We start from the raw sequence: 144,179 nt of genomic DNA on the forward strand, positions 1-144,179 counted from the left end.
TCCATGTGCATTTCCTAAGAATAAGGATATTCCCTATGTAGCCATCTTAAGTGCAGTTAACAATTTGAAGAAATTTAACATTGATATTAAGCTTATGGTCTATGCTGCAGTTTTTCCCTATGTCTCAGTAATGTCTTTTTTTCCTTCATTTTTAGATCCAGTCCAGGATCATGCATTGAATTTGGGCATGTGTCTTTAGTTGCTCTCTTTTTAAAAAATTTTTATTGTGGAAACATACATACAATATAAACTCCTGTCTCAGCTGCCCCCAAGCACACCATTCACTGGATTAATCACATTCACGATGCTGTGTGACCCTCACCACCATCCACTACTTTCCCATACCATCCAGAACTTTCCCATACCCCAAACAGAAACCCTGCACCCATTATGCATTGATACCCCATTCTCCCTCCTCCCCCTGCCCCAGGAACCTTACTTTACTTTCTGTCTCTATGAATGCACATATTCTAGTTTTTCATATAAGTGGACTCATACATGATCTGTCCCCTTGTGTCTGACTTATGTCACACCACATGGTGTCTGCAAGGTTCGTCAATGTAGTAGCATGTAGCAGAGCTTCAGTCCTTTCTCAGGTTAATAGTCTATTGTGTGTACACAATGTATTTTGTTGATTTATATGTCTGCTGTCGGTCATTTGGATAGCTTCCATCTTTGGCTATTGTGGATAAGGAAGCTGTGAACATGAGTGTACAAATATCTCCCAAGCCCTTGCTTTCAATTATTAGGGGGATTTACTGAGAAGTGAGAATAACAGGTCATTTTAAGTTTAACTTTTTGAGGAACTGCCAAACTGTTTTCCACAGAAGCTTAACTATTTTCCTTTCCCATCAACTCTGTACTAAGGTTCCTATTTCTTTGTATTCTCACCAGAAGAGAATAATAGCTCTTCTAGTGGATGTGAGCTGGTTTTAATTGCATTTTTCTAATGGCTAATGACGTGGAGCATCTTTTCACGTGCTTCTTGGCCATTTGTATATCGTCTTTGCAGAAATGTCTGTTCAAGTCTTTTGCCCATGTTTAAATTGGTTTGCTGTCTTTTTGTTGCTGGGTTGTAGGAGTTCTTTATATATTATAGATATTAAATTCTTATTAGATATCTGGTTTCCAACGATTTTCTCCCATTCTATTGGCTGTCTTCTTCATAATGTCCTTTGATGTGCAAAAGTTTTGAATTTTGATGAAGTCCTATTTTTCTATTTTTTCAATTTGTTGCCAAAGCTTTCCGAATAGAGTCTAATGGACTGTAAAATGCTACACTATACCTGATGTTTCCCAGTGATGAAATCAGCCAAGTCCTGAGATCTGTGAAAGTGAAATAGATTTTCCACTAGGCTGCATCTTGGACCTTGGCTGTTTGACCTCATCATTGTGTCACAAATTTATGTTCTGGTCTGAGAACTAAGACCTAAAAGGGACAAGAAAAAATCAGGCACACGTCCTGTATTAAATGATTTTCTCAGGATCAAATAAAACTTTTGTGGTAGAGGCCAAATTAGAATACTAATTATCTAATTCCCAGCTTAGGATTTTTTTTGTACACCATTCTTTCTCAAACATACCTATACCAATGCCCCATATTAAGTAGATTCAGGAAAATAATTAGATGACATGAACATAGTCATAATGAATATGAATTCCCAATGAATATGAGCCAATGTAGCACCCTTAACCACTGTAAGGAAAAGTATGACATCTCATTAGTAATAGGAATATTTTTGTATGTATTTATTGGAATTTAATACTAATAATAAATGAGAGTCATTACATTTTATTTTTAAGTGTTATGGATTTAAAATTGCATGGAAAAGTACTTCAATTTAATAAACTCCACATCTTCAAAGTAATGATATAGAGGACTCTTTATGTTGATCTTTCTCTAGTTCTTTCCGTCAGAGGTCTACTCACGAGACAGAATTTAGAAAAAAAATTTTCGTTTTCTTTGTCCTTTCATAATAAAGAAATATGGCTTAAGGGAGTGGGTGTAGCTCAGTAAGATGACTACCTGCTTCTCCTGTACAAGGTCCTGGGTTCAACCTCTGGTACCTCCTACAAAAGAATATGAAGCCTGGTCTACACTAGTTTTTTTTTTTTTCATTAAATTTTTTCTCTATTTTTTAAAAAATGTTACATTAAAAAAATATAAGAGGTCCCCATATACTCCCCACCCTCCCTCACCCACTTCTCCCACATCAACTACCTCTTTCATCATTGTGGAACATTCATTGCATTTGGTGAATACATTTTAGAGCCCTGCTGTACCACATGGATAGTGGTTTACATTGTAGTTTACACTCTCCCCCAGTCCACCCAATGGGCCATGGCAGGACATACAATGCCCAGCATCTGTTCCTGTGGTACCACCGAGGACAACTCCAAGTCCTGAAAATATCCCACATCATATCTCTTCTTCCCTCTCCCTACCCTCAGCAGCTACCGTGGCCACTTTCTCCACATCAGTGCTACAATTTCTTCCATTACTAATCACAGTAGTTACATAGTAGAATATCAGTAAGTCCGCTCTAATTCATACTCTAATTCCTTCACCCTGTGACCCTGGGATGGTGATGTCCCCTCCACCTCTGCATCGAGAGGGAGCTTAGATTCTACATGGTTGATGGATGCGATTCTCCTGCTTGCAGTTGTAGGCACTCTTGGCTCCGTGGTGTGGTGGCTGATCTTCTTCACCTCCATGTTAGCTGGCTGGGGTAAGTCCAATCAACCAGAGGGTAGGAGTTGCAAGTCTGCTGAGGCTCCAAATTATAAATGCACATAACTTAAAGGACCATAAAGTTCTGCAAGATTCATCATAGAAACCAGCAGTCCCCTATATGCAATCCCATCTTTCTGCTCCCCAGACGGAACCATTTTCACTTCTGTATAATGTTAGTTGTGTAAGTATTTATGAAGCTAGTGCTAACACTTTTTTCCCTCCAACCTTTTCTTTTGAAATACAGCAAACCCACAGAAAAGATGAAGAATATGTAACAATCATGTTGGTGCCCTTCACCTAGATTTAATCATTGATCACATCGTGTCACATATTCTGCTATTTCCATTCTTGTTCTTTCTCTCAGAAGGTGTATACATATATGTGTATATATGGCAGATGTGTATATGGTTTGTTAAATCATTTGAGATCTAATTCCAGGCATTGTGACACTTGACCCCTAAATGCTTCAACACAAGTCTCCCAGAAACATGGACATTCTTTCACTTAACCCTAACTTAAGTATTACACTCAGAAAATTTTAAATGCTACAAGAAATTATTTAATATATAGTCTATATTCACTTTTCCTGCCTTGTTGTTCCAATAATATCTTTTATAGCTGGTTTTCCATCTTTCTCCTCCTTCTCCCCTCCTTGTTCCTCCAAATCCTACTCCTCCATCTCCTCCTCTGTCTTGTCATGTCCCCTTAGGGTCTTTTAATTTTTTTAGAATAGTTCACCAGCATCCTACCCCACCCCATTTTCTCCTTCCGGGTCTTTTCCTTATTGACATGTTTTAAGAGTTCGGGCCAGTTGTTTCCCAGAAAGTCCCTCCATATAGATTTCTCTTATTGTTTTCTTATGATAAAAAAAAAAAATTTGTATGCAATTTTCTATCAAATTGGAAAATCCAAAGGCACACCCCTCACTTAAATGACTACTCCCTTCATAGATGGTTGAGCCATTCTCTTTCTTTGAGTAGCACTTTTATTTAATGTTAAACTTTATGACAAGAAAATACTTTTACTATCAAATAGTTTCAATGTCAAACATTTAATAATTTTTTTTGTACTTTTAATGAAGTGCTGTCATATTCAAATAGAGTCTTCCTACACCAAGAACTATGGAAGAGAATTCACCTAAATTTGAGTAAATCATTACGCCTTTTCTTAAATAGATTGATGGTAACATTTACATATATCTTCAATGTTAGGTTTAGGGTTAGGTAAGTCAGTCAAGGGGTTCTATTGGTCTTTATGTAATGAATGCCCCCGGATATTTCCAGGCCATCTTTATTTATTTTATTTTTTTAAAGATTTATTTTATTTATTTCTCTCCTCTTCCCCCCCATTGTCTTCTTTCTGTGTCCATTCACTGTGTGTTCTTCTGCATCCACCTGCATTAACGGGAGGCACTGGGAAACTGTCTCTTTTTTGTTGCATCATCTTGCTGCGTCAGCTCTCCATGTGTGCGGTGCCACTCCTGGGCGGGCTGCGCTTTTCATGCGGGGCTGCTCTCCTTGCTGGGGCACACTCCTTGTGCATGCGACACCCCTATGCGGGGGCCCCCTGTGTGGCATGGCACTCCTTGCCTGCGGCAGCACTGCACTTGGGCCATCTCACCACATGGGTCAGGAGGCCCTGGGGATCGAACCCTGGACCCTCCAATATGGTAGGCGGGTATTCTATCCACGTCCCTCCAGGTCATCTTTAGCCTGTAGATAATCACAATCAGACCTCTGAAGCCACCACAGGATATTTAATAATAGTGCTCTTATTTCTCTGGTGCATCCCCAACACTGCTGCCCTCACCCCTTTTCTTCCTTGATTGACATTTCTGCCACAGACTGGACATCCTGAACCTGTCATTGCTCCAGCTGGGCTGTGGCATCTTGGAGATGAGATATCTTCCTGGTGACTCTTCTCTTTGCAAGCAGCTTAAGTGACCAAGCTGTTTGCTAAAATGCAAGTGCTTAAAACAACAACAAACTACAGTATACTGAAATATGTGGCAGTAACTACAGTTTAGAAATGATAGCAGTTCACAAAGAGATATATTTAGAGCAAGAGTTAAAAGAAACCGAACACCTAGGCATTTTCCTGACATGACGATACCAATCCTCACTTTTCACACTCTTATTGTGAAACTTTCCATTTCTCCTAATTCAAGTACTTTCAGATTTAAAAGAAAAATCCTTCTTAAGGTTCTATCTCCTCTGTGGTCTCTTTAACACTGATATTGAAAGTCATGGGTTGGTTTTATCTACCTGATTGTCTTTTCTTTAAAAAAAAAGCACAAACTGCTATCTTGGCCTTCCCTCCTTTGAGTTCAGTGTTAGCTTTTGACTCACTACATAATTACCACTGCAAAAAATAAATAGGCACAATAGGATAAATTATTGTGATGGCAAACATTAAACATTTTCCTTCTTTGGGTGGGTGGGTTGGGGGGCATATAATGAAAGTGGTCAATATAGTAGATCTAATAGAGTTAATGTTTCCTCACGTCTTTGTTTAAAAGGAAATTTTCTTTCCTTATTAGGAATCTTTACAAAGTATTGTGGACAGAATGTGTTTATAGGATCTGTCAATCACAATTACCAGACTCTGTTCATAAAATCCAAAAAAATCCATGGAATTTGAATGTATTAAAATGTACCAAATTAGTCTAATGTCACCTTTCCAAAATGAATAAACAACTGGAAAACCAAGGTAAAAATAAATATTCATCTTTCTGTTTTATCATTCACTGCACATTAAAGCTACTAGTAATTGTTGGCCTCCGCTGCGGCACTGCAGGCGGGTCACTGCAGGCGAGTCGCTGCCGGGGATCGGGCCTACGCCACGGCCTGACCGGGGCGGCAGCGGGCGGCTCAAGGCTTGGTGGGGACGCGCGGTTCGATGGAGGAAAAACCACGGAGACGAGGTCTATGCGCAGGTCTGATTTTATTCGGGAAGTACATGGGGTTTTATAGTGTCATGGAGGCGGGGAGGTTGTGGGAGGGGCATGTCCGCGGGGCAGCTGAGGATTGGCTGCAGAGGCAAGGGCGGACCTGCGGTTTATGACGTAAGCCATTGATGGCAGAGGGGGTTGTTTCCGAGGTTGTGCCGGGGCGGATACGGGATGAGGGCGGTTGAAATGAGGCGGGGAGAACAGCGATCGGCTGGGAGGGGGAAGATAACAGTGGCTGGGAGGAGGGGCGGAGGGAGGCAGCAGCACAAACTGCTGCTGAGAAGGGCCATAATACAGGGAGGTTACGAGGAACAGGCGGGCAAAGTGTAAGGAAGCGAAAGGCAGGGTGGGAGCAGGGGACAAGTAATAATATTGGAGATATTTTAAAATCCATATTTCATTTCTTAGGGTTCATATTTCCTATTCCCTCCACAAATTATGAGCTTTACTATAATAATTCTAAGGTAGTTTTAGAATCTCAGAACAGCTTTGTGTATTCCATTGACATCTACTAAGTATCTACATTAGCTGAGGTGTAAGAGTTGCAGATAATAAAACATGGTATATAAGCTATGTCGTTCATTATGTGACATGCACTACAATTTACTTCATTTCCAGACATTTCGTCATCCATTAATTTACTTCATTACCTCAGGTTAGATGTACAAATAAACCTACATACAGGGGATTCCTATTTTGATTTTATTTCAGTAATTCACAAATCACATTACCCATTAGTTATGATGATATTTACAAACAGAGTTGTTTCTTTTGTCAAGGTAGACACCACTTTAAAAGCATTCCTTTAAAATGGGAATTTTAAAAATTAAGCACCCTAAAAAATATTTCTGCCGCTATTTTAAGCAGCAGCCTTTGGAATGACTTCAAAAGATGAGTAAAACATGCATTATAGTTTCATCTACAGAATATTCGAACCATAAGAGCCCCTTGAAAATCATTCCTGAAATGCAGTGAAGGCATGGCAAGGCTTGAACAGTAAAGGAGGAGCCTTGATGAAGGGAACGGAAGTGACTCTGGAGTCTAAATGCCCAAGAGAGTTAGCCTTGACCAACGGCTTCAAGTGTGTTTGCTGCGGGTCAAGAATCCAGGGAACTTGCAGCAGAGAAAATGCCCTGGCCAGACCTGGAGGGGCAGCACCTACAGGGAGACCCATGGTAAAGAGAAGGAAATACTCGAGTCCCTCCCTCACCTGGAAGATATCTCTGGTTGCAACGCAGGAAAGCATCAGCAAAGCCTGCAAGAAACTGATAATGAAAACGCCCGAGGTGAGCCTGCTTTGGTACCAAGGTGGAACAGGTCTGAGCTTTCACAGGCTCAAGGATATAAAAGGAAAACGTATGGAGATAAAAACAGTGAGACCAAGTCCTTATTCCCCAACTTGTGTGGACAATGGAGAAAGACCCACAGAGACACAAGTACAGGAGACCATCAAGTTGGGTCCAACTTCTCAGAGTAAAGCTCATCTCCTGGACTCACCAGGAGGTGGCCCAGGTCTCCAGAAGGCAGAAGATGACCATGAGAATCCTGTGGATAGAAGCAGCCTTCACCACCCAGCAGGATGAGGTGGTCAGTACAGTTCTCACCTCCCAGAAAAAAATCACACAGTATCTCAGCCTACTTCAGGGAATCCAACAGGAGGCAGTTTCAAATACAAGAAAGTCAATGACAAAAGAGTGAGGATACCCCATTCTTTGACACAGAATGGGCACACTGAGAAAAGGAGCAAGCTCCCTGGCTGCCAAAAAGAACAACAGAAGAGAAACAAGGGGAGCTGGTGGCAGGAGCAATTACCTCTACTGGATGGAGACACATGGTTTTTGGTTCCTGGATCTTGGGACCTTTCTGGCCCCGGAAAGTATGCTTCTTCAGAAGTGGGCCAAGCTGACCAGAACGTGGACCTGGCTGACCCCGATTATGCAAGGGATGAGTCCAGCAGTGCTGAATGAGGACCTGTGGGCTCTCACAGTGAGCTGGACTGCTGGCTAGACAGTGCGGTCATGCGTCTAACACCAGCACCTGCAGCAGCTGTAGGGCAGGGCTCCCCTTCTCCTTCCGAAACCTCGCTCCCCACAAATGAAGCTGAGGAGGCTCAAGAAGGGACCCAAGCCCCCACCCGAAAAGGCCTGTGGTATCCTCCAGAAGTCAACTTGGGACCACACACCTGGGTTACTTCCTGATTTGAAGGTGAAAGAAAACCCATCTGGGCAAGAAAAAGAAACCTCTGGAAGTTTCCAGGAAGTTATGATAGGTGATGTTTGATTTTAGAGACGCTAGTTGGTGCTTTTTTGGTTGGAGGTGGAGTGGGGTAGAGCAGAAGAACTTGGCGACTTACAATGAAACCGTTTTTATAAAAGTTCCTACAAAAAAAGTGTTGGGGAGCAGATGTGGCTCAAGTGGTTGAGCACCTGCTTCCCACATGGGAGGTCTAAGATTCCCAGTGCCTCCTAAAAACTAAAACAAACAACAAGCACACAAACGAGAAAACCAGCTCAGGGGAGCCCATGTGGCTCAGTGGGTGAGTGTCACCTTCTAGTATATGAGGTCCTGGGTTCAATCTTGGGTTCTTGTATTTCAAAAAAAAAAAAAAGTGTCGTCCCTTCTTTTTTAAAAATTCATATTCTTAAATGGTTTCCATAAGAATGTACTTGTTAAATTTTTTGGGCTTTTGGGGCTCTTTCAGATAAAAATGCTTATAAAAATTTACAACAGATCTCTGCAATTTGACTAGGTAAGAAGCAAAACTGTTCTGTTCTTAAATTTTATTACAGAAACTCAAACAAGCTCAAAAGTAGAGAGAATGGTAAAATGAACCACTATTTACCCATTACCCAGCCTTAACAAATGCCAACATTTGCAAATCTTAAAACCGGGACTATCGTATGAAACCTCTCTCTCGCTAGTAAAGGCGATGAATATTTATAACAATAGATTCCAAGAACTGCAAAATCATAAAGTGGGATAGAAATCATAAAATTGGATTAAGCTATGTTTGGCAATGTTTTAGGGGTGTTTTCCATTGCATTCCATTTTTTGAAACTGATGATGAATCATATATATGTATAGCAACAGATTTACATAATCTTATATATGACTATGTGCATATGAAAACTCTATTAAATGGAAGGCTGAGTTCATATAATGTACCACTTCCCAACCATGTTAAATAGTTAATGAGGTTTCAAGTTAATTATATTCAAAAGAGCTATTTTTATTTCCAGGGCAAGTTCCCAGACCTACAAACCCAGTTTCCTCTCTGAATCCCATCCTAAATTTTTTTTTAAAAGATTTATTTATTTCTCTCCCCTTCCCCCCCCACCCTGGTTGTCTGTTCTCTGTGTCTATTTGCTGCATCTTCTTTGTCCGCTTCTGTTGTCAGTGGCACGGGAATCTGTGTTTCTTTTTGTTGCATCATCTTGCTGTATCAGCTCTCCGTGTGTGCGGCACCATTCCTGGGCAGGCTGCACTTTCTTTCTTGCTGGGCGTCTCTCCTTACGGGGCACACTCCTTGCACGTGGGGCTCCCCTACGTCGGGGACACCCCTGCGTGGCAGCGCACTCCTTGCGCGCATCAGCACTGCGTGTGGGCCAGCTGCACACGGGTCAAGGAGGCCCGGGGTTTGAACCGCGGACCTCCCATGTGGTAGACGGATGCCCTAACCACTGGGCCAAGTCTGTTGCCTCCATCCTAAATTTTATGTCTTTCTTCCTTGTCTCCACCATCCTTAAAAATATTTTTGTCCATCTGTCCTATGGGTGCATAGTCCCAACTTTAGAACAGGTGGGCATCTTCCTTCTTTGTCCCTCTGTGCTTTCCCTGGCAATGCTGCTTTTAACGAAAGGACAGAGAAGACTTCTTTTAGTTAAAAGGAATTCTGAGATGGGAAAGAGCCCTACTGAAAGCTTGTAAACTCCTAAGTCAGTTGGGTTCACCACCTGCCGAATACAGCCCTTGTTTTCTCACTGAGAGATGAAAAACACTCCTTGTGAAAGTTACTTCAAAATAAAAACCTCAAAATAAAAGGTGAGCGCTTTGTCCTGGAAGGTATATTTGTACAGGATATGCAGATGTTTATGTTTATCCAAAGTCTGGGTGTTTCTAAGTCAGTCCGCCACGTTTCAGGGACCCCTCCTTTCTCTGCGGTTGGTAGGGATGGTCAGGAAAGGGTAGTTTGCATATTATAAAACACTGCCTTCCCCTTAGGTGTGTCTGCCCATCTTTTTGAGCCCCAGCAGTGTGGAGACTGGAGCTCAGATGTCACCACGACCTGTTGGTAGCACAGACTATGAATGTGGCCATTACACATTCATTGAAGGAAGGTCAACCAGCATCTCAGCCCATACAGGCAGGTGGTTGCATTTTGGTTCTATTTTGGACAATTCAGCAGCCTCCTCTAAAGAGAAGACACTTGTACTTTGGCATGGCACTCTGTAAATCCAAGCTTCCTTTTGCATGTGACATCAGTGACAGAACCTCAAATAAGCTGGCACAAATTGCTTCCTTAGTTTATTATATTTTTTATTTAGATATTTGCTTAACAACACAGTAAGAAATGAGAAAGTTACTATAGATTTAGGGCTGGAATTGTTGGGATGGGTATGAATGTGTTGGATTTCTTATTTCATCTGATTATGGCATGAGCTTCCTTAACCCTTGGTGATTAGGAAAAAACTCTTTGCATTTAGGTTAGATTCTTGTAGTGGGAGATTTAAGGGTAAACTATATATTTACCCTTTTATTGAGATGTTTTACTGTTTTTAACCATAAACCCTAATATTGTTTTCTAATAATGTGAATTTTTTAAATAGAAGAAACTAAAAAGAAATTTTCTGAGAAATCGCAGGACCTTGAAGGTGAAAATGATGTGTTCCATGATGACTTTCAACTCTCCTGGATGGAAATGAGGGAGATGAGAATACAGATATGCTGAGGTACATCATATTATCCCTGAAAAGCTAAAAGGTTGCATAACTTTGTTATTAGAAATCTGTGTTCTTTCCATTTAACCTACCCCTATGTCTAACAGACCATTCTATCCCACTGCGCCTCTAGCGTGCCTTAATCCCCCAATGCATACCTTGACTTAGTGTTAATGGGTACAGAACTAGATTATAGTCATGCTTTTAGTTTACTGTTTTATTGAAGGACATGAACATACAGGATTTACCACGAACATTTTAAAGAATTAAATATACTCATCATTCTATTTCTAAGTATCAACGATTCTTGTTTCAAACCCACCTATCTTTAAGCTATGACCAAAAAGTAAAGAAATCTACTAGGCAATCCATCTTTGAATTCAAGAAGATGTTTTCGGGATAGCATAACTAGAGAAAAATATCTTGTGGTTGTGTTTACAGCGGGAAATAACTTTACACTGTCTCGTATTTGGATGAGTCAGAACCACTCCAAAATATTTCATTCATTCATTCAGGATATAGATTTTTACTGCTTATTGCATGCCAGTCAATATTCAACTGGCCAATGTCATGCGTAGGTTCAGATTGAAATTGAAGCAGAGGCTTGGGGAGCGAGAAGCAGGTTTACTTATCTATATTGTGGAGGAATGTCAGTGTAGAGAGTTCTGCAGAATTCTTCAAGCATGGCGCAAGCTTCCTGGCCTCGCGGGCAAGTGTAGAGCAGCAGTGAAAAAGTACAAACGGGACAGGTTCCCATCAGGCTTCCTAAATCTCTTCTGCTTCTCTCCAGGTCCAACTTTATATGGCTAGAGGAATTGTCTAGGCAAGCTTGCCTGCATGTATGATGGGGATCATTTATCCAAGCCAGGTGCATCTCCTTGATGTCAGGATTCTACTAGTAGACAATAAGACTATCAAACTGTCTAGTCCAGAGCACCTGGGCTCTTGGCTTGCCCTAGCCAACAAAGGTCCTGATCCAAGTAGAACTTGAACTTGGAACCATGGAACTAGAATGAGGGTCAGTCACCCAGACATTTCTGGGAGTACCACTGTCAGATCCTAAGCCAGCTATAAACCCTATCTGGCAGCACTGTTGTTGACGAATTTCAGGATTTTTTCTTACACTTTGTAAGGATGTGTGTATGTGCAAAAAGCTTCTTTCCATTCATTTTTAAAACATATGATTATTACATGTATAGTACCATGTACAGGACCATTGATAAGAAATGATGGTTGATTTTTAATACCAAACATTGGCTTTTCTACTCATTCCCCATCCTCTTCATTATCACGAAAATCATATGAACAATTTCCGTGGAGAGATACTTTGTGAAATGATGAAATTTGAATCGTTTCTCTGACTTACAACTTGCCTATTTTGTTTTCTCCTCATGACTTTCTCTTCTAGAAAATAATTTGTTTGGACGTCAAAAGAAAGCGTATTCTTTCAAAAACATAAGCTATGAGAAATGAGTTCTTACTATAGATTATATATCGAAAACTTGATGGATAGTAAATACCTTGTTTATTTGGTTAATTGGGAGGGGGAATTCTGCTCTCTCTAGTTTCCTATATGGATAGATATTTTGCACTGACTATGAGCTGGCTGTATTAAAATTGTCAATATTTATTGGTAATTTAAGTTTAAAAGATCATAAAGTTTGATAATATATTAGACTGTGTAAAAAAAGGGCATGCTCCTTTAAGCCAGGGAGTCGGTTTAGAATCCACTCTTCTCTGGTTTTCTGGAGATGGGGTGGGAGGGGGTCAGGAGCACCTTTGGAGGAGACATGACCGAGAGGAACTGGACCAAGGTAGACCTGTTGTCCACAGACTAGGTGAGGTGGTTCACGTGGATTGGGATGGTTGAAGCAAGGGGCCTTATCTAGACTGAGGGGACCTTAAAGATTGGGACAGAGAACCCTGGGGTGTTCTTTTAGAGAAAAAGGGATAGAAGAGCCCTTTTCAGGGTTGTAGAAATGATAAACTCAAGCCTCACTCTGAAAGAAGCTTGTTCAATCCTGAGGAAGGAACGATCAAGTTAGCAGTCTCCACCATTAGGAAGATACCTCTGCCTCTCATCAGGAAGCAAAGCTCTGTTTTAACCAGCTTATTTTTCTATCCCTGTGGTTAAATTATTTATTCTGCTGTTGTAGTTTAAAGCCTACGAGTAAATACTGTTCTGCTTATTACCGGGTGACATTTTGTTATCATTGGAATCCTCTTTGTGCATCTACTTCCCCTAAGTTCTCAGGATTCCCAGAAGCCTCTCTTGTGTGAGAAAGCTGGGGCTCTCATTCTTAAGCTTTCCATGGTTTTTGGTTCCTGCTACCCCACTTCCTTAAAATAGAGAGTGTAGAGGAAGTCAGCTGAAGATGGGGGCTCTTCAGAGAGGATTCCTCACACTTTCATGGAACCTTTGTTTTTGTTTTTTACTTGCTGTGAGATTTATGTAACTGGTCCAAATGTGGTTCCCTTGAAAAGGGTTTTTCTTTTTCAGTGTCTTCACACACAGAGACTGTGAATTAATAAATAAGTCTTTTTTCCCCAAAGCCAATTGCTTGAAAGCAGGACATTCCCCTTTGAGAGTTGTTTCAGCTTCAAGAACATGCCTTAAGGTTTATGGAAACATTTTGCCTCTCCCTTCTGCCTAGCCTGGCTGCAGATGCCCTGTCCTGTGGCTCCCAAGTTGCTTCAAAATGTTGTCCTTTCTGGAGAAAGGAGCCATGGTAGTTGCTGAGGGCGGGGAGAGGGAAGAAGAGATGAGATGTGGGGGCATTTTTGGGACTTGGAATTCCTAAATGATATTGCAGGGACAGATGCTGGACATTATATATCTCACTGACTGGACTGGGGGAGAATGTAAACTACAATGTAAACTATAATCCATGCGGTGCAGCAGTGCTCCAAAATGTATTCACCAGATGCAATGAATGTGCCATGATGATGAAAGAGGTTGTAGATGTGGGAGGATGGGGGTGGGGTATATGAGCAACTCTTATATTTTTTAGTGTAATATTTTTTGTGATCTATGTACCTTTAAAAAAAGACAGTTTAATAATAATAATAAAAGTATTAGAAAAGTTCTTCATGCAGTTAGATGGGTCTGCTTCAGTTTTGGAGGGGTGGTGGTGCCAATTCAGTTTGTGGTGATGAAAGGACCGAAAATTTCTTCAATTTCCTGTTGAGAAAACCCAAATTACTTCAGAGATACCGCTGACAGCCAGTGTTAATTATAAGTGACTCTGACTTTCTATGAATCAAAGCATTTTTTATGGTTTGTCAAGTGGACGTCACGTCTGGACTTGTTCAATTCCTTTTCATTCTCGCTTTCATTTGTTAAGCTTCAGGCTTGAAAACTTAAGCATTCAGTAAGGTGCAATAGCATGTAAAGGAGACCTATAGCCCTTGAGAAATATTCCTCGGGCTCACCTTTTCGTTGGGGAATTGGTAATGGCAGCAGAAGTCACTTTGTTAGTGGCTAATGTCAACATGGCAGAGGGCTGGTGACTTCCACCAATGCCTTGCTACCTTGCCCATCTCCCCCTGATGGGACTGGTGCATCCACACGCCCCATCTCCCTTCCTGACAGAATGTTGAGGGGTCACCTTGAGGCAGAGGAGCCAGAGAAGGCGAACCACCCGGATGGCTGCAGGAGAGAACATTCCAGAGCACCAAGGACAATTACAGCAGCCAGAACCTCCAAGGAGAAGAGCAGAGCCCAGGGGATGCTGGTGAGTTGAGCTCTGTGGCACTGAGGATGTGGATTTCGGTCTCTTCAGGTGTTAGCGTCACTCCTGTGAGTGAAAGCCACCACCCGATTCTCTCTTTTCTTTGATTATCTTGCAAGACAATTTTAGCAATGCTGTAACACTGGACATAGAATTAGTTTCCTGGAGCTGCAGTAAACTACAACATAAACTATAATCCATGCTGTGTAGCAGTGCTCCAAAACGTACTCATCAAATGCAATGAATGTACCACACTATGAAAGAGGTTGTTAATGTGGGAAAAGTGGGAGGCATGAGGAATGGGCTATATGGGAACCTCTTATATATATATATTTATATATATATTTTTAAAGATTTATTTAAAAATTTCTCTCCCCTTCCTCCCTACCCTGTTGTCTGCTCTCTGTGTCCATTTGCTGTGTGTTCTTCTTTGTCCATGGGACTGGGAATCTGTGTCTCTTTTTGTTGTGTCATCTTGCTGCATCAGCTCTCCATGTGTACGGCGCCACTCCTGGGAGGGCTGAGCTTTTTTCGTGTGGGGCAGCTCTCCTTGAGGGGTGCACTCCTTGTCTGTGGGGCTCCCCTACTCAGGGGACACCCCTGCATGGCATGGCACTCCTTGTGCGTATCAACACTGTACGTAGGCAGCTCACCACAAGGGTTCAAACCCTGGACCTCCTATGTGGTAGGCGGACCCTCTATCCATTGAGCCAAATCTGCTTCCCTGCTCTTATATTTTTTAATGTAACATTTTGTGTGATCTATGTATATTTTTAAAAAAGATAATTAAAAAATTAAAAAAAATAGAATACTTCTAGAAAAAAAAATTAGCACAAATGGAGTGACTTAAAACAAGAGAAAATTGTGGTGTGAGACAATATCTAACCACCACTTCTGGAGGGTTCCAAGTCCACAGTCAAGCTGTTGGCAGAGTTGGTTCCTTCTGGAGGCTCCAGGGAAGATCTGTACCATGTCTACCTCTTGGCTGCTAGTGGCTGATGACCATTTTTGGCATTCCTTGGCTTGTGGACACGTCCCAACAATTTTGGCCTCCATCCTTATATGGCCTCCTCCCTTCTCATACGGACATGTCATTGGATTTAGGGTCCACCTGGATAAAGCAGGAGGAACTCAGCTCAAGATCCTTAATTACATCTGCAGAGACCCTTTTTCCAAAATAAGGTTACGTCCCCAGGTTCCAAGTGTGCATATCTTTTGGGGCCCCTATTTGCCCTCCTACAGATGTAAATATTTTTCTTCCTTTTGGGGGGAATAGGGTTCTTTCCTCTCTATGTCTGTTGATGGATAAAAGGCAGGGTGGGGAGTTAAAGACAACTTTAGTATTTCAGCTTTTCTACCCTATTCCAGAAGAAGGCTCAAGAATTTAAATAATTGGTTCCAAAAATAATTTGGTAAAGTTTACATGATTTAAATCTTTCCACTTGGTGGCAGACTTGGCCCAGTGGGTAGGGCATCCGTCTACCACATGGGAGGTCCGCGGTTCAAACCCTGGGCCTCCTTGACCCGTGTGCAGCTGGCCCATGCGTAGTGCTGATGCGCGCAAGGAGTGCCCTGCCACGCAGGGGTGTCCCCCGCGTAGGGGAGCCCCATGCACAAGGAGTGCGCCCCGTAAGGAGAGCTGCCCAGCGCGAAAGAAAGTGCAGCCTGCCCAGGAATGGTGCTGCACACACAGAGAGCTGACACAACAAGATGACGCAACAAAAAGAAACACAGATTCCCGTGCCGCTGACAACAACAGAAACGGACAAAGAAGATGCAGCAAATAGGCACAGAGAGCAGACAACCGGGGTGGCGGGGTGGCGGGGGGGGCGGGGGAAAGGTAGAGAAATAAATAAATCTTAAAAACCTGGTCCTTATCAGCTTCCTCACATGGCTCCTTCAAAAAAGTATCTATTGCTCTGTACATTTGACTTTTCATTCAAGCCCCTTAATTTCCTCCTTGCACATGCACACCATCCTTCTCCTTGACTTTTATGACATGATATAATATTGTACCTTCCATAACAATCTCCTGTATTTTCAAAACACAAGGCTGGAGTTTCTGTAGGATCAAACTGAAAGATCCCATAGAAAAGTTAACCTGCCAAGTTTAAAATGATGTAGCAATTTGGGGTAATTTTTAAAGAATTGGCAATATCCCCTTGTCAATACAACAATGTTCACATAGTATTTTCAAGTTCTAGGAATACAGAAGTATTAGTGAAAACATTGATAACTGCATTTGTTGAGCGTTATCGGTGATTTATACAATAAATTTGTGAGAAAGTAGCTTAGTTTCTTATGGCCACCATAGTAAATTACCACATCTGGGTGGCTTAAAATAACAAAAATTTATTCTTACAGTTCTGAAGGCTGGAAGTCCAAAATTAATGTATTGGCAGGGCCAATTCTCCCTCTGCTCTAGCAGAGGATTCTTCCTGGACCCTTCTAGCTTTTGGAGCTTTCTGGCAATCCCTGGCATTCCTCCAGTTGTGGCAGCATTGCTCTAGCTCTGTCTCCACCATGGCCTTCTCTCCATGTGTTCACATGGTATTCTCTTTACTGTGTCTGTGTCTTTTCCTCCTCTTTTTAGGATGTGGTTATATTGGAGTAGGACCCTCCCAAATCCAGTATGACCTCATCTTAGCTTCCTTTCATCTGCAAAGATCCTATTTCCAAAGAAGGTCATGTTCATAGGAACCAGGGATTAGGGCTTCAACATATGTCTTTGGGGGACCCAACTCAACCTCTAACAGGGCATTGTTATTATCCCCACTTTACAGATAAAGGAATTGAATTTTAGAGAGGTTAAGTCACATAGGTAGTAAATGGTGGATACATCAATAAAACTCTGGCTTTTTGACTACAAAGACTTCATGATGAACTTCAACTACCATAAAGAGCTCAAAGTCTAGTAGGGGAGACATACAAATAAACAAATTCAAGAGGAATTATCCTGTCCCCCTAACAGAGGTGCAGTTGAAATTCTCCAGAAGAACAATCTTGTTTGCCCAAACTGTGATGGAATTTGGTTTCTGGGTGGGAGACATTTGGTAGGTGGGTATATACTTCTCTTATTTCATGGAGTCAGGGGAAGGACTTAAGGCACTCTTTGGGGGAAAAGGCATCTTAGAGACATGTTCCTGCTTAGCAACAGGACCAAGGCTGCCATTGTTTCCTTGAAGATACCTAGGCAAAGGAAGAAGCCAGAGAACCTCCACCTTGGGTGGGGCAGGAAAAGCAGGTGGGCCTTCCATGCCTGATTCAGGCTTTGCTTGATTGCTTGTCTCAGATCAATGGTTTGGAGGCTCTGGTAATGGGGACAGTGGCAGTGGTCCCCAGAATGTGCCACAATGGATGCAGCTGGGAAGGAATAATAGTCAAGAGAGATGAGATGTCCACACACGACCATCTCAGAGGCCATGTCAGTGACACTAGGTTTTTCAGGAAGAGTTTCTGAGCAGCCCTCTTAGTGCTAGATCAAGGACCAGGGTGAGTGGGAGAACAGTGGAAGGCTGTGCATTGGAATTCCAGCAACATGCTGGTAGGGGTAACCATCAAGTACTTTGTTTCCATGTGGGAAACCATCATACCTCCTTATTGGTGTGGCCAGCACATCTACCCACTCTGAAGTGAGCAGGGAATGTAGAGGAATGGGGAGGATAACCATATATTAGACAGGAGAGGAGAGGATAGGTGGAAGAGTCTGGCACAATAAGGCTGAACAGAGCTTTGGAGTCAGAACAACCCAGGTTCATTTTTTGGCTCTGCCACTTCAAGGCTATGTGACTTTAAATCTCTCAGCCTCAACCTTCCCATCTATAACATGGGGATAATAATAGTACTTAACCCATAGGTTGTTTGACAAACGCTTTTAAAGTGCTAAGCACTGGGCCCATGGAGCTCTCAATAAGCATTAGAAAGATGAAAAAGAACTAATACAGAAGTTAAGTAGGTCATAACGTTTTCCTGGGGAATAGATGTCACTGAATATTCACGAGGTGGAAAGAAATTCAATTTTGGACACGTTGAATTGTGAGATGTCTATGATAAACTGATTTGAATTGTGCATATAAGATAAACTCGATTTTGAAACCAATGCTTTTTGGGGTACAAAGCTTTTTACTATGTACAAAGCGAATTTCTAATATTTCTATTTGACCCTTAATGGTATCATGTGATAAGGAAGAGGAGACAATATTCTCTATTCAGATGAAAAACCTGAGGCTTAGAATGTCAGGTAATATTTCCAAGGCTATTTTCAACTAGGATTCAGATGAGTGCCCAGTCTAGCACTCTTTCCACTCACTGCCCACGACTATTAGTAAAGGATGGGGATGAAGATAAATTTGGTGACAATAGTGAGGAATGCTCCTTGCAACCAGAGCTGGAAAAGTAGTTCCTAGTGAACATTTTTCTTTTTTTTTTCTTTCTTTATTTTTCAATATTACATTAAAAAAATATGAGGTCCCCATATACCCCCCACCCCCCTCACCCCACTCCTCCCCCCATAGTAACAATCTCATCCATCATCATGAGACGTTCATTGCATTTGTTGAATACATCTCTGAGCACCGCTGCACCTCATGGTCAATGGTCCACATCATACCCCACACTCTCCCATATTCCACCCAGTGGACCATGGGAGGACATACAATGTCCGGTAACTGTCCCTGCAGCATCACCCAGGACAACTCCAAGTCCCGAAAACGCCTCCATATCTCATCTCTTTCTCCCATTCCCCACCCCCAGCAGCCACCGTGGTCACTTTCTCCACACCAATGCCACATTTTCTTCGATTACTAATCATTATAGCCTAGTGAACATTCTTAAGGCAATTAAAAATCTGTGCATCAAATGGTCCGAGTGTTTTATTCAGCAGAGAGGCATTTTTTCATTCCTTTCACCAGTTTTCCCCATCCTAGCAACCTCCTCTCTATTTTGGTGCCTCACTTTCTGGTTTATGTCTACTACCTTCTGCAACGTTTTGACCTGAGATTTCTCTCGCCATCTTCAGCTGTACTGTTTGGTTTTCTCCCACCCCAACTCCAGTTTCAGCTTCTGTCTTCTGAAGTTTACTACTCTTAATTCAAACATTTGGCAAATATTTATTGAGTGCCTTTTAGGTGCCAGACACGATTTTAGGTTCTTGAGATAGCTTAATGAGGAATAAATAAATCCCTGCTCTTGGGAACTTAACATTCTAGTATAGAAGGAAGATAGAAAGTAAATGATAAATATAATTAATAATTAATTCATAGTCTATATTATAAGGTGATAAATGCTTTGGAAAAAAATGAGAAGTAGTACCAGCTCTGTAGATTCCCTTTCTGTGTTCAGGGTCCCCAAATTATGAACTCTGTGACTTTGGGTTGGTGACTTAGCATCTGAATGCCTCAATTTTATACTTTCTAAATTGAAATCATAGTAGCACTTGCATCAGAATTATTATGGAATATTAAGAGACTATTTGTAAATACTGTTAGCACAATTTAAAGCCTATAGCATATGCTGAGTAAACATAATTTTTATAATGGGAATGGTGATGTGGACATCCTCATGAATTTTCAAGCTAACCTGTATAAAATCAGAATTAAATTCCTAGTTGCTGAAGCATTATTTGTTCCCAGCACTAATCATAGGATAATGTGATACATTGCTTTAGTAATTAGGAGTCACCAGGATTTGTAAGAATTGACCATGCGTTGGGCTTTGTACATACACATCATCTGGTTTGGGTACCTCAGTTCTCCTTTTTCACTGTGCCTTTGGGTGCTCTGATTTTCTCTCCCTGCCAATACTCTGAATACCAAGGATACAGATTTGTTGTAGGGAAAGGATCAGGCTTTTATTTGACCGAGAGTCATTCCAAGTTCCCTGGTTCTTTGTCAGCCATGCGCCCATCCACCACAACCTGAAGCTCTCTCTGCTTTGCTAGGCTTTGCAAGTTTGGTATTATTAGGACAGTTTCTGGGGAAAATTAAGACTATAATTTTAATTTAAAATTAAAATGCAATTATTTTTTCCCACTGTTTCTAGAATAAGCACAGAGAATAATACAATCATGAATCTCTTCTCAAATTTTATTTTGCCTTTTAATGGTTAATTTGCAGTGAGATGCTAGCTGCTTTTCAGAGATGATCTCTATAAAATATAATACCTTTCTTGAGATCCGGAGTTTTGTAATTTATTTACTTTACCCTATTCTGAGCTTTCTACTCAATGGTTTCTAACTTAGGCAGATTACTCTCTTCTTTCCTGAAAACACATAAAATATTTCCTTTATTATGCTGAATAGCTAATATTTCTTTTATTTTAAAGTTTGCTTTGTATATTAATTTGAAAATCTGTGTGACATTAAGATGAGCATAATTTAATGAAGCACAAACGTAATGACGAATGTTTCTTAAGCATTTTCCAAGTATTATTCTCCATGCTAGATGCTTCACATGTAGCATCTGTTCTAATTCTCTAAATTCTCATTTTAGAGAAGATGTAACTGAAGGCCTGAGAAATTAGGTGACTTACTCAAAGTCACACAGCAAGGAAGTGGTAAAGCCAGGAGTCCAGGCTCATTCTGTATCATTTCAAACGCCTATTCTTAATTCTTTGCTATGCTGCCCTCCCTAAGGATAAATTAAAAAAAAAAAAATTCTCAGCTTCTTTTTGCCTCAGTAATATTTTATCAAAAACATTTATCCATTAACCATCTTTATCTGCTTATATTATGTAGAATAATTATAATTATCATTCACTAATAAAATGTATAAAGCTCTTAGAGTCCTATTTATCTCATTGTGAAAAGTTATCTGATGTCGTCTTCCCAAATAACAGCTCTTACAGCAGCAGATTTCGGCACTTCAAGAAGAGTTCAGGAAGCATGAATCCCGGTGGTCTGCGGCTCACCTCAATCTCCAGAATCAGATAGATACTTTGATGAAACAGAACCTGGAGCTCCGAGATGAGCTGAGAGCTTCAGAACTTCAGCGACTGGAAGCCAAAAAGAAATCTGCAGCCTCCCTTTGTACAAGAAGAGAGTCAGGCACTCTGGTACTAAACTTTTGATGGCATTCCTTAAAAGTAGCACAGTGTCACTACCCCCCCCCCCCCGCCAAGGGAGTGGGAGGGCTTTAAAGATATATTTAAAGATATATTTTTTATTTATTTCCCTCCCCTTGCCCCGCCCCCGTTGTCTGCTCTCTGTGTCCATTCACTGTGTGTTCTTCTGTGTCCGCTTGCATTCTTGTCAGCGGCACCAAGAATCTTTGTCTCTTTTTGTTGTGTCATCTTGCTGCATCAGCTTTCCATGTGTGTGGCGCCACTCCTGGGCAGGCTGTGCGTTTTTCATGTGGGGTGGCTCTCCTTGTGGAGTGCACTCCTTATGCGAGGGGCTCACCTATGCGGGGGACACCCATGTGGTATGGCACTCCTTATGTGCATCAGCACTGCACATGGGCCAACTCCACATGGGTCAAGGAGGCCCTGGGTTTGAACCCTGGACCTCCTATGTGGTAGGTGGATGCTCTATCAGTTGAGCCAAGTCCACTTCCCTTGCTGTCCTTTAATCAACTTCATGTCCCATTCCACGCTGATGTATCTCACGTTGGGTCTTCTAAGGCACCTAATAATGAGAGCAGCCTACATTTATTCGGGAATTCACATGGACTAAGCAGGATGCTTGGTGCTTTATACATTTTTCACTCATTGTAATGACCCCTGAACTAGGTTCTGGTACTAACTCCATTTTAGCATCAGAGCTGGGATTTGAACTCAAGCTGTCTAATCCCACCACCAGTTCACAGAAACCCCAATGCTGCTCTTTGCATGTGGAGACCAGCATTATATAAATGAAATGCCAACCACTCTGCTTCATTTCAAATTAAAAATCAGTGTTCTTGCATCTAATGGTTGGTTTCTTTAAATACCAACCTATTTTTTTTTTTTTTTACATAAAGTTTAGCTTCCATGTCTAGATTACATGACTAAGAGAATGTACTAAAGAGATTGTGGCTGATATTTTTCTTGCTAAGTCTTTATTCTCCATCCTGCATATGCATCTAAACAACTGGAATCATTAAAATTATATGTACAGGTAAAGACATACACATGAAACCACATAAATACACTCAAAATATGAGTGGGGATATTTACTGGTGGATTAAGAAAGTCCTAACGGTTTCTCCCAACATGTGTTATAAGCACTTGGGTATTTTTTTTCCTATCTCGTTGCATCATCATCTTTTTGGTACATCACTTTGCCGCACAGGGGCCTGCACCTCACTGCACAGGTCTGGGATACCTATTTTTCCTTTGTTTTTTTTTTTACCAGGAGGTCCTGGGGATTGAATCTGGGTCCTCCACATGGTAAATGGGAACTCAATTGCTTGAGCCACAGCTGCTTCCCAATTAGGGTATTCCTGACTTGGCTCAGTGACAAAGACCCACCCAGCCGCCCACCCACACAAGCACACATAATGACCACATTCCTGCTGTGACCTCCAAGGAGACTGCTTAAGAGTGTTCTGTTAACATCTGTTCTCACTTCCAGCACTGCAGGGACAGGGAAGCAGGCAAGAAAATCTTGGTCACTATCTCCAAGCTTCCAGAGGCTTTTGGGAGACCCTATTTCCATGGAAGATGACCTTGGTTTGCTCAGTGGGAAAGAGTGGTGCTACCTTCTCGAAGCAATGTCTGTGGTTTCAATGGAAGAAGAAAAGGAAGGCCAGAGCACGCATTTGTTCTGTTTGTGGTAGAGAGGGGGGAATTGCCAAAATACTTATCATGACTGCCCACTGTCATTATGAGAGACTCCCTATAAAACCCATGAATTTTTGACATAGAGTTCATCCTGCTTGCTAATTGTAGCAGTTTGATATAATTGATGAATTCCAAAAAGAAATACTGGATTATGCTTGTAATCTGATCTGTACCTGGGCATGACTGAGTTATGATTAGGGCATTGGTGGGTGGGGTCTCACAGATAAAAGTCATGGCAAAGAACAGAGTTGAGGGTTTCTGATGTTGTAGTTTTGATGTTGGAGTTTAATGCTGAAGACTTAAGCTGGAGCCCTGGGAAGTAAGCTCACAGAGGAAAGAGAAGCCAGCACCAGGAAGGAAGGAATCTTGAACCCAGAGAAAAGAAAGCCCCAGGAATGTGAGAACCCAGGAAGCCTGAACCCTCACAGCCATCAGCAGCCATCTTGCTCCAAAGAGACTTTGGTGAGGGAAGTAACTTACGCTTTATGGCCTGGTGTCTGTAAGCTCCTACCCCAAATAAATACCCTTTATAAAAACAATCCATTTCTGGTATTTTGCATCAGCACCCCTTTGGCTGACTAATACACTAATAAATTGTATCTACTGTCCCATTCAGGTCCTTGAGTGTTGGGGGTGGGGGAGAAATTAATATAAAAAGTACCCTGAGAGTACACGAAGTCTTATTTGATCTATATACATCCCACATTAGATTTCATTATTCTCTTATTTTGAGGTTATGTGCTTGGTGGATTTCCAAATATTGTTTGATTCTGCCTTAAAGGACAGAGCACCATGAAACTATTTATAAGAACTGCATCTGCTCTCAAAAAGACACACCTAATTTAAAGAAAACAGAATCGGTACGCAAGCTCTACACTTTTAGAAGGAGAGGCGTATCCGGATGGAGACACAAACATACACAGACACAATGATAGGGACCATGTATCAAAAAGACAGTGACATGTGGGAATACACATGGATCATGCCCATGGTTGTGGGTTAGCTACTTCGGAACAGCATTATCAGTTCAAAACTAACCTTTCCGTTTTCCACTCCCATTCCCTACACAAATTAATGGTGAATAACTTAAGGCACTGTTGCATCAAACCTAAAATACCTCAACTATTACCCAGGTCAACTAATAGGGAAGTGAGGATGGTCAACCTCCACACCAGGCATCCAAGAGAGTCTACAACTGCAAGCAGAAGAATCCCTTCCATCAGCCATGTGGGATCTAAGCCCCATCTTGATTTAGAGGTGGAGTGGGCATCGCCATCCCAGGGTCCTCAGGACAGAGGAATAAAATATGGATTGGAGTGGACTCACTGGTATTCTAGTGCAGAATTATTGTGACTCTAGCAATGGAAGAAACTGTATAGTTGATGTGGAGACAGTGGCCATGGGAATTGCCGAGGGCAGGGAGAGGGAAGAAGAGGTGTGATATGGGGCATTTTCGGGACTTGGAGTTGTCCTGAATGATATTGCAGGGACAGATGCAGGACATTATATATCCTGCCATAACTCACTGAATGGACAGGGAGAGAGTGTAAACTACAATGTAAATTATAATCCAAGCTGTGTAGCAGTGTTCCAAAATGTATTAATCAAATGCAATGAATGTGCCATGCTGATGAAAGAGGTTGTTGATATGGAGGAGTGGTGGGTGGGTGGGGAGTGGGGGTATACAGGAACCTCTTATATTTTTTAATGTAGCATTTTGTGTGATCTATGTATCTTAAAAAAATAAAAAAATATATGTATCCACCTGTCAGATAAGGCTCTTTACAGAAGAGTTTACCTTGTAACAGGGAAACTTGAGAAGGTGTATTTCAAATCTTTGATAAGTTGTGAGAAACAGTACAAGATGTACTGGTTACGTTTTCTCTCTTCTTTAATACATTTGTATTTAATGCATTTAATGTAAGCATATATTTAATATGGTTGAAGACAGGTATGCAAGGAAATAAGTTTTGGGTATTGTTTATTTTGTTACCTTTGGGAACTTGTGATCTTTGTGATAGAGCGAACAAGAAGCACAAAACAGACATTGGCTCCGGGGGATGTTCAGTGAAGGTCGTTGATGTATTCTTATCATGTTGAGTGGGAAACACTAGTCCAGTTGTCCCCACCTCGCATCTCTGTGCATTTCTCTTCTGAGAGATTCCAGTGATTAGTGAACACATTAAAATTTTAAATGGATCGTACAGTTATCTTACCTCTGAATATGTGAAAATTTTCCTTGAATTTTGTTTGCGATAAATTGTCTTTTAGGTATCTGAATCTACTTTTGGAAGAATTTCATTGCAGACAACTGATGAAGAAATAATGACACAATACACTGGCAGTGAGAGTCATTGCGCGATGCTCACAGGACAAAGATCGTCATCTAGAAACTTAACTTCTCCGAAGGTAACCCTTAGTGTTTATAAGCTGGGCAAGGAAGCAGAGGTTCCGTCCCCATCTAAGCCAATGCCAAGCTGATTCTCCAGCATTAGATGAGTATGGCGGTTGCTGGCGTCATGACCCTATGCACTTCCAAGATTGTAAATCCTTGTTAATTCTTGTAATACAGAGGGATTAAAACCTACTGGTTGTTTTCTCCCAAAGGCTGTCACAACAAAAATAGTCTGGTTGTGAGCTGACTCGAAACAGAGGACTATCCCCTTCAGGGATGTGATGCCTTATTTCTATTTGTATTATGCAACTCGAGGTTGTGTTTTTACATGCCTTCATCTTTTATTGGCTCAACCATATGGATTTAAGCTCTTTAACTGCTTCCCATTGTAATTGTTGTGGCTTTGTGCAAGCTGCTTTTCAACACATGCCTCCTCTGTGTCAGGTTAATATTGTTTGTTTTATGACCCCAGTGATACTCTTTTATCTTTATTTAATTTTTCCTTGGGAAAATGAACTTTTCTTTGGATCATTCTGCTAGCCAGCATATTTGTTACCATTCCAGCATCAGTTCATCATCAGATTTGATAAGCAAAGTCATGTGTCTTCATCGAATTGTTGATAAGGGGGTTGATTGGGATTGGGAAGATCTCAAAACTCTATTTAATATCCTGTCATTCTTTTCCAATGCAACTATTGAACAAAAGTGCTTTATGCCTTGAAGGAGGATGTGGAATGTCCTGATTTGAGAATTTATTAAAATTAGGATAAGTATCATTTTGGGTCATTTCAGTACATAAAGTTACCAGGATGAACTTTCTAGCTTCCTTGGATAAGCAAACTTCCCTTAACTCCTCAAATGGAACTGAGTTACTTAAGGGCATGAAATGTCATTGCTCAATAACTGTCTATATGCATGAGCAAATAAATGAATGAGTGGCTTATCTATACCTATACTACTTTCAAAACATCAATTATCCAATAGCAAAGGGTGGAAAAATTTATATTACACATGTTAAAATTAGTTTCAAGCACTTCTTTTTACTACAAATCGTTCTACATTGTTAATAACAACTTTCTGAATTTAATGAGACTATGGAAATGGGATATACCAAGAGTTCTACTTTTGTAGGGTATAAAACTAGAGTTATAATGTCTAGATTCTGTGACAGCTCGCATGATGTATTTATTGATATTTTGGAATAAGATTATTGTTGTTAAGGCAAAAAATACCCCCAATTTTTTTTCAGCCAATAAGTATAAATATAGAAACAATATCACAGGATGATAGAGATAAAGCTCTTTTCATGAATCTTCAAGACAGAAGTGCAACACCTACTGGAAGGAGGACTCCCTTTGAAGAAAGAATGGCAGAATTTGAAGATCAAAAGGTAACATTAGAAGAAAATAGTATTAATTTATTTTAAAATTTAGATTTAGATACAATTCCACTTAGGTCCAACTAGAATATTCAATTTATTATTCAAAGTAGTCTTAATAATATATTTTAAAATAATTATGTTTCTATTGATAAAAATTGAATTCTTCAGACTTGTGTTTAATGCTAAAAAAAAGTAAAATAATTGAATAGAACTTTTTTTTTTTTTGCCAGTTGCTCCACCATGTAGCTGGTGTATTTCTGCATTTTTAAAAAAATGATATATTTCTTATTGTGGAGCACAGTGCTTTTGGTTGAGCCTTGACATGTTACTGAAAAATATTTGTAGTTGAAAATGGCTTTCTGCTACACCCCAGTTTTGACCTTGAGGCAATCCCAGATGAAATGATAGTGTCACACTCGTGACTGTCATTGAACGTAGGTTATACACCGATCTTCCCAAAGTCTGCAGAAGTCAAGAGGTAGAAAATCATCAACTGCTGCTTGTTATGTTGCCATGCTCAAGGAAAACGACCTAGCAACCAACGAAAATGGTGAGCATTGTCATTAGGGCTTTTCCTTCCTAATTTGCTGCTTACTTTAAAATGTGTACTTTTATTACATGTAAGTATGTACATAAAATAGTGGGGTGAGGGGAGTGGGGGTTATATGGGGACCTCTTATATATTTTTAATGTAACATTTAAAAAATAAAGAGAGAGAAAAAAGGAAATATGAATAAATTGTAGATTTTAGTTGATAATAATATAACAGCATTTTTTAATTGGGTGTGACAAATGAATTGTATTGATGTAAGGTGATAATAGAGAAAATTGAGTGTGGGAAATATGAGAACACTAATATATTTGTAACATTTTTGTATATGTACTATTATTCTAAAATAAAATGTTTATTTTAAAAAGATGAACAAAAAATAATTTACTATGGCAAGTGCATATAGTTCATGGAATGCCCTAATTTCTGACTAGTTTTCCTCTGATTCCCTTGTTAGCTCCTCTTTTGTCTATCTTGTCAATACCCCTCCATCCCCCAACTCCCACCACGTACCCAACACATAACCCAAATTTGTTCCTCTAGGGGGCTGTTATTGGCCTTTTCCTTTTCTCAGATTGTATGAATCTTTTGGGTAGTCTCATGCCTGCCACCTTGATAAAATACTCCCTCATCTAGCCCCTCATCCCTACCTCCCCCTGAGCTCCAGGACTGTCAATCCAGCTGCCCACTAGTCTTTGTCGTTTAGGAGTCCCACTGGTGGAGCCATTGAGTGTCTTTGGATGAATCACAAAATGGTGCCCCTTCTCAAGTAATTTTCAGAAAATTACCATTATACTCTGATTTTGCTAGAATAAGACATTTGCTGACACCTGCTGGACACTGTCCTAATAAAGGTATGATGTCTGTAAGGTAGCAGAACCTGCAAAACCCATGGGTGCCACACTCTCAAGGGTCAAAACATGAGCTCTTACCTTCTGCAGACCTAGACTTGTTAACTTCCTCCTTATTCCAAAAATACCACTTTTCTCAATGGCATCACAAGTCCATCAGCCTCCTCAACCTGTGACTTGAGAATCATTCTAGATTCCTCCGTCTCTTTTAAGCAACCCCACCCATGTCTATGTGGGTCCCACTTTATCTGTTTGGACTCTCAATTCCTTCCCCTTTTCTCTAGATCTCCTGCACAGCCAAGTACTTCATTATCTTTCTCCAGAATCTGTTTACCTGTCTTCCTGCCTTCCTCAGCCGCTGGGAAGTAATCTCTAAAAAAATGCAAAGTAGATACTGGCTTAAAACCCTTGAGTTTAACACCTGATCCCCTCAGGGGACACTTTGTATTCCTCGATGTGGCAAGTCGAGCACTCACCACCTAGTCTGAACCATTTTGGTCAACTTTTTCCCCTGTTGCCCTGCAGCACAGGCTCCCAAACTAGATTCCAGTTTACCAGTATGTGCTTTGGTTCATTCTTCCCCCACAAACCTACTAACTACTTTGCCACCTCCAAGTATTATTGCAATTGATAATTGGTATCGTCTTGATGAAACTTAACCTGGAAGACTATGGGACTTCCTCCCTGTGATGGTTAGTCTCATGTGCCAACTTGGCCAGGTAAGAGTGCCCAGTTGTATGGTCAAGAAAGCACTGGCCTACTTGTACTGTGAGGACATTTTGTGGACCTAAAGCATCACTGAGTTGACTCCATCTATTGTTAATTATATCTACAATCAAATGAGGAGCCTGCCTTCAGCAATGAGAGACATCTCATCCAACCAGTTGAATGATTGATCAGTTGACTGATCTCATCCAATCAGTTGAAGGCCTTAAAAAGAGAAATGATTTCAGCATTCAGAGAGAGACTTCCCATCTCTACTTCAGACAGTCAGCTTCTCCTGGGGAGCTCATTGAAGACCTTATCGGAGTTCCTGACTTGCAGCCTGCCCTACGGAATTTGGCCTTGGGCATCCCCAAGTCGTGTGAAACAATTTTATAAAATCTCATGCTTTTTACAGATATTTTCTGTTGGTTCTGTTTCCCTAGAAAACCCTGGCTAATACATTCCCTAAGCACCCTTGACCTCTTTTTGTTTGTCTAATAGACCAATTATCGTACATGTCATGTTTTTTCTCATCTTGTGTCTATCTCCTCGCTGGACCATAAGCCATTTATGGGGAGGGAAGTGCTTTCTCATCTGTGTATCTCTAGAACCATTGTATTATTTGAAAAAGTGAAAATCAATAAATATCTGTCGAATCTATTAGTAATCCATAATTCTTACATAATCAATGTCACCTGTTGTCAAACTGGCCCTATGGTTGTATAATAATCTCATTAAAAAAAAGAGAATGCCTTTATGGTGATCAGATTTCGGCATTGCATGAAGATAATGATGATTTTTTTTTTTTTTAACTCACTCTCCTTTTAAATTTAGCTTCTTTGTTGTTGTTTTTTTTAGACACATGCTTATCAGCCACAGAGAGTTCTGAAGGCAGATATTTCATCCAGGGTCAAACTGATGAGTTGACTCGTTCTTCCCCAAGCATTGCAGATCCAAAGGTAGGCAGAATTGAATTACCTCCGTGGAAGCTGCCCACCCAATTGCCACCACAACAGGCCCTGGGGACAGGGCAGTAAAAGTTTTGAGGTGGTGACAAGGCATTGTTACACCCTCCCATTGCCAAGAACAAAAAATTAAGAGCATTCCAAAAGTTTCCTTACTTCTGAGGCAGTTCTGCCTTTCAAATGAGTAGACACATTTTTCTTTTTTTTTACTTTTATTTACATTTAGTGCCTGGTCAAAAACCAGATTACAGTTTTATTTAAGAGTTATGTGATAAAAAGATGTATGATATTAATATTTTATGTAGAATTTTCAATGAAAATTAATAAGATCAAAGGACAGCATAGCAAAAATATTCTTAAACCCTAGGTAGTGGTCTACTTATTACCTGCAATATTTCATAACAACTGTCAATAGAACAAGATTTTTTCCCATGGCTGAGAATTGTACCTATAAAATTTTAATATCTATTTATGATGTAAAAGTAGACAGCTGGTGAGGTAACTATCAAACCACAAGTTTCTACTCATTTTTCATTCTCTCTAGAAAAGCTCACTTGCTATTTTGACCATTTGACATTTGTAAATTAAGGGGTAAATGGTCGTATTTTTCTCTGGGTTTTATTTTGGTCTGGACTCCACCTAATGGGCGAACCTCAAAAGCAAAAGCTCGAAGCAACTCAACAAGCTCTTGATTGGGTAGTTTTCCTACTAGTGAAGCAGGTTAGTAAGATAGGGAATCAATAGATGGATCTGGAACCTGGCAAAAAGTCCACTTGCCATTTGCTACCCCCACGATGGCTGCTGGAAGACTCTCATGAGATCTGCCACTCGGAATGAGATTTCCTCTGAAAGCCAGAAGTCCCAGGTGTTCTCCAGGGGCCTTATCATTGGGCTCTCATGGGGAATTGATGGATGGGGTAACCAATCAAAACAGCAAACAGCTAGAACTCCTCCCTGCCCTTAGAAAAGGAGCAGAATAATTAGTGGTTTAAAAAGCAAGCTCAGAGACCTTGGCCCTCTCTTGCCTTCGCCCTAGCCAGTGCCTGTCCCGGCGCTGGCACATGTGCCTGTTCCTGCCCTCTGCGCCCTGCTCTTGCCCTTTTCCTTCTGCCATGATGGCCACACAAGTAAAACCCGGGCATTTATAACCTATAATGGGCAATTGCAATCTGTAAGTCAGCCCACTTTATCACTCTCCAGCCCCTTCCTCCCTACCTGGGACCTGGGACCTGTTATTTCCCCTCATTTCTCTTCCCTCCCTACCTGTAGCAGGTTGATATGGTTATGAATTTCAAAAATAGCTACTGGATTATGCTTGTAATCTGATCTGTACTTGGGTGTGATTGAGTTATTATTAGGACATTGAGTCTCTGCCCCTTGGTGAATGGGGACTCACAGATAAAAGGCATGGTGAAGAAGAGTTGAGGATTCCTAATGTTGGGGTTTTGATGTTGGAGTTTGATGCTGAAGTCTTAAACTGGAGCCCAGGGGAAGGAGACAGAGCCGTTCACCTGATAGTCTACAGCTGACCTTGTGGAGAGAGGCAAAGCCTAGAGAGCCTCATAGTCTGCAGCTGATCTTGTGGAGGAAACAGAGGAGCTGAGCCCAGAGGAACCCAGGAAACCTGAAGCCTCACAGATGTCAGCAGCCATCTTGCTCCAACACGTGAAAATAGCCTTTGGTGAGGGAAGTAACTTTATGCTTTATGGCCTGGTATCTGTAAGCTCCTACCCCACATAAATACCCTTTATAAAAACCAATCCATTTCTGGTATTTTGCATCAGCACCCCTCTGGCTGTCTAACATACTACCTTAGTAAATTACCTGATCAAAGTGGTGTTCTCTTGAAATTCATTTCCTGCAGTTTAGCCAAGGACCTAGACAAAATCTGGCTCCACTAGTATAACACTTAAGTTGTTCCCAAAGTCACCCAGATCCAGATTAAATAGAAAAAAAGAAGTTGGGGAATAAACACCTTCATTAAACACCAAGTGGGGTGGAAACCCTGGTACCCCAGTACGCGGTGCAGAGGTGCTTCCTTACCTGGAGATACATGCTGCAAAAGGTTAGAGGTAATGTGTGTTTTCTCCTGCCTCGTAACTGGAGACCAAATGAGACAAAGATTATACTCATTCTGCAGAGTCTTTCTTTCTTTCTTTTTTTTTTTTTTTAAAGATTTATTTTTATTTATTTAATTCCCCTCCCCTCCCCTGGTTGTCTGTTTCCTGTGCCTTTTTGCTGCGTCTTGTTTCTTTGTCCGCTTCTGTTGTCGTCAGCGGCACGGGAAGTGTGGGCGGCGCCATTCCTGGGCAGGCTGCACTTTCTTTCGCGCTGGGCGGCTCTCCTTATGGGCGCACTCCTTGCGCGTGGGGCTCCCCTACGCGGGGGACACCCCTGAGTGTCAGGGCACTCCTTGCGCGCATCAGCACTGCGCATGGGCCAGCTCCACGCAGGTCAAGGAGGCCCGGGGTTTGAACCGCGGGCCTCCCATGTGATAGACGGACGCCCTAACCACTGGGCCAAAGTCTGTTTCCCCAGAGTCTTTCTTTAAAACCAGTATCTTCCCCCAAAACACTATACCACCTGGACCCCAAGATAGAAAAGGGGGAACTAGAGGAGAAAATACAGCCCCCAGATAGCAAGGCAGGCTACTGCAGGCACTCATGTTCTCCATGCTAAGGCTCGTTAGAGCCCGCGTCATCGGTCAGAGGAGCTATTTCTTGTGCCAATTATTTCCAGTAAATAAAACAACAGTTTTCAAAAGGAACTTTATTTTAAAAACATAATTTGCCACTGACGGGCTCAAATATTTCTCTGCCTCTTGAGGAGAGCTTCAGTTCCTGAAGGACACGTCAGTTTGCTGGAACAATCTTGTTTTCTTCTCCAGGAAGGGGGTAAAACGGGATATGCTGCAGCTGCAGCAAAACAATGTTCTGTAAGCGCTGAGGAGAATGCACTCATGCTTGACACAATGAGAGGCCTAACCCCTTTTTCAATCTCGGCTATTTATTTCTTGGAAGCTTTGAGGTGCCTTTGTCACCCCCTGCCCACAGGAGCCCTTCCTTAAATTTGACTCCTAACCACCCAAGAGTCTTCCAACTTCTTGCTTTGTCGAGTTAACTCTGGCCTAAAGAAAAGTGAACTATAATCCTCGCAGTGCAGCAGTGCTCCAAAATGTACTCACTAAATGCAATGAATGTGCCACAAACGTGAAAGAGTTTGTTGATGTGGGAGGAGTGTGGGGTGTGAGGAGTGGGGTATATTAGAACCTCTTCCAGTTTTTACTGTAACATTTTGTGTGATCTATGTATCTTTAAAAAAAAGATAATAAAAAAATTAAATAAAATAAAAAAAGTAAATTTATGCTCTTTCAGGCAGATAAAAAGGAGGGACTCATTTAAATGTTTCTTTTTCCCTTTAGTGCAGTTGTTTTAAAGATTTTTCAGGGTAAAAGAGAAACTCATCATTTAAATCCATTATCTTACCGACTCAACAGGTGAGGTCTCTGAGAAATAAGCAATAGATATTTGTTGGTAAATACATGGTGGGCTCTGTCCCTCAATCTCAGGAAACCTCAGAGGCTGTGAGTATAAGAAATAGAACCCACTCTTCCTTGCTCTAAGCATAATCCTTCTCTTGTCCAGGTGAGCGCTCACTCACCTGTATGCTCCATATATTCTCGGCATCCCTGCCTGGGTTCCAGCTTTCCTCTATCACTGAACTACCTCCTCTCACTCTTCACCCTGCATCTCTTGTGTCTTTCATTCCATACACTGCAATTCTTCGCCCTTCTTTTTTCTCCCTGTTTTTATAGTTAATAAAGCAACTCAGCTGAACAAACCTTGCTTCATTTATCAAGTTTATTGGGAGAGGAGGCAAATTCAAACTTCAATCAAGTAGAATGACTGAGGCCTTGGCCAGCAGGTGGCGCTCGCCAATACGTTTTCTTTAAGGGACTGCGTGGAAGATAATTGACAAAGTCAAGCATTAGCTTTTAGTTGCCTGTAGATTTTCTCAGTTGAATTAACTCTGAGCTAGAAGAAAGAGTCACAGTGGGATGTAATTAATAATAATGTATTTTACCATTTGGAATTTTCACTTGCTCATGTATTCTTCACTCCTGAAAACTCGAGATGATTTCTGTGTGTTTTTTTCCTTCCTTCTGCGAATTGTGGTATTACTTCTCTCCATGTGTAATATTTCCCATTTGTAATCAAAGATCTTCTTTTCTAAATTTCGAGTCATAATATGCACACGAAGTTACATAATGTTTGCTGATTCATTGTTCGTTGACATCCATAAATCTTTTGGGACAGGGTGGGAGATCCAAAGGATGGAATGAGAAGGGAAAGAAAATGCAAAGGCTAATTTTTACACAGTAATCACTGCAATTCACATGACCCAGGATTCCAGATTCACCAAATCCAATAACCACAGGTGACCCAAACTGGTGGAAAATATACAACCGTCCATGACCTTAAGAAAAACAGACGTTTGTAGGACAAATCATAACATTTGTTCACTATGCACAACCTAATTCAGGGATAGGGATTTGGAATTGATCTAGTTAGGCAGCATTTTTGTGTGGAAATATAACAAGTGATGCCAACCACGTCAGGTGTGCAACAGGAATATAATGATTTTGAGGGGCGGAAAAATCTATGACACCACAATAATCGTGCTTTAAAGACCTTTTCATTTTGGAACTTTTGTATTTCCTTAAAGGTAGAAGAGTCACTCAGTGACAACTGTAAAATCACCACCTTCCCCAATGGCACTAAGAAGGAGATAAGTGCTGATAAAAGGACAACTGTCCTTAGGTTTTTAAATGGAGATGTGAAGAAGATCATGCCAGATCAAAGAGTGGTAGGTATAAATTTGTCTCATTGTTATTTTGGTTTCAATCAAATCCAGCCCACTTGTTAGGAACACTTTGTACCTCTTCATATTTTTTGTTTCCTCTGGGGGTTCAAATATGAGGTGCAGGCAGATGGACAGAAGGAAGGCTTTGAATCGGGCAAGACTTTTTCAAATGTAAATCTTGGCTCTTCTGTTTACTAGGTGTTGTGGTTGGTAAGTCACTTAATGGTCTTGAAACTCAGAGTTCCACAACAAAGCGAGAATAACCATCATCACCTCCTAGTTGTGAATTCTCTATCATTTCATAATAGTTAATCCTCTGTAAAATGTGATTAATAATTAGGACCTGACTCAAAGGTTGTGAAGATTCAGCGACATAACCCATTAAATAGCGCCCCTAAACTGTGCTCTCTAGTAACATAACCACAACGCTTGGTAAATGAGCATTAACGATAGAAGTAGTATTCATATTTCTACAAAGCTGCACAAGTAAGACCCAGTCCCTGGTACAAGCTGGAGTTCAGGCATAAGGTAATGGTTTCTAGTCCTCTTCAGACTGAAAGGCTTTTGCACATCCCTGGGGGAGTTAAAATCAGGCTCCATGCAGCTACACAGCTGAAAACCGGGAAAGCAGAAGATGTTGACTTTGGAACCAGACAGTTCTGAGGCTGAGTTAGCACCATCGGGCACCAGCTGTATGGACTGGAGCAAGTTAATCTCATCAGGCCTCAGTTTCTGAATCTATACAAATCAGAACGTACCTTATGGTTAGTGGATCTCAACTTAGAGCGATTGTGCACTTCAAGAAAAATGGCTGGGGACATTTCGATTGTCATAATATTGCCTCCAAGTGGGCTCATTTGCACAAGTGCCCAGAAGCCAACACTGAGGCACAGGATTTTGAGAAAAGAAAAAGTTAATCGCATAATCGACCAGCAAGGATACCTGGTGGAGAGGCTCAGATCAGTTTCCCTGAGCCAAATGGGAGCTAGGATTTCAGGTGCAGGGGAGGGTGGGCTTAAAGGCGTGGCTAAGGGTGGGGTGAGATGACATCGGCCAATCCAGTTTGGAGAAAGTGGGCTAAGGGGTGTGGCTAAGGATGGGTTGAGATGACCTGCCCAATCCAGTTAGGGGAAAGGCGGGGTTAAAAGCAGATCATGCTTGGACTTAAAATGGAGGTCTAGCATGCTGGATGTCAAGAACTGGTCAGAACCGGCTTTAGCAGACACTGCCAAGGAAAAGGAAGCAGCTTTTCTCCTAGTGCAGCAAGCCTCCTATGAATAAACACAAGGAGGCAGGCATTTGAACGAAAGGGAGGCAGAAACTTCCAGAAACTTCTACAAACCAGACAGGGAGGGACTACTCTGAAAAGTGGGTTGGTAAATGACAGTTTCAAGAACTAGGGGTGGTGGGGAGTGGGCTCCCAGCTTCTAGTGGGCACGCGCCAGGGAGGCTACTGAATATTCTAGAATGTACAGGACAGCCCCCTGCAGGGAAGAATTACCTGGCCCAAATTATCAGTAGAGCTGAGGTAGAGAAGCCCTGTGTGGCAGTTTGATATCATTGATGAATTCCAAAGAGAAATACTGATTATGGTTAAACTGGTCTGTTCCTCTGGGCTGGTGAACCCCTTAGATTGTATTGGATTCAGAGGTTTTCCTTTCACTTGATTAAATTATGACTAGGGCTTTGAATGGGCCACAACATTATGACATTGAGTCCCTGCCCCCTTGGTGGTTGGGAATTCACAGAGAAAAGGGCAAGGTAGACGAGAAAATTGGGAGTTTTTAATGCTGGAGCCCCGGGAAGTAAACACACAGAGAAGCAGATACATGAGGAAAGAGAGAAGGCTCCATTAGACACGGAAGAGACCATGGGAAGAGAGAGGAGCTGTTCACCTGATAGTTTACAGTTGGCCTTTTGGAGAGAGCAGAGCAGCTGGGTCAGGAGAGAAACGAGCCTGGGGACAGAGACGAGACTTATCCCAGCCTCGAGCTGATATGGAAGAAGCTGGGACACCAGAGCCTTAAGAGAAGGAGGAAGTCTGAACCCTGGCAGACGTCGGCAGCCATCTTGTTCCAATATGTGGCCAGTGACACTAGTGAGGGAAGTAACTTATGCTTCATGGCCTGGTAACTAAGCTTCTACCCCGAATAAATACCCCTTTTAAAGCCAACAGATTTCTGGTACTTTGCATCGGTACCCCTTTGACTAATACACCCTTTTATGGGTTATCATGAAAGCTAAGTGGATGCGGCATACTGCTTTGTCCATATTAAATCTCAATATTTGATAGATGGTAACACTGATTATAATGGATACCGGTGGAGGAACGCAGAGGATCTTGGTAGATAGAGGTGTAATTGATGTTGGGGAGTATGGAGCCAAGACTATGCTCGTGACCTCAAGAGACAAAGTGCATCGTGCAGGGTATTTTATGTGGAAAAAATTAGATTTAGCAAAAGTTGTAGGCTTTACAGTCAAGATCGCCATGGTGACAATTTTCCAGATAATTCAGGGCTTAATTTGGCTCTAAATTAGGAAAACCAGGTTAATTTACCAACAATCATTTTAAATAAGGCCTGGACATAAAGTGAGGGCTTGTAATAAATTTAATCTTTAACAAGTACTAAAACATTATCGACTTTTAGTCTTTAAATTTTCTTTAAAACTTCTTTGGGATGATCAACTTCATTGTTTTTAACAAAACTGTGGGATTAAAAAAAAAGTCAAAGAGGTGCAGGGCCCTATGAGCTTGGGGTGATGTGTGAACCTCACCTCTGACTTGGTTTTTATTCTTTGTTTTTAATTAGAGAAATCTGCTCATTGCTCTGTGATTTGAGCCTGGCCACTTGTGCTCTTTATGGAGGGCTGATTTAAATCCTGAAGGGTGGTATGGTGACAATGATGTCCCTGAATTCTTATATTCCTCCATTTAGCTGAGCTAACTCATCTGCCCCCTTTTCTGAAAGGGGACGCAAACAAGGAGAACCTGGGAGACCCCATTTAAATGAGGAACTTTTATTGTGTCACAACCTAATCGAGTAATAGTGATATTGGTCTCATAACTGACTTCAGCCCTTTAAAACTGAACACCGAGTTTCCCTAAGTGTGGGGTAACAATTAGTTGGTTCTTAGACAGACTCAGGAGCGTATAGAAATTCAGAGAGTATGACAAATCTAATTTTTTTTCTTTTTTCAAAATTTAAAAAATTTTACTTAAGTGTAACATACATGTAGAAACCACAAATCATGGGTTATAACTGATTAACTTTTGAAAAATTTTTTAAATTTTTATTTTTCCACTTTTTTTATTATTTAAAAGATACTTCGATTACATCGATGTTACAGAGAATATATAGGGAGATTCCCATATGCCCCACTCCCCACACCTCCCACATTTTCCCACAGTAGCAACATCTTTCATCAGTGTGGTACCTTCATTGCAATTCATAAACACATTTTAGAGCATTGCTACTATTGATGACCATGAAATGAGGTAGCGGGAGAAAACAGGAGCCTTTGTTAAAAAAATTCTCATTTTGATCTTTGGCGTGGTCGAAGTGAAATGTTATTCAAGGCAAATTAATGCACGACTTGCTAGGGAACCTTCTGAGTGAAGGCTGCTGCTCTCCATCATTGTCTTTCTAGTTTCCATATAGAAAACTGGCTCCAGACAGGAACCTTGAATGAACTTGATAATCATGGTAATCATGGAGAAATAAGCATACTCTTGATTTCATCTGACTTTTTAGAAAAATTATCCATGTACAAAGAATGCCCTCAAAATAATGGAGAATCCCTTACATCTCAGTATCCAAGTTTACCCAAATAGTTAAACGTTATTTAAATGTATTATCTTCATATACTCTCTCAGTCTCTTTTCTTGATGGGCAGAGAGATTGTTGCTTTTATATTAGACCAACGTGCAGTGACTAGCATAGTTGCTCAATGCTGGGAGTAGTTCTCACTTTGAAAATAAGTAAACATAATGTGGAGAAGCATGGAAAAAATACAATAATGTAACGTATGAACTACAGTTATCAGCAATATGCAATATTCTTGCATTGGTTCCACAGATGTACTGTGTTAATAACAGGGTGGTCTGGAAAAAATATGCCAAATGTCCACTATGGACCATAGTTAGTGGTAATAGTCTGTTGAGTTTATCCCATAATCTGTAACAAATGTTCCACAGTGGTGTGGTGTGTTGGTGAAGAAGTGTTGTATGGGAATTCTACTCATGTGCACGATTGTTTTGAACGTTCATAACTTCTGTAGTAAAAGTATATTCAAAAAACAAAAATACAAACAAATATTCCATTGATTTTTATTTCTAGATCCTTAATTAAAAAAAAATTTCTCCTTCCCTACTTTAGAGCTTAGGCTCACTCAAACTTAGCTCTAAAGAAACATTCCTCTATTCCTATCATAAAACCTTCTTTTAAAAATAATTACTCTTTCCCCTCATTCTTTCTCTGCTTTATTGGACAGTAAAGGGTGGGGGAAGAGTGACAATCCTTTGAACCTTCCCAATCAAGTGAGGAAATTGAGAAACAGAGCCTGTGTCTGATCCACTGCCATCTTGAGTTATGGGCGGACGCCAGGTCTACCAGGTCTGAGAGGCACATTACTTCCAGCCATGTGCTCAGGGTTGCCTGGGCTCAAGTCCATGTTCATGAATGGTTCATGAAACAATCAGAGCTAGTGTGGCCTTAGGAACCCCTAAGCTGAAGAGGTCAAGCAGGTTTAAAGTGGAAGGGCCTACCCCGATTAAGACTGAGAGCTACTCCTCAGTCCAACCATCTCTCAGAATAACTCAAAGTCTCAGCCGGGATCTTCATGGTAAGATTCGCAGGGTCTGGGCTGGCCACCCACATCCACATCCTCCTAGATGAGATCAGCCCTTTCCCACCGGCCAGGGCATTCCTTTAGGTCAGGAAGTTCTCCACTAGATTAAATCCAGTTTCAAAATAGTAACAAAACTGCATCCTAACAGGGATATTTCTGGTGCTTACAGGTTTATTATTATGCAAATGCCCAGACAACGCACACAACCTATCCCAGCGGTTTGGAAGTTGTGCGATTTCCTAATAAGCAGACCGGTAAGCGACATTATCATCAACCCGCTCTGTGATTTAATGGCTTCTTTGGCAAACCGAATTGTCTTTGACTTTCATAGGGAGACTGTTCTGAAAAAGATCCCAAACCTTAATTTTCTGAAGGAAGGATTGATGATAACTTGTTTTCTTGCCTAAAGAAAATCCATTTAATTTGTTTTCTTGCCTAAAGAAAATCCATTTAATGAAAGAGAAATAACTGAAGGAGAAAAAATGGGGCCCCTTACATGCGTGCGTTGTGTCAGGTGACATGTGTTGAAATACCTGAGTTGACAGATATTGGAGGCCTTTACTCCTTAGTGGCAATTATCCAGATAATTCAGGGCTAACCTACTTAGTGAAAAACCTATGCATTTTTTTCCTGATTCTAACTGACTTTTAAATTTGTCAAATAACTCCTAGGCCCCTAGGTATGTACATGAGCCAGGTCAGGTATGCCTAAAGAAATGTCATCAAACTCAGTCAGCAGGTCAGTGTTCTTAGTTATTTCTGCATGGCTATGGTTCAATCTTAGGAGCATAAAAAACCAGCAGATAACAGCAGACATACTACTTATTTTTACAATGTCCTTAACTTTATCGTCTTAAAAGCTGCCAAGTTCTTTTTTGAGGTACTACCTGGACTCTGAAATGCAATGTGCTAGCTTGGTGAACTTGCTTTAATTTTGCTTCTCATAACGTCTCACAGTTTAATTTTGCCTCTCATAATGTGAAATCCTCCCCCTCCCCATTTTTTTCTCATGTTAATGATAATAATATCTTCCAAGAACCCAGCTCTCTAAATAGTGCAAACCAATTGATAATTCTCCCACTTAGAGGCTGCCCAGTTTCATCATCACCATCATTATCATCATCTGCCAGGAGTTTTGAATGTGAATTTTGTCCCTGGACTAAAGTTTTAAGAGAGGATATTAATAAAATTATACTACTACCTTCATAGTCCCAATAGAGTTATCACCACTGGTGTGAAATTAAAAAGATATTCCATCTCCCTATTGGCTGCCCTCTTGGTTGAAAGTAGCAAAGCCCTCATCCTGGCCTGAGCTCTGTGTTCTCCAAACATATGCATACCTGGGGTCAGAGGGGCAGCGAGCAGAACACCTTAAGGTTATCAAGCCAAGTATCTCCCAGGACTGCTCTGCAGAGGAGCGTGGGTGCTGGTGGGTCCAGCCAAAGCCAGCAGGGCCTCTCATAAGCTGTAAGCAGCACCCAGAAGGTCAAGGCAATTCTGAGCCCAGCAATATAGATAAGAAAATCAGTTTTTCATGGCAGACGTTGCGTGGAGACAGAAGCTGCTGGACACTTTCTCACCTGGAAAAGCCACAGCGCTAGTTTCCTGTTTTATTTTCTGGCCGTTTCCCACTGCCCGCATCTTCTCCTGATGTCATTAGCCCAGAAGGTGCGGGCCATTTGAGGCCACATATTTCTATATATTTTAAAACATAGTGTGATCAGAAAACCGAGTAGTTTAGGTTAAGCCCTTGTTTTAGTTTCCTAGGCTGCTTAAAGCAAATACCATGAAATGGGTTGGCTTAAACAATCGGGATTTATTTGCTCACAGTTTAGAGGCTGAGAAAATGCCCAAGTTAAGGCACTGTCAGGGCCACCCTTTCTTCCTGAAGACCAGCTGCTGGTGATCCTGGGCTCCTCTGCCACATGGCAATGCACACGGCGGCTTCCTGTGACTTCCAGATGTTGTTTTTAGCTTCTTGCTTCTGCGGCATTCTCTCTCTCCCTTTTCTTCCTTTCTCTCCCTCTCTCTCTTTGTATTCATTCTGTTTATAAAGGAATCCAGAAAGAGGATTAAGACCCATCCTGAATGACGTGGATCACACTTTAACTGAAAGAACCTCATAAAAGATTCTATTTACTATGGTTTCACATCCATAGGAACAGATTACATTTAAGAATATGTTTTTCTGGGGTACGTACAGTTCCAAACCATCATTCCCCTCATCAGTTAAAATTTCTGGATGTCTTATTTATAAACTAGCCTGGAAGAGGGTTCTAGAAAATCAATAATTTGGACTGGATTTCTGTCCTGAGTTTTTTTCTTCAATTTTTTTTTTAAAAAGATTTATTTATTTAATGCCCCCCCCCTCCCCCGGTTGTCTGTTCTCTGTGTCTGTTTGCTGCGTCTTGTTTCTTTGTCCGCTTCTGTTGTTGTCAGTGGCACGGGAAGTGTGGGAGGCGCCATTCCTGGGCAGGCTGTACTTTCTTTCGCGCTGAGCAGCTCTCCTTACGGGGCGTACTCCTTGCGCGTGGGGCTCCCCTATGTGGGGCGGCACTCCTTGCGCGCATCAGCACTGCGTGTGGGCCAGCTCTGTGTGTGGGCCAGCTCCACACGGGTCAAGGAGGCCTGGGGTTTGAACCGCGGACCTCCCATGTGATAGACGGACGCCCTAACCACTGGGCAAAGTCCGTTTCCCTCTTCTTCAATTTTAAGAGGTCTAAACATAATTACAAAGCAAAATTTTTAAAAAAGTATATATTTCTATTATGCCAGAATTTATGTAAAATGTACTGCTCTTTTCACCATAGTCATGTAGTTGGGGTGTAGAGTTACCCCAGTGATGGTGTAATTGTGCACAAGAAAAGTTCAGAAAAAAGCTGAAACAGTGGACTTGGAAGTCAGACTACCTGTGGCTGACCTTAGGCAGGTAACCTCTTGGCCTGAGTTTCATTGTCAAGATCGTGTGAATAAGGAACCACCCTTAGAGGACTGTTAGGGATTCCACGGGTGTTGACAACAGAGTGGCCAACACATACTGGCTTGATTTAACAAGTGAGTGGTCATTGGTAGTATTGCCCAGGGAAAATAAGCTTAGTTAAAGCAGGCCTCTGCAAGGGGAGCTGTTGTCTGTTTTTCCTTTTCTGCTTCCCCAATTCTTGACGGAAGAGTTGTGTGGAATCCTGACTCTTGGACGTTTTAAACTGAGACATCAATTGACTCTATGTGGCGTGATGTGATTTATAGATACACCACAATATATGTGGATAAAAACCAGGCACAGATTTCGCATCCGATGTGTGAAAGACAAATCAGAGCTGAGATTGCAGACTATGGTATTTTATTCAGGACACCAAAGCTTTGCTGCAGCAAAGGAAGCCAGAACGGGATTCTAGAGATGACAGTTTTCATAGATGTTAAAAAGGAAGTTAACTTGACTCCTATTGATTGGATGAGGGTAGGCCCATATTATAGGGCCGGGTTTAGGGCTTTATTCTGTTTTTGGTCAAAGGTAATGAACTAGAGGCTTGGTTAGTTATCTGGGTCAGCTGCTGTATTAGTCAGCCAAAGGGGTACTGATGCAAAATATCAGAAATTGGTTGGTTTTTATAAAGGGTATTTATTTGGGGTAGGAGCTTACAGATACCAGGCCATAAAGCATAAGCTACTTCCCTCACCAAAGTCTATTTCCATGTGTTGTAGCAAGATGGCTGCCGACATCTGTGAGGGTTTAGGCTTCTCTGGGCTCAGCTCCTGTTTTCTCCACAAGGTCAGCTATAGATTATGAGGCTCTCTAGGCTTTGGCTCTCTCCACAAGGTCAGCTGTAGACTATGAGGTGAACGGCTCTGTCTCTTTCCCTGGGGCTCCAGCTTAAGGCTTCAGCACCCAACTCCAACATCAAAACTCCAACATTAAGAATCCTCAACTCTGTCCTTTGTCATGCCTTTTATCTATGAGTCCCCACCCAGCAAGGGGTGGGGACGCAACACCCTAATCATAACTCAATCATGCCCAGGTACAGATTAGATTACAAACATAATCCAATATTTCTTTTTGGAATTCATCAATTATATCAAGCTGCTACAGCTGCCCTGGTGGGCATTTCAAATTTCAAAAGATAAATAGAATACTTGAGGGCATGGGTTCTTTAGCTCCAAGATGTGCCAGGGCCTTCTCTATACAGTTTTATCACATGTTAATTTCTGGGTCCTCCTCACTGAGGAATAAGTGACAGTGCTTGGTGCTGGTTATGCCTTCTGAATCTCATTTGATCTTTATTCTCCTTGTCCAAATTTCTCAGCCGTTTCTGGGAATTTCCATGCTATTCTGTTTTATCTGGCTGCTCCCAGCGCCTGCTTCTTTGTTGCAAGGTCTCCTGTTGTTAAGCACTGAACTCTTTTCCAGCCTCTTCAGGGGCCAATGACTTGCATTTTAAATGAGATTTTATTACCTATAATGCCAAGGAGCTCTGCCAGCTCCTCTATGCTTTGCAAAAATTCCTTGCAGCTAATTTCTCATGAACTTTGGAATGTCCTCTTTGTCTCGGGCCAAGCAACTCTCAATCTCTAATCTTAGACCTTTGTGTCCCCTGCCCAGCTGTCTGCATTCTTTGTGAAAAGAGACTGCCTCTTTGCGCTTTTTTGTTTGCATATAACTTCCTGCTTAACTTATAGCAACAGGAATGGTTGAATATGGCCCCTTTGGACAGGAAAAGTATAACTTCCTGATTGCGGGCCAGTCTGAAAATGGATCCTGCACTGGGCTGGTCCACAGATGCTGTGACACTTCCTGTGTAACATCGTTAAACGTCCTCCCTGACTCCTGCGAATAGTTTTGAAATTGCCTTCGTAGCAATTTTCAAATCATAGGAGAGGATACAATTCATAAAAGGTTCTTGGTGGTAGCAGCACCAGTGAATAAGTTTGTGAGTAGTCACCTAGATGACAATTCACATTTGCAAGGACAATACTCATTTAATATGTAAATTATGATTTATTTATTCATTTTTAAATGGTTCATTACTTTTCCTTCATATTTTTAAATCACAAAAGTATTTTATACTTGTCAAGGGCTTCTCAATTTTGTTGTTCTTTTTAATTTGAAGTCAGTTAGTATTGTCTTCAGGTTTTTAAAACAAAGAAATTGAAATTAAACAAAGCTAAGACTTACCCACTTGAAGATAAGAAGTGTGTCTCTATGAGTTTCTGATCCACAGATTCAAAATAACCTTGAATATTAAGCAGACAGTTTTAAAGAAATAACATGTAAATGAATTTTCTAGTTCATTCCCTATTCTCACATTTAGATGATAGCTCTTATTCTCTCTAGGAACTGTGACTAAACAACCCAGAATGGGTGTGTAAATTAGTTGGTGTTTCTGTGAATACTGAATAGAGGAGGCAGAGAAATCTCTGGGACCAATCACCCATCACATTTCTAAGGGGCTAAGGTCTTAATACAACCAGGTGCTATGTAAACAGATAAAAATATTATGTAATGATTTTTTTGTGATACTGGAAGTAAACCTCAATGTCATATTTTTTCTTCTATTTTAACTTAATTTTTCATATTGATAACAAGTGTGTGCATCTTTTCAGAAAATATGGGCTACATAATCTTATTTTTAAAAAATGTCATTCTTGTGAATATTCTGGTTGTGTGCTTGAGAAGAATGCATGCCTTCTGACTGTTGGGTGCTGCGTTCTATATTTACCCATTAAATCAAGTTCTTGAACTGTGGTGTTCAACTCCTTTACTTTTTTTGTTTGCTTTCAATCTTTATGTTGATTTTAATATAATTTCCAGAAAGTACAGGGAACTTCTACATACCCTTTATCCAGATTCGCTGATTTTTAACCTTTTGTCACATTTGCTTTATTTTTCTTATTGTCTTTCTTCCCTTTATTCATGTGTGTATGTGGGTGAGTGTGTGGGAAACCCTTGGGGGTAAATTACGTATGTCAATGCTCCTTTATCCCTTCTGTGCCCATCACCTAAGAACAAGGATATTCTTTTATATAACCCTAATATAGTTATCACATTCAGGTTCCTTAACATTTTCATCTAATCTACAGCCCATTTGCTAATTTTGTTCATTGTCCCAATAATGTCCTTTAGGGCGTTTCCCCTTCCTTCCATTATAGGATATAGTCCATGATCACATATTGCATTTAGTGGTTGTTATTTCTTTAGTCTCCTTTAGTATATAACAAGGTCTCCCCTTTGTACCATTCATGACATGAAGAATACAAATCAGTTATTTTATAGGCTATTTCTCCTTCTGGGTTTGTCTGATGTCCCTATAAGCTTAGATTTGGGTTATGCATCCCAAGGTAAAACACCATGTGTCCTTCTCAGGGTATCACATCTGGAGTCACTCAATGCCCATCTGACCCTCACTGGTGATGTTAATTGTAATCATTTGGTCAAACTGTTGTATGGTTTCTTAACTTTGTACACAACTAACAAGCAAATTATGGCAACTTTTAGACATTGCAGATAATACTGCTCCTCATCAAAAATTTCTCACCTAGATTTAACATTCATGGGGTTCTTGCTTGAGCCTGTCTTTTCTTGGCTGTGCAAAATAGTGATTTTCTAACTCTACTGCTCCCTCTACATTTTCCAGTCAGCATTTTACCTAAAGGGAGAGCCCATTCATCTCCCTTATTTATTTGTTTATTATTCATTCATTCATGATCACCTATATTTTTGCTGATAGTTTTGTATGTTTGACCTATCAATAATTGGAAAACTATGTTGAAAGCCACTCTAATGGTGGATTTTTCTAATTATTTCTGTAGTTCTGCCCATTTTCCTTTATATTTTTGAGGCTGTTTTGTTATGTACATGTATGCTTTTCTGTTATATTTTCCTGGTGACTCAGAACTTTCAGCATCATGTAGTGGCTGACTAGTTCTGATATGCTTTATCTTAAATTCTGTTTTGACTGATGTTATTATATCTACACCAGATTTTTTTCCAGGGGTTATTATGCCATCCTTTACTTTCACTCTTTTTTATGCCTTAATGTTGGTGGGAGCCCAGGGACCCACAGCCCAAAGCACATAATCGCTGGCATACCCTGGGCACTCATTAGTTTAAAAAGTAACAGGGAAATGTCTGTGGCTCAATCAGTTGGGCTCTGTCTACCATATGGGAGGCCCTGGGTTCATATCCCAGGGCCTCCTTGTGAAGGCAGGCTGGTCTGTGCGCCACGGAGAGCTGGAGCAGCAAGATGACGCAACAAAGGGAGACAAGCAGATACAGAAAAAATATGCAGGGAATGGGCACAGAGAAGAGACAGCAAAGAATGGAACAAGCTGCAAGGGGGGGGGGGGCGGATGGATAAATAAATAAATAAATAAATAAATAAACCTTAAAAAAAAAGAGAAGAAAATTACAGTGGAAAAAGAAGTAACAGGCCTCCCTGGAGGAAAGAATGTACAGATGGTACTGCAAACTCTAATCTTCTCAAGGCTGTATACTACCTTCCCAGCCACAACATCATCAACCACCCTGTTTGTGAACTCTTGAAGGACCTTTGTTCTCATATCCTATGGAATGTCTTTGTTCTGAGACCCTTTATATTGCACCAGCTTTTCCCAACTCTTTGCAGAGCCGTGTATTCATTCTTTGACCAGTGCCATTGAAGAGCCTCTCCTGTTCTTAAGTCTCAATAATGTCGTCCTTAATCCTTTGCCAGATGGATGGAACTGTCTGGCTTGCAGTTATATTAATAGATGCTAATAAACACTGTTTTTGTTTTTTGTTTTTGGAATGGGCATTGTCCATCATCATCATTTTATTACTTGGCCTTGGTGATTCCAATGCACTGGAGAGTAGGTGTTGCAACTCTGCTGAGATTCAGGGCTCAACCGGTGTATAAAAACACACAGAAGAGTTAAGTCTGAAACATATATTTAACATAAGTGTTAATTTTAGGTTCAAATAAAAGGGGTAGAAAAGCCATGTGTAAGGAAGTTATATTTTTGAATGACATTTTTTGGGTACAAAACAATTGTAGAACAACTGTCCTTTTTTTTCTCAAGTTTTCAAATATTAGTCTACTTTCTTCTGACTTCCATTGTTCTTGAGTGGGTCTGGTGTCATTTTATTCTTACTTCTTTTTTGGTGATGTCTTTTTATCTGATTTCAAGATCTCCCCCTTGTCTTTAATGTTTTGCACTTTTGCATGGTGGCCTAGGATTTCTTTTTATTTTTGCTGCTTGGAGTATGCGTGTTTCTTAGTTCCACTAATTCAAGTTCCTTTATCAGTTCTAGAAAGTTCATAGCCATTATCTTTGATAACATATCCACTGTACTTCATATCTGAGGTCAAGTTGCTATGCAGGGAATCTTTTATAGTTTGTACCTAATGACAATCATGTCACTAGTAATATAATAATAATGATGATGGATAAGAGTCTTTATGCGCCAGATATTCTAAGTGCTTTATGTAAGAGCACTTAATCTCCACAAGGATCCAGGGAACTAGGTACGTTTATTAGCCCCATTTTACTGATAAGGATGCCAAAGCACAGACAAAGTGATGGACTTGTCCAACAGCCTAGCCAACTTGGCTCCAGAGACTGGATTGTAGAAGGCTCTTGTGCCTCCTGACCTCAAAAGTTAAACACAATCACATTCTTTCATCCACAGCATCATTCAATACATGTTTGTTATTTCTGTGACCTGTTTTATTTGTAACCAGTGTGCTTACCTAAGTACATGGTTTGAAAAATGATGAAACATGGCCACAGAGAGAAATTCAGTGAGTTTCCAAGAACATTCTCCAGAGGATGGTCAATCTAAAGATTGCTTTATTGGCTGGAGGCTCTGGGCTTAGACCTGCTTCCTACCAGAGTCTCTATCTTAATTATGTTTAAATTTCTGCTTTCTCTGGAGTTATCATATACCCCCTTTTTCCTTCCTCATATATTTTCCTGACCAATATTTATAAAAATCATTGTATTTTATTAATTTTTTCAAAGAACCTTTTTTTTTTGGCTTTAATGCTTTCTACTGCAGTTTTGATTCTTTTTAAATTATGCAGTGACCCTTACATTTTCAGTAATGCTCCTGCCTTTTCTTCCATTAGTATTTGGCTGGTGTATTTCTTGCATTCTTTATCTTTTGATATTTCTAAATCTTTATGGTTTTGTATATTCTTATAAGCAACATAAAACTTTTTTAAAAATCTGAAAATCATTTTCTTTTAACTGAAGAACTTTTTAATTCTTGGTCATTCCCTTTCCATCTTTCACATTATTGTGTTTGTTCCTGCCAGTGTTTCAATTCTAACTGGTTTAATGTCATAATTATTTCTGCATTTGTTTTACATAGTCAATGTTTATTTTTTCACATTCATATAAATTTTTTTCAAATTTATATAAATTTCTTGACTCATTCTTCCTTCTTTCACCTCTGGCCACTCTCTTGATACATCTTCCATCTACTTGAAGTACATCCTTTAGATGGCGCAATCAGCTCTTTGAGCTTTGATTCATCTGAAAAATACCCTTTACTTGACCATTGCTCATTCAGACATTATCATGAATAATATATCTTAAATACAATCTATACCATGTATTCAATAGATATTTATTATATGCCTTCCATGTTCTAGACATTGTTTGAGGAGCTGGGGATATGGCAGTGAGCAAAATTTTTTAAGTCCCTGTTTCATGAAGCTTTACAGGAGGGAGATGGACAATAAGCAGGTAAAATAGGTTGGTGCAAGAGGAATTGCGGTTTCAGACCATGTATTTTAAATCATTATAACTAGGCTCAAACACATCTTTCATTAATCAAAATAGGAACCATTGCAATCAACACATTTTTGCCAAGGAGAAATAAGTTTGTTTATTCCTATAGCATAAAAATCAGTGCTTTAGGATTCAACAAACACTTGAATAGCATTTTCTGCATCCTGCTGACTGTTGAAGCACTTTCCCTGCAAAAAGTTGTCGAGATGCTTGAAGAAGTGGTAGTCGATTGGCGAGAGGTCAGGTGAATATGGTGGATGAGGCAAAACTTTGTAGCCCAATTTGTTCAACTTTTGGTTCTGCGACGTGCAGTTGGATGATGCTACGAAGAATTGTTGACCAGTGCCGGCTGCAGGCATTGCAGTTTTTGTTGCATCTCATCAATTTGCTGAGCATACTTCTCAGATGTAATGGTTTCACTGCGATTCAGAAATCTGTAGTGGATCAGACTGGCAGCAGACCGCCAAACTGTGACCATGACCTTTTTTGGTGCAAGTTTGTCTTGGGGAAGTGCTTTGGAGCTTCTTCTTGGTCCAACCACTGAGATGTTCATCATATAAAATCCACTTTTCATCGCATGTCATAGTTCATTGATGAATGTTTCCTTGTAGCGTAGAATAAGAGAAGACGCCACTTCAAAATGACAATTTTTTTTTGTCAGCTCATGAGGCACCCACTTATCGAGATTTTTCACCTTCGCAATTTGCTTCAAATGCTGAACGACCCATAGAATGGTCAACGCTGGGTTCTTCATCAACTTCTTGTGTAGTTTAAGAGGAGCAGCTGCGATATTGCTCTCAATTTGTTGTTGTTAACTTCCGATGGCCGGCCACTATGCTCCTCATCTTCAAGGCTCTCGTTTCCTTTGCAAAACTTCGTGAACCACCACTGCACTGTATGTTCATTAGCAATCCCTGGGCCAAATGTGTTGTTGACGTTGAAAGTTGTCTCTACTGCTTTATGATCCCATTTTGATCTCAACTAAGAAAATCACTTGAATTTGCTTTTTGTCTAACATCATATCCGTAGTCCAAAATAAATATAAAATAAACGGCAAGTAATGTCATTAGCAAAAAAACATACAAGTGAGGAATGCACATTAAAATGATGTATAACATAACCACATTTATTTAAGAATGTATGCCAATATCAAACAGCCAATTTCAACAAGGCAAAACTGTAATTCCTTTTGCACGAACCTAATGTAAAACTAAATATACAAATAATGGGATATAGTAAAAGATGTAGAGAAAACTAAAGCCATAGAAAGTGGAAAGGGGGCAGGGAAGTATTGTTATTTTATATAAGGTGAGAGTGAATGAGAAGCAGGAGTGAAGTGAGAATGAGCTATGTGGATATTAGGGGAAGAACATTCTGCAGAGAGAACTGGGCAAGTGAAATGTGCTTGGTGTGTTTGAAGAAAAACATGGAGGCCAATATGGCTGGAGTAGAGTGAGTAAAGGGTAGGCTAGCAGGAGGTGAAGTCAGAGAAGAAAAAAGGAGCCAGAACATGGCTAAGAATTGTGACAGTTATTCTGATTGAAATCCTTTGGAGAATTCTGAGCAAAAGGATGGCAATTTTTCTTAGCATGTTGAAGATTTTATTCTGATGCCTTATAGCATCTGTTGAAAAGTCTGATATTAGTTTCCTTTCTTCCTTTGCAGATGATTTTTCCCCTTTTCTCTTGCTGCTTTTAAGAAGTATTCTGTCCTGCATTATATTATGATGTGTCTGGTTCTGAATTTACTTTTATTCAATGTGTTAGGTATTTGTTGTACGTCTTAAACCCAATGATTTGTTTCTTTCATAAATTAGAATTGCCATATTTAGCAAAAAAAAGTACAGGACGCTCAGTTAAATTTGAAATTCAGATAAACAACAAATTATTTTTAGAGTAAATATGTTCCCTGTAATACATGGAATGCACCAGGAAACTGCGTTACTTTTTTGTTGCATCATCTTGCTGCATCAGCGCTCCATGTGTGTGGGGCCACTCCTGGGTGGACTTCGTTTTTTTCACGTGGGGTGGCTCTCCTTGCAGGGCACACTCCTTGTGCATGGGGCACCCCTGCATGGCACAGCACTCCTTGCATGCGGCAGCTCTACATCTGGGCCAGCTCACCACACAGGCCAGGAGGCCCTTGGTCTCAAACCCTGTACCCTCCCATATGATAGGCAGATGCTCTACTAGTTGAGCCATGTCCACTTCCCATGGGGTATAGCCTTTTGAGATCATCATCTTTAAGCAGGGACTCAGTTCCAATTCACAGGACAATGACCTACATCCTATCCCAGTAGAGCTACTAAAAGTCAGTGCTCTTGGATACGGGAAACAAGCAATTTGACACAAGGGTAGCTATAGCATCAGAGTTGCAGGCTGCTTTTCAGCAATTTCTGTTATTTTTTACCCTTCCTTATGAACTCAGATATTCTTTGAAAAGATTGTCTTGTCATTTTATTTAGCATTTCTAGATATCTTTAATGGGAGTCTTTTATTATTATTATTATTATTATTATTAACAACTTTGTTTCAAATTCACAAAAATGAAAGAACAGAAAAAGGCAGCTCAACAAGTTATGGAAATATTATTCCTAAAAAGTTCTCTGAGTATCTGTTTTGCCTTGTTACCGAAACAGAGTCAGGTCATCCTTAGACATATCACCATTTATGATATGATGGACTGCCTAGCCTAGCAGGTCGATGCTACTGTTGAATATAAGGACTTTCTCCAACTATTTCCTGGCTCCCTTTCGTTTTCCCTCTTGTCCTCATTTTTCAGCTAATACTATTGTGTACCTTGTCAGAATTTTGACCTTCACAATCTGGCATTAGATTCTGACTAGGAGAATAAGCAGAGAGGTGGACACAAAAGCACTTCCTTCAATGACCTTGAGCAAATTTTTGACAATGAAAAATTATACTTGTCAGTTCAAAAATGCCACATTGGGTGATTGATTAATGTTAATTTAGGCCTTTTGAAAAAGAAAAGTATTTTATAAGCCTGTATTTTATATCTGCTGCTGAACTTTTTAAACTTTTTAATGTCAGCTGGGCCATCTAGAATATGTCTAATATATCACCTAATTTTTTAAAATCAGGAATTCCAAGTCCTGTTATTATTCTTGGATAAATCTACCCTATCTTCAATACTTGTACTTGTGATTGCTATGTAAAGAATATAATAGAATGAAACAAAAGCTCCATTGTTTTCTCACATCTGCCATTTTATAGATGCTGTTCTATGTGTTATGAGTATGTTTTATAAAGTGTCATGCAAATTACTAAGGACTTGTTGCAAATTTATTATGCACCACGTACTCAGTGAAAGTGATTCTTAAACTATTGTCCCAAAGAAAATACCCTCAGTTAGTCTATGGGGTTCCATCAACATACCACATAAAAACAACCTTTCTAGTCTTTTGCAAAAATATATATATATATTTTAGTGGGTAGAATTTTCTTCTTAGTTGTAATATTCTTTTTTTTTAATTTTTAAAATTAATTTTTCTCCCCTTCCCCCCTGTTGTCTGCTGTCTGTATCCATTCGCTGTGTGTTCTGCTGTGTCCACTTGCATTCTTGTCAGCGGCACCGGGAATCTGTGTCTCTTTTTGATGCGTCATCTTGCTGCATCAGCTGCCTGTGTGTGCGGCATCACTCCTGGGCAGGCTGTGCTTTTTTCGTGCAGGGCAACTCTCCTTACGGGGCACACTCCTTGTATGTGTGTGGCTCCCTATGCAGGCGACACCTCTGCGTGGCACGGTGCTCCTTGTGCACATCAGCACTGCACATGGGCCAGCTCACCACATGGGTCAGGAGGCCCTGGTTTTGAACCCTGGACCTTCCATGTGGTAGGCAGATGCTCTATCTGTTGAGCCAAATCCACTTTGCTGTTGTAATATTCTTCACCTCATTCATTTCTCAAATATATTTTGTGCTACCACTTTGCTGCCAACAACTGCTAACAGTTGACAAAATAAAGGAAAATATAAGCAAATGGATAGTAGGAGAATGAATAGAGACTAGTCCATTAAGTTTAATTAGACAGCTTCCCTTTTTTTCGCAAAAGCATGTGAATGGTTGTGAATTTATACCACACACATCCAATATAATCATGTTTTTTTTCCTATAATAAAATTAGATGCAGCAGTATTTCAATATGTTTCACATTGAGTCTTGCCACTTCTTAGGGTTCTGACTTTTCTACATGGTTGAAAGTCACTGTTATTGGTCCCTGAGAGGACACCATGGAGAGTGAGGTGTGGTTCTCTGCCACAATCTATTATCTAGCCTCACATCCTAAGTCAACAGGAAAAAGTAAAAGTGAATTTTTATGATAGAAAGGCCCCAAAGCATTCAGAAGCCAGAGATCACCTGCTGTGGCATAAATGATGGGCCTAGAGGATAAGGGTAGGCATTTGGAGAGTCAGAGAGCATATGGAAAGGAAAGGAAAATTGTACAGGGAGATAATTAGAGCAAGTTTAGGAGAATATAAATTATGTGTTCTAATGAGATCAAGGAGATTGGTCTGCCTGGAGCAAGACGTTCAAATTCAAATAAAAAATGACAGCGGGATATGAAAATCAGTCTGGAATATTCATCCTTTATGGAGTACATCACCATAAAATGTGTTTGAAGTGAAAATGATGAAATGAATGCCCCAGTTTACTGAGATGTATTTGCCTAATGTGCAAAGATAGGTACGTGTGTTGTTTCCATCCTGGCTGAGATAGTGGGACCTGGCAAGTGGACCCTTGATTAACATAGGTTTTCTCCTTGATTAATTTCAAAGGCTGTTCAAATCGTTGAACTTTTGTTATAAGTAAGGGTGCCAAAATTTAGCAAATAAAAATAAAGGCTCTTAGTTAACTTCGAATATCGAAGAACAAATTTGTTTTTCTGTTTGCCCCATGCTAAATTATTATTTAGGCTAAAAATTATTTGTCCTTTATCTGAAATTCAGATTTAACTGGGCATTTTGTATTGTATCTGATAACCCTAGTTAGAAGTTCATATGATTACAAAAGCCTCTGCTTTATCAATCACTCAAATTTCATATGTCACTGAGACACAACTTGTTTCTAAAAAGAGTCAAGGTAACATACATTTAAGAAAAAGTGTATTCCACAGAAAAATTCCACCCTGATGGCTCCAAAGAAATTGTGTTTCCAGATGGGACAGTGAAGCATCTTAAGGATGGAAACGAGAAAACTGTGTTCCCCGACGGGACAACTGTGAAAGTGGAAAGGTCAGTTTTATGACACACATTGTGAATCTGAAACCTTGGTTTGTGTATTAGAAAATTTATTTATGTTCACTTAGGGTTTTGAAAACAGAAATTTAAGAATTTCTATAATCATAACAATAGAAAGTAATGCTATTGACTCTAGAAACTTTGTCTATGACCTCGTTTAAATTCCTTCATGGAAAATGTGGGTTTAAATCCTGACTTTTAAGTATTTATTAATACTTCGCTGATACTGGTTTATGCTAGAACAGCAACCATAAAAATAATTCCAGTCATCATTATATGCCTACCTCAGATCATATTGTCTAGAAGCCCAAGTCTATAGGAGAACACGTGTTAACAAATATTTACAATACACCAAACAAGTGTGAATTGGGTGTACTATTTCATAATGATAATATTTGCACATAGTAATGACTATAAGATCTTCTCCAAGGGTTTGTAATGTTGTTTTGGCTCTTCCTTCTCCTTTATCCCTACCATCCAAAGGTCCACTAAGTTCTGTCAATAGCATCTTGACTCTGCCCTCCCTTTAGCGCCCCTGCCCTTAGACTTCATTGTTTCGCCCTTGAACTATATACTAGACTCCTCACCAGTTTTCCTCACAGTAGTTAAGATAGTCTACATGACCACTGGGGCCATTTTTCTTAAATGGGTACTATCACGTTCAGGTCATTCCCTGTGTAAAATCCTTCAGTGTCTCCTCTGGGCTTTAAAAGAAAACTTTTAGCACAGGACTTGAGGCTCTTCACGGATGGACCTGATGGACCTTTCTAGCCATATCTGCTGTCATTCTCCGACCTACCTTTTCTCAGCGGTGCTGAGTTCCTGACCACACCCAGTGCCACCTTGTGCCTATGCTGCCTTTACCCCTTGACCCTCTTGTCCATGAGTTGGAAGATGAGTGGTCATGCCACTCACCCTGAGTTGCTTCCCTATTTTCGCATCAGCTACTGCTCAGCCCGTCTTACAAAGATGTTTCTCCTCTACCAGGAATGGTGACAAAACCATTGTGTTCAGCAATGGGCAGAAAGAAATCCACACGGCCCAGTTCAAGAGGAGAGAATACCCCGATGGCTCTGTCAAGACGGTGTATTGTAATGGATGTCAGGAAACCAAGTATGCCTCTGGGAGGGTCAAGGTCAAAGATGAGGCTGGAAACATCATCCTGGACAAGAATTAGGTCATCTCTCTGAATGCGTGAAATTGCAATGACATTTCCTTTTGCTAGAACAGAAACCCAAAAAAATTCAATAATAAGCTTTTCCAGATGATGGAGACTTGCACAAAATTTTAGGACTCCCCAAGTCACTTAGAAATTGTGGAGCAAAAGATACCCTCTTCTTGGGCTCCCTGTTTAGGAAAAAGTGGTCAGAATCAACACCACTCAGAGAAGATGAAACTCACAAAAGAATGGTTTTCGGTACCCCTTGCTTATCTCAGGAATCCATTCGACCATATGCCGAATGTCGGTGGCCAGAGAGCAAAGCCTGTTGCTATGCAGGAAAACTGCTCTTGACAGTGAACTTACATGGTTCTGGGTTCTTCTTACTCTCTTGAGCTTTTTTCCTTGGCCCACTTGAGGTGTCGCTCAATTACAGTTACATAAGTTTAGTCTGATGGCTTCCCCACGTGATCTTCTAGGCCCCACAGCCAGGTCCTTGCTGGGCCAAATGATGTGAAGACTCAGGTCCAGTCACAAGTGAACCTAAGGGGAGAATGACCCAAAGTTAGAATAATGTAGTTACTACTCCCCGAAGGTAAGTTGCCATCTGAAACTCTTGGTTTTTTAATACCGATGTAAAAACAATGACCAGTTGTTAACTTCTTTTGTTGTTTTGTAGGCAGCCTAGTAGCAAGTTGACATTCAAGTGAGGTGTATATTAAAATATGGAGCCCCCAAAACATACGAAGGAACAATTTCTTGAAAATCTTACCACAAGATGTATATTTATGTACTTTTTTCCATATGTACTCAATTTTATGTGAAGGAAATGTAATATCATATTATCGTGCCTGTAATTATTTGAGTCCTAAAAATATATTGTGCATACTTTAGTGTAGTCCTCAATGTGTTGGTAATGCTATTTACAGTAATCCAAGAGTAATGTGCCAACTTGGCTTTGAAGGGAAAAAAGAGTCTATCTGTAATTACGATGGATAGAGGCCTTTTCTTTTTAGCCAAATGCAAAAATGAAGTGAGGCCATTCGTCAGATAAAACTAGCAAAAAAAAAAACAAAACCCATTATTGAAAAGCTGCTTTTCAATGGACTGAACAAAAAGGACTTGCTTATTGCTTCGATTATTTTGGAATTAGCTTATCCTGAGAATAGTCATTAAAGCAAATGAAACAAAACACTGCTGTACTGAGTAAATTGACTTCTGATTTTCTTGTGGAAGATCAGGGAAAGAAACCAACATAAGATTTTATCAGTAAACCATGTTCAACGTCAAATAACCTGCCTCGCAGTTTTCATGAAATATGCTCTGCGGTATGCTCTAGAATAGTCATGACGTTGTGTGAAATCTGTAATCAAAATAAAGTGAATTCAATATGAGCATTCAGCTTAAAGCACTATGGCGGAGTGCACATTCTGCCATATTGGAATTCAGTACAAGGTAATAGAAACACCATTTCCTACCGAATTCCAAAAAGCCAGAAGTTAAGTCTAGTGCTTCCTCACACGCTCCTTGGATGGGTCTCTCACTGGAGGTGCAATCTAATTATAAGGAGAAAATTAATTTCGAAGAGGATGTACATATAGCAACAGGTTTGTTTTTTTAAGATTTATTTTTTGTTTCTCTCCCCTCCTCCCCCCAGTTGTCTGCTTTCTGTGTCCATTTGCTGTGTGTTCTTCAGTGTCTGCTTGCATTCTTGTCAGCAGCACCAAGAATCTGTGTCTCTTTTTGTTGCGCCATCTTGCAATGTCAGCTCTCTGTGTATGTGGCCCCACTCCTGGGCAGGCTGCACTTTCTTTTGCTCTGGGCAGCTCTCCTTGCAGGGCACACTCCTTGCGCACGGGGCTCCCCTATGCAGGGGACACGCCTGTATGTCACTGCACTCCTTCGTGCATCAGCACTGCGCATGGGCCAGCTTCACCACACAGGTCAGGAGGCCCTGGGTTTGAACCTCGGACCTCCCATGTGGTAGGCGGATGCTCTATCCATTGAGCCAAATCTGCTTCCCAATATAGCCACATGTTTTAACCTCAGGTACTATTTCTGAAATGCACATTTATTTGATCAGCCCTCCTCCCTTGACTGCTTAAAGCCCCTTCAGTAGCTCCATGTTTTCCTAAAGAAGAAGTTCCATCTTCAGAGCACGGCACACAAGTTTCCTAGTGATCTGGCCCCAGCCTGCCTCTCGGGGCTCTCCCCTTACCTTACCACAGCCCCACAACTGAGCACCTTGGTGGACAGGCTTGGCCAAGGAGAAGACATTCCTTTCAGTGTCCATCTCAGTCACCAGCTGTGTCCTTCAGAAGCCACTGTGGCCATTGCTCCTTCTGGAAAGCCTTCCCTGACCCATCCATCCCACCTCTGGATGAGCTTTTCCAGTTGCCCCCTTGAGCCCCTCACACAATCTCCTGGAACTGACCAAACTATATACTGATGACCTCTTTGTGTATCGCCCTGCCACAGCCCAGAGTGACTTGGTGGTGCCTTATTCCCCTACAACTCTCCAATCACTAGAAATAGGGCCCGGCAGGTTATGGAGACTAGGTCAGGAATAGCTGATAGCATAGAGAGGCTTGTTATCAACTCTCATTATGGTCGGTCCTTAAATATCAGAGGAGTTTCGAACAAGGAGGACTATACTCGCAAAAATGAATACGTGGTTTCATGCTCAGTTTCTTAAATTCAAATTTGACACTGACTTTTCTTGAGCATTTTTACACATTGGCTCGAATTAGCTTAAATTTCCTTAAGTAATCAAAAATGCAATTATAGATGTAGTATTGGCTGATTCTTTTGAACTAATACCTTACATAAAAGATGAAACAAAGAAAACAATTACCCTTCTTTTTACATACTTATACCTTGAACCTATTCTATAGCATTAGTAATTTTTTCCTAGAATTGCTATCATAGTGATTTTGATATCCTTTATCATTCTGGATTTTTTGCAGTAATTTTTTATTTCTTGCCCTACCTTAAAAATAACAAACTTTTCATTAGATGAGCTGGGGGTATGAGAATAGTGCTAGTTACTTGGTCATTTCTCTCATGATGGTTAAAACATTTTTTTAAAAAAATCAGAGCAGTTGTAGGTTTACAGAAAATTTATTCAGAAAGTACAGTTTCCATATACAGTACCCCCACAGTTTTCTGTATTAACAAATTTGCCTTAGTGTGGTACATTTGTTACAATTGGTGTAACAATATGATTCTATTAACTACAGTTCATAGTTTACATTAGGGGTCACTTTTGCATTGTATAGTTATATAGTTTTTTAAAAAACTTTTATTCTGGCTACATGCCCATTTCTGTTACACCACGTTCAAGTAGACAACTCAGTGTTATTAATTACATTCACAATGTTGTGCTACCATCACCGCCATCTATTGCCAAAACTTTTCCACCACCTCAAACAGAAACTCTGTACCATTAATGCCCCGTATCCCAGTCCCTGGTAACCCATATTCCAGTTCTGATGCTATGAATTTGCATATTCTAATTATTTCATATAAGTGAGATCATACAATATATGTCTTTTTACATCTAAATTATTTCACTCAACATATGTCTGCAAGATTCATCCATGTTGCTGCATGTATCAGAACTTCATTCCTTTTTCCATCTGAATAATATTCCGTCATATGTGCCACATTTTATTTACCCATTCTTCCATTGTTGGACACTTGGGCTGCTTCCACCTGTTATGCAATTGTGAATAATGCTGCTATGAACATCGGTGTGTAAATATCTAAGTCCCTGCTTTCAATTCTTTTGGGTCTATACCTAGAAGTCACACATTGCTTTAAATATAAGTCACTGGTCATTGTACTAAACTTTTTACAATTAAACTTGACCTGATACATTAGCATTTTTACACCAATACAGCACATAAAAGTTTCCGTTTTTTTGCAACTCAGGATCAGGATCACGATATGGCTTTCATTGTCTGCGTGTGATCCATTCTCCATTAAAAAAATATTTAAAAATCACATTTCACTACTGCGTTGGGTGCATATATTAATATTATATATGAAAACATTTTCTTCCACCTAAAAATTCATTTTTTCTTCTGATTTTAAAAGAAATGAAAACGTTTTCATGGGCCCCTAAAGTATTGTGGACTCTGGACACTGTGCCTCATTTGCCTTGCCTGGGATGGCTCCTTATAAATTTGATTAGCCTTACCTAACCTACTGTCCTGTCATTAGGAAATATTAACACGGCTGTTAGAATTATAAGAAATGCAAGCATTCTTTACTGGGGCTTCAGAAAAATCAGTGAGATCCCTAAAAGTTTCATGCAACAGAGAGGGTAGTGGGCTGGTGGGAAACTCCTCTGGGACCCCTGGCACTAATTGCTTTTCTGCTCTTGGCTCAGTGCTCACTTTTTGCTGGGCTACTTGTCTTTCTCATGGCTCTGAGTTCCTTATCTGCTTTTACCCTAGTATATATTTATTTTTCATAAACTTATTGTCAGTAGAAGGAATAAAACTACATTCCCTACTTATTTATTAAAAAAAATAAAATTAAATGAGTCATTTATTTTTGTACTGTCTTTTGTATTAACTTTTATCTTTTGAATTCACAGATGACTTTATTTTAATTAACCGCAGTTTTGTTGTTTTTCATTATTCGTTGATTCTCGAGTTGCCAAAAGGTACTCAAAAATTGGTTCTTTGGTCCTTTTACCACCTCTCCCGATATCTGTGAAAGAATCCTTGCTTACTGGAAACAAATATCATGTGGCAAACTGATCCTGCTTTTTCCTGCTTTTTCAGAGATGGCATCTGCTGCTCTCCAAGGAATCCGGGGTCCTTTTAGGGGAGAAGGGTTTTAAAGTGGAAATCTGGCCAGTACAGGAGCTGGGGGGTGAGTTCCTACAGCCATCTGTAGTGGGAATACAGGTCCACAGCACAACAGAACCTTCCACCAAATGATCCCTTTATTGTACGGAATAAGGAGTCCATCCATAAGGGGAAAATCTCCTTGTTGTACATAAATCAAAAGAACAGCAGAAGAAGTCCCATCAGGGCTGGTCTCCTGGGGTGGCCGAAAACTGCTTTGGTTTAGCTCCAAGCATGGCAACTCTGCACACCCCATTTCATGCCAGAGACCCATCTATGGTGTCTGAGCGTGGATTTTACCCAGCTCCTGGGGGAGGGGGCTCTGCCACTGAGGATTCTGGTTCCTTTAAGCACCTGCGGCTGCTTGTTCCCAGTTTCGGGTTTCAGGTCTGACAGGGTTTTCATTAGAATAAACATCTCCCCCAGGTTGTGGAATGGCACACAATGGAAAAGGAGGTGGGTGTAGGTGAGTTCTGGGTGATGGCCCCTTAACAGGCGCGTTAGTCAGCCAAAGGCGTGCTTATCCAAAATACCAGAAATTGGTTGGTTTTTATAAAGGGTATTTATTTGGATAGAAGCTTACAATTACAAGGCCATAAAGCTTGTTACTTCCCTCACCAAAGTCTTTTCATGTGTTGGAGAAAGATGGCTGCTGACGTCTGCGAGGGTTCAGGCTTCCTGGGTTCCTCCCTTCTAGGCTCTTGCTTCTCTCTGGGCTCAGGTCCTCTCTTCCTGGGGCTTGCTTCTCTTTCCTCTCTGAGCTTACTTCCCAGAACTCCAGTGTAAGGCTTCAACATCAGACTCCAACATCAAAACTCCAACATCAAAATCCCTCCAACTCTGTCCTTTGCCATGCCTTTTGTCTGTGAGTCCCCACCCTGGGAACTCAATGCCCTAAGGACATGACCCAATCAAAGCCCTAATCATAACTTAATCAGGCCTAGGTACAGACCAGATTACAAACATAATCCAATATCTATTTTTGGAATTTATACCCATATCAAACTGCTACAACAGGTGTCTGTGACTTTCCTAACAGGTACCCTGAAAATTAAGGTTGTGTGAAAATGCTCTTGCTCCTGTTATTATGACAAAGAGCCTGGAAAGATATTTCTTGTTAAGGTTATGAATTTATACTGATGTTTGTTTGTTTTACATTATAATATACTGTTTTGCTCTACCCTATTTTTCTTAAATAGCTCTCATATCCACTGGGATTGTCTTTTAAAATGACACCCACTAGTCTCAAATTCCCCTTCTCTCAGTACAAGGGGTATATGAGGGACATGGAGAAATGTCTATTCCACTCCCACCCCCTACCCCCAAGCCCCCTCCTATGGGATGCACCTTGGTACTGCCTTTTTGTTCCTGACAGCTGTTGCAAATTATTGTACCAGGAGCTTTCACAGTCTCCCAGGTGTGTGGTCCAGTTTGCCTGACCCCTTGTCCTAGTTTTAAACAAGATGGAGGGAGAAGTTGAGAGGGGGCCAAGGAGACTGCTTTTCAAAAACCTATGTGATTCAACATGAGTTTTTAAAAATACTTATATTAAAACAACGTTATTACTCAGAGTTTTTGTTGGTGTTTTCTTCATGTTTTTATGTTTAGAAACTCAAGATTTGTACTGGTTTTCTAAGAACTGCTCTAACAAATAACCACAAATGCAGCAGCTTCAAACAGCACAAATGCATTATTTTACAGCTCTGTAAGTCAGAAATCTAAAATGTGCTGGCAAGATTGTGTTCCTTCTTGAAGTTTAAGGGGAGAATCCATTGCTTTTCTTTTTTAAAATTTTTTTTTCTTTTTAAGAAAAAGATTACATAAATGTTATATAAAAATATAGGGGATTCCCATATGCTCTGCTTGCTATACCTCCCACATTTTTCCACATTAACATCCTTCATTAGTGTGGTACATTCATTACAATTGATGAAAACATTTTGGCGCCCTGCCACTAAGTATGGATTATAGTTTACATGTAGTTTATACTCTCTCCCACACAATTTTGTAGGTTATGGCAAGGTATATTATGGCCTGTATCTGTCATTGTAATGCCATTTAGGACAATTCTCAAGTCCTGAATATGCTCCCATATTTCACCTGTTTTTCCCTCTCCCTGCCCTCAGAACCTCTGGTGGCCACTGCCTCCACATCTATAATATAATTCCTCCATTGTTAGAATCACAATTATTCTATAGTAGAATTACCAGTAAGTCTACTTTAGTCCATAATTCATTACCCGCTCCTGAGGATTCTGGGATGGTGATGGCCACTCCACCTCTAATTGAGAGGGGGCTTTGATCCCACGGGGCAGATGAATGGGACTCTCTTGCTTGCAGTTGTAGACTCTCTCAGTTCCTTGGGATGGTTGTTGTCCATCCTCATCTCCTTTTTAGTTGTCCTGTGTGAGTCCAATGAACTGAAGTGTAGGCGTTGCAAGTCTGTTGAGATCCAGAGTCTAACTGGCAGATGGACACCCCAAAGATTTTAGTTTCTTGGATGTACACCTATCAACCCTAGTACTAATTATTAGGTTCAAATAGAATGGTCAGAAGAGCCATGTTTAGGGAAACCACAACTGAGTCCAACTCTGCCACATGGGGGAGTATAAGTTCCAAAGTAAGGTCAACTGGCAAAGCACCAAACTCCTGAGCTATCTGGCTTGACTATAGTGTCTGGATGTTTCCAGAACCCTCACAAGCCCCACAATTTGAGGTAGTATTTACTTTGGTAGTCAATGAGATCCTGCTGAGACATACAGAAGTGTAACTTCTGGAATGACACCCTCAGTCACTTTGAAGTCTCCTAGCCATATAAACTCATTTATTTTTACCTTTTCCCCACCCAGTTGCATTGCTAGTCGGTGCTTGGTAGTAATCCCTTGGTGCCAGGGAGGCTCATCCCTGGGAGTCATGTCCCATGCTGGAGGGAAGGCAATGCATTTAAATGCTGAGTTTGGCTCAGACAGAGGCCACATTTGAGCAGTAAGGAGGATATCAGGAGGTAACTCTTAGGCACCCTATAACACTAGGCAAAGTTTCAATTCCAAGGGTAAATGTTCATAAGCACAGTCATCAATATTAAAGGCCCATCAATGGACCATCCTCCTTCACTAGTCATTGCCCCTGTACTCAGGGGATTCTTGCTGTTCCATTAACCACCTGTGTTCTTTGGCTCATGGTTCCTTCCTCCATCTTTAAAGCCAACAGCATAGAATCTTCAAATCTCTCTTCTGATCACTACTTTGTCCTCACATCTCTTTCTCTAACTCTCTTGTGTCCTCCCTCTTTTTTTTTTGGTATGACCCTTGTGATTATATTGAAGCCAGCTGATATTCCAGGATAACATCCCCATCTCAGTATCCTTTAACTTAAATCATATATGTAAATCCCCTTTTGCCAAGTAAGATAACATAGTCACACATTCTGGAAATTATGATGTGGGTATCTTTAGGGAGCTGTTATCCTGCCAACTGCAATATTCATTGTGAAAGAATATAATTCAACAATACCCTTTCTCCATAGTCCAAATTTCCATGCAAGTTTCTGATAAAGTGTGGTGAATATAGGAAAAAATATATTTTTTCCTTTCAAAAAGTTCTCTAGCCCTTTCCTCAGAAATCAAGTCCATGTGTTGTCACTAGGATTCACAACTGCAGCCCATGTGGGTCCTTTCACCTCCCTTCCTTCAGCAGTCTCTTCCTCTCACCCAGACTGCTGTCCATTCCTTCTTCATCAGTCCCAGTGGTCACACCTTGCAGAGTTATGATAACCAGTAAAGGTTTTATGGAAAGAAATCACAACATTAGATGAATAATTTTGGGGAAAAATTTAACTCAAACCAGGCTCATAATAGCAGTGCTGAAGTAGGAATATGATAGTTTTCAACTCAAAAGACTGGTTTTAAGATTTCAGCTCTGCCACAAAATGTGACCTTGGGCAACTTACTTAACCCCTCAATCCCATTTTTTTTTTTTTTGGTCGTAAAATGGGGATACTTATCTCAAGTGTTTATTTACATAAATAATTATTCTCTGTAGGGAAAATAAATGTAGCCCTTGCTTTTTAAAAATGAACTTGTTTCAAGCTTTAAGCCTCCCTTAAGAGTGTATATATTTTGCAAAGATTTAAATAAAAATTTGGCATAGGTAGGTCTCTGAAAAAAATTCTACCACCAAATTGAAAAAGTCTGGATATTTCACTAGTTTTCCTATTATAGCTGAAGCAGACATATTCTGAGAATGGCTAAGCTGAGAACCAACTGTACTGCTGATGTGATTTTTCAGGGTAAATTTTGGTTTCCAGTGCTAAATATGTGTCCAATAGATCCAAAAAAGTCATTGACTTTCAAAATTATAAAATGACAGAAAAAGATTGGGGAAAAAAATTTAAATTGGTAAGACTTACTTTCATGATCCTTTTTAAATATGTTGTCCTATTTGTTTACCTCTTTATATGATTATGACTCGCTATCTCTGACACTGCTTGCTCTCTTATCACATTTATTCTCTTGTCTCCTTTGATTTGTTCCCACAATTTGCTGCAACTTTCACCTCCCTTAATAGCAATGGCATGTCTCCTTTATTACAGGTAAAGGATTTATAAACTTGCTTTTAGTAGTATGAACCAAAGGCATGAACAAGTAGGATTTGATTTAGAGTTATCATTTATTTTTGTCTTTGTTTCTCTTCCATTTTAATAAGGATATTTCAGGGCAAATAGTTAAATTATTATAGTTCTGACATTTTTTAACCTTTCAAAATGTAAAGAAAAATAAGATCCAAGTAAATATGTTTTTGAAACATTAAAATTTGACTTGTGTGAAAGACCTGGCATGAGGGCTATGGACAATGTTTTGTAAAAGTGCAACATATTTTATTGCAACCTACAAGAATTGTATAAATCCTTAGAGATCAATCTTTAAGTTTTTTTTGAAACAAAAATCTTCCTAAATATCTCTGGGACTAATTCACACTGCATTTAATATTCAACAGCAGGAAAATCCACAATGGCAAGTACTACTGCCCCTAAATCCAGGATTTCAATTCTTTTCATTCTTCTTTATGGCCTAGAAAATGGTCTTGGTATTTGTTTCTGTGGGCACTGGAAAAGAATATGTATTCTGTTGGTGAAGAGTTTCTATAAGTGTTGGTTACATCCTGTTAATTGACGGTGTCATTGAGTTTTCCTATATCCTTGCTAATTTTATGTCTAGGTCTATCAATTATGGAGAGAGAGATGTTGAAGTCTCCAACTATAATTGTACATTTGTCTATTTCTTCTTCCAGTGATATCTATTTTTGCTTCATATTTTGCCGCTGTGTTGTCTGGCACATACATATTTAGGATTGCTATGTCTTATTGGTGGATTCACCTTTTTATAATATAAAATACTTTTCTGTCTCTGCTCTCTCTTTACTCTGAATTCCACATTATCTGATATAAATATTGCCATTCTTCCTTTCATTTGATTAATGTTTGCATGCTCTATCTTTTTCATTCTTTTACTTTCAACTTGCCTGTGTCAATATATTTGAGGTGAGCTTCTTGTAGACAGCATATAGTCATGTTTTTAAACCCACATATATGACAGCATATAGTCATGTTTTTAAACCCACTCTCCCATCTGTTTGGGTTGGTGTATTTAGACTATTTACATTTAGTGCAATTATCTATATGCCAGGGCTTACATCTGTCATTTTATGTTTCTATTTTTTCTGGGGTTGTTTGTTTGCTTTGTTCTCTGCCTTCCTTTGGGCTATTTGCACAATTTTCAGAATTCAATTTTTCTTTGTCGATAGAGTTTATAGTTTTAAATGGTTGCTCTAGATATTCCAACATATATATGTAACTCATTGCAGTCTACTACTATTGTTTCACCAGTTCAATTGAAGTATAAGACACTTACTTCCTTTCACATCCCTTTACTCTCCCCCATTTCTAATTAAGTTGTCTTTATTTCCTCTATAATACTTTTAGAACCATATTAGATGGTGATATAATTTTTGCTTCAATAGTCAAATGTATTTTATTTTATTTTATTATTATTATTTATTTTTAAAGAAGCTTTAGATTATATAAACATTGCATAGAAAATGTAGGGGATTCCCATATGCCCTACTCCCTCTCCCCTCCACTTTCACACATTAACATCATCCTTTATTAGCATGGTACATTTGTTACAACTGATGAATACATATTGAATCATTACTATTAAATGGGAACTATAGTTTACATCATAGTTTCCACTGTCTTGCACAATTTTGTAGGTTGTTACAAATTATATAATTATATAATGACCTGTATCTGTCTTTGCAATGTCATGCAATACAATTCCAATGTCTGAAATGCTCCCTATATTACACTTATTCTTCTCTCTTCCTTCCGTTAGGACCTCTGGTGGTCACAGCCTTTATATCAATGATAAAATCTCTTCCATTGGTAGAATAATAAGTTATAGTAGCATAATAATAATTCTACTTTAGTCCATTGTTCATTAAGCAGAATGGGCATCATCCTAAAATCCTTGAGATTGGGCAAATGTATTTTAGAAGACTCTGGAGGAGGTGGAGAATCTGTATTTACTCATATTTTTGTTTATCATGTTCTTTCTTCTTTAATGTTCCAAGATTCCTTGTTTTATCATTTCCCTTTTATTTAAAAAACTTCTTTAACCATTCTTTTAGGGTAAGTCTACAAGCAACAAGTTCTTTTAATTTTCTTTCATCTAATAATATCTTCAATTTCCTTTTCATTTCTGATGGATATGCTCACTGGATATAGGATTCTGGTTTGACAGTTATTTTCTTTCAGCTCTCAAAAAATGTTGTGCCACTTCCTTCTGGAATCTATGATTTCTGATAAGAAATTTGCTGTCATTCAAGTTGTTTTTCACCTAATAGGTAAGTTTTCACTTCTCTCTTGCTGTTTTCACGATGTTTTCTTTGGGTAATTTCTATTGTTCTATCTACAATTACTGATTCTTTCCCCTGTTCACTCCATTCTATTAAGCCAATCCATCGAATTTATTTTGGTTACTGTTTCTTTCATTTCTAAAATTTCCATTTGGTTCTCTATTATATCTTTTATTTCTTTGCTGAAACTTTTATTTCTTGGCTGAGACTGTATTTTCATTTATTTCAAGTGTGTCTGTACATGCTCCTTGAAACCCTTTCCTGACGGTTGCTTGAAACTCTTTGCAGGTAATTCTAATAGTTTTGTCATCTCAGTGTTGTCATCTATTGTCTTTTTTCCCATTCAGTTTGAAATCTTCCTGCTTCCTTATATGAAGAGTGAGTTCCAATTGCTACTGGGCATTTTGGGTATGATGGGACTTGACTGTCTTTAAATCTTGTTTTAGCTCACTTCTTCTGACAATGCTCTGGCAGGAGAAGGGGACCATAATTTCATTATTGTCAGTTGAGGACAAAAGTCTAGAGTCCTCACTTGGCTTCCACGGATACCTGAGGGGCTTGCTCTTTGATACTGCTTGGTGGGGGTGGGTGTTCTGGGTCCCTAATGGACCTCTCCTGATACATGGAGTGGGATGGGAGGCTCATTAATGCCTAGTGAGGATGGAAGTTCCTACTCTCTACTCCACCTGTTTTGACACCATCCCAATGGGGTGTTTGGGAAGCCCCATTACAGCCCTGTTAGGTGGAATTTTAGGCTCCCCTTGCAGCCTTTGCTGGCATGGGTGGGGGTGGTGGCACAGTTTTCTGAGGTGTTTGACTATAATAGAATAGTTATTTTCTAAAAGTTTTCTTGCGGGGCTGCTCCATGCCGGATCCTTTGGTAGAGAGAGCACACTTGGGCATTTTGTTTCCAGGTCAATTTGTGTTTCTGGATTGCTGGCTTATTAAGAACCCAAATAGTAGGAATGAAGCAGAAAGAAAACCCAGAGAACTTATTGCCATGTTGTTCTTCAGATCCCAAAGTCCCCAGGTGGTCTGCTGTCTCTACACCTTTCAGTGTTTTCTTATGCTTGTTTTATATATAATGCCCAGGGTTTTTAGTTATACTTAGTGGGAGGAATAGGGGAGAATGCTTCTATTCCATCTTCCTGAAAGCAGAAGTCCAAGAATTTAAAAATAACTACTATATATCTTCTTAATAAATCTTCTTTGTTGTCTGCAAGGTAGTTTCCATGTTATTTCCTCTTTTTCTCTTAGTGTATATGCACCTGAGAGTCACAAAGTCTATGTGCATAGGTTTCCTATTGCTTATATTAGATCATTATTATTTCAGTTTAATTGGCCCATATTTTACCATGAGAGATACATTGCCCAGATTTTACAAGTTTTTCCTGACAGATGTCCAAGGCTATTCTTATCCTAAAAATTCGAATGTTTGCATAAAGCTAATTTTCCTTAACAACAAAGGCTGTTCCCATTTCTGTCAGACTGGCTTTCACATCAAAGAAGTCATTAAAACCAAAACTAGAAGTGAGTATTAAAAAAAAAATGAGGAGGAATTTAATCTCTGGTTTTCAAGTAGCTCCAGTTGCTTGATTTGGTCTCATGAGAACGTCTAGTCATTTGTGAAAAAGGACCTTTACTTCATTTGCCAACCTTTATAGAGTAGGAACTTGACTGAGAAGATCAGAAACAATTTTGACTGACTTATATTCTTGATTCCTTTACAGGAGTTTAAAAGAACCAGGTCTGGAGCAAGTAAATATATAAATACATGCGCACAGGCAATGAACAAAATATGCAGTATAGCCTCATTTAGACACAAATGGAATTTTTTCCTCCTCTTTTGTTCTTTGTTCCCGAGCCCCTCCAGGTCAAGTAAGAGAATTTTGCCAGCCACTCCAGAAGCTGTTTCCCTGTGCACCAACCGAATTACAATCATCGTCTTAACTTTTAGGGTAATCACTTCCTTCAGTTTGGCTTTCTAGAGTTGTATCACCCATTATGTATCACTGTTCACAATTGTTCATTCTTGCCTATCTTGTTTTTGTTTTGCAGCAGTTTTTTAAATTGTAGTAGAATACAAGTAAAATAAAACTTACCATTAGTGACATTTAGTACATTCACAATGTTGTGCAACCATATTGCCCCTATTTAGTTCTATGACATTTTCATCTCCCAAAATAAAGCCCCATGCCCATGAAAAAGTTGTCCCCCATTCCCCAATCCCTAGCCTCTGGCAACCAAATCTGCCATCTCTATGGATTACTTACCCTGGACATTTCATATAACTGGAATCAGTGTATGGCCTTCTATATATGACTTCTTTCACTTAGCACAATGCTTTCAAGTAAACCCACTGGAATTTTTATATCCTAGGACTCTTCAGATGCTTTTCTGACTGGCAGGAATGGTAACACCCCTAGGTCTGGAAAAGGTTCTGACATTTTACCCTGGGACAATTATATGACAAGACCAACCAAGAGCAGTGCTTTTAAAAGATGGCTGGTGAATGGCTCCTATGGAGAACCATATGGGGCAACGTCTGACTTAGGGCCCCAGATCCTAGAAAAACAGTGTCATCTGGGTATTTTAATTGACTTTTCAATCATTCACCCTAAATACCAGATTGATCATTAATTTGACAAAATTAATTTTGAACAGAAATAGTTGACTATTTCTCCTGGCTTTCTTTCTTCTAAGAATCCTTTAAAAATGCTATAATAATGATTTTATCCCCTTGTTTAAATAAATACATAGAATGGTTGTAATAAAGCCCACGCAAGTACACATAAGAGGCTGGGTTGCCTCATCCCAAAAGTCTGAGCAATGTAATAGAATATATTACCACTTGAACATTTTATACTTTGTCAGAAATTTTTGTGTTTATATATGCATCCACATATATATTCCCAATAATGTAGTTAATATGCTGAATGTGGAGGTCAGGGACTTGAAGTTGTATCTTTCCCTGGGATATGGATCCTTGGTTTTCAAAAGCCCATGTCACCTCTTTGTTTTATTTCCTCCTACTCGAGAATGCTGCTTATTCATTTGTTTCTGGAGCTCTTGGACTATTCTTTTGACATTTAGCCCATTCCTAGAAGCTCCATAAGTAGCTTCATTGAAAGGAAAAATGAGAACAAAGTTGCCAGCTTGGGGATCTGGCTCTTTGCTGTTGTCTGAGAGGAAACTCGAGGAGATGCTTGTCTTGCAAGTATACGATGGGAAGAGTGACACATAGGAGAGAGATATCTTGTGAGGGCTATGCCTGCTCTTTAACTTTGACTTGACTTTGGGTGGTTCTTTTGCCATTAGAAGTAAGTTCTGCTTGCTTATCATTTCTCTAAGTTGGGAGGTACGTGTATTTTTAGGACATATTCTTGCAGCTTTGCCCTTAGTGGATTCATCCTTTTTAAATGCTCTGCTTGTGAACTGTAGGAGAGAACCATAAGGAAGAGAACTGCAAACATTACTCAATCTACCTTTATCGCTTTTAGCAAAGGAGACATTGGAAAGCCCAGGGAAAGCATTGCCACCTTCTTTGCCCTCATTCCTTGGACCATTTAAGTGAATCAATTCAACAATATCATGGATAACTTTTCGCTTCACCGTTACATCAGCTTTACATCCCAAGGACAAAGCTGGGCTATAGTTGACTTCTAAAAGCCATGGCTTAAAATTATCATCAATCAGAATGTCAAATCCAAAGAGCTCAAAGCAATTGGTGGCGCACGGGACTGATGGAGCAAAGGCGAGCATCGTGAGAATGACCATGTGGCTGATTTTTTGCCACAAAAGCACATGGTCGACATCAAAGCTACGAAGGTAGGAGAAAAACCTGCTGAGGGTCCATTTGCAACCATGACCAATCACTTCTTTGATCTTCTCATAGGAGGTCCCAGATGTGTTGATACTGCTATTGGTCAAATGGGCATAATTGTTCTGCAGATTACTAAGGTCAAACTTTTCCGTGGCGAACCGTACTAATCCCTCCTGATAGATATAAATGGTCAACGGCTTAAAGCCGGTGACACAAACATAGACACGAAGGTCACATTTATATTTACCAACAAGCAAGGGGTTGCAGATATACTTCTGGACTATATCTGTATCGTCGAAGATTAAGTCTTTAATGTCACTGAAGATTATTATTCCCCTCCCACGAGATAATTCTGCTGGCTTGCAAATCCAGTAGCTCTGCTTAGTGCCCAGCATCTGCTTCTCCTTAGAATACTCAGCGACAAACTTGTTATAGTCGCCGGGCATGATGAACGTCAGAGGAACGAATTCATAAATGGAAGTGCCATAAACCCTCTTCATGTACATTAGGTATTTTGCCAAACGGTCCTTCCTGGTAAGTTTGGTTGTTCCTGGGTGATGGTTTAGCCGCTGCCAAGGTTTGACATTGGTATGTTCAATCATTCGAAAAGAGGAAGTCTTCCAGTAGAGATTCCAGCCTTCGACGTTATGCTCTTTCCGATCAAACTCATTCCAACCACGCTCCAGTAGGACGCTTTGCACTACTTTAGGAGTGGTTTCATCTGTGCGAAACACCAGTGGTTTCAAGATGGTGCCTGTGTCTTCACCTTCTGCCATCACATAAGGTTTTGCTTTCTAAAAAAAAAAAAAAGATAACCAGAAAAGGATTAGAGGAGTGGGCTGAGATATTATAATCTAGTAGTGCTTTCAGATATAATATTCATATCTGAGTGCCAGTTGTCTGTCCTTTTGCTGTGTACTCTGCAGTCTTTCTGTATGCCTGCCCACTTGCACAAATATGCCCCCATCTGTTACCTCTACCAAGAAAAACAATCTCTTCCTGTGTATTTCTTTATATCTTTAGATGTTAACTGCCTGCACCTTACTATTAGTGACATGATCAAAAAGTTTGTAGTTAAACTCTCAACAATATTGAGGACTCAACTGCATGCTAGCAACTATGATGAATTCTTTTGGCCTAAAATGTGAACATTATTTGGAACAACAGCTGATGTCCTTGCCAGTATGAGTGCTCTGATCAAGAACACACAGAATTTATAAATCTAGCATGCTTACTTAAAAATTCAACATTCACCGTGTATAGTGATGTCTTGAAACTGTGTTCAATGGTATTAAGAGATATTTCAAGCCATGGGTGGATGTGTGTGATTGGAGGGGGAGGAAAGATATCACACTCAGATAAGCATGGACGCTAGATTAAGCAAAATGAAAAATTTTTATTTTCTTTCTTTCTCCAACAAATAAGCTGTATTTCCCAAACTTATTCCACCATGCACCCTATTTAAAAACTTGTGGTACAACAGCTGGCCGTTTCACAAAATCAATGTGAAAAATACTGAGTTAGACAACTGCAATTGACTATCACTTCTGGCAATCTCTAGATTCTTCTTAGCCTTGAGAATAAATATAACAAATAATAGGCTTAAAAAAAGAAAGAGTGGTTTCATTTGAGCAGTTGCCAGTTTCATCACTGGAGGAGAATTCTTAGTGAATGGGAAACCTGTTTTTCCTATGTTCTGCAAATGTGAAGTCAGAGAATGGTGGGTTTTAATTATGAGAGAAATGTGAAATATTGCTTTTAAGTCAGATCTGCAAACCTAGATTTTCTCTTAATCCAAACAAATATAATCAATTATCCTCTTGAGAGGTGAAGTGTATGGTTTAATGGGATTTTGAAAATACACAAGGGCTAGTTATGCAATGCATTCTCTAGCTCTGGGTCCCATTTCAACTAAGAACTCATTTTCCTATTAATATTTCATTCAGAGACCTAGTGAAAAATTAAGAGTTTTTCCCTTCTCAGTAAAATGTGCTCTGAAGCTACCTGAATTTCTTTTATCCTCCCTCTTTCAGACTTATAGATACTAACAGCAGTAAATAGTTTTATTTTGATTTTAAAAAATGTATGTGAGGGAAGTATATATGGCAATTAAAAGTAGGTTGGGGACTCTGTTAGGGTTCTCTAGGGATACAGAACAGACATGAGTTAACTGTAAATAGTAGGAGATCTTATGAAATTATCTCAGGTGACTGTGAGGATGCAAGAATCCAAATTCTGTAGGGTAGGCTACTAGCCAGGCACTCTGATGAAGGTCCTCAATGAGTTTCCCAAGAGACACTGACTGAAGTAGAGATGGGAATTCTCTGCCTGAATGCTGAAATCACTTCTTCTTTTAAGGCCTTCAACTGATTGGATGAGATCAGTTAACTGATGGATCATAAATTGACTGGGTGAGATGTCACTCATTGCTGAAGGCACTCTCCTCAGTTGATCGTAGATATCATCAGCCATAGATGCAGTCAACCCACTGATGATTAAAGTCTAGGAAATGTCCTTGCATTCAATTACCCCAGTACTTGCTTGACCAAACAAATGGGCACAATACCTGACCAAGTTGACACATTAGCCTAACCATCACAGGGCAAATTCTGAAGGCCCTTGCATGGGAGGGAAAAGAGTAAGGACTTGCTTTTGTGGTCAAGGAAGTGGTTCATTGTCAAAGCTGCAATGGAGAAGAGGAAATGAATTCAGCACATACTAGAGGGTAAAAATGGAAAGGAAGGTTCTTTCTTAGGGGACTAGCCCAGGTAAGAGGAAATAGGGAAAATGGAGGTCTCTTATCATTACTATTGTACAAATTTATCCTTCAGTTTAAATGGGTCTCACCTTCATTACTTATAAAGGAAGGAAATGCTCCTTTTGAAGCTCATTGAAGATTTTCCTGTCCTTCAGGGTGGATCAATAAGGTTTGCCTTGGGGTGAAGACTATTTAGGAAAAGAAAAAAAAGAACGAAATCTCTTCAATGTGCTCTCTGACTCTGCAACAGCAAAACCATTTCAGAACATTAAAAATTGACCCAAAAATGTGAGAACAGAAAATTAAAGAAAGTAGAAGCTTATCTACGTACAATGACCTTACAGTTGTGTTCTTTCCATAGGCCAGGAAGGCATCTGTGGTGGTCAGGCTGGAGGCCCACAGAGCTGAAGCCTCAGGAGGCCCTCTAGTTAGTTAGTAGTTGTTTTAGTCTGCTGGACTGCCAAAATACAATATACCAGAAATGAGTTGGCTTTTCCAATGGGGATTTGTTAGGTTAAAAGCGTACAGTCCAAGGCTGATAAAAATTATCCAAATCAAGGCATCATCAGGTGGTGCTTTCTCCTTGAGGATTGGCTGCTGGTGATCCTGGACTCTTCTCTCACATGAGCACAGATGGCATCTTCTGCTGTTCCATCCCTTCTCTTCCAGGTGTCATTACTTCAGTTTCTGACTTTTGTGGCTTTCTCTCTGTGCTTCTGTGGGTTTCTCTCTGTCTTTCTCTTTCCATATTCATCCCATTTATAAAGGATTGCAATAAAGGATTAAGACCCACCCTGGGTCACACCCTACTGAAGACAGTTTCAAAAAGTCCTCCTTACAATAGGGTCATACCCTTAGAAAGGATTTGCTTTAAGGATATCATTTTCTGGGGTCCATAAAAGCTTCAAACTACCACTGGAGTCAAGCTGCTTCTTCAGGCACAAGTGAGTGTCCTACGAGCCCATCTTTCTCTGAGCTTATTCTAAGGGTGAGGATAACACAGCCCTATTTTCCTTCTAGGTTCTCTGGATTAGTCTCTGTGACAGTTTGAAGCTTTTTTGGATCCCAGAAAAGATCATGTTCTTGGAGCTAATCTGTTTCTGTGAGCGTGGGACCCTTTGCTTGGATTGAATTCAATTGGGGGGTCTTTGGTTGGAGTGCTTCAGCAAGACATGACCCAGGGCAGATCTTGGTCCTCTTGCCAGAGTCCTATATTAAAGGAGGGCCAAATGCAAAGTTACACAGAAAAAAAGTCATAGAGGTGGAGAGAAGGAACGCAGGAGCTTAGAAAAGAACCCTGGAGAAAGGAAGTCACTGATGGAGCAGTCAGAATCTGAAGCAACGAGACCTGGAAGAGAAGCAGATGCCTCCATGTATCTAGGATTGCTGGTGGCTTATCTCCTGATGATGATTTGGACTATTTACAACCTCAGAACTGTAAGCTTTTAACCTAATAACTTCCACCTATAAAAGCCAACACATTTTCTGGCCTATCATGCCCAGCTTTTAGCAAATGAATAGTCTCCTTTTCAAACGTTCTTCCTCACCTCCTTTTATGGGTCCTGTAGGCCTACGTGATTTAGAGAAATGGTCACCGAAATGGTGAGTTCTTGAGGTCAATCCCATCTTTTTAATCCATATTCCTAGATGAAGTGCCTTATTTATTTGTTGAATGAAAGAACAAATGAACCAACATACCAAAAATGGGGGCGGGGGGTAGGTTAGGTGCAGTGGGTTGAATATTGTCCTCCCAAATTTCATGTCTACCTGGAACCTCAGAATTTGAGTTTATTTGGAAATGGGGTCTTTGCAGATGTAATTAGTCAAGGATTTGGATTAGGTGGGCCCTTAATCCATTGACTGGTATCTGTATAAGAAGAGAAGAGTCAATACCACCCATCCAGAGAAGTGGCCGTGTGAACAGAGTGGTAGACAGGTGTATTAGTCAGCGAAAGGAGTGCTGATTCAAAATACCAGAAATTGGTTGGTTTTATAAAGGATATTTATTTGGGGTAAGAGCTTACAGATATCAGGCCATAAAGCATAAGTTACTTCCCTTGCAAAAGTCTATTTTCAAGTGTTGGAGCAAGATGACAGCTGCTGTCTGTGAGGGTTCAGGCTTCTTGGGTCCTCCCTTCCAGGGTCTTGCTTCTCTCTGGGTTCAAGTTTCCTCTCTCTCCAGGGCTTGCTTCTTCCTGGGCTCAGGGTTCCTCTCTTCCTAGGACTTGCTTCTCTTTCCTCTGTTTGCTTACTTCCTGGTGCTCCAGCTTAAGATTTCAGCATCAAACTCCAACATCAAAACTTTCAAATCTGTCCTTTGCTATGCCCACCCCTTGGTGGGTGGGGACTCGACGCCCTAATGACATGACCCAATCAAAGCCCTAATCATAACTCAATCATGCCCAGGTACAGACTAGTTTACAAACATAATCCAGTATCTAGTTTTGGAATTCATAACCATGTCAAACTGCTACAGCAGGGATTGGAGCCATGCCACCACCAGCCAAGAAGCACCCGAGGCCACCAGAAGCTGGCAGAGGCAAAAAAGAAAGTTCTTCAGAGGGCCCATGGCCCTGCTGACATCTTGAGTTTAGATCTCAAGCCTCCAGAACTGTGAGGGAATAAATTTGTTGTTTTCAGCTGCCCAAGCTGTGGTACTTGGTTATGGCAGCCCTAGAAATTAACCCACATGAGAGCTACATTCTTTTTTCAGCAAGTTACCTGAATAAAAGTTTGTACCTTTTTTCCTTGCATGTCCACCATTGATAAGTAATACAGAGTAGAGAGACTATTTATAGGATTCCTATTCCGTTGTGTATTATCCACTATCTGCCTAAAATTTCCCTTTTCATAGCATCTCACTTATCTGGGTCAGAAGCCTAGAGACTTGTGACTAACTTTAAGCCTCTTGGCTGTAACTTCAATGGGAAATTCTATTCCCAATGAAAACAGACATCACAAAAACCTGCTCTTTTAACCAAGCAGAATATGTCCTACTTTAGAAGCTTACATCAGAGACAGAGTGTGTGTATGTACATAAATACACATATTTATATGTATATACACACCTCTATTTGGATGTTTAGACTTCTAGCCTATAATACATAAGAAACGTTAATAGGAATTTGGTGAGGTGATACCAGGATCAGACAAAAATGGCCATTAATGGAGTGAAATTAAATACAGATACAAATTAACTTGTAAAATCATAGCAGTCTGGCCCACTCTTTTGCAGAAGTGAAGAGTTCTGACGAGGCCCTAAGGCATCAATGCATTTTAATTGATGCTTATAATAAATAATTTAAGTTATCCATAGAGGAGCAAATTGAGTTCACTCTACTCAAATTAGGAAGACAAAGAGGTATGTAACAAAATGTGCGAATATACAAATATACCAACAGAATGCAATCTCTACGTGTTAATTATTTTAAAATATTTGCCACTTATCCAGGGCAGAAACGGAGACAGCCGCCGATGTAACCATCTCAGTCTTAAACCTGAACTTAGAGGGAATATGCCAATTAAAGGAGCTTGTATCAGGTCCAGAAACTTTATTCCAAAAAGAAGTCATTAAGCATTCTCTGAAAACTTAAAAACTTTATCAGAACCAGAGCTCTCAGCCTCACAGTGAAATCACACCCACTGGCCTTCAAGTGTGTCGAAGTGCATTTTTACTAATGTGCACTACCAAAGCTCACTTAAAAAAACAAAAGCACTCTAGATATGGTTGCATTCGTAGCATCCTATCCTCCAACTTGCATTTCGACCCACTTTCCCTAGTAGGAGGTTGAAACTCGCTCTTCAGGCCTGGTTGGTGGGAAGGGCTCTTATAAGTCATCTCTTGGCAGGTGTGTGACTCACAGGAGAAAAGCAGGTACTCTTGACCTGCAAATACTGAAAAGAGTTGATTTGCTGATGGGGCCCGATAAATAAAGAAATCCTGTCCAGGCATTCCAAAAGACTGAGGTCATATCTCCACCTAGAAACTGCCAGAAGGAAAACAGAGCACACCCACATGCAGGAAAGGAAATCAGAATTCACCCGCCCAGGGGATACAGGCTGTTGTGCCTCTGTTTCCATTCGCTGGGGGGAGGCCTGCCAGGAATTCTCATTGAAACAGATTTGCAGCATGGCTGATGGAAACTCTAGAAGCCTGCAAACTAAACAGCAGTGGCCATATCATCGCCTGTTAAAAGCAGGTGATAAAAGGGGAGACATTATTTGTCTATGTCCAACTCTGTCACTATGCAATGTCATACACTGGAAAATCCCTCAGGCTGAAGTCCTCAGTTAGAAGGCGAGTTGACCTAGGCTGCTACTTCATATAAAACTAGAACAAGTAAAAACATACCTAATCTTCTAACATGCTGCCAAAAGACATAACTCTTCAAGTAAGCAAAGTCCTTATGTCTTTTATTGACTTTACCCCAATGATTTAAATAAGAGCAAAACAGCATCTAATGAGCAGTAGCAACTTAATTCTTAAATCCAAATATATCAGACCGTTTTCGTAATTATGGGGTTTTATGACCTCTGTGAGTCTGGTTCAGCCCTAGCTACAAACTCTCCCGGCTTACGAAGGGGGACAAAGGACTCTCTTCCTTAGACCTTGAATATATTCCTGGGCATTTTGGGGTCAGCCAAGGTACTCAGTCACCACGGCGAACAGGTTTCCTCAGCACATTCCTGCAGGCCCAGTGGTTCCCTGAAGAATGATTTCTGAACAAGAGTTAAATGGGGAGGCGGGATGTGTTTGCTTCCAGTGCACCAGAATCCACCATACTTGGGCATCTCCTTGTTTTCATACTTTCTTCCTTCCACAGTGGTCTCTTAAAAAAGAAGTGGCTGTGGCTCAATCCATTGGGCTCCCGTCTACCATATGGGAGGCCGTGGGTTCGCATCCCAGGGCCTCCTTGTGAGGGCAAGTTGGTCCACACCTGCGGAGAGCTGACGGCCCACTCCCGCAGAGAGCTGGTGCAGCAAGATGACACAACAAAGGGAGATAAGCAGACACAGAAGAATGCGCAAGGAAGGGACACAGAGAGCAGACAGCAAAACAAGTCACAAGAGTGAGGGAAATAAATAAATAAATAAGTTAAAAAAAAAGAAGTGACTGAAAGTGGAAGTCCAAGACTGTGTATGTCACTAGAAGGAAAACTAAAAAATGAAATATGGGACTGTACAGCAGGGCAGACCCTACTGTGAGAGTTGAGCATGGTTAATGTTGCATATATAAGAACATTTTTCTCTGAAACAGAACATATGTACATTCATGTTACAAGATGTTAATATTAGGGTGATATTTGGGCAAAAATACAACGAAAGCAAACTATGGATATTAATGCATAGTAATATATTACTAATCTTCCATCAATGGTAAAAGAGGAAGAATGCTAAGTGAAAGAAATTAGACAAATAGTACTACATATTGTTTGATACCATCTACACAAAATGCAAATACAAATAAATTATAGAGACAAATAGATTAGCAGTTATGTATGGCTGGGGAAGGATAGAGAGATTGAAAGGTGACTACTAAAGGGTAGAGTATTTTTTGTTGTGTTTTGTTTTTTTGTTTGCTTTTGAGTAAAGAAAATGATCTAATATTGATTGAAGTGATGAATGCACAACTCTGTGGTTATACCAAATGCCACTGATTGTACATGTTTATGCATATGTTTCAATAAAATTGATTATTAAAAAAGATACATCAATAGAACTGAGAATCCAAATATAGAGCCACACAGATATGGCCAGCTTATTTTTTACTAAGGTGGCAGGACAGTTTAATAGAGACAAGATAATCTTTTCAACAGTTGGTTCTAGAACAAGTGGATAGACCTATGAAAAAAATGGCTCTCAACCCTTATTTCATACCATATACAAAAATTAACTTAAATGTTTCATAGACCTAAATGTAAGAGGTAAACTATAAAATCTCTAGAAGAAATCATAGGAGAAAATCTTAGCAACCTTGGGTTAGGCAAAGATTTTTTTTTAAGTATATAAGATGATGACAGCACAACTCTGTGATGGAAACAAGAGCCACTGAGTGTACACTTTGAATGGATTGTACAAAACAGGAATACTGGGAAACGGACTTTGGCCCAGTGGTTAGGGCGTCCGTCTACCATATGGGAGGTCCGCGGTTCAAACCCCGGGCCTCCTTGACCCGTGTGGAGCTGGCCATGCGCAGTGCTGATGCGCGCAAGGAGTGCCGAGCCACGCAAGGGTGTCCCCCACGTGGGGGAGCCCCACGCGCAAGGAGTGCGCCCGTGAGGAAAGCCGCCCAGCGTGAAAAGAAAGTGCAGCCTGCCCAGGAATGGCGCCGCCCACACTTCCCGTGCCGCTGACGACAACAGAAGCAGACAAAGAAACAAGACGCAGCAAATAGACACCAAGAACAGACAACCAGGGGAGGGGTGGAAATTAAATAAATAAATAAATCTTAAAAAAAAAAAAAAAAAAAAAACAGGAATACTGTATAACACAGGGAATCCCGTGGTAGAAGTGGACTGTGGATAACAGAAAATATGAGAGTATTCTCTCATGAACTATAATAAATATGTAATACTAATATAGGGTGATAATGATTGTGTGTTTTGGGGGAAAATATACCAAATGTTAGATATGGGCTATAGTTAGTAATAATTTGACAATGCTTTTTCATAGTTTGTAACAAATGTTTTGCAACAATGAAAGGTGTTGGGGGTGGGGTGATTTATGGAGCCCTGTATGACAATATGCATGTTTGTTTTGTAAATTCACACCTTTTACTATACACTTAATGTTTATCTATATTCATGCATGAATGATACACTTCAATAAAATTTTATTTTAAAAAAAGGCACAAGAATTGATACTTTGGGCTTCATCAAAATGAAAAATTTTTGTTCTTCAGAAAACACTGTTAAGTAAATGGAAAAACAGGCTTCAAATGGAAAGAAACTACTTGCAAAATATATCCAACAAAGAACTTGTATCAAGAATATATAACAAGAACTCTTACGTATCTAATAAAACACAATTTTAAAGAATGACCAACATAGTTGAACAGATGCTTCACCAAAATATATAAGTGGACAAATAAGAAAATGAAAAGATTCTCAATATCATTAGTCATTAGGGAAATGCAAATTAAAAACACAATGAGATGCTATTACATACTATCTAAAATCAAAGAGCCAGATAATATCAAATATAGTTCTAGCAACTAGAACTCTCAGATACTGCTGGTAGGAATATAAAATAGAAAACTGTTTGTTAGTTTATTATAAAGCTAAATGTGGTGGCAGACTTGGCCGAGTGGTTAGGGCATCCATCTACCACATGGGAGGTCCGCGGTTCAAACCCCAGGCCTCCTTGACCCATGTGGAGCTGGCCCATGTGCAGTGCTGATGCGTGCAAGGAGTGCCCTGCCATGCAGGGGTGTCCCCCGCGTAGGGGAGCCCCACGCTCAAGGAGTGCACCCCATAAGGAGAGCCACCCAGCGTGAAAGAAAGTGCAGCCTACCCAGGAATGGTGCCGCACACATGGAGAACTGACACAACAAGATGACGCAACAAAAAGAAACACAGATTCCCATGTCGCTGACAACAACAGAAGCGGACAAAGGAAAACACGCAGCAAATAGACACAGAGAACAGACAACCGGGGTGGGATATAAATAAATAAATAAATAAATCTTTTTTTAAAAAAAGCTAAATGTATACTTACCATATATCCAGCAATTCTACTCCTTGGGTATTTACCCAGAAAAATTAAAACACATGTCCACATAAAGACTTGTACACATGTTCATAGCAGCTTTACTCATAATAGCCAAAAGAACTGGAAACAACTCAAATGCCCATCGACTGATAAATGGATGGACTAATTGTAGTACAGCCATACAATGACATAGTACTCAGCAATAAAAAGGAGTGAGTTACTGATATGAGCAACAGCATGGCTGAATCCCAAAAACCTTAGGCTAAGGGAGAGAAGCCTGACACAAAAGATTGCACAATGCGTACTTCCACAAAGATTCGAAACTCTAGAAGAGGCAAATATATAGTGATCGAAAGTAGATCAATGGTTGCTAGGGGGTAAAAGGTCTGGGGATCATATTGGCGATCATGAAAAGGTGCTATACCATGATGGCGATGGTGGTCACATGGAGATACACATCTGTCAAAGCTTGCCAAATCGTTCACTTAAAATGGTAAATTACCGCAACAAAGCTGACCCCAAACAAATTTTAAAGAAAGAATTGGGAGCCCATTTACATTAGGGCCTATCGTTAGTTCCTTATACTACAGACAACCCTAGGAACTTTCCATTTGAACTGGGATCAAGCTACAGTATTAAACCATGCAATCATACGCCATGAATTTCAGCTATTACTGAACCAAGAGAGGAAATAATTTTGGGCCAGCGAGGTGGAGCCTTCCATGGTGATCCTGAAATCAGACTCTACAAAAGCAAACCTAAGTTCCAACAATGGAGAGCCAATTTCGCTAAGCAAACATCCATCACTGAATGGAATCAATGTTGTTCTACGTCCCTCATGCACAAAAGATGTAAGAATTACAACTACCTTTTTATAGGCGAAGAGCTTAACATTTAGGTTTTAAAATAATGAATTCCCCATCTTTCCCCTGCCTTTATTCAGAATTACTGAAGCTTTACTATTAAATATTTTCACTTGTCTCTTGTGAAAATGTGGTTTCATTAACTTACTATCAATAGCCTCGGCTTCAGTCATGGTGCAAATATATGAAAAGCCATCTGCTCACTTGTCATGAATGTAAAATTCCTGCACACAACTGCTAATTCATAGGGCTTAGCACAGTGATTTTCAAAGTTAGAAGTTAGTTGTTCAGACACGCAAAATATTCCATTTTTATTAAATAGGAAAGTCAGTAGCATAGGCCCTTTTTCTAATTCTTCTAGGTCAGTGAACCTAGTTTGTACAGAAAAATCATGCTCTGACCAATGGATTGGAAATGATCATTTTCTCATTTTCTCCCTTTCCTGAGGCATGGTTTCTAGTTGTGGCTTGTGGTTTCTATGGAATATAGAATGCCTCTCACACTAAAACATTATCATTTGCTCTTTTTTTAATAAGTTGGTAAACTTATATAAAGAAGTCCTGCATAATTTTTCTTTTGATTGAAGCTGGCATTGCTTTAAAACTAGAATAATTATTTTATTGTTCAGTATCAGAGCCCAGGCACTAATTTTGTGTGAAACATGCGGAGAGTCCTCCTTTCTCAGTAAAGCTTTATGTTTCCCGAGGGCAAAGACATGGTCCAAGGTAGATCTTGCCCCTACGGCTACCAAGCAGTACATCGGTCTTCAAAAAACACTTGTCACATTGAGATGACTTGATTTCAAACGCTATGAACAGTCCAAGGATTTTTAGAACTGAATCTGCCCCTTTACAAACAATATGGAGGGAAGTGGACTTGGCCCAGTGGTTAGGGCGTCCGTCTACCACATGGGAGGTCCGCGGTTCAAACCCTGGGCCTCCTTGACCCGTGTGCAGCTGGCCCATGCACAGTGCTGATGTGCGCAAGGAGTGCTGTGCCACGCAGGGGTGTCCCCGCATAGGGGAGCCCCACCCGCAAGGAGTGCGCCCCATAAGGAGAGCCGCCCAGCGGGAAAGAAAGTGCAGCCTGCCCAGGAATGGCGCCACACACACACAGAGCTGACACAGCAAGATGACACAACAAAAAGAAACACATTCCTGTGTCACTGACAACAACAGAAGAGGACAAAGAAGAACACGCAGCAAATAGACACAGAGAACAGACAACTGGGGCGGGGGAGGGGAGAGAAATAAAATAAAATAAATAAATCTTTAAAAAAAATAGTAACAATATGGAAAGGCAGTGGATTTTACCTACTAAAAAGCCTTCAATGTTATCCTACTGACTGAAGTATAAGGTCTACACTTGTCAGCCTTCAGTAGGGTTGACCGTTTTAGCCTCGTCTCTCATCGCAGCCCCCATACTTCTCCATCCATCCCTTCAGACTCAGGAACTCAAGCCTCCACCCACAAAGGCGAAAAGCTTCTGCTCGTTTCTTCTTCAAGACCTTCCCAGACTCCCTTTCTTCTCTGCACATCACAACCCAACCTGAATGCCCACTTCGACTTGAAGCCTTCTGTCCCTGCTGCTGTGGAAAGTTCCCTGTCCCTCTCCTGAGGTCTTTCTACTTCAGATGGATGGGGAAAGGACACTCTGTCCTAGATGACAACCATTTGTATTCCTATGGGCTGCATCTTGTTCAATCCCAGAATCCTGGCCTCTACTGCAGTTCCCAGAAAACATTGGCCATTCAATTAGTTGAATTCAGTTGAATTTTCCTGACCTACTATGGGATCGTTTAAACCATCGTTTAATAACACTAGTCACAGCAGTGGTGTCCATCTAATTACACGCGCTCAGCCAGCACCTGGCTCCTGGTAGATCCTCAATATACATTTTCTCAAATGGGAACATGTTTTGGAGTAACACAACCCAAGTCAGTTGCAATGCTTTTCTTTCCAAAGCCCTATAAAATGAAGCCACTGGCCAGAACGCATACTCACTCTTCCTGGAGGCTCTGGACCCTTGTGTGCTCTGAAGAGGGCTAGTCGTGGGATAAAGGAAGGCACAGGGGCTGCACGCCAGTTCTGGGCGTGGCTTCCATGGACTTATCCCTGCGCTTGGCCTTGAGTAAAGGAACACAGGAAATGCCTTCCTGTCTGGCCCTGCTTCCAGAGGTGGACGCTTCTCCTCAGAAGCTGCATAGCCCGGGGGAAATGAGGCAGTCAGGAAGCCGCAAGTGCTGGTTGCTTAGCGATGCACAGCCCTGCCCTCCTCACAAAGGTGAGGGTTGGCTCTCACCTCTGGGAGAGGGGAGGAGAGTTTCAGGGACTCCCTTCAGGAGAGCAACCCCAGGGTTCATTGGCTTCTTCCCTCATCTTGGCCCTGGATATTTTTCTTCCTTCCTTGGGCATCCTCACACTCAGTCAAGGAATCTGTGGTTTCCTGTTAGCTGCTGATACCTGAAGACTCAGAGAAGTTACTGTACAAATGATAAAAGGCAGGAGGAAGTGGTCTTTGAGGAGCAGATGCCTGTTCTGAGATCTCCTTTCTTTTTATACTCATGGGAACTTAAAATACTTTATTTCTACACAAGAACAGAGTTTCGGTTTTAGTTTCCAAGGCTGCTCAAGCAAATACCAAGGCAATGGTTCAGCTTAAACAATGGGAAATGACTAGCTTCTGGTTTTGAGGCTGAAAGGAAGTCCAAATCAAGGCGTCATCAGGGCGGTACTTTCTCCCTGAAGAAGGCGGCGTTCTGGGGTTGGCTGTCGGTCATCCTTGGTCCTTCACTTATCACATGGCAAGCCCATGGCGGTGCCTCCTGGTCTGTCCCTTCCCTTCTAGGTTCCTTTGATGTCTGCCTGTGGCTTTTTCTCTGTTTAAATTTCACTCCACTTATAAAGGACTCTAGTAGTAGGATCAAGACCCATCCTGACTGAGGTGAATCATGCCTTAGCTGATGTAACCTCATCACAAGGTTCTACTTAATCCTCTGTAGTATGCATGATTGTTCTCTAAAAATTTAAAATTAAAAAAATTAAAAATGGTCCACTTACAATGGGTTCACACCCACAGGAATGGATTAGCTTTAAGAACAGGTTTTTCTGGAGGTACATACAGCTCCAAACCACCACAGTTTTCCAAATGAATCTTTACTATCTTGTTTCAACCCATACTACACCAGTGTCCTATATCCCCCAAGATTGTGCTCCATCATTCTCATTACGTTGCGCGGGGCCTGTGTGAGCCATATCTGTGGTGTATTAAAATTGAGCAGAGAACTTGTCTGGCCCTTCAGTGTTGGGAGCCTTGCAACTGAATCTTTAGAGTCAGCTCATTTAAGGCTTGGCTGTGTTATTGCCTCTGTTGAGTAATGTTTAATATTTTATTGCCATTTATTTACAGGCAATGGTATAACCTTTCAGAAACAAGAATTTGTTTCATGTACTATCTATCAAAACTGCACCACACAGCAGTGAAGATGTGGGCTAAGTTATATCAGGCAAAAGAGAAACATTGCAGATTTTCTAATTACCAAGCTGAGAATAAAAGTAATTCATAATATGTGACCCAGAAGGCATTTTTCCTTTTTGTTTGACATGTTCGCTGGTTGTTAATTATTTATTTATGATCCTCCAGCCATATGTGCTGGTAAGTTTTGTAAAAATGAACTATAATTAACTCCTTCCACTCAGTCTTCATGAGCATACAATGAAGGGTGGCTGTGGCAATTATTTTCTTTGCGCAATGAACACAGTCAGGGACAATAATCCTGACACAAGAAGTTTAACAATTTATAAATCGAGAATTTATTAAATAATTTTAAAATTTCACCTTTTAGTTCAAGGTGTTTATGTGAACCTCCAAGAGTTAACTCTCTACTTTGGAGTGTATACTGAGAAGGGAAAGGCAAACTACCAAGTCGAGAGGAGACTACGAAGGGTATCAACAATAAAGAAAATGCAGCGGACACTTAGGAAAATACGGTGTTTTTTTTTTTTTTTTTCAAAATTAGTACTAAAGGGAAGCGGACTTGGCCTAGTGGTTAGGACGTCCGCCTACCACATGGGAGGTCCGCAGTTCAAACCCCGGGCCTCCTTGACCCATGTGGAGCTGGCCCATGTGCAGTGCTGATGCGCGCAAGGAGTGCCCTGACACGCAGGGGTGTCCCCACATAGGGCAGCCCCATGTGCAAGGAGTGCGCCCCGTAAGGAGAGCCGCCCGGCGCAAAAGAAAGTTCAGCCTGCCCAGGAATGGCGCTGCACACACGGAGAGCTGACACACAAGATGACACAACAAAAAGAAACACAGATTCCCATGCTGCTGACAACAACAGAAGTGGACAAAGAAGAACACGCAGCAAACAGACACAGAGAACAGACAACTGGGGAGGAGGAAATGGGAGAGAAAAAAAATTAGTACTAAAGAGCAAACACATTTGCTCAAACTGTTTGCTTTCCAGGTTCTGTCTCTTCTTGACTATTTCTCTGAATTTCACAATGGGCTCAGTTCTCTCTTTGGCTCACTTTCTCCACAGGATCCCAATTATCCACATAGTAAATGAATAGCTCAGTGTCTTCCATGGACTGGCCATGCAGATTTGGGACTTTGTGGTCAAATAATGAACTCAGAAAGGCACAGTTCATGGACCATCTGCCCAGGACAGTCCTGGCTCTGTGGCTTGCTGAAGCAGACACATGCTGAAGCAGACACCCTCTGGCACACTCTCGACTCGGTTATAGCAACCTAACATGTGGACTTATCAAGGGCCCACTGTTTTACAGCATAGTCTGTCCTTAACTTCAAATGCGGACGTCCACTCTTGGAGCAGGACACACTTCTATCGCAGGAGTTGCTCTGATAGAATCCAGAAAAAGCTGCGTTCATTATGATGTTTAAATCTAGAATGCTGGTGAAATCTAAGGAAAATCTGAACTGATAAGAGTTTTAATTTTTCTTATTACACCTATCAGTTTTGAAAAAGCTGGATTCATTATGATGTTTAAATCTAGAATTCTGGTGAAATCTAAGGAAAATATGAATTGATAGAGTTTTAATTTTTCTTTTTACACCTATCAATTTTGAAATAATTTGAAACTTACGGGACAGTTGCAAAAAGAATATGAAGCCCATATGTCGATCTTCATACCCCCTCCCCAGAGCTTGACCCACCAACTTTTAACATTTTACCACATTTCCCATACCATTCTTTCCTTCTGTCTGTCTGTCTGTCTATCTATCTATCTATCTATCTATGTATCTATTATTTTCCAAACCTTTGAGAGGAGAGTTTATATATCGTGCTCCTTGAACACTTAATACTGCCACGGACATTTCTTAAAAACAAAGATATTTGCTTACGTAACTATATTAGGTACAGTTATCATGTTCAAGAAATTTAACATTGATATAAAGCATTCAGTCTATATTTCAATTTTTTCATATGTTCCAATAATGTCCTTTTGGATCTTTTCTCCTTCATTATTAGCTTCAGATTAGGACCACACATGGCATTTAATTGCCATTTTCTCTTCAGTCACTTTCTAAAAAAAATTTGGAAACATACATACACCATAAACTGTCCCATCTCAACCAATCCCACCCAATCCATCAGTGGGATTCCTCACATTCACACTTACCACTGCTACCGGATTCTTTTTAGGCTCTTGGCTGTGCTGCAGAAATGAATTTCAAAAGCACGCAGGGTGAGTTAGGCCAGTAATTTATTCGGGTAGGGAGGGAAGAGAAATGGGAGTAAATAGCAGAAAATAACAGAACAGGGGTTCCAGGTAGTGAGGAAGGGGATGAAAAGGCATGAAGAGGGCTGATTTAAAAGCTACAATTCCCCATTGGAGATTAGAAGTCCCAGGGTTACTTGCACGGCCACATGGCAGAGGAAAAACGGCGACAGCAGAGCACAGAGGGCAGGACAGGTGCGCTGGCAAGAGAGTAAGGCGCGAGAGAGCGAGCTCAGGCCTCCAGGTTTGCTTTTAAATTGCTCATTATGCCGCCCCTTTGCTAATGGCAGGGGAGGGGGCTCCAGCTGCTTGCTGTTTGCATTGATCACCCCACCCATCAGTTCCTTAGTGAGGACCCAATGATAAAGTGTTAGAGAACACCCGGGACTTTTCCTTGTTCCCAGGAAGAAGTCTTTGCTCTAGGGAGCAGGATTCTGCAGGTGGGGGTCCTCCAGCAGCCCTCTTGGGGGTTCCAGATGTCCACAGGGACTCTGCCGGGTTCCAGATCCGTCTATTAATTCCCTACCTTATGAGCCTGCTCCACCACCACCCAATTGGTTACCGCAACTTTTCCATCCCCCCAAAGAGAAAACCTCCATCCTCCCAGAGCAGCCACGGCTTGGGGAGCTGCAGCTTCCCGCCTCCGGGACTCAAACCCAGCCCGGGAAGAGGCGGTGAGTCCACCGGGAGCCCTGCACGTGGGAGGCGGGGAGCCCCCGACCGGGCGAGTGCCCCCCACCAGCAGGTGCCCACGGGCCGCGCTCGAGGTCCCAGGAGCCTCCGGGACCCGCTGCGCTCCGAGGACAAGAACGGCGGCCGGGGACGCCGAGGCTGGAACCCAGACCCTCGCCGGCACAGCGACGCACGTGCACGCCTCCGGGACCCCAAGAAACGCCCAGACCCAGTAGGCGTGGCCAGGGCCCATGTGGAAGCCCCTGGCCCGAGTCACCCAGGCTGGACGGAGCAGCCGCAGTGGCAAAGCCGGGGGGTGCACAGGGCACCGCGATCCTGGCCTTGGTTCCGACCTGTGCACAGCAACACCGGAGCCAGGCACTCCTGCAAGGGCAGCGCCAGCCTGGGGGCCTGACTGCAGCATTTTATATCCGCAGCAACAATGTAGGAGGGTTCCTATTTCTCCACATCCTTGCCTGCACTTGTTGTTCTGATTAAATAAGCAGGCGTGTGAGTGCCTGCTTTGCATTTCCCTAAGGACTAATGATATCGAGCCTTGTTATTCCAACCCTTTAACTGTGTTCCAGAGCTCTGAGAAAATTGCTTCTGCTGCTTCTTGTTTATTGCTTAAACTTCTATGAGGCATAAATCCCTGGAGCCTTTCACTCCACCATCTAGATTGGGGTGGGCTCAGAGTTCAAAAATTTTAGCTATTCTTTTTTTATACCTCAGTCCTATCTCCCAAGCAAGCATGTAGACTCACACCCAGGTGGTTGATGGAAAAAGAACCCCTTGTGCCAGAAGCCCAAGAGAGAAAGTAAGACATGAAAAGCAGTACAATTTAAGGGAACTTGAAAGTGTCCCCTGTCCCCCAAAGGTTTTCCCAACCAGGTGGCCACACCCTTGGCATTTTGCCAGTTGACAAACACTGACGCCCACAACTAGCACAGAACCTGGTTCATTGGAAGGGGTGGGAAATATTTATTGAGAGACTTAAATAATAACTGAATTTAGAAACCAAATGAACCTTTAGTTTATTCCTTGGCCTGGACAGGCATTTTCTTAAAAACCAAAAAGCCTGGAAAAAGTCTGAAAATATACAAATACATTTTTTTTTTTTAAAGATTTATTTATTTTATTTAAATCCCCCCCCTCCCCCGGTTGTCTGTTCTCTGTGTCTATTTGCTGCGTCTTGTTTCTTTGTCCGCTTCTGTGCACGGGAAGTGTGGGCAGCACCATTCCTGGGCAGGCTGCACTTTCTTTCGTGCTGGGCGGCTCTCCTTACGGGGTGCACTCCTTGCGTGTGGGGCTCCCCTACGCGGGGGACACCCCTGCGTGGCACAGCACTCCTTGTGCATATCAGCACTGCGCATGGGCCAGCTCCACACAGGTCAAGGAGGCCCGGGGTTTGAACCGGGGACCTCCCATGTGGTAGACAGACTCCCTAACCACTGGGCCAAGTCCGTTTCCCCAAATACATATTTTTTAACAGCAGTCACCTCTGAGAACTGCCATGGCTGTTTTGTTTTGTTTTACCATAATTACAATTTGAAAGACTTACATTGGACATGCTGCTATTATAATAAAAAGCTAATCAAGAGAGACATAGATAGAATTAAGTTCATAAAACAGATCTATGCTTTTGGAAGTTGTTACACTTGGGGGACATGACCAGAAGGGGTTACCGTGGGGTTTGGGTACTGCTGGTGGTGGCACATTTCTTGATCTGGGTGCTGATTACATGGCTGTGTCCAGTTAGTGAAAATTTATCAAGCTGTAGACTCACAATCACACATCTCCTATGTGTATTTTATGATCTGATTAAATGTTTAAAAATTAAGTGCGTATATTTCAGTTGAAAGGCAGCATTTGGAGTTACCGAAAATTAGCATTTTGGAATCAAGTCATCCTGGACCAGGAATTACTGAAACCAGGTTCTTGTCCCATTTCTTCAAATAACTTGGTGTGTGGCAAGTAATTTGACCTTATTATTTGTGCTGTTTTCAACAATATTACATGAAGAATTTGGAATAAAATAATCTTAATGTTCTGTCCTGTCCATTCCAATCCCAAAATATTTCAACTGTGTAATTATCCTTTGGTCCCCATATCCTCTAACTGCAACTTGTTTTCTGGAGAAACCCTCCAGGAAGGATTGCTAATCACTACTGTCTACATGTTCTCTTCTGTCATTCCCTTTTATATCCATTTCACTCAGGCTTTCATCTCCAAACTTTACTCAACTGCTTGTTTTAGTTTGCTAAAGCCTGCCTAAAGCAATATACCAGAAATGGGTTGGCTTATATAATGGGGGTTTATTAACTTATAACCTTACAATTCTGAGGCTGAGAAAAAATGTCCAAAACAAGGCATCAGGTGATGTTCCCTCCCCAAAGACCAGCTGACAGCAATCCCAGACTCCTCTGTCATGTGGCAAGACACATGATGACATCTGTTTTCTTTCCCTTCTCCTCCAGGTTTCCTCGCTTTCAGCTTCTGGCTTCCTCCCACAATTTCTGGGGGTTCCTCACCATATTCATTCTATTTATAAAAGAGTCCAGTAAGAGGATTAAGACTCACCCTGGGTCATGCCCTACTGAAGTAATCTAACCAAAGTTTCCACCTAGAATAGGTTCATACCCAAAGGAATGGATTAGCCCTAAGAACATTATTATCTGGAGTCCATCCAATATGAAATTGTCATATTGCTTTATCCATGGCCACAAAGTGACCTCAATGTTGCCAAATCAAGTAACCCATCCCCTGAACTTGCATGGCCAGATATACCAGCACTGGTACAGTCAGTAACTCAATCTTCCTTGAAACATTTTCTCTAATTGGACACTGGGGATAGCACTACCTCTTAACTTCTCATTTTTCTCACTGCTCATTCTTTTCTGTTTCCTTCTCTTCTTCCTGACCTCTAAAGCCTGTAGTAACCAAGGATTCAGCCCTCAGATCTTTTCTTTCCTCTATCCTTGCTCATAGTTGACCCCTTTCAGGACCATGACTTTAAATATCATCTCTATGGTGATTCCAATCTTATATTTCCATATGTGATTTTGCCCATTGATTCCAGTCTTGTATACCTAACTGCTACTCTACAAAACCATTTGGATGTCTAATGATGTATCAAAATTAACATATCCAAAACCAAACTCTTGATTTTTTTTTTACCCCACAAACCAGCTCCTCTCTCAGGCTCCCTAATGGAAGTAAATAGCTACTTCATTATTTCAGTTCTTTGTCAGGCCATACTTGTAGAGTTTTCCTTGGCTCCCTTATTCTGCTTCAGGATAGTAGACTCTCCCTTTAAGTATATCCCAAATCTGACCACTTCACACTGCACCCATACACCACCACATCCTCCTGAGTGGAAACCACTGTCATTTCCTGCCAAAACAACTCTAATAGCTTCCTAATTGATTATTCTTTGTTTCACTCTTGCATTCTAACCGTATCTTCCCCAGAATGATCTTTTTAAAAATTAAGTCGTATCATGTCACTTTTCTAATCAAAGACATCCAGTAACTTCCCATGTTGCTCGGAATAGACTTCAGAGTCCTTATCTTGGTCTCCAAGGCCCTATATCTGGCTCCAGCTGCTTTCTGATCTCATCTCTCCCCCATCCTCTCCAGCACCCCTCCCCCATATACACACCGCACCGCAGATGCAGTGGACTGTGGTCCCTTCCCTGCTTTGGGCTTTTGACGGTTTCCATTGCTCTGATTGGACTCTGTTCTTTTGAAAGTCTCATGGTTGTCTTCCTCACATCTTTTTAGTGTTTGTTCAAATATCACATTATCAGAGAAGTTGGGCACCACTGTTTTAGTTGGCTAGGCTGTTGAAAGCCATATACCAGAAATGGGTTGGCTCTTCCAAATGGGAATTTATCAACTTACAGGCTTACAGTTCTGAGGTCATGAAAATGTCCAAGTCAAGGCATCATCAAGACAATAACTTCATCCTAAAGACTAACTGTTGGCGACCCCTCTCTCATATCAAGGCACATGGGGACATCTGCTGGGCTCTCCCTTGTCTTAGGTTTCATTGCTTCCAGCTTCTTGCTTCCATGGCTTTCTCTTCTTTTTGTCTGAATTTCGTTTTCTTACAAGGGACACCAGTAGAAAGATTAAGAACCACCCCCTCCCTTCCCCCAGTGAGGTGGGTCACAGCTTGGGTTAAAATTCTATTCACCGAAAGATCCCACTTACAATGGTTCCATACCCAAGGGAATGGATTCACTTTAAGAATACACTTTCCTGGGATCCATACAGCTTCAAACCATCAAAACCACCCTATGTAAAACAGCAACTTTCCTTCACCACTGCATGATCATCAGTCTTGGCACCTTGACCTTGTTCGATTGTTCTTCACACCACTTTTCTCTAATTGACTTGCTGTATACATTGTGTGCTTAGAATAAAAGTTTCTTGAGGGCAGAAACTTGGCTGTTTTACCCACCCTACCTAGAACAAGATTTGACTCATAACAAGTGCTTAATAAATACTTGTTGAATCAATGAATAAACGTATTCTAATTCAATTACTAGATAATTTCCTTCTGTGACAGGAATTATACAGGGTAGTAGCTTGCTTGGAATTTGTTGGGGCTAAAGACAGAAGCTAAAGGAATAAGATGATGAACACTCAGGAAAGGTTAAGGGGAATGCAGAAATCAAAATTGCTGTTTTTGTTTTTTAAGATTTATTTTTTAATTTCTCTCCTTTTCCCTTTCCTTCCGCCCCCCCCCCCCCCCCAGTTGTCTTCTGTGACCGATCAGCAGCACTGGGAATCTGTGTTTCTTTTTGTTGCATCATCTTGCTGTGTCAGCTCTCTGTGTGGGTGGCACCATTCCTGGGCAGGCTGAACTTTCTTTCACACTGGGCATCTCTCCTTACGGGCACGTACTCCTTGTGCATGGGGCTCCCCTATGCGGGGGACACCCCTGCATGGCAGGGCACTCCTTGCACGCATCAGCGCTGCGCATGGGCCAGCTCCACATGGGTCAAGGAGGCCCGGGGTGTGAACCGCTGACCTCCCATGTGGTAGGGGGGGCGCCCTATCCATTGGGCCAAGTCCATTTCCCAAGATTGCTGTTTTCAAAACTACACCAAAGGATTGAGCTAACGGGTAGCTGGGTTGGAGTATGGGGGGGTGGGGGAGGGAGGAGTGCAAAACGAGAGAGCTGTCAGAGGGTGCTGGCAGAAAAGATGATCACAAGGAAGGGAAATAGCTGGTGAAGGATAGCAGTGGTGGCTTTCGGATTCCACATCATAATTGGGGTGTTGAAAGAGACCCATGTGGAAATAGACCCTGTAGCTCTGAAAATAAGTGTTCCCAAATTTGGTTTTCTTTGTGGGGTTATGTCCTCAGAATTTCATTTGTGTACTTCATGGTACATTGAGTATGTAAATTAACTCATTCATTGGTGTCTATTCTTGCCCTTTCTAATTGTACAGGCAAATATATATGGATTTTTTTGTCATATTTTAGAAGCCCTTGATTACCTTTCAAGGCAATAGCTGCACTGCCATAAAGTGGAAGAAAAGGATTATTCTGTAATTACAGAATGTTTCATACTATGTAAAATCATCAGAGGAGGTAGAATAATAACCAAGTAAATAAATGATTTGTTTTTGAATTCCCTTGTAAAAGATTTTACCTCCCAAAGTAGTGTGGTAGGAAAGCCTTTGTCATTTTCTCTTTGGTTTTATTTCTGTAAACAGAGTAACTAAGGAAAGGGACGAAATCAGGGAGTAAAGGTGAAAGAACATTGCATTGACAGACAGCTATATTCTCTCATAAAAGAGATAATAAACAAGGCACAGAGCCAGAGGGAACATACATTGAGAACCATGCTTTTGAAACACAAGGAAAAAATCGATGAGTGAAGTATTTTTGCCTTAGCCTGCAGAACACAGCTCTGTGTGCACACCTGTGAGTTAGGCGGTGGTGACAAGCCCTGGCCAAGGGGAGCGCAATGGGATCAGCCACTCCTTTCCTTTCAGCAGCTGAAGGTTGGTGAATGAGCCCTGGGGCAGGTGGCCACAGAGGCCAAGTGTGATTGTCCCTCTTGAAGAGTTTAAGCCAACACCACACAGTTCTCCCGACAGTGCTATCTCCTGCTCACCGTCACCTCTGGAAGCGTGCTTCTCCTTGGATCTCCTGCCCCTTCCAGGGTGCTAAAGCCCAGTGAAGGGAAGAAGAAAGAAGGAAGGAAGAAGGAAATTGCCTGGCGCCTTCTCCAAATTTGGTTATTCTTTCAAGACTGCCTCATTTCTCAGACTCTGCTTGAGGAAGAGACGAGGTCACAGATGATCACAGAGCAAAGTTTTAGCTGCATGATGGAAGAAGGAAGAGAATGCTCTGGGAGCACCTTGAACAAGTACCTTATCCTGGGCAGGTTGCTGCCAGGGATGGGGAAGAAGGGCATTTAAAAATAGATTTCCTAGAAGTTCTGTAGCAGTGACAGCGAAGCTGAATAGCTGAATTCGTGGGCTAAACTAATTAACCCAGGCGAAGCGAAGGAGGGAGGGTTTGCCATAAAGCTGGCGATCAATACAAAGAATCAGAGATAGGAGTGGAATTTATGTTAAGGGGGAAAAACAGGGATGGGGAATGAAGATGAGACTGGACCCAATTATAAAGGGCCTCGTATGCAGCTTAGCACAACTAGCTTTTAGCTTGATGGAAAATGGTGATCTGGTGATGGACTGTGAGGAGGAGAAAGGAATCTGTCGTTCTCACACTCGAGAAAGATTGTTGGCTGAGTTGTGTACCAACAGCTGCCCCAGGGAGAGAAGAGGTGTAGAAACTTCAAACAAGCAAAACGGACAGGAATTGGTGGCGACGTGGAAGTGGGCAATGGAGGTGCAGAGGCGTCAGCGACAATTCCCAGCTCTGGGAGCTGGTGTGGATTTTATGAGTGGCTCCATCCTTGGGGACACGGGAGATGTTGACGCTGAAGGCATCAAAGGAGAAGACAGTTGTCAAGCAGGCTCAGGGGTCAGAAATGGGACCCAGAGTCCCAGGGAAACTATTAGTGTTGGGTAGGGTGTAAGGACACAAAACGTGTTGGTAAGTGACTCAGCAGAGACCAGCTAGTTCCCACCTCCTGGCATGAAGCAGGAGGCATGGTGGTCTTCCAAGAAGGAGAGGTGATGTGGGACAGTTGGGTGGAGGACAGTGGAAGACTGGCTTCGGTGGGGTGTGTAGTGTTAAGGGGACTGACTAGAACTGGAGATATTAAAACACCAACTAGCACCTTGAGATTATTTATGAATTCCAAACAGAGAGATTATGTTTGGAGACTGTTCCTCCGGGCGTGATCCCCTATGATTGTATTAGACTCAGCTAAGAAGCCTTTGATTCAATTATGTTAAGATGAGGCCTTTGATCCAGTAGGGTGTAACTCAGTTGAAGTCCCTGCCCCCTTGGTGGGCTACATGAATGGACACTCACTCAAGAAGACACCCAGAAGGAGGCATGGGAAGAGAGTTCCATAGACACGAAGAACTTGGCCATTTCAGTCCTGCCATGTGACAGAAAGGAGAAGGCTCAAACAGTTAAAGCCCCAGGGAGAGAGGTTGGCTGACAGTTTGCAGCTGAAGAGACCAGAGCCCTGAGCTGCTGAGAAAGCCTAAAAAGAAAATGAACTCTCCAGACTACAGCTGAGATCAGAAGAAGCTCGGCCCATGAAGTCTTAAGAGGAAGAGGAAAGCTGAACCTTCACATGCATCACCCACCATCTTGCTTCAACAGGTGGCAACAGACTTTGGTGAGAAAATACCTCTTATGGTACCTTGAGTTGGACTCTTTAGGGCCTTATAACTGTAAGCTTCTACCCCAAATAAATACTCTTTATAAAAGCTTACAGGTTTCTGGTACTTTGCATCAGCACTCCTTTGGCTGACTAGTATGTGAACTGATGAACTGTTTGAAGCATTTCATGAATCCTAGGTACCCTGGTTATGGCAGTTAAGATGGTGATTTATTAGGGATTGGAGTTTTGCTTGGCTATTTGGCCTAATGTTAGTAAAATTATTTTATTTGAAATATTTCATGGTATCTAAGGGGCAATGAAATGCTATCATAATCTGTAGTAAGAGTAGTAATAATAAAAAGAATGAAAAATCTTTAATCCTAGAAATTCTTTTTAAAAAACTCTCAACTTTCAGAAAAATGGACTTTATATGCTAAGTAACAGTCAAATGAGAATGTTGCAGCAAGAGCAGAGAAAGAAGATGATTAAAAAAAGGAGACAGGTTAGATTCTATGTTATCTACACGGTCAGATCAAATGAGTAGCTTTTAAAAGACTCTGGTTAGCCCAGGTTCCACTCCAGGCTGACTGAGTTAGAATCCCTGGGGTAGGGCCTGGGCATCTGCAGAGGCCTGAGAAACACTGGGTGAGAGATCAGAAAACAGTGAGCTCTAGTGTCCATGGAGTTGTGAGGATGTGTTAGCAAGGAGGTTGGGACCAGGAATTTCTAAGAGCAGAAGTCCGGAGGCAACTAGAATTGGGGTTTAGTGGACTTAGAGAATAGTTTTGACTTTGAGTTGGCCGTAGAAATGTGTTGGGATAGAAAAAAAATCCCTGGTTCCCATTTGGAAAAGAACCTGGAAAAGATAGTAAAGTGCCTTAGCACTTTTGAACTCTTTCATATTATATATATATTTTTTTCATCTTTCTCACTGTAGTAAAATAGATTGTGTATTAAACTTACTGTCTAAATAATCCCAGAATAGAATAGGATCTTCCAAAAACTTGAGGCCTCAGGCTTGGGGACAGAAGGATCTTGCCTCATGGATTGTGGTGGCAGAAAATTACCAAACCTGGACTCCATCAAAAGCTACACAGGTTGGGGATCACTGGCTTAACCTTCTTCAAATATATTCATGGAATCACATCCAATGGTAGGTCCTCAGGTTTTATCAAAGATCACCATTACCAAGCTTCCATTAAAATAAAAACAAAACACAAATAAAAACAGGTGTCAAAGAGAGTGGCCAGTGGCCACTAGGTGAGTTCCATGCTCTTTGACCCAAGTGTAAAATTCCTTTAGATTTTATTACCTAGAAATATAATCTCTTTTAAAACACTGATAAACATCTTTTTTTAAAATCAAATACTAACAATGTATAACCCATATCTCTTTTTTTAACTTGACTGCCAAAAGCATAAGGCTAAATTTAATAAATTGTCATAATTATATACAGCATAAGCCTAGATCGCTTTCTCTTTATTCTTTGCTGTTAACTTTTTAAAAATTTATATAGTTAATAGTTTTCTTTTAGGTACTATTTAATCATTACAATATATAATTATAATATATTGTGGTATACATTATTTGTGTTTAAGCTTGTCTCATGAATTACTGTGGCAAGTAATAAAATTATATATTTATTGCTGAGCCACAGGAATAAGGGCTACAGGGATTTACAATTGATAAATCAAATCCAAAACAAGGTTTGTGAGAATGCCATTGCACTTTAGGGATTTAAAAAAAAACACAGGATTTTAACATTAAACTAGGGGGTAGTCATTCTTATGGTTCCAAACTTGTGTAGCAGTGTTTTACAATAATACATTGTTTTGATTATCCTTTGTGAATAGGAATATTCCCATTTTACAAATGGAATATTAAGGAAAAGCAAGAGTGAATCATTTTCTTTCAAAGTCCATTACAATCCAGCATTTCCACTAACCACATGCTAGGCTGGCAGTACTGATGTGACCAAGAGAACTGAACCCTTCTTCACCCACTGGTTGGGCAAAGATAAAAAGCCGTGAGGTTTCTTTCTCTAGGGTCTCACCTGGATACATCTAGGAATTCTTCTAATCAAAAAGTTCAAAGGATGAAGAAAAAAGAAAAGGCTCTAACACTAGGCAATTTTCCAGGGACAGCCATGATGCCCAAGCAGGCAGCTGGTTGGATATACAGCAGATGGGGAAATGCTATGCATCAGAGAGCATAAACACAGCACAAGCCAACTGCTCTCAGTTGGCTGTGGCGGCAAAACAATCAGGCAGCTCAAGCGTGCCTTAAGATTGACTTGAAACTCTCCTCCTACTCAGAGGAGGTTTGGGCTCATGTCAAAAGCAAAGTCTGGCACATTTGCCAGCAAGCATCAATAGTAGGGAAATGAGATAATGAGGTTAGTCATCTGAGCAAAATTCTGTTGATCTTTTAACATCAAGCGAAACCTTTAAACAAGTGAATTCTCTGCTTCATGAATATTTGAGCTATAGGCACATTCCATACCACTGCATTCCTCACCACTGCTTAAACTAGGTCTTTGATCCCTACAATGGGAAGATTGATCTTTTAGCTTGAAGACCATGACTTGGCCTTACTGCCCACCCTCTCCTTATTTTGGGGATGTCTTCTGTGGATCATCAGAATGACACCAATGGGCCAAAACGCACCTTATCATCATAACCTAGTCCCAGGGCTACCCACCCTGATCAAGATAGCAGAGTAAGATGCTTCAGGGCTTTGTCCCTCTACAGAAGCTTTGGATAACTAGCAGAGACATCTTTCTAAAAGCTTAACAAAACAGTTAGAGAACTGCAGGAACAAGGTGAGTGCCTAGTTAAGAAAAAGGTTACTTGAAAGTGGTAGGCTCCTGTGAAACCCTGGCTGGCTTCTCCCGCATTCTCACACCAGTTCAGCTTGGAGCTGGCCCACACAACTGGTGATGATCCTGGGTCCCAGTTCCAGAGGGAGCAGATTGGAGCTGATGGAAAAAAGAATCAGTGAACTGGAAGACAAGACAAAGGAAATCACCCATCTGAGAAGGAGGAAGAAGAAAGAATGAGGAAGAGTAAACAGAGGCTGAGAAACTTATGGTATACCATCAAGCTTACCAATATATGCATTGTGAGAATCCCAGAAGGAGAAGAGAGAAAGCAACAGAGGGAATATTCAAAGAAACAATGGCAGAAAACTTCCCAGATTAATGAGAGACATGAATATGCAAATCCAAGATGCTCAATGAACTCCAGACAGGATAAACCCAAGTAGACCTACATCATGCCATGTTACAATCAAATTGTCAAATGCCAAAGATAAAGTGAGAATTCTGAAATCTGCAACAGGCAAGCATCATGTCAAGTACAAGGAATCCTCAATAAGATTAAGTGCTGATTTTTAATTTAGAAACCTTGGAAGCAAGAAAGCAGTGAAAAGACAATATTTAAAGTGTGGAGGCAAAAATTTGCCAGGAATTCTGTATCTGGCAAAACTGTCTTTCAAAAATGAGGGGTGTATTAAGACATTCCCAGCTGAGGGACCTCAGCACCACTAGACAAACCCTTCAAGAAATGCTAAAGGGAATTCTGCAAGTTGAAAGGAAGATATAAAGATCTCCAAACTTTGCAATTCAGAGTCCTGTCACTGAAGTATCAAGTTAAGAACTTCCAAAGAAACTGGTTTCTAAAGATACATAAGTCCAGAAAGGCATCCACTTGTGAACAACTGGCAAATCCTGTTTCAGAGAGCTAAAGACAAAGTTTCAAGTTTTTAAGCCATCAATGAGGAGATGAGAGAAAATGCACTTTCCACCTCTCTCCCACTCCAGCAAAAACAGAAAGTTTCTGTAGCACCCATCTTTTCCAAAAAAAAGTTCAGCAGAACAATCAAGGGAGATTCATTCATAAAGTGTTCTTTGTTAACTAGCAGGAATCTTCATGGCTTGTGGGAAAACATTATTCTTGGGGGTCAGCCTTAGTGTGGGGAAGGATATGATTCCCAATGTAGGAAGGAAAGAAAGGCATATAATATGCAACAAATATGCCTCAGGTCCAATTGTATCATGTTAGTAGTCTTATGTAATGTTTCCTATTTGAATTTATTCTTAAAGATTCCCAATGGTCTACAACACTTTACATCACTTATTTGATAAATTAATTTACCTTTCTGTGATCCAGGCAAGAATTTAAAATAAAATTATTTTGACAGGTGGTAAGTCCATAATTGCATTTATTCAGAAACATATATTGTATAAATTTCAAGAAACATAAACTCTAGCCCAGCTGTGTCACTTTCTGACTTTGTGAGGTAAAGTTAATTGGCTTCTTGGAACATCAGTTTACTCATCTGTAAAATTATGGTGTTAGGCTACATTATTTTAGTCAGTCTTCCAATTCTTAAAAATATCAATGACAACAACAAAAAAAAACAAAACCCAACATCAAAAAGAACAAATGTAGGCAAATTGGCTCATTGTACCCTATGTTTCTTTCTCTTGTATTTAAATTAACTGATACCTTTGCGTATGGGCTCAGTCTCTGCTGACAAGATGGGGAACTGCAACTTTGTTAGAACAGGAAAAAAAATTACATGGAAAAAGAAATTACATGTTTTCAGCATGCTCAGGTATTCCCTGGAGTAGTTGTGAAGAATCAGCTATATACTCTGATGCATCTTCATGTAAATCTCTCTTGCTGGGATTTCCTTAGTTTATCTGCCATGGAGTTTGCTGCTTTCACATTTTTGATTGGATTATTTCCTGTTCTTGGTTTGCCTGTCCTTCAGCAAGTGGCTTGGTCTGGTTTTTGAACTCCATATACTCAACAATTCCATAAGCCATCATAGTCAGAATCAGGACTCCCAGCAGAATGTAGAGTTTGACGTGGACACATAAAAATGTGCTATATGCAAATGCAATGACAAATCCCAGCGCTTCCCCAAGGCGATAATTAGCGAAGGCAGCCTCTTTATTCTTCTCAAACAGAACACCATAAAGAGCTGCAAAGGAGAGATTGGAATGAAAATGTTGTAATAAAACCTCAAACACAATCCTTTTACTTATGGCTGAAAACACTGTAACTTTCCCACTGTCCAAGTTTCTCAACAAATTCAGAAACTTTTCCTTTTGAAAAAACAGATTTTTTTCATGTTGTGGATTACAGTTACTTTCTCCAGAGTGAATTATTTAATATAATATATTATATAAATATAATATAATATAATATAATATAATATAATATAATATAATATAATATAATATAATATAATATAATATAATATAATATATAATTTCTATAATATAATAATAATATTGTTCTTAATATTATAATATTAGTAACATAGAATTCCATGAAATATTAGCACTGGAAGGAACCTTGGTCCAACTCCTCATTTTGTAGATAAGAAAAATGAAATTTAGAGACGTGACTTGCCTAAGATGAGACAGAGTCACTTATTAGAGCCCAAACATAAAGACAAGCAAAAGTAATGATTATATTGGGTTAAGATGCTTCTTCTTTCACTTAGGGAATGTCTTCAGGAATGTGTTATGCTAGCTTAGGAGCTGAACTATCTCATCCTTAGGATTTATAGGTGACAGTAGCTGAATCAATGAAATTATTGTCCTATGGAATTTCCATCCATCTCCTGGAGACTCTAAGAGGAAATGAGCTCAACCAAACAAGGCTTTAATGTCAAAGGCACTCTACACCTATGAACTTGACGAAGGGATTACTATAAAACCATCATGAAGGACTAACATTAAAGAACACCCTGGTGGTTGCCTGAAGGCTCAGAAGAGGATTGACCTAAGTGATAAATTCTTCTGGATGAAAGGAAATACTTTTTTTTGTTTCTTGTTTGCAGTATAGTGAAAAATCTTACAGTACTGAAATCCTTATCTCTGTGACAGGAATGAGGCAGCAGGCATGCCTCAAATGGGGTAACAATTATGATGATGTACATATGCAACAAAGACTTATTGACTCATGAAGGACCATCCTCAGCATCACCATGGATTTCCTGGTCCTCCAATACCAAGCTGTCCACTCTATCCATGCCCTCCCTGTTGGCTGACTGATGGACTTGCCTTCTTCACCAAGAACACCCTTAGCTTCCTGAGCTGTTACACAAACTCTTCTCCAGGCACCCTCTTTTCTCCTACCGTGGCCCAGGAAGGGCTTCCGCCTGTGCTGTGGGTTGACTTCCCGCTTGTCTCCTCCAGGACTTCACACCACCAATTAGACCCAATCAATTGTGCCTCCAGCCTTGCTCTGTTGCCCCTTTCCCTTCAACCTAGAAGTAGAAACATACTCAAGTCTCTCCCAGAGGGCATGTAAACTAGAAGATTCAGAGTCATTCTTCCACATTCCCGTCTCTCTCCCACCTATACCAAATTAACCATCATGTCTATTTTATTCATTCTTCCTAACATTTTTTAAGCACCTACTATTTGGTGATCCCAATGGTGGACACTAGAAATAGGAAGGCAAGGTGTGATTCCAGCTCTCAAGAAGCTCAGGGTCTATTTAGGAGATTCGGACTCCTAAAGGATGAGCTTTGGCTCTAAAATCTGAACTGTGGGTGCCATCTACCCAGCTCACTGTCTTATCTCTCATCACCTCTAGTAAGTTTTTGTTTTCTCCTTCTCTTTTTTAACTCTTCTCCAAATTATCCCCTACCTTAGTGCTAGAATAATCTAAAATGTAAATATGGTCACTCCCACACTCAGAATTCTTCAATGGTTCCCCCTTGCTTTGAGGGTTGTATGTATAAACCCATTATTATGGCATACAAATCCTTTCAGGACCTGGCTCCTACTTCTCCATCTCAATGTTGGCCACTCTCCAACCCCATGCTAAGGCCATCCTGACCATGCTCTCTTGCATCATCTGCCTTTGCACGTGGCAGGCCCCATATGAAACTGCTCTTTGCCAAGGCTTCTTCTGGCAACTGCCTTGTCCTGTGATTCTTCTGTGATGTGCTCCATGATTTCCATGTGCTCACCTCCATCTAACCAAGTATTTTCAGGGACACCTTCCTCCTTGCTGTCACAGCATTTGCAAAATCTTCCTTCAAACTTGTATACACTCCTCTGATTACTTTGTCTACATCTGTCCTCTGCTAGATTGTGCATTCCTTGGGTGGGGGCCAATTCTTACCCAGAATTATAATTCCTGTGCTGATCAAAGTGCCAGCAAAATGAGTGAATAAATGAATGAATGGGTGGATGGCTGATTTAATGAAGTAAGTAGGGCACAGAAGGATAGAATCCCAAGTCCATGTCTTAAAGGATCTCCATGTATTGTCAGAGAATAGATACACCTTTTAGAAAGATAAATAACAACTCAAGTAAAAGGCGGAGTAAATCCACGGAAGAGAGAGCTGCCCCTTCCTCTTCTCCCTCTTTCTGTGTAATGAATAAAGCCCACCCAGGGGTGGGGAGCCAAAGGATGGGCAGAGGCAGAAGACTGTTTGCGTATGAGTAAAATAGGTAAGTTCCAATGTCAAGGCTGGGCAGGATAAAACAGACAGCCTTTCTGATCACGTCCCACTAGGACCAGATGTGCTCTGAACCACCGAGCCCATTATTACCAAAGGGGTAATGAATCTAAACTGAGTCCCAGCAGCTGAAGCCTGGAAAGACATCGAGCTTTTCCTTATAATTGACCTTACTATGTGGCTGGAAGTTGTACAGGGAGAGCTAACACCTGAACTGTCACACAAGTATTCTTTGCTTCATCTTTCTCTGTTTCTTTTACTTTGCCCTTCTCTTCCCCTTGCCTTCCTCCCAAATTTCACAGGGAAGGGGAGAGAGTGCTAGCGGAGGAGAGGCCTGGACAGTTGGGTGGAGTTGAGCTATTGCAATTCCTTTTTGCCCACTCTGGGTTGTGCCAACGGCCGGACAAAGATGCCACCATCCAGACTTTAGTAGTGGAAGCTGGAACGCCAGAGGAAGAGGTCCATGCCATAACAGAAATGATTTTCACCCTCAGGGAAAAACTTAAAAAAAATGGTGCAAGCCGTGTAAGTCCGCCAGACTGCTCTCTCCCCACCACCAGGAAGCACCTTGCTAAGCCACAGCAGGAGCGAGTTCACTTGCTCAGCACATGACGGTGTGAAGGATCCACAAGATGGTGCCTTGTAACCCACTGTAGCAGTTTGATATTATTGATGAAATCCGAAAAGAAATACTGGGTTGTTTGTAAACTGATCTTTTCCCCTGGGCATATTAGATCATATTGGATTCATAGGTTTACTTGATTAAATAATTATGTAAACCTCTTGTGCCAGTAGGGTGTTGAGTCCCTACCCTTTGGTGGTTGGGGACTCACAGATAAAAGGCAAGGCAAAGAACAGAGTTGGGGGTTCTTAATATTAGAGTTTTGCTGTTGGAGTTTGATGCGGAAACCTTAAGCTAGAGCCCCGGGGAAAGAGACAGAGCCATTAGCCTCATAGTCTACAGCTGACCTTGTGGAGAAAACAGAGGTGCTGAGCCCAGAAGAACCCTGGAAGCCTGAACCCCCACAGCTGCCAGCAGCTATCTTGCTCCAATATGTGGAAATAGACTTTGGTGAGTGGAGGAAGTAATTTATGCTTTATGGCCTGGTGTCTGTACGCTCCTGCCCCAAATAAATACCCTTTATAAAAACCAACCAATTTCTGGTATTTTGCATCAGCACCCCTAATACACCCACAACTCGGTTGAAGCTGGGAGAGGAAGGAACTAGGACTAAACAACCCCTGGCCTCTAAGGATTTATTTACAGTTTCACCTTTGGGTTTTATGTCTGTGAGGGTGGCTTGTCCACCTGGTAGCTCATGGAGTACTCTCATCAGACAGAGGCCAGAGAAGGAAAAGGATGGTATCGACCTCACTTTGGATACAGGTTCTGTGCATGTGAATTTAAAACAGTAGGCAAGTGTTTAAAACCTGATGACTAATAAATAATGTGGTTACCTTCCAGTAGAATTATAAACGTAGATCATTAACTCTGTAAGATCCCTGGGACAGAAACTATTTCCTTGTGTATTTTTTCAGTACCACAGTACATAGTAAGTTCTCACAAAAAAAAATTATTCATAGGTAAAACACAAAATATGCCCGCCCTCATTTAGGAAGAGTGAGCAAGGGGTATGGCCAAGAGGTGACAGTAGAGAGGAGAGAGGGGAGCTCTGGGAAGTCTCTCTCTGCCCCCTGCAGCTCTGCCTTGCCAATGCTTGCCATGGCGGCAGAGAGATACAACATGAGTAGGCTCCATTGCCAAGCTCGCCCTCCTTCTGGACCAAAACTGGGCCAGACAGCAAGCTTAAAACTCATAGACTCTTTTGCTCTTCTCTACACCTAAGTACCAAACAGAAGCTTCTGGTTTCCCTCCTCTGGGCCCTGCTGGGAGGAGGCACCCAAGCCATACTCATCCAAGGCTTGACTCCCAGGCTTCGTGATTTCATTACTTCTGCTCACTGTTGCCACAACCCAGGCTGGTAGCACCTGGAGAGGAAAGAGGGACTGCGGTCGCTTTTGCCTTCTCTTTCCTCGGGTGAGGTCTGGTCACTCTCTCCTTGGTCTTTTCATTTGCCCTTTTCCTCTGTGCTCAACAATACTTACAGGGAAGGGGGGAGATTTAAGGCCAACAGCGAGCTCTCTTGAAACTCTGCCTGAATGTTCGTCATGAACGTCCAGAAGAGGTTTCTTGGCATTTGTTATCTCAGCTATCCAATCTACTGGGGGAGGATCTCAGGAATAGTGAGGACAGAGTCTTAGTCAGTCCCAGTAAACAGATGATGTCATCAAGAGAAAGATTAAGTCGAGAAGGAAAACTGCCCAGCTAAACAACCAGGTAACAAAGGCACCCTCTTCCCATAGAGTGAAATTTCTTACCAGCCCCAAGTGACCTCACCTTTTGACTACAAGCATTTACGGATTACCTTATGGACAATTTACATTTCTTCTCCCCATCCTGAGAAGTGTTTTGTTTTTAATTCAAGAACTTTTAAAATGCTTTTCTCTGGGTTTAAAGGGAGTGCTGAAGAGCAAATGGTGTTGGTGTTTATTAATGACTTTTATATGAAATAACTCATATTATGAATTTCCAGCTATTGCTGAGTACTAATATTTGTGACAACTTAATCCCTTTAATTCCTTTTATCATTATAAAATATCAGGAGTGTTCTCCACTTAGAATCAAAAGATATGCTTTTTAAAACAGAATATGCACTTTCAGGGAAACAAGAGGCTCTTTGCAGAACCCAGAAGATGTCTTTCTTGTCTGAAAGTCTACAACGTAAGGGTCCACCTTAAGTCATGGTCAAATGAGAAATGAATGACAAAACCCTGGAATTTATTCTACTTCTAAGATTATTCTAAAGACTTCTTAGCCTTCTTCTGAGAGTGACTCTTATAACTGGATCCCAAAACAAGGATCCAAGGAAGGAAATTCCAGTTGAGAGGGTATAGCTAGAAGTGGTAGATTATTGTATTTCCCATGGCCAAAAGGACCTTACTGCACCCTTAGCAGTTTGCATTGAAAGTACATGCAACCCAGTTTGATGAATATTCCAATAATATGGGCAACGATCATTTTAAGCTAACTTATTAAGTCTATAGGTTGGAATCTTTCAAAGATCTCAAGATGAAATTTAGATTGTAAATGATAATAATAAATCACCATACCACCAAGACAAGAGAACTCACTGCCCTGTCTCAAGTGCTGGTCAGTTCAAGCACAGTTGAGGTTCTTAAGTAGCCACGTGTTCTTAAACTTTCTTAGATTTTTTCATAACTTAAGCTTTCTAAACCTCCATGGCTTTATGCCATTGAATTGGACATTCTCTGAGGCTGATTCTGGAATTTGACCTTAGTGATGAGATCCACAACCAGGGGAGGAGAAATCTAGAATGGCTGCTATCGCACCCCCTTGTGTGTGAAATAATCCAGAACCGTCTGGAAGGTGGGAGGAGCCCTCAGAATGTGAAGCAGAAGCCGGCATGTAACAGAACTGACGGAAGAAGACCTAGATGGCAGCTGGACAAGAGCTGAGGACCATTTTCTCCTTCCTCCCTCTTAAGCTGGATCAGAGCCAGCCAAAGGAGCAAGTCAAGGGACCCTGTCATGGGCAGTTGGAATTGCCTTTTAAGTAAATGGGGAGAAGAAACTCTATTTACCCTCTCCCTGCTGCCCCCCCCCCCCCCCCCCCCCGCCTTTGGGGAATATGTGTGAGTGACTTCAGGCTCAGCTAAAAGGAAAAAGTGTTTGAAGCAAGTACTACTAAACAAATTCAGGCTTTTCAGGGAATTACTCAAGATTCAGTTCCTATTTTAGTTCAAACATGAAGAAAGCAATACTTTATCCCGTCAAAATCCACAGAAACACCAATGGTTAACGACAGGGTAGGCAGAGGGTAAAGACCTTAGAAATCAAAGGAAAGCAGACTAAAAACAAGTATTTCGACAAACCCAGAAATTACTTTTCATGTATACTAGAATTGAACTAGTGAGTAAATGTGCTATATGTAATGGCAGCGATGTTTCTCACTGACAGATAAGCAAGAGGGGAAGACTAGAATGTGGTGCTGGACTAGAGTCAGATACATCAGTATAAACTCATACTTACTGTTGATAGATTGATAGATAGATGCATGGAGAGATAAACATAGATTTGTGAACATACATGGGTTATACATACATATATGTCTTAACTCTGTCCACTGAGAAGGCCTAGAAGCAATGATACTACATTAACGAGTATGCCCTGAAGTCAGATCTTGCTTTCTAGATACTATTCTCCAGTAAAGTAGCTCATTTTACTGGGCTGCTTATAAAAATGACTGATTCTAAGGCTGGAGCAGGGAAACTATAAGGTAAGCCTGGAATATTTTAGAGTGCCAGAAAGTAAAGAAGTACAAAGAAAAAAAAAGTAATTGGGGCATGTTAAAAGCACACAGATGCAACCCAACAATTTGACCAACAAAATAGTGTGTTCTTGGATTGTAACCCAAAGGGTAAAACAGAAGTATGAAGCCCATACTAATTAAGATAAGTGATTGAATAGATGAGCAAATTGGGTTGAAGGAACAAATATTCCTTACAAAATTTATAAATAACCTATGTAGGCATTCTGCCCTCCAGGAGGTGGAGAGTAAATGCTTTCCCTTGATTCTGGGCTAGATTTGGTGACTCATTTCCAAAGAATAGAATAAGGAAAGGGAAAAATAATAACTTTATAGTGGAGAAGGCTGACAGAAACCACTTCAACCAAGTGGTCAAGGCCACGACCACCAGTGGCAAACCATGTTGCTATCAAGTATCCCCAATATAATGTGATGAGAAAGACACTTCACCAACACCCATATCCCCAGCGTAATCATGAGAAAACACCAGACAAACCCAAATTAAAGGATGGCCTACAAAATATCTGACCAGTATTTTTCAAAAGTTTCAACATCATAAAAAAAAAAAAGACTACAAAGAAAACCTGAGACATTATCACAGACAGACAAAGACGTGATGACTAAATGTGATATAATATAGTGTCGTGAATGGGATCCTGGAGGAGGAAAAGGATGTTAGTGGGAAAACTGGAGAAATCTGAATGAAATCTGTAGTTTGGGTAGCTGTATTGCTCTAACGTTAAATTTGACATTTTGACGAGTGTTACCAATTTAAATAATGTTGGCCCTGTAAAATGTTTACATTAGAAGAATCTGGGTGAAGCTTATGTGGGAAATTTCTGTGCAATCTTTGTAACTTTCTGTAATGCTAAAATTATTCCAAAATGAAAAGTTTGCTTAAAAAGTGAAAAAGCATTGCTCAGCTGACCTGTGTGCCTTATTGTCCTGAGTAGGCAGAGAGTGGAAGGGGCCAAGATACTAAATCTTATCCCTGGATAAGCACACATGGGTAATAAGCACACATGAGTAATAAGTCAATCTTGTTGGGTTGGAAAAGATGGGTTAGGTGTATTGGGCATTTAAGAGAAGTTATATTTTTGGAGTCTAAACCTTAAAACGGCCCCTTTGACAGCTAACAGGGCAAAAGAGTATATTTAGATGAGACATTTCATATCTTACATGCAGTGAATTGGCATGTAAGGGTTACTATGGCAACCATGCCCTTTTTTCTATGAACTGTCAGAGTGAATAAACAGATAAGAGTTATTGGCACAGATCTACCATTCCAAAGTCTGAAGGGATTCCTAGAGCCCAGTGGAGACCCTCAAGCAATGAATTTCACAATTCTGCCCACATAAAATACTGCCCACATAAATCACAGGATTTGCTTCTAAGTTGGAGAACTGTAATGATCAGATTTTAGGTTCAAAAGAATTGACTGAAGTGGAGGGTAATGTCTCACTGATCTGTATGCCATTAATTCCGTCAATTAAGAAAGTATGTGTCCCACATATTTTCATAAAAGAAGGACAGATTCCAAGAGAAGAGGATGAGAAATCCAACTTCATATTTGAAATAACATAATGAGAGAAAACTCTTTTCAGGCTGTGGGAAGAACTACATGGTATTCCCAGTTAAAAAAAAAAAAATCGACACTTGATGAATGTGTCACGTTGAATGATGGCAACATAGCCAGTCTGTGGGGGGATTCAGCAGTTAAAATGTCACTCATTGCTAAGATGATGGCAACAACAGACTCTAAAAGGCACTCTCAAATACATGAGAATTAAAATAAAAAAGTCTCCCAACTGTTTTCTCCTTGAAAAAACAATTTTAAAAAGGACCTAAATTATGGATTTTAAATTAGCATCCTTTGTTCAAGGGAGTGCTTAATCAAGGCATAGATTCATTTGACCTTCAAGAATTTTGCACAGTTTTGAGCAAGGGTATCTTATGCCCATCAAGAAGAAAGGGAGATTTAAGCAATTATTCCAATATCTCAGGGAGAAAGAAAACCAAATTTTAAAAATTGTGATCATATGAAGCATCTGGAGAATTATTGCATGGAGTTTTATGTGGCTGTTTGCCTCTGTCCCTTTCTTTCCTTCTGAAATTAAATGCATCCAGAGAAGGTACATTTTAGGTAGTAAGATGGCATATGCATTTGGAGTGCTCAGTAAAAACTGGGTATCTTTTTATACCACCATGGAGATGCCCAAAGAAACTCTCACCTGATGCTATCGAGAAAGATAACTAAGGGTGCCTACACATGACAAGGCATAATATGCACGTATAATTTATTCTGGACAGCCAAGAAAATCTAAAGTACATTTCTGTTTATCTCTCCTCCACTCAATCAATATTTGTTCTGTTAAGGAAAATTGCAAGCCTGGTACATGCATAGTCCCAGCCATTCTTTTCTGGACTGTAGACCTTGATCCAAACAAACTGGATTACGCGGCAACGAGCAAAGTGCACCTTTGCCATTAAGGTACAGAATTTTGCTGCAGCCACCTGCCTTACTGAAGCCATAGAAGAGTTTTGGAAGCCCCAGTCCAACAGTATGAGGTTTTTTCAGATGTATTTCTTCTCAGCTGTTCATAACTATAGGCAAAAATTAAGATGTTAAGACAGGAACTAATCTGGAGCATTTGACCAACGACATATGAGGTAATACGTACTTTAAAAAAAAAAATCCCAACCAGGTGTCCCATCCCTGGAAACATTGGCTTGTAGCTGGTTTGGGGATTTGCTTTATCCAACCAATTTCGAATCCTCAGTGGTTTCCCAGGTAAGGGAGGAGCACTGAGGTCTCTCAGGGAAGGGCATCCCTTTTGAGCCAAGTGCATCCTGTCAGGTTCTCTATTCCACCTCGGAGTGGACCCTTGATCTCTTCTCACAGAAGCCTCAAATGTGGTCTGTTGGGAAACTCAACAAAGCCCTCAGCCCTCAGCCCTCAGTCCAGTCATTTTCAACTACCCCCCAAAAGGTATATCCTCCTGGTTTCCATGCCCCACATTATGTCACCTCCCACGCTACTGTCAACCTCCTTCTCTCTCTAGTTATGTATCTCTGAAATCTTTTTAACTACATCTTCTCTCTTTGCAGAGAACACCAACAAACAACCATACATGCAAAAAGAAACTCCCTCACATCATTAAGCACTTCATTAACAGCTGTGTCTACCTCCTTTCTTCACCCATCAGGTTTCTCAAGTATCAGCTGCTTGAACCTCCTTGCTCCTTGTTCCAAAGGGTAGAGATGGTGACAATCTTTAGAATTCACTTGACCTGCCTGAACCATCACTCCTTTATCCTCATACAAAAATCACTTTACTTTCAAGGCTTCTGCGAGCTCATTCTCCACCCAGGACCCTTCCTCACTGTCCTCCACTGATCTCCTTCCTGATCCTACTGGGAGGACTTTGGCATTTGACTCCCAGCCTCACACCACACTTCTGCCATCATCATGGGCAAGTTCAGCTTTCTTGGGGCCAACCCACCCAACAACCAATCCTCAAAGTTCTCCAGTGGCTGAGAAGGTCACATTCCACTTTAGCAATGCTCTTCATTGGCCACACCCTGGACCTTGTCCTCTCTGTCTCTGAACCCTTAGATTCCCATAGTTCCCCATCCCTCCAAGCATTTCCCTTCCTCACTCTTGATACCCCGGTTCTTTGCCCTCTTTGATGCTACCAGTCTCTCCTCTCCTTTGCATCTCTTCTACCATCTTTCCATTGTGGCTTCAAGTCCCATAAGAAGTAGGCTCACCAACATTCTCATCTCTGAATACCTTTATCTCATCCCCTTTGTGAAACCTCAGCTTATATGAGCTCACCTTCCTCCTCCTCTTCTTCTCAGCTAGACTGCAGAGCACCCCTGGAGGGAACCCCAGTTACTGAACACACACATTCTCCCATCTCAGTTGGCTTAAATTCTGCTCATCAATCTCTTTAATGTCTCTGTTCAGAACCCCCCCCCCCCCATACCCTTCAGCAGTGATTCCAAGCCTTCACTTCTCTCCCCTGCCCTTTTTGCTCTTGGCATCAACCTAGAAAGACTGTATAACATAACACTAAGGTTTCACCCTTAGGGTTCAAATCTCCACTCTATCACTTATGGCTGTGTCACCATCACCAAATTCCTTCACTTCTCTGTGCTTCAGTTTCCTGATGTGTATAATGTGGATACTAGCAGTTCCTAAGTCATAGGGCTATATAAATTAATATGTTCAAAAGATTTAAATAGGGAAGTGGATTTGGCTCTATGGATAGAGCATCTGCCTATCACATGGGAGGTCCAGGGTTCAAACCCAGGGCCTCCTGATCTGTGTGATGAGTTGGCCCACGTGCAGAACTGCCACGTGCAAGGAGTGCCGTGCCACACAAGGTGTCCCCCGCATAGGGGAGCCCCATGCAGAAGGAGTGCACCCCGTAAGGAGAGCTTCCCAGAGCAAAACAAGTGCAACCTACCCAGGAGCGGCGCTGCATACAAGGAGAGCTGATGCAGAAAGATGACGCAACAAAAAGAGACACAGATTCCCAGTGCCACTGACAAGAATGTAAGTGGACACAAAAGAACATATAGCGAATGGACACAGAAAGCAGACAATGGGGGGCGGGGGGGGGGGTTGGGGGGCAGGGAAGGGGAGAGAAATAAAATAAAAATAAATCTTTGAAAAAAAAAAGACTTAAATTGTGCCTGGTCATAGTAAAGTCTCAATAGTGTTATCCATTATAATCATTACTATTACTTCAAGAAAATTAAGTTTACCAGGCATGAACTTTCTAAACTCCTTTCCTCTACACTAACAAAGTTTCCATCTGTCATTCACCATGACCTCCTTCCCCCTGGTCTCAAAAGAAAGGGCAATTCTCCTGCTCAAGAGTAATCTCTCCTCAGTTCTGCTGTCTCCATTCTCTCCCCCTTTTTATGGTGAAAAACTTGGCAGCACCATTTCTTTCACTCTTTTCCCTATATTTTCAACCTTCCTTTTCTGGCACCTTCCTCTCCCTCCTCACCTTTTCTCACTCCAACTCTTAACTCAAAATCTAAAAAAAGAATAACAAATGATAGACATTTTAAAAAGTCAGCCTTTCTGCCCCGTGCGCCCACCACCACCCAGTCTCCTCTCTCTTCCATTCAAACCCTAGATCCTCAACAGATTACTCTAAATCTTCTGACTGCATTTGCTTATATGCCATTCACTCTTCAACACTTTGAATCAAGATTCTAAGCCCACCACCTCCTGTGACATCATGACAAGATCACCATACTCCATGGTCACTGTACCCATTGGGTTCTTATCCATCCTCTTCTAACTGGATCTTTTAGTGGCATCTGAACTTGAAATTTTTGCCTCCTTAAGACCTCTCTTACCCATTTCTTCTCTTCCATCTCGTTGCTGCTGCTTCACCCTTTTTGTCCTGTGCCTGAGTAATACTGTAAATAGCCCCTTGATCAAAGTCTCTGCCAAACCCTGGCAGAGCTGACCTTGCCTTCCGCAGTGTAAGCTCTTTCTATTGCTTTCACTGCAACTGGCCTCCTTGACCAGGCATGCCAGACCCTCATGTCTGGGCCCAGCCTATACTTCCAGCTCGTGCCCCTTGACTCTCACATCCCATTCTGTGCCCCAGTCAGACCAAATAGCTCCCAGAGATCTGGAGCACACCTGGCAGCCCCAGGCCCCCACCTGGGCTCATGGCACCTTCCCTGCTTCCCTTGGCCTTTTCCTTCACCACACCCTATGCCCAAAGAACAACTTGACTCAAGCATGACCTCCATTTCCTTATCTCTCCTCCTCACCCCAATTCTACCATGCCCCCTACAACCAGAAGAAAAGTTACAGTTGCCTGTATGAAGGTTCAGTGTACCTTGTACAGACTTTTTAACAGAGTAACTTGTCATGAGTTTTGGCTGAGAGCTTTGCATATCTGCCTTCCCATCGCAACTGTGAGCTCCTTGAAGTTCATCTTTATATCACCAGCACCTAGGACACTGGGAACACATGACTCTGCTCAGAAATGCTTTTTTAAATGAACAGTGGAAGGTCACAAAGGAATTGTCATCATAAGAAAAGAAAGTCTTCCACTCAGGGCTGAAGCTTCTTCTTTATTTGAACAGGATAATAATCATACTGAGGAGAATCTCAACCTGAAGGGTGATTTTTCTTTTTCACACTACAGATCTGTATGTGTGCCCAGAGAAAACATTTCAAATCCAGCAAATGAAACTGAAGCTCTCTTGGTCTGCTTGGTTTGTGTTCCATCTCATCTCTCCTTGATTGAGAAAGTTGTTGGTTCCTAAGTGGGGTGTTTCTGAGCTGAACATGGCGCTCTACATAGTACTTTATTAACAGTTGTTTACTCACCTCATTGATTCGTCCTCCCACAGCTGTGTAAGTTATGGAAACCTGAGAAGAAAATTTGATCTGTGCTGGAGACTGGAACTCACCATTGTTTTGTGTCTGCCAAACAGCATCTGCCATACCCCAAAGGGCAGGAAATATGAAGAACACTGCCAACTGACTGGGATGAGGTTTCCACAGCAAAAAGGCAATTATGCAAGCAAGTTGTATCATTGCACCTATGAGTTTTTCAAGGGAAGAAAAATAACAAGGAAAATGAATGGCCACTGTCTTTGAGATGCAGAATGTCCTGTAGTCTTAAATATATTAACACTACAGGTACCACTTTCCCCATCATTTGTGTCCATAACTTAAATGCTTCCTTAAAATACTCTAAAGGTTATTTCTTCCATTTTTTTTTACATTTCATTTTTAAGCTGATGTGTATGTACTTGGCCAACTCTGAGTTGATACTTTCTGTATTTAATACCTATCGGGTATAAAATTGCTATTCAATTCTAGTCTCCATGCCATTTTTGTAAGGTGGTATGCCTTGGATGTGATGTGACTTCAAATCTTTAAATGAAAGTATTGTCTTGTCTGGGATGGATATTTGGGTCCAAGGAGGCCCTTAAATTCAGAGAGTTTGGCAAAGTAAGATAGAGAAGGACTTTTCATTAGTTGTGAATTGTGAATGTCGGCCTCCATGGCACCAATTCCTTACATGGGTGGCAGAGGAGATGTGGAAAAGGGTGACCCCATAGGCACTAGCTGAACCTTCCAAACCAAAGTGGAAACAAGGAGGGAGAGGGCGATGGGAACTTCCCAGGCAGGAGATGTATAAAGTCTTGGAACTTTATCTTAGTGGGTCATATTTTTTGGCCTTACAATTTTTACAGATAGAATGGAATCTCTAGAATGTAATAATAAGAATAACTTATATCCCAGAAACTGTAGAATAGCAGAAAGAACCATGGGCAAGGTACTTCACCTCATTTGATCCTCAGTTTCCTCATCTATAAAGTGGGCAGAGTCTCCTTCCCAGGGTGGATCAAATAGGAAAACATATGCAAAGCACTTGACCATCGGTAGGCCTGAGAAAATATGCATTGTTTTCCCCATCTTTTTGCTGCATCTCCCCATACCCTCTAAACTTGGACTGGGTAACCAGGTAACTGTTTCTTTTAACCTCCCTACTTCCCATTGTTCACATTTTCTATGATTCTTCTCTTTCCTTTCCCCTGCTTCCCAAGAAAAATGGAAGATGAGACATATTTAAAATGGATCCACCAGATGTAAAAGTTTACTCTTTATCCACTACATTAATAGATAATTGTGAATAAAGCCTACCATGAACTCAAGCACGGATGACGTCTACTGGATGGTCAAGCCACATCCTCCAGGAAACTTCTAGACTCCCTACCTCACCCAAATGTCCCTATGGCTGGTTTAAGCGTCCCTTGTTCGGACCTCCATAAAACCCTGTGCTTACCCCAATCCCACTACATTCAAATGCCCACTATAGAGTAAGTTCCTTGTCAGCAGAAAGTCCTCTCCTGTTCACTCAGTCCACAGTGCCAAGCCAGGACGGGGTACAGAGATGACATCCAACCTATCCCAGCTTGTTGGACCAATGAAAGAAGGAAGAAGGGAAGTAATGGATTTGTATTGGGCTTTTGTGATTTCAAAGCAATTTCACATACACTTTTCCTGTCCTCATATCAACTCTATGAGCTGCTACATAGGCTTTTTATTGCAAATAATTATGATTTTTGCTGACATAGGACAGACAGCACTACCTACCCAGGATATACAGCACAATTCTGCCAGTGTACTTGGAAATCTTTCCGTACAACATGGAGAACAGGGAGTCGGAGGCTGCGAAGCAGATCATCATGTAACCCACAAATTGGATCCCCAGGGCACAGGTGACATACGACTGGAGGGGGAAGAAGCATAAGACAACGTTATATGATGTCCACATCTGTCCTCCTCAAGGGCTCAAATCTGGGAACATAGTTCAATATTTAGAAACTTTGACCTGAGAATATAATTTATGTTAACATGTTTTCTGCTGTGTGACAGCTGATGTGCTAATTTGGCCTGAAATCCTTGTCTAGACTCTCTCTCTCCCAGTGCATGAGAACATTGCTGATCTTTGCAAGGAAAATCCATTCTTGGGTAAGAACAAAAAGTGAATGGTTTGGACATACATCTCCATATATTCTTTTCCAGGTATTGTGGTATACTTCAGGGGCTGATACAAACTATTCTTGATGGGATTGATTGTTTCCTATTATACATAAGATAATTTAAAGATGATGGAAAGAAAATGAAGGGAATCTCAGTAGAGTCTAGAAAAGCAAAGCAGCTCCTGGACAATCACACTAAACTACTGACCAGATTTGTACTACTGGTTCCAGACCTCGTGTTCTCCTTCTCACCCCACCACATCCCTATCACTAGAGCAAAATCAAGGACCAGCTCACAGAGGAAGGGTATTAGGGCTATGAGGCTCCCAACAAATCCTGAGGGCAGAGTCTATGGCTGAAGCCAGATTAGGGGTTGCAAGTCTGATAGGAGGTGGGGGCTGCTCATGCAAAAACACCAAATGGACTATTTTGTCATTTTGCATTTATTCTTCTAAGACTCTCCATCAATACTTTCCTAGGAGTAGAGTTGCCAGATGAAATATAGGACACACAATTTTTGCATGGACATACATACATGAAAATTTTTGTTTATCTGAAATTTAAATTTCAATGGGCACCCTGGTCTTTACCTTGCTAATATGGCAACACTACCTGGGAGGGAATTGAAAAGCCATGGAAAACATCACCTAAGTGGGGATAAAGCAAGAAAAGATTCCCTAATAAGGGAGAAGGCAATGCTTGATAAGAATGAAAAGAGTGAAGCGCCAGTGGGGCACAAGTTGACGTTCTAACTTTTGCCCTGAGGTCTACAACCTCCAGTCTCGACATTCCACAGTGTCCTAGTTCATATCCAATACATTCTGCAAAAGAAAACCCCAACTCTCCTCAAGTGAGGAGATAGGCTTTTGAGGGCAAAAGCCTCCCTTTGTGGGATCCCTTACACAGCATCTGGGGGTGTTCTTTGAGTAGGATGGTTCTCCAAGGATGAATGATGAAATAGAGAGTTCTTGAGAATTACCCTGATGGAAGGTGACAGGGGCCCCATAGAGTTGTGTTGACGTGGACTTCCAGAGGATAAAGGTGGCTGTCCAGCATTTCTGTGCTGCTCTAGTTAGTCCCCAAAGAAGAGTTGCTCCTTTATGCAGAAAGCAGGAAAGCATTTACTGGGCAAGAGGGAAATCTAGGGCAAGAAGGTGATCATGAGTGGGGAGAGAAAGCAAGACCCAAGAGCAGCACTGGTTTGTAGATTGAAACACACAATTTGAACATTCTAGTGACAAGGAATTTCAGTGTCATTCATGGAGTTCAATACTTTTTCCTATTTTTCACTCTAAAATAAGAACAAGGGGTTGAGTGCAAGCATTGCACAAAGAGATATTACAGGTGGTGACTCAGTAATAGCTTGTCGCCACACACATCCAAGTTTTCTTTCAAGATAAGAAGGCAAAGCTCATGTGAGTTGGAGTTATTTGGAAGGTGCTATCTTGAATCATAAACTCGGCTATCACAAGCCTGAGAAAGAACCTTGACAAACTGATATCCACCTGGGGCATCTGGGTAGACGGCCTCTAAGACATTCTGTTCTCCCTTCAATTACAAGCGCAGGTAGATAACATTGTGTGTTAAATACGCTACTAGCTTTTTACTTTCTCTCATACCCTGGTATATTCGCCAGCAAGGAATGCTTGTTGTAATCCACTGTACACTGGCAGCAGATACAGGAGACACAGGCGTTTATCTCTGAGCATCTTGAAAGTGGCCAATAAAGTGGACCACACTGGTGTTGATTTCTTCTCCTCTTCGCTTTTGAGCTGATGATTTTTTATTGGTTCAAGAAGGAAAGCTACCAGCAAGACCGCCAGTACCCCACCTCCTAAAAGAAAAATAAAAGGCAGAATTCTTTGGTGTGAGCAGGATCATGGAGGTACTTGATAGTCTGTACATATTTATTTCAGTCATTCCTGCCTTCTCTCAAGAGGGAGGATTAATTGCAAATCTAGATTTCAGATGAGTTTATGATCTCAAATGTCAAACTGGATTCTCATAAACATTGCACTTGATTTTCTGTGTGTTGGCCCTTGTGATTTCCCAGCTTTAATATACAACCGGCTACAATAGGACAGAAAGGTCTTCAGTGACATCAAAGACAATCAGATAGAGACCTCAGCTGTCCTGAGGATCCTTCGCAATTGATGGTTTCTTTCATTCTCCCTTTGAAGCAATTCCTACAAACAGCCAGTTTCACGTTTAAGGATAATGAGTCCCATAAGATGATCATGTACTATGCTCTTGCTTTATTCCAAACCTATTTATCTAAAGGTCCTTCCATAGGAACTGGTTAAATATCTTAGAATATAACCTAATGGCAATGGAATATTGTGCATTTGAAAAAAAAGTAAAAAAGGAAGGTCTTTATGTACTAAGATGGAAAAATCCTGCAAGATAAATGGTTAAGTGCACCTTGCCGTTTGCAAATCAGCGGGTCTTGTGTGTGCTACCATTTGTTTTGAAGAAGGAGGACTATAAAGATACATTTGCTTATATGTGCATTAAATATCTCCAAATACATGTCCAAGAAATAAAATCATGGGTTGCCAGGATGGGGAGGATTTTGAATCATGTGGATCGGTTACCTAGGTGAACACATCTAAAAGAAAACTGTTCATCTCATCCTCGAAGCGTCATTGCTTACTTTCAGTATTCCAAAATTTAATGATTAAATATCTGTCTCTGCAAGCCACATTCTTTATTTTCTGATAAATCTTTTTTTCTCTAGACTGAGGACTAATGTCTATCTTTTCTTTTGCATAGAAATCCTTCCATTTCCTTAATGATTTTAAGTGCCCTCTGTGATATCTTTATATCTTTTCTGTTTTTCTTCTTTGTGGTAGCGAAAATGATAGCTTTATAGGTACAACAGATTAATTCTGGAGTCACGACACTCTTTCCCTTTTTTCCTGGTGAGCATCAGAATCTTTCAGAACATATAAAAATGACATTCCTTGCTCTAATAGCTTAGACCTATAATCCTTTAAAGATGATTTGAATTATTTGATCTCTTTACTTAGTTCCACTAACTTGCCTAATATTATTTCATTATCATAAGAGTGTAAATAGGAATCTTTGCTTGCCACGACACAGCACGACACAACTACCTGACTGTTAGTGAAACCATGAGGTTTTACAAAGCCAGCCCTCTTCCAAATTGCTTGTAAAAATGGTACGGTGGTTTGGAACTATGTACCCCAGAACAATAAGTTTTAAAACTTAATCCATTCTAGTAGATGTGAACCCATTGTAAGTGGGACCTTGCCATGAGGTGCTTTCAGTTAAGGTGTGACCCAACTCAATCTGGATGAGTCTTACTCCTATTATCGGAGTCCTTTATAAGCAGAATGAAATTCAGACAGAAAACCACAGAGGGACAAACCAGAAGCTGGATGTCACTGGAACCTGGAAAAGAAGGGAAAGACCAGGAGAGGCCACTGTGTGCTTTGACATGTGACAGAGGAGCCAAGGACCAAAGATCAAGAGCAGCCAGCCCCAAAGCACAAGTCTTTGCAAAAAACCTTCACCTTGATGACGCCTTTATTTGGACTTTTCGTAACCTCAAAACCAAGAGCCAATAAATTCCCATTGTTTAAGCCAATCCATTGCATGGCATTTGCTTGCGTAGATGAGGAAACTAAAACAAATGGTAAAACTAGTCCCAGCATACAGCCCACGAGGTCCCCATTGTGAATATTTTTCCATCCAGATAAATACTAATTTATGTCTACGCTCTTTTTCCTATAATTAAGCTGTTTACCCTTTTGGCTAAATATTACACCCTGTCCCAATTTCATGATAATTCAACATTTCATAAAGTATTTTATAGATACTATGAAAATACATTTTCACAGTATTGTAATTACCAGCTATATTCTCATGGTTTCAACCTCAATGACTGCTGCCTGCTGCCATTTCACAGTTCCTTTTCATTCCCTCTAGTATTGTAATTACCAGCCAAATTCTCAGAGCAGTGAACTGTCCTGTGGGGGAGTGTAGGAAACTCGCTGGGGCATTTTGAATTGTTAAAGTACCTGTCCAAACCAGTCCCATTAGCTGATTGTATGGTAAATAATGTGGCAGAGGTGTAATTTTTTCTCCACTCACTGTATCCATTTCCTTTCCCACCATCTTGCATTGTGGTCGGGGAAAACAGCAGCTGCCCAATAAACACTGACATAGTCGTTGGGCAAGAAGCCAGGTGAGAGCCACAGAGAGGAGGGACATGGCTAAAGAAGGCCATACACCTTTTTACTGAAACCGGTGTGTGCCCAGAGCTGGCATGTTGCCCAGAACCTTCTGAGGGGGCATGAACTGGGAAAGTGCTGATGTTGCACAATCAATATGCCGCATTCAAAGGGAAGGGCTCTTTGCAAGAAATTTCACTATGAGGACAAAGCTCAAAAATCCATGAAAATTATTCTAGGGAGACTGTTATTTTTTGCTCCAATTCATTTTTCTCCTTTCCTATTTCTTTTTTCCTTTATGATCACATGGTCTTGCTTAAAGAGGACCATGATCAGAATAATAAAAGACCATTTCTCCATATGGCATATGCATGATCTCTGCTTTATATAACTTCTGGGTTGCAATTCCTGTAGGCTACTGGAGTCTCTGTGAACTAAGAATTTTATGGAATGTATGAATAGTGCCTGGGCTGCTACCAGAGAAAGGTCTCAAAGGACAAACTCGGGGGCCTGGTCTTGGTGGATAAGACACAGTATTTCAGCCACATGTGGAGGAGACAGGATAATAAAGGGCCTAGAACTCATGAAGTTGCAGAAAATGCCCTTTTCTATGGCCAAGGCTTTTCTGCTAGGACAGGCCAAACCACACAGCCCATAGGCCAAATTAGGCTCATGGCTCATAAAGTTTTATTGTCACACAGCCAAATTCATTCATTTGCATATTGTTGTTGGCTGCCTCCTTGCTAGAGCAGTAGATCTGAGCTGCAACAGAAACTACATAACTCACAAAGCCTAACATATTTTCTTTCTGGCCCTTTATAGAAAATAACTGCTGAGCACGCTCATTAATGGAGACTCGAAAGGCAGTGCCTTTGCTCATGTACCTTGCTTGAGGTTCCAAACTAGAAACCGAGGATTTTGACTCAGGCCAGGAGCTTCCATTTTGCCACATGGCCTCTCAACTGTGTAAAGGAAACTGTGAGGCAAAGTGTTTACAAAGCATAAGGTCTGTGCTAATCTCCCCTCTCAACACCTTGACATTTGTGTGGCTGGGAAACGCAGAAATGGTGCCAAGCTGACAGGAACTTCAGAGACGGCAACGGGCCAGCTGTGGCCTCCTTGAAACCATTTCTCTTCCCACACTTCCTGCTCACTTCTCAACCCACCTCAAGCTGACTTTCCCACACCACCCCTCCACCAAAATTGCTTTCTCAATGGGCCAACAGTCTCTGTGTCAACACCCCACAGGTGTGTTGTCCAGTCTCATTGGACGAAGACTTTCAAGGATGTCTGTCACTCTTGACCATCTCAAGCCCTCCCCCCACCCCTCCTGCCCCCAGTATCCCTACTTGTTGTTTTCTGTCTCCTTCAAAGGCATCCCATCCTCTGCCCAGCCATTCAGTTGTTGGTGCCTCCCAAGGTTCCTTGTTGTGTTCACAATCTTTTCTCCTCCTTTTTTTTTCTTAGAGCCTCACTCACATCTGTGGTTTTTGACCATCACCTAAAGAGACACTTCTCACATTTATATTTGCACACCAGCCTCTGTCCTGGATCTCTGTCCCAGACCAGTATTTTTATTGCTGTCACATCAAAATAAATCCCTCACAAACTAAACCAATTCTTTAAACCTCAACATTGTTTTTGTTCCCTTCTTCTCCTTCAATCTCCATGTTCAATTCATAGCTATGTCCTATTGGTATTTCCCCTAAACTCAGCTCTTTCTCTTTTCTCTGCCACTGTACTTATTTCCTCATTCCTCCTTAATGGCTCATCACACCAGCTTCTTCACTGGCCTCTCTCACACTGGCTTACTGCACCTCTAAGTTATGCTAGCATTGGAATCTATTTAACAACACAAATCTGAGCACATCCAAAATTTTTGGCACAGCCTCAAGGCCTTTTGCAATCAGACTCAACTAGTCATATGATCTCCTCACACATTTGAGTTCTCTGTCCCCTCTGACCTGCCTTGCCTTCCAGGCATTCCAAGCTCCCTCTTAGGACTACTCAGAGTTTGCTTAGGTTCTTTCTTCTACCTCTACTTTTAGGGTTCTCTGTACCCTCTGCCCCTTCTTTCTCCTACTTTACCTCTACCTGGTGAAGTCCTTCAGGACCCAACTTAGATACTGCCTCCTCTTCAAAGCTTTCCTAGAACCTAATTTCCCCAGGAACATGTAATTACAGGTCATGTGGGAATGTCATTCAAAACACTTGTATATCAAATTTTGGTTAATTGGATGTGTAACTGCTTCCTTTACTAGACCATAAACTTATTGAAGGCAAGGTTCTTATCTTAATTTCTGGACTATGGAAATCCTGGCATATTGCTTGACACACATTAGTTGATGCTGGATATGCTTTGTCAGCTTCAAGCAGCTCTTCCAAGTATTCACCTGGTACCTCTGACTCAGAGGTGGCGTTGAGAGAGACCCAAGTGTTGGTCTCACCATAAAGACAAAACCCTTAGCAACGTATGCTAAGTTTTCTAACCCGTGATTCCCAGTGGAATGCTGAACTCAGTTCTATTGAATCTGACACATATCAGACCCTTGATATTTATGAAGGATACATTCCAAGACCTTTATGAATTCCACAATTCTAGAATGACATGAAAACATTTAAATTCCTTCCAAAAATGTAAAAAAAAAAAAAAACCCAAACACTTGAAAGACACACACTTTAAGAAAGTTGTAATAAATCTTTGAGTGTTAAAGTCATTATAAAATTACCAATATAGATTTTGCCATTAGAATGAACTCCCTTTGGGTAACCATTTTTTCATGAACATCTAATACTTGTATATCTCAGCTATACTGCTGACTAGTAATTAAGAACCATGGGGCTCCATTGATGTGAGAAAGGAGTCATTCAAAGACATGCCTCAGAAAAATGACAATTTAGAGACATTGTGGACTTTCAGAGTCACCTGCAAATAGTTTAAACACAAAAAGTCAATCCACCAAAGCCACACTCTAGTGCAGCGCCATTCAATATACCACCAGTGACAAGTGGCTCCCAAAAATATGACAAGTGACTAGTAAGTCTGAGGTGCTGCATTTGTTAAATACTTTATCTACTCGCATGTGGCTAATGGCTACCATCTGGGATTGTGCAGCTCTAGGATATTTCTATTATCATAGAAAACTTTAGACCACCACTGGTCTCCTGTATTTAATTTCTGATGAAAATACCCGAGCATAGTCCAGTCCAACACAGATGAAGACAGATTATTTATACTTTGGGGGAAATGATCTGTTTCAACACTGGAAAGAGCTAAGGGATTTGATTTTGCTCAGGACTTCTTGCATCTGCGGTTTATTGGAGCACATACCAGTGTAGATGCCTAGGAGGGTGTAGATTAACTCATTGGTTGGGCGTTGAGTGCTGTTAGTGGGTGCGGCGGCCATCAGACAGTCACTGGCCCCACAGTTCTTGAGCTTCTCATCTGGGATCTGCTCTGTGAAGTCAGAAGCAAAGAGGTGAGACCTGGATATTTGGGCAATGGAATGATGTGAACACTCTGAAGGCAAGTCATCCCAATAGGTTTGGGGTTCTTTACCTTTCTTGTTCCATAGACCCCTTTGCCAATCAGGTGAAAACCACAGACCCCTTCTCAGGATGTAGTGGCAGATAGTTTTATGACACTCAGCTAGCATCAGGTCTAACAACTACCATAAATCTGTAGTATGGATGAGCATGCATGATTTTTCAAGATACGCAACAACTATGATGTGATACGAAATGAATTCTACTGTAATTTATTGCATACATTCATAATTGAAGGAAATGCTAGATTTCAGTTAGAGGTCAGAGAAAGTAAAGATATATATATTTTTTCATTTCAAGCTCACGGACCCCTTGAAATCTCTCCACAGACCCCCAAGGGTCCCTGGTTAAGAACCCCTGTAATAAGTCAATGTCCAAAGACACAGGTGTGTTTGACCAAGTGCTCATAATGTATTTACTCATAGGAGCATGTCATTTTATTTGATCTTAAGACACTGTGCCCAGGAAATGTAGAATGCAATGAGTGTTCTGCAAAAGTTCAAAGAATGAATGTGGAATCAATGTCAGTTACTTGTTACTTTATTTTCCTGACATAAATGAAAAATTTCAGCTTTCAAAATTAATCATTGTGCTGGTTTGAAGCTGTCGGTACCCAGAAATACATGTTCTTAAAGTCAATCCATTCCTGTAGGCGTAAACCCATAAGATCTTTTGATGAGGCTACTTCAGTTAAGGTGTGGCCCATTTTATTCAGGGGATCTTAATCCTGATACTGGAGTCCTTTATAAATGGAATGAATACGGAGAGAGAAAATGAAAGTCACAGAAGAAAGAAGCTGAAATCAATGACACCCAGAAGAAAACAGAAAAACCAGCAGGTGCCACCATGTGCCTCGGCCTGTGGCAGAGGAGCCAAGGATTCCTGGCAGCCAGTCTTCAGGAAGAAAGCATTGGCTTGATGATGCCTTGATTTGGACAAATTCTCGGCCTCAAAACTTTGAGCTAAAAAATTCCCATTGCTCAAGCTGAACCATTTCCTTTTATTTGCTTTAAGCTGCCTAGGAAACTAAAACAATCATGAAGAAAGAAAGTATATTTTAGAATGGTTGCCAAGAATGCTGAGTTCTACATAATGGACAAAGGGTATGGGGAAAGGCAGGAAGAGATGAGAGGTGGAGGCGTCTTCGGGACATGGAGCTGCCCTGGATGGTGCTTCAGAGGTTATCACCGGACATTGTAAATCCTCACAGGGCCTACATGATGGAATAGAGGAGAGTATGGGCCATGATGTGAACCAATGTATATGAGGTGCAGAGGTGCCCAAAGATGTACTTACCAAATCCAATGGATGTGTCAGGATGATGGGAACGAGTGTTGTTGGGGGGGGGAGAGGGGGGGTGGGGGGGTGGGGTTGAATGGGACCTCACATATATATTTTTAATGTAATATTATTACAAAGTCAATAAAAAAAAAAAAAAAAAAAAAAAAAAAGAATGCTGAGTTCTTTTTCTGATTCATCTATACCTGGTTCCATGACCTTGGGCAGGTTATTTAAATCATTTTTTTTCAATGTTAGTCTCCTTACTTATTAAAAGAATTAAATTTGAACCATCAGTGATTATCAGCCAGAAACATATCAGAATCTTTGGAGAGAAGGCAAAGATATCAGGTAAGAAAGAATATCCAGTGTTTTATTGTTTTCACATCACAAAATCTTAGCTGGTAAAATATCCAAGAGATCGAATGAGAAGGTGTCATAAAGGCCAGAGGTATAAAAAAGATGAGAAATCCTATAGTGCTCTCAAAAAACCTTCTGGCTCTCAAAATTCTGTGTGTTGTGCGCTCTTAAGAGGATAAAGCTCACATTTGTCTTTATCCCATTACTCATGAGTAATATTTTAGACACTGAACTTTAATCCCAGTTTCTGTCACGTTATTGTTGACACTGAGAGCAATGAGTAAAAGTTGACATATTTATATATTAACTCCTCGCCTTTCCCTTCTTTGGATGCACTTAGCAAGTGAGAGCATCACATGAAGAAAGACGAAAGCAGGATTTGGGCTGTAGCGTGTTCACCAAAGTGGGACTTTACACGGGATAGCAGGATGGATGACCAGGATAAAGACATAAAAAATGGTTCGTTTGCTTGTTTGCCCATTGGGAATGTTGTCTTGTAGAACTGAAGTGATCGACTTCCTCTACCCTTGGTTTAAATCCTTAACGTAGCCATCATGAGGTGCAAGCATAAAATAGATACATGCTTTATATCCATGTCTGGGCAAGGTCAGGTCAACACAGATGTGTTCAGACATCAGCTCATCAAAAGTTCAACTGAGTTAAGGGACGAATGATCTTAAGTGTATTATTTTATAAACTGGCCAACAGATGAATTCAGTGGAAAATAAATCAGTCAAACCAATTCTTAAGACGGTCTAAAAAGGATAATGGCTCAATGGACACGCATTGCACTGGCGGTAGCCCTCAGTTTCCCCAAGGTGTTTCTTTGGTAGAGGTGTCCCAGTGCTGGTCATGGAAGCACCACGATCACTGGACACCCTTGGGAATAAGGGGAGTCCTCAGACCCACCCAGATTCTCCCTAGGAAGAGCCCTGGAATCAGGAACCCTACAGGAGAGCCTTATCTTTAAACTCCTTACTTACCTGCTCCCGTGACAGCATACAGACACTTCCTTACACTGAATCAGTGTCAATACTGAAAGCCCTGCTCCGCTCTGAAACAATTAACGTGCTTCTTGTCCTTTTACCTTGAGAAGGAATCTGGCCAAATACCAGAGATGATATCAAATTGCCCAACACACCAGATGACTGGAATATAAGAAAGAAGATGCCAAAATACTGGTTCACCACATCTTTGCCAATTTTTCCTGCCTTCTCTGCATGTGTGTTGCCCATGATTGTCAGGTACGTGCATTGAGCAGACCACAGAGGGGCGCCTCCAAGACCCAATATTATGGAGGTGGGGATCAAAGTGTACCTGCAAGATAAAATGCAATTATTTTTAAAAAAATATGATACAAAATTCCCTCTGCATTTTTCCGTGTATTTGTAAGAGAAGGAAACTCCATGCCTAGCCTGTTGTAAGCATCATGTTTATTGACTGGTTGGATTGATGGGCTCATCATTAGACTCAGATAAATGAGCAGAAACAGTGAATTTTCTGGTTCAGGGTCATTGGCAACATGGAAAAATTCAATGCTAGTGAAGTTCCTTTGCATTCGAATGAACTATAAACAATTAGCTAACGACTAGAGATAAGGCTAGGTGGTTTCTAGGTATTTCTAACAGCTTTATCTTAACAAAAAAGTATTCGAATTGTTTTGCCCTCCTCAAGGATTCTGTATGAAAGCAGGTAAAGCAGTCTGCAGTAGAATGAAAAATGCGTCTGGTCTTTGTCCTCATATCCTGGGGAAGCAAACACAGGAGTGTCTTTTGTTCTTCCTGGTGGACCTAGGATCTCCCCTGATAATTCATATGCTAATGAGATGACAGGGAGGGGTTAACCACCCCTGCACGCCCACCTGCCCCCCCCACATGGCTCCCTTGCCTGTCTGCTCGTTGTTTCTACTCCTTGTTTGCTCACTGTGTCTGTTTACTGTGTTTGCTGGCTATGTCCACTTGTCTGCTTGTCTTCTTCAGGAGGCACTGGGAACCAAAGCCAGGACCCATGTGGCAGTAGGTGCCCAATTACTTGAGCCACATCTGCTTCCTGCTTGTTGTGTCTGCTTGTTGCATCTGCTCATTGCATCATCTCATTGTGCCTGTTTATTGCATCAGCTCATTGCCTTCTTCTCATCTTCTTTAAGAGGCACCAGGAACTGAACCTGGGACATCCCATGCAGGAGGCAGGTGCCCAACTGCTTGAGACACATCCACTCCCTCCCCTGCACTTTTAAAGTGGGGGCTGCCCGCACCAGAAAACCACCCAGGTGATTAGTGGTTTGGGACTTTGAGCTTCTGTATCAGCCCACCTTCCTTGACATCTTTCAGGGGAGGGAGCTGTAGATTTAACTCAAGCACATGGACATTGAATCCATTAATCGTGCTTATGTCATGAGACCCCATAGAAGCTCAGATACTGGAAGCTCTGATGAGCGTCCATGATTGAACTGGTATGAGGCTGCTGTGTCCCAAGGGTGACACGCTGTGACTCCACATGGAGAAGACATGGGAGTTCGTGTTTGAGACCCTCCCAGACCTCATTTCACGTGCCTCATCTCTTGGCTTCTTAGTACTATAACAAAGCTATAAACCTAAGTATGGCACTCTCAGTGAGTTCTGGGAGTTGTTTTAGCAGATTCTGGAATCTGAGGTGAGGGGGTAAGAACTCCCAAACTGGTAGCCATTTGGTCAAACTGTGGGCAGTCTGGGTGCCTGAACTTGTGCCTGGTGCCTGAAGGGCAATCTTGCCGAGGAGGGGTCTGGCCTGACTGCAGGTAGTTAGAGTCAGAATTGAAGTGATTGAGTTGTTGCATTTGAAGTTGGTGTTGGACGCTGTAGTGGAAGCTGTAGAGGTTTTATGTAGCCTACACTCAGTCTCAATCAGTAAAGCCTGGGTTACAACAAAGAGTCTCAAAGAGCTGCTTCGTAAATGAGGAACAAAGGGGTACAGATCGATGCTCTTGTAACCAAGGGTTATGAATTAACAAATGATTATGATTACTGGATCATTATGTAGATTTTTAAAAAACTTTTTAATATATTGTAGCACAGCCAGAAGTTAATACCTAAAATTACTGAAACTCACAGAACCGGTCTCAGCCCCTGTTTATACTTACTACTGGGATGGTTATTCTAGACTATTCTCAGCCCCTGCTAATGCTTACTATCATGATGGTAGCCACTTCACCTTCCCTTGTGTGAATCTATAAAAACCCTAAACTTCTTGGACTGGAGGAGACAGACTTTTAGGCCAAGAGGCCATCAGTTCTCCTGTTTTGTGCTTAGCAATAAACTCTCTTTTAAAATTCTGCTGCTGATACTTTCTATAAAAAGAGGGAGGGAACCATTTTCTTTCACATCAGTCACATTCTGGCTAAGCCTCCTCGAGATTTTCCTTACATGTCCTTACCTATCTCCTAGTTATTGATAACCAGCCATCGGGACGTGTCTTAGGAATTGGTCTTTGGAGTGCATCAGGCAGAGAACAGTTCACTTTGCTTGGTAATGCTCTTAGAGTTTGGTATCTGAGGCATGCATTCCCACTGAGGGACTAGATAGACCTCAAGTCAGGGCACCAGCTCCTTTGGCTTTCCCAAAACTCAGTGCATTCAAAACCCTGCTGCCGACACTTTCTATAAAAGGAGTGAGGGAACCGTTTTCTATCACATCAGTCACGTTCTGGCTAAGCCTCCTCGAGATTCACCCTACATATCCTTACACATCTCCTAGTTATTGATAACCAGTCATGGGGATGTGTGAGCACCCCAGCATCGAGTGAAGCTGAGGACCAAAGGAGGACCCCAGGGAGAGGTCACCACTATAAATCAGGAACAAGAAATAGAGCTGGCGTAGGAGCCAGAGGTCCTGGTTGGAAAAAATAGGAAGAAACCCAACATGGTATCCTTCCAAAGACACTGAGCGGAATTTCAAGTAGAGCATGTTTTAAAAATGGAAGCCGTGGGCTTTGTCTGACTACGAATCACATGCAAATCAAAGGTGCCCAAGTAGCTGACCCTAAGGAGCAATCTGGCGTCACAAGCTCTAAGGGGTGTCGTACCAGCTGGCGTAGAAGTTGCCCAGGTAGAATGCCACATAGCAGCACATGGAGATGGTGATGGTCCACTTGCAGCCAAGCTTCTTTATGAGAATTGGCGGGAGGAACATGGAAGAGACGAGGATGGCTCCATAGAGGGTGCTGAGAGCTGTCACACCCAGGCCTTCCTCGCTGTAGAGGCTGCTCTGGAGAGACAAAATCAGCCCCAGTCAGCCACAGAGAAGAGGAAAGAGGTGGCCTTGGTTGAGTTCTTTGGTTCGCTTTTCTCAAGGCCACTCTATGTCTGTGAAAGCCAGCAGTGTGCTTCCCAAAGCAGGTGGCCTCTTATTCAGCTGGGATAAGGAAACAGCTCTGAAATTCTGATTCAAGTGGGTCAATTGCTTCTAAATATTGGGGACAGAGAAAGCACAAAACCTCCTGAAATACTTAGGTGGGGGCTGGACATTGGATGGGCATTAGCCTCATGAGCCGAAGGCCCTGGTACTTTGTGGGAGCATCTACCTCCATGTCAGGTAAGAAGGGGAGGGACCCTGCACCTGCAGGTGGGAAAGGTTGACTCATCGGAGGTATAGGGCACTTCTGTTAAACAGTGTGTGGATGAAAATTCCTCTTCTCCTTTTTTTTGTTATTTTCCAGTTACATGCCTAGCACGGCTTGGGTATGAAATGGCCAAAGGCCCAACAAGTAGTCGGAACCAGACTGGCAAGAGCCATCGGTGTTGATGTTTGGCTTATGCGGTCCAAGAAGAACCAGCCTAAAAGTGTTTTTTCCCTCTTATGGTACTTGTAAGAGGACATGATAAGAATAAAATGAAGACAAAGACAAAGACAGAAGAAGTTTCTGCATCCACAAGAATGGCTGGTTCTTCTTTCATAAATGCCCGTTTAGGTTTCCTTGCCAACCTTCCACTTAACTCCACAATTCCTGAGGAGCAAAACTGACTCCAGCAGGGTCTCTTCACCTTGAGGAAATGAGAGCTCACGTCTTACATAACTATCATTTATGGAGCATCAGCCATGAGCCAGATCCTGAAATGAGAGCATCTATATTCTTTGTCATTTTATGGACAATGTTATTCCCATGTTAAAGATGAAGGAGACATTATGCACCATACATGCAGTCACGCACATAGTGGGACAGCAGGACCTCCAACCCAAGTCTATGTGACTATTAAATTCCTACCTACCTGGTCTCCCTGACAAGACACAATGTTTTGTACCAGAATGCTGCCATATTCAATTTTGTAGAACATTCCTTTCATCCCATCATTCCCTTTTCCACCATGTAAAATCCAAACTCTTTAAACCAATGGCTTACTCAGCATGACACCAAATATTCCAGGCTTTTCTTTTCATCCCTTCCTCAATGAAGTGGCTCCTTACTCTTCACCCTATACTGCCCATTTTTACCTTATCTTTCCCATTCTTCAAGGCACAGAACAAAGGTTACTTCTTCTCCAAGTTCCTTCCTGGCCACTCTGGTACACGGAGACCTCTTGATTTTGTTTTTGAATTTATCTCTTTATGAGTTCCCTGACATTTAGGGCTTATCTCTGTTACTCAACTAGATTATCATCCCCTTGAAGGCAGGGAAAATATTTTGCTCTTTTTAAATCTCCCCTGATGCTTTGCCCAAAGCAGATTCTTAATATTTGTTGATTAATTCAAATCAAAAGCAAGAATGGCTAGTCCCATAAAAATTCTGAAAGCTGGTGGAAAGTGAGCACTATCCTCTGAAGTTGGGGTTATCTGGAAATTTCTTTTAAAACTCTAGTTATATGTGTGGAAGAAGAAAGTTGGTTAAGCCTGAGCCTTTTGTTTTTTAATACCTGTGTGTTAGTTACTCATGTATTAAATAACGAAATTGTCTCTTTGTAAGTTAATGAAATGCTTGCAGCGTTTCCCTGCACTGGCGTTTCTTTCTCACCCACAGCACTGCTGCAAAAAAATTGCTGCAAATGGAAAAGGTATATTTGTCACTTGCAATTGAGCTTAAATGCAACGATTGGAGCAGAAGATGGATTTTTTTTTTTTTAAGTATGGATTGATAGCAATGTATTTTTTTTTTATTTTATTTTTTTTAAGATTTATTTTTATTTATTTAATTCCCCTCCCCTCCCCCAGTTGTCTGTTTTCTGTGTCTTTTTGCTGCGTCTTGTTTCTTTGTCCGCTTCTGTTGTCGTCAGAGGCACGGGAAGTGTGGGCGGCGCCATTCCTCGGCAGGCTGCTTCCTCCTTCGTGCTGGGCGGCTCTCCTTATGGGTGCACTCCTTGCGCGTGGGGCTCCCCTACACGGGGGACACCCCTGTGTAGCACAGCACTCCTTGCGCGCATCAGCACTGCGCATGGGCCAGCTCCACATGGGTCAAGGAGGCCTGGGGCTTGAACCGCGGACCTCCCATGTGGTAGACGGACGCCCTAACCACTGGGCCAAAGTCCGTTTCCCAGAAGATGGATTTTGATATTCAAAGTGGGAACCAAATTTTAAAAGCTGATGTCTTTTTCTATGTGAACCTCCGTGGTCGAACACCTGTATTTGCATGATAGGAGTCAGCCTGCAAAATGCATGTATAAGGATAAGCACATGTGTATGTTGACTTTAGTAAGAGCTATTTGCATAAACAATTGTGACATTCAGTCAGCTCCTTCAATAGGAGGCTCTGTGATGGGTTTGAGGGATACAAAAATAAATGAAAACAGCCACGGCTCTCAAACATCTTACAGATGTTCAAAGGTTTATCCCAGCATCCTCAGGATGGAGGAATAAAATATGGACTAGAGTGGACTTACTGGTATTCTACTATATAATTATTGTGACTCCAGCCATGGAAGAAACTGTATCATCGATGTGGAGACAGTGGCCATGGGAGTTGTGAGGGCAGGGAGAGGGAAGAAGAGGTGTGATAATAGGGGCATTTTCAGGACTTGGAGTTGTCCTGAATGATATGGCAGGGACAGATGCAGGACACTATATGTCCTGCCATAATCCACGGAATGGACTGGGGGAGAGTGTAAACTACAACGTGAACTATAATCCATGCAATACAGCAGTGCTCCAAAACATATTCATCAAATGCAATGAATGTGCCACAATGATGAAAGAGGTTGTTGATATGGAGTGTGGGGAGTGTGTTATATGGGAACCTCATTTTTTTAATGTAACATTTTGTGTGATCTATGTATCTTCAAAAAATAAGATTAAAAAAAAGCTTATAGGGGCCAGTAAAGCAAGGCAATAGCCAATTACAAATCAGCACAGTGAGTCCTCCATGAGGGGTATACACAGAGTGCCAAGGAACTCCTGGGAGGGGACACATAAGCCAGCCCAGGGGAATCAGGGAGGCTTTCTAGAAGGAAGGAAGGCTAAATGAGCCCCGAAGGATGAAAAGATAAGCAGGGAAATGGCACAGGGTGAGGGATGATGGGAGAAACTGTGTCTTAGGAGATGCGTTGACGTAGATTCCATTCTGAAACGAGAGACCGTAGAAAACTTAGTTGCGTTGGCCAGAGCTGTGCAGAACTTTTGGTGAGATGAGGCTGGAGAACTAGGACCTGAAGCATCTCAGCTCCATTTGGGGACACTGGATTGAATCTGTAAGCCTGTGGAGTCACTGGAGGGTGTTAATCAGGAGATTGACGTGCATGAATGCTGTTTTCATTCATCAAATAACCACTGAGTGCTTTCTCTGTGTCAAACACTGGCTTAGGTGCTGGACTAGATTTGATCCTTGTCACGCCGGAGCTCACAGACTGGTGGATGTTGATGGAAAAATGAGCAGCCAAGTACAACGTCATGTGTTGAACGCCACAACACACGGGGCTTGCATGTGAGAGGGTGCTTCTCCCAGACTTTGGTTCAAGAGTGTGAGGGAAAGGGTGGAAGAAGTGACATCTAAGTGAAGTTGTGGCTGATAAAGGGATGAGTAGACAAGATGGAGGGGACAGAGATTGCTGCCGTGGGAAGTGAACATAACAATCTATGCTTGCTGAGCCAGTAGGATGAAGACCTAGAAATGCTTGTGACCAAATTTATCACCACTTTGGAGCCTGGGAATGAAGCCGACCAAATGAAAGCAGAGCCAAATAATGCAGAGAGGTAGATTTCTCCAACACTGCTTGGATTCAGCCATTCCTGAAGGCATGCTATTAAATTCTTTTTTTTGCCCCGCTAAAGCCAGTCTGGATGAATACAGACGATGGATGCATGCAGGTAAAACCTGTTTACATACTCCAGATTAGTGGGCGAGGTAATGTGGTTGGGTTAGGGCTGGGACTGAGGGTGGAATGGGAGTGTATCCCTTGAGTCATGCCCTAGTTGGAGGTCTGGTTCTCTTCCATCTCCAGTCTTTTGAGGAAGAAGTGACCAAACTCAGAAAGAAGGAAAAAAAAGCTATAAAAAATCCAAAATAGCAGCCAGTGCACCTTCTCCCAAAAATCTCAGGGAAGAAAGGGGGAAGCCCCTGGATGTGAAGGACGGCGCACCTCCTGGCTGCAGCTGCACCTCCCTCCCCATCTGCTCACGGCCATGGAGCGCCTCCCAAAGGCCATCCTGGGTAATTCCTGAATGGGAAGCTCCCCACTGAGATGGGAGCCATGGAGGCAAGTGGTTATCTGCCTACATTGGTCTGCAGGCTTGCCATGCTATGGTCCCAGACTGCCAGAAGGGACGATGGGTGCTTTCCAAGGCCCTCCCTCTTCCGGCTTCCAAATCCAGAGACCCATCTGCAGCCTGTCTGCCAAGCAGCTGGCAGATCCATGGCAACTGCGTCCTAAGAATTCTGACTCTCCCTCCCTTTCCAGTTTCCTAAGCAAGGATGCACTGTCCTGTCTGACAGGAAGACCAGCCCCGATTTCCTTCTTCAGGCCCAGTTTTTTAAATGGGAAATTGTTACGTGTTGGCTGATGCCCTCAGTCAGCACATACGGCATGTACCACCGCTCAAATTCGGCCTACTGGCAAAAAAGGGGCTCCATGCATACTGGCATTTTAAAATAGATCACTAAGCTCTGAAGGAGGCCAAAAGCTATGACTATAATGACAAGAAAGGGGACTGTGTTTCCTTTTGAAACTTAAAAAAAAAAATCACTGTTGGTTATGATTTCATTCTCTGTGAGCCTAATTAGAAACAAGATTCAATAGGGGCTCGGGGCAGATAACGCATCGTGGAGAAGTGGAGCTTCTTTGGCAACTGAGAAGGCTCAAGTATTTGAATAGGAACAGCGAAGATGGAAAATGGGCATCTCTGCCTTCTTATCACTGCATCCTTGATTCTGAGTGTCCTGGCTGTTCTCTTCTGTTGCACACTGTGTACACATTCAGTGTCCCGTTCTTGCCCTTGCTTGGCCATCCAAGGCCACACTAACTTGCCATCAGAAGCTCTAAAAAAGTTTCATTATGTGATAGTTCCCTTGGGGACAGGGCACCACGTATGTTGAATGAATGCATCCAAGGATGCGAAGACCACTTCCTGACCCTTTCTTGGAATTCTCCAGAGCTTTTATTCCAGAGGTAAAGGTCAGGCATAAAATGTAACTACCTTGGGAAGATAGGACATGCCAAATCGACCCTGAGGCATGCATGGCCACTGATTGCCACCAGCCTTTTAGAGAATGTTGTTAAAAATTGGGACTCTTAGGCCTGAAAGGGAAAGGATAGACCATAAGGAGTTCTTTATACACAGGGACCACTTTGTCAGAGTTCTCAGCTCTCCTTAGGGCAGGCTTGGAGTGGACAAAGCCTAATGAGATCTGATAATCTCACATTCTTGCATCTGATCTCCAACGCAAATGCATCAAACCGGAGATTTCGCAATGATTTGTCTTGTCTTGTTTCTTCTCTTAACCACCCAAAGGCAAAGAAAGTCTTGTTTCAAGTCTCTAACTCAGGATTCTTACTCTCCCTGTCCAAGAGTCAATACAGGGAAGCGGACTTGGCCCAATGGTTAGGGCGTCCATCTACCACATGGGAGGTCCGCGGTTCAAACCCCGGGCCTCCTTGACCCGTGTGGAGCTGGCCCATGTGCAGTGCTGATGGGCGCAAGGAGTGCCGTGCCACGCAGGGGTGTCCCCCGCGTAGGGGAGCCCCACGCGCAAGGAGTGAGCCCCCTAAGGAGAGCCTCCCAGTGCAAAAGAAAGTGCAGCCTGCCCAGGAGTGTCGCCGCACACACAGAGAGCTGACACAACAAGATGACGCAACAAAAGGAAACACAGATTCCCGTGCCGCTGACAACAACAGAAGCGGACAAAGAAGACGACGCAGCAAATAGACACAGAAAACAGACAACCAGGGCACAGGATAGGGGGGAAGGGGAGAGAAATAAATAAATCTTTAAAAAAAAAAAAAAAGAGGCAACACATGCTATGCTGTCATGCCGTCCTTATTAGAATGTGAATGGGAAGCGTGAAGTTCAGGGGTGCATCTAAAAACCACCACTTATTTAGAGGATGGGTGAGGTGGTTATGTTGAAATACTTTTGGTATAAAATGTAATCCTCTGGTCTTCATCCTCTTGAGACTCCAGAGATTTTTGTAAGCCAAGAAAAGTATAGAAGTTAAGATAACATGACAATTGGATGCTTACCTGTAGACTCTGGAGACCTCCATAGGCAGTAAAGAGAAGGAAAAATCCAACGGAAATCACAAGAACATTCTTCAGGCTTTTATCCATTGTGTTGATTGAAAGCGTCAACCATCAGTGGACACGTAAAATTTGTAGCTCCCTGAAAGAAACAAATCTGGGCGCAGGAAAAGCAGCCTGGACCAAGAAGTCACATTCTCTCATCTGAGCTCAAGGGTGTGTTAGTCATTAGAGCTGTTGCTAGTTAATGAACTTGTTTATCGCCGACACCTACAAAGCGCACTGAGTGGGGTTATTCATTCACTTTCTTGGTAATCCACAATAACCACTTTGTAAAGCTGGCAAAAGATTAAGACTTTCATCTGTATGTGTGTGATTGTGTTTTATCCTATTAATTTCTACTGGATGTGGTCTTTAAGGAAAGTGATGAATTTAATATTTAATATATACATGTAATATATAAGTGTGTGTAGTATTTATATACTTAGAGTACCTTCTACATTAAGAGAAATTGTCAATGGTGCAGAACATGGAATGTACTTCAGTTTCAAGATACATAGTTCAGCTTCTGGAACATGATTATAAGCTCGAGGGATCAAAGTCTTATGTCTCAAAGATTATGTAATTTTACAACATGGCAATTAAAAAAATATACATATAGCATAGTACTTTGCAATTTGCAAAGCACTTTTCCATGCACGAATTCATTTTACCCCACAGGAGTGCTGTAACATTAATTATTGTTAGAATTCTCAGACCCATTAAAGGGCATGAAAATGAACTTCAGAAAAGTTCAGTGATTTCTGACTCTAGGTTTGGTAGTACGGTCCAACAGAACTTTCCGCCTGTCCAATACAGCCACCACTAGCCACATATGGCTGTAAAGCACTTCCAAGGTGGCTGGTGTTACTGAGGAACTGCATTCCAATTGCATTTTTTTTTAAGCCCAGGTCTATTCTACTGCTTTTACCTCTTTACCTTTTGAATTGCAGGAGCCATATTTATTATCTTCTAGACAATATTTTCCTTTTTTTTTTTCTGCTTTTTAAACTTTTTATTGTAGCAATAAATACACAACTCAACAATCCCATTATAACCACATTTAAGTGTATAATTCAGTTTTTTTAGTTCACGGTACTATGACCAATAAAATTACCCTACTGTATCCCTCAAACAGAAACCCTTGACGCGTTAAGCTACAACTCCTTCTTCCCACTCTACCCCCAGCCCCCGCTAACCTAAAAACCACCATCTGTCTCTGTGAAGCTTGCTTCTTCTAGGTATTTTCTATAAGTGAAATCATACAATATTTGTCTTTTTGTGTTTGGCTTCTTTCACTCAACATGAAGTCTTCAAGTTTCACATGTAATGCCATGTAACAGAACTTCGCCCCTCTTTGTGGCTGAAAAATATTCCAGTGTGTGGAAATACTACATTTTGTTTATCCATTCATCTGTTGATGGGCACTTGGGGTGCTTCCACCTTTTGGCAACTGTGAAGAATGCTGCTATGAGTACTGGTGTATAAGTCCCTGCTTTCAATTCTTTTGGGTGTATACCATGAAGTGGGATTGCTAGGTCATACGGTAATTTTCAACTTTCTAAGGCACGCTAAACAATTTCCACAGTAGATACACCATTCCACATTGCCACCAGCAATGAATAAGTGCTATTTCTCTGTATTCTTGTCAACTCTTATTTTCTGTCTTTTTCATAATATTTGTCCTGGTGGGGGTGAAGTGGTATCTCATTGTGGTTTTCTATTTGCATTCCCCTGAAGGCCGATGGTTTGAGCATCTTTTCATGTGCTTAATTTTCACAAATTAAAACATATGGGGAAGTGGATGTGGCTCAAATGATTGAGTTCCCACATACCACATGGGAGGTCCCAGGTTCAGTTCCTGATGCCTCCTGTAGAAGAGCAAGACAGCGAGCTGACGTGACGGGCTGGTATATGAGCTGACACAACAAGATGATGCAACAAAGAGACACAAGGAGGAAAACACAATGAGAGGCTCAACAAAGCAGGGAGTGGAGGTGGCTCAAGCGATTAGGCATCTCCCTCCCACATGAAAGGTCCCAGGTTTGGTTCCAGTGCCTCCAAGAAAAAGATGAGCACACAATGAACATAGCAAGTGCGAACAATGGTGGGGGGGGGGCGGTGGGTTGGGAATAAATAAATTAAATAAATCTTTTTTAAAAAAGGTAAGGAGTCACATGTGTACTAGATGTATCTAGAGCTTTGAATAGCTTGCCCCTGTTCTCATGCTAATAAGCAAGAAAAATCACTTTTTATTCCATTGTTGGTATTCTCAGATGGTTTTCAATGTTCTGTGAAGTCTGTAATTTCTATTGAGTTTGGATTTATAAGTCAAATCTTACAGTGATGGTGAATGCAACATGGCGTGGCAAGGCTATTCAGGGAAAAATGTCATACCATTGGAATAACTAGAATAATAATACATGGGATAAAATTCTTGTCCCTGCCGTTTAACTTACTCCTATGAAAACAATGAAATATGAAAATAAAATATATTAACTAAACATGAATCTTCTTATGTAGACATGAATGCAGAAGAGCAGAATCCTCTAGTAAAAAGGATCCTAACTTTGGACACAGAAGAAAGCTTTAGGTTCAAATCCTACTCCTGTAACTTCTGAGCTAGACAACCTCACATAGGTCATATAATTCTCAGGTTCCTTTTGAAAAAAAACTGTTGCAAATGTTCAATAAGTTAATACATATGAAAGCCCCTATAATAGCCTCTGACACATATTAGTCACCAATAAATATTAATTGACCTAAGATAGCATATTAACTTTGAGAGAAAATACCAGTTGGAACAATATTTAAAGAAAATGAATACCTAGCTTAAGATGACTTTTTCCCATTAAACTTATCAATTAATGAGCTTTTACATTAAAACTTTTTAAAGTTTCAGTCAATGTTTAACTTACTTCAATTCTGGCCTGAATACCTAGCTTAAGATGAACTTTTCCCCATTAAACTTATCAATTAATAAGCTTTGACATTAAAACGTTTTTATATTTAGTCAATGTTTTAAAATTACTTAAATTCTGGCCTGTTGATAACTACCCACAAATTACTTGCATTTTGATATTAGATATTAGAGTTGATGTTTTCTTCTGCTAGCCTCTGTTCCTTCTTTCCTGGCTACTAAACCAAAACTTCCTTCTAAGATTTGCTAACTGGCTCTGGAAAGCAACATCCTGTCGCTTCTGTGTTCAACTCTTTCTATATGTTTCTATATGTTCATCTGCATCTCCTAGGGAGTTTCGTGGTTATGCAAAGTAAACCTTGGAGGTCTACTTCTTTTTTTCTAAGTCACATATATCTCTATCCCTTTCCCTGTCCTTTTTCCTTTTTAAAGATTTATTTATTTTATTTATTTCTCTTCCCTTCCCCCCCCACCTCAGTTGTCTGTTCTCTGTGTCTATTTGCTGCCTGTTCTTCTTTGTCCGCTTCTGTTGTTGTCAGCAGCATGGGAATCTGTGTTTCTTTTTGTTGCATCATCTTGTTGTGTCAGCTCTCCGTGTGTGTGGCACCATTCCTGGGCAGGCTGCACTTTCTTTCACGCTGGGCGGCTCTACTTACGGGGAGCACTCCTTGCGCATGGGGCTCCCCTAAGTGGGGACACCCCTGTGTGGCATGGCACTCCCTGCACACATCAGCACTGCACATGGGCCAGTTCCACACGGGTCAAGGAGGCCCGGGGCTTGAACCACGGACCTCCCATGTGGTAGGCGGATGCCCTATCCATTGGGCCAAGTCCACTTCCCTTCCCTGTCCTTCTTGTCAGGAACTCATTAGTGAAAGAATTGCTTTTAGTGTGTTTGCAGTCTTATTCTTTTCCTCCAGTTCTTTCCCTTTATCTAAATAAAGAAGGAATTTTTAAAAAATTATGAACAATACATTTTACAAGGTGCCTTGGCTCTGTAGCTGGACAAAATGCTTCCTGAAAGAAATATGTACCAGCACCACTCCCAAATAGTTAGTATGACTAGGGCAGTTTTAGATAGAGTCACCCAATGGCTTCCTCATAATTAAAGGGATGCTCTTATCTAATCCAGCCTCAGATGTCTGTCACCATCTAGCCTACCCAACAGAAACTGCATTCCAGGAGAGACGTGATTGGAAAATGAGAATGGGAACCTAGAAGCCCCAAGCTCTCTTGACTCTGGTAATTTCAGGGCCATTAGCTGTGTGTTTACTGGAATGACCAACTGAACCAGGGCCTGATCCCCAAATGATTAAAGAGACGTAGGTATAAATGACTCAAAATACGTCAACAATAATTTCACTCCTTAACATTAACATCTACACCGTATCAACTTGAGAAGAGAGACGACCTTACAGATCTGCTTGAATCTATTGATTGCTTACAGGGTATTAAAGTGTATGAGGGAAGTGGACTTGGCCCAGTGGTTAGGGCATCTGTCTACCACATGGGAGGTCCACGGTTCAAACCCCGGGCCTCCTCGACCCGTGTGGAGCTGGCCCACGTGCAGTGCTGATGCGCGCAAGGAGTGCCCTGCCACAGAGGGGTGTCCCCGTGTAGGGGAGCCTCACACGCAAGGAGTGCGCCCTCTAAGGAGAGCCACCCAGGGCAAAAGAAAGTACAGCCTGCCCAGGAATGGCACTGCACACACGGAGAGCTGACACAGCAAGATGATGCAACAAAAAGAAACACAGATTCCTGTGCTGCTGACAACAACAGAAGCAGACAAAAAGAAGAACATGCAGCAAATGGACACAGAGAACAGACAACTGGGGTGGGGGGTGGGGAAAGCAGAGAGAAATAAAAAAAATAATAATCTTAAAAAAAATAAAGTGAAGGATACAGTGCTTGGCATGTAGCTGAAAGAGTGAATATTCTAGAGAACCACAGGACTTTCAATACCGGAAGCGATTTTTAAAAGCCACTAGGTGTCACTGTCTTGCTACCACTGAGCTCACTAAAGCCTTGATGGGTTGGGAGTGCTATATAATCACATTTTAAATCATTAAGCTTCCTGCTAAGAAGTTAAAGATTGCTCTTAATGTAAAGGAAGTCTAATCAATGGTTTGCTCTTTTAAAGAAAGTCCTCGGGTTAGCAAATTAATATCAATTTTCTTGACATTTAAATCTGACATCTTTGTTAATAAAGTAACATTAAATACATTCAAATGTGCCCTATTCATTAATTACACATTTTAAAAAGTCTACATATAGATGAAAAAATAGAGGGAGGGAAACAAATTATTGTCTACTTTAGGAATTTCCCACTTTGGAAATAAATGTACACTATGCTCTGTTTTTTAAAAAATTAGGAAAAGCAATTTCTATGAGCACAACTATATGGCCTGAGTTGTGTTCTCTCTTAGCAAATATTCCAAATCACCCAGTACCTTGGAGAGGACCCTGGGTAGAGGGCCCTCCTCCTGAGTTGGGGTAGGATTCCTCTGGGTTCAGTCCAGTGTCTGAGAACTTGACTTTGTTAGGTCCTTAGATGAGACCCATTCAGCCAATTTCCATTACTTATCAGAGAGAGCAGAGCCCCTCACACAGGTCATCTCAGCAGCCTGGGGCCCAGAAAAAAGACTGGAAAGGTTTTACTGAGCCTGCTCTCTGGTCAGCACCTGCTCCTTCCACACTCACGACATTTCTGAATCATATAAGACCTCCACGTCGGCTTTGAAAGCGCTTTTTGTGTCCTAAGATTTTTAAAAATCTTCCTTGCCCTAAAGTGGTCTTAGCACTTATTTGCACCTGGGACATCTGGGTGGCTTCATCATCCAGCCTGATCTTTTCCCAGGCCTCTGCAGAACCCTCCTTCAACACTGACGTCTGATAAGGTCGAGGCGTTCCTCAGCCAGTACCACGGGGAGAGAGGCCCTCGGAGGGCTGCAGTTCTTTGCTTTTGACATTTCTTTCTCTCTTCCTATCAGTTTAGCAAAATTGAATGAGTCAGGATGAGAGAACTTTCGCGAGCTCTGCTTTCATAGCGAGAGGGACTACAGAAGCTTATGGTTTAGAAGACGCATGCCCATAGACATACCATTTTGTTTTCTAAATGCATGATTCCTTTGCCCTTTGTGCTTAGCCTTCCACTCACGTAGAGTCGGAGCTTATTTCTACAACCAGTTGCCCCAAGTTTTCTGGGTGCCTATCATACACCACACACTACTCTTCTAGACCTTGGGGCTACCACACTGACTGGAGGTCTAAGCTCCCCTGTTCTCATAGATGTTTAAACGTAGTGGGGTACACAGACAATAAGCAACTGAGAAAACCGAGAAAGCAAAGAAATTCAGATGGCTGTAAGTGCTATACCAAAAATAAAACAGGTAATATAATAGCATCAGGAAAGGGTGGCTGCATTAGGTACACACACACACCCCACATTTCCACCAGCAGAACTACACCCAGCTGGAAATACAGCTGCTTGGCTCAAGGAGTGCCTATCCAAACAGAATGTTCTATCAACACGCGCTGAAAATACCAGTTCTGCAGCAGCTCGCAAGACCATTTTAATGAGCCCTAGCAAATCGGAACAAGCAGATCTCTCCATTAAAGAAGATCTGGCTGAGTGCGAGGAGTAGCTAAGGCAACTGGAGCTATGATTTGGGCAACTGAGGGACAAATACATATATTGCCACCATGCCTAGAGGAGTGATGGAAAGTGGTGATGAGGCTGGAAGGATCCAGATCTTTTGTCATCATTTTGTCTGTAGAAGCAAAGTCACAGAGATGTTCAATTCTGTGGGTAAATCACCAGAAGACAATTTTGTGTCTTTGCTCT

General features: G+C 41.2%; 3 protein-coding genes across 8 annotated transcripts in view; 1 reads left to right on the top strand and 2 right to left on the bottom strand.

The window, feature by feature from the left end:
* The first annotated feature begins 2,238 nt into the window (after positions 1–2,238).
* On the top strand, positions 2,239–60,303 carry TCP10L (t-complex 10 like). 3 transcript variants are annotated; one of them, XM_058289540.2, is made up of 12 exons: positions 2,239–2,729; positions 10,511–10,633; positions 14,214–14,355; positions 21,187–21,402; positions 25,381–25,518; positions 26,754–26,894; positions 27,324–27,435; positions 29,850–29,950; positions 34,682–34,822; positions 39,837–39,921; positions 54,566–54,683; positions 55,677–60,303. In XM_058289540.2, exons 2-12 carry the CDS (start codon positions 10,626–10,628, stop codon positions 55,864–55,866), a joined length of 1,392 nt encoding a protein of 463 aa, XP_058145523.1. In that variant the 5' UTR covers positions 2,239–2,729; positions 10,511–10,625; the 3' UTR covers positions 55,867–60,303. The 3 variants fall into 3 exon arrangements, with proteins under 3 accessions (XP_058145523.1, XP_058145522.1, XP_058145525.1); XM_058289539.2 differs by lacking the exon at positions 2,239–2,729 and adding an exon at positions 5,948–7,953; XM_058289542.2 differs by lacking the exons at positions 2,239–2,729; positions 10,511–10,633 and adding an exon at positions 12,405–12,459.
* A 7,119-nt stretch (positions 60,304–67,422) lies between these two features.
* Positions 67,423–84,992, bottom strand: TTLL2 (tubulin tyrosine ligase like 2). Of its 2 annotated transcripts, XM_004459462.3 has the most exons (3): positions 84,778–84,992; positions 74,291–74,389; positions 70,446–72,237 (listed from the first exon to the last, which is right to left on the bottom strand). In XM_004459462.3, exons 2-3 carry the CDS (start codon positions 74,294–74,296, stop codon positions 70,627–70,629), a joined length of 1,617 nt encoding a protein of 538 aa, XP_004459519.2. In that variant the 5' UTR covers positions 74,297–74,389; positions 84,778–84,992; the 3' UTR covers positions 70,446–70,626. The 2 variants fall into 2 exon arrangements, with proteins under 2 accessions (XP_058145627.1, XP_004459519.2); XM_058289644.1 differs by lacking the exon at positions 74,291–74,389 and having other exon boundaries at positions 67,423–72,237.
* Positions 84,993–101,155: 16,163 nt separating this feature from the next.
* The window catches only part of UNC93A (unc-93 homolog A), a 43,290-nt gene continuing 266 nt past the window's right edge, over positions 101,156–144,179 (bottom strand). Inside the window, exons 1-9 of one of the 3 annotated variants that reach the window (XR_011647716.1) lie at positions 137,380–138,036; positions 130,806–130,987; positions 127,834–128,063; positions 124,894–125,019; positions 118,986–119,200; positions 116,978–117,113; positions 115,282–115,413; positions 103,106–103,236; positions 101,895–101,940 (exon numbers count right to left, since the gene is read on the bottom strand). Coding sequence is in view for 2 of the 3 variants with exons in the window: in XM_004459454.4 (XP_004459511.2) it covers positions 101,678–101,940; positions 115,282–115,413; positions 116,978–117,113; positions 118,986–119,200; positions 124,894–125,019; positions 127,834–128,063; positions 130,806–130,987; positions 137,380–137,466 (1,371 nt within the window). In the remaining variant the exon portion in view is untranslated. Of the gene's footprint in view, positions 101,941–103,105; positions 103,237–115,281; positions 115,414–116,977; positions 117,114–118,985; positions 119,201–124,893; positions 125,020–127,833; positions 128,064–130,805; positions 130,988–137,379; positions 138,037–144,179 lie in introns of those variants that run through there. The other 2 variants (XM_004459454.4, XM_004459453.5) reach the window with 2 other exon arrangements.

Source organism: Dasypus novemcinctus, chromosome 28 (assembly GCF_030445035.2).
Source record: "Dasypus novemcinctus isolate mDasNov1 chromosome 28, mDasNov1.1.hap2, whole genome shotgun sequence".
Lineage (NCBI taxonomy): Eukaryota > Metazoa > Chordata > Mammalia > Cingulata > Dasypodidae > Dasypus > Dasypus novemcinctus.

What these genes read in the sequence shown, in the direction of transcription:
- TCP10L (XM_058289540.2), top strand. An exon ending in GAAGAGAGTCAGGCACTCTG is followed by an intron (nt 21,403 to 25,380) that starts GTACTAAACTTT and finishes ATTGTCTTTTAG; the next exon opens with GTATCTGAATCTACTTTTGG. An exon ending in CCTAGCAACCAACGAAAATG is followed by an intron (nt 27,436 to 29,849) that starts GTGAGCATTGTC and finishes TGTTTTTTTTAG; the next exon opens with ACACATGCTTATCAGCCACA.